Below are 144,179 nucleotides of genomic sequence, written 5' to 3'. Positions count from 1 at the left end.
AGACAACCATTCTTTCTTCAAAGCCAAAAATATGCTAAAACTGTGTGCTCGTTAAATGAGGTGACAGAATCACATACAGAAAGGAAATTATTAAAAAAGAAGAAATTTTGAAATATAACCTTTGATATTTTATAATGAAAAGCTCAAGGGGGAAATCATTAGAAAAAAACATTGTGTCACCACCCCCATACTGACATTTACAACAAATATGCAAACATATTTTTCTTTAAACTGTCGTGACAGGTTTTAGTAATCTCAAGTACATGTACTACTTGTTCTGCAATTCATTTCCTGTTATTAGTTCCAAAAACACAACAATGAACATGATACGTGTACAGGAAAATACCATCTAATTATAGCAGTTACATTAAGCTGAATCAAAGACACAGTGACTTCATGCTAGCAATTTGACAAATTATGTAAATATTTTTTTAGCCAAACCATAATGCGACAAAATAAATTACTGTCAATTAGTAAACTGACAAGAGAATTACTTTACCGATCGAGTTTACTGATTGATGTAAAAAAAAAAAAGAAGGACAAAAAGTCATTGCTGTAATAAAATGTATCCGACAACTTGTTTTTGATTATCAGCAATACTCATGTAAATATTACATTACTAATATTAATATTAAGGGGTGTTTCACATGTTAGCACTATGTTTTGATTTTAATACTTGCCAAGTCTTTTTGGTGGGATTTTTTAAATGAAGAAAAAATCCTAAAGGCTGGATTTTATTCTGCATATTCTGACAATTGGAAATCATCACCTCCCCCCCCCCCCCCCCCCCCCCCCCCCCCCCCCCCCCCCCCTCCCCCCCCCCCCCCCCTCCCCCCCCCCCCACCCCCCCCCCCCCCCCCCCCCACATTACACCATGAGATAAATTCTAAAGAGCCTTGAATTAAAACAAGTACATGTACTTTAAACACAAATACATACATTTTTATAATTTGGCCGCACAAATGTACACGTACAATCCCTCTCAAGTCTGATCTGCTGTACATCTGATCGTCGAAACCTACCACCGACCCTCGCAGAATTTACTCTTAGCATGATTCGAAGGCGTTGTCTCGCCCCCAAAACAGAAACCAAAAAATCTGTGCCAGTGACTAATCGGCACATGTACATGCCGAGAGTACCATACACATAGTGGTCGACTAAGATGTATACAGATTCTCATCTCACAAGAAGCCCATGTATTGTACAAGATGGTATCAATCACCTGCAATCCATGTCATTAGCCCACTAACAGTAAATATGTCAGGACTGTCACACGCGGTTGGCATCTTAATTAAACCGGTGTCGTCATCTGTCACTGATCACATCATTGTGATGGGAACATGTTCACCAACTATATGTGATATTGCAGTGTGTAGATTTTACAACTCTCGAAAATGTATTCATGAATAAATAATTCAAGTGAATTTTAATAGCAGTGGATTTGGGGAGTATTTTTTTTTTCATGTAAACATTTGTTACAAGGATACTCAATCTAATTAAAATTAGCTCCACTATTACATGTGGATCTAACATCAGCCAGTTGGAGCTCATGTCCACCAATCAAAACCTTACTTGCAGCATCCTGCCAGTGATTTAAAAATAATTTGAAAACATTCCGAATTATCCTGAGGGTATACGACATGTTTCGTGTGAATTACGAATGCCGTAAAACATGTTTTATTTTATAAAATAAATAATTTGTAATGTAAAACTGAACACTGATTTAGTTTTTTTTATTTTATAAATAAATAAATAATTTTTAATGTAAAATTGAAGACTGATAACCCACCCCGTATGTATTGGTATGGTTCGCTGTACTGCGGCCACTAAAATAGACTCGCCCGATATTTTTAGAATGTGTATGCTCCCAAATAACGTTATAAAAGGCAAAGTGTGATTGGTCAATATTTAAATTATTATTTACAGACGAAATGTTACCTGGACATTGGGGACTACGCAGTGTTGTTAGTTTTAAATCACTGGCAGGATTCTGCAAGTAAGGTTTTGATTGGTGGACATGAGCTCCAACTGGCTGGTGTTAGATCCACATGTAATAGTGGAGCTAATTTTAATTAGATTGAAGGATACTAATTTAAAAAACCCACTTTATTAAAATGTTGTTCATTTAATATTCATTCACCTGTCCATCCGGGCGTGACATAGCCCAGTGGTAAAACGCTCGCTCGATGTACGTCGGTCTGGAATCGATCCCCATCGATGGGCCCATTGGGCTATTTCTCATTCTAGCCAGTGCACCACGACTGGTATATCAAAGGCCATGGTATGTACTACCCTGTCTGTAGGATGGTGCATATAAAAGATCCCTTGCTGCTAATCGAACAAGAGTAGCCCATGAAGTGGTGACAGCGGGTTTCTTCTCTCAATATCTGTGTTGTCCTTAACCATACGTCTGACCCCACATAACCGTAAATAAAATGTGCTGAGTGCATTGTTAAATAAAACATTTCCTTCCTTCCTTTCATCTGTACATCCATCTATCCAGCTGTATTTATTAGCATCATAATTAAAATGATCTTGATGAAAGTATATTTTTCAATGGAAACATTTATTAAACCCCAACCACTTACATTGACAATTTCTTACAGTAGCATTATGGTGCTCCATGTTTGCCAACCAATAAGCCCATTAAATTAATGCATGAAAATTACTAAAATTAATACATTTATGGGAGGCCCATAAAAAACACCAAAACAAACAAACAAAAAACCCAACAAAAAACAACAACAAAAAACACCACCTGAATTTGGTTTTCAGTTGCTGAGGTAAAGATGTGTTTTATCACATAAACCTATTCAAGTTGTATATTAAACAAGGATCATATCTTTCTATTTAAATGGTGTAACTTTCATTAAAAAATATAATTTTTTGACCGACCACAAATTGATATAATCTAAAGCAAGAAAATGAGGATAAACTGGTACCTGGATTTGTACTACTGTAAATTATACATTTTATAAAAATCATTTCTACTGTTGTAGCCTCCCCCCCCCCCCCCCCCACCCCCACCACCACCACCATTTTGTTTTTCTTTCTTTTTTGTTTTTCTTTCATTTTTCTTTTTCTTTAACAGTACTTTGTTTTTAGCCATTGGTATAAGGGGGAAAGGTGGCGCAGGTAAAACCAATATTTTGCAGTAATAGCGGCTTTCAACACCTTTTATCCCCTGGTCGTTTTATCTTTGTGTATAGATTGTTTACCAGGACAGAGTCAGGAATGGAGTGTTTGCCTGCCTCCACCTAGGTAAATACCGATCAGGTGAGAAAACGGCCAATGTTGACAGACCGTAGAAAGATGGGTCTGATGAGAAACTGACCACTGGCCAGTGCTGGTACAGGCTGGGTAAACACTGTTAGCACTGTACATACATGTACACTGTATGCAGTACCATCTGGTAGCTATGTGCAAAAAGGATCTTTATTCAAGATAGTGACACTGTGGAGTTTATTTTTAAAGCACCTTTTAGAGCATTCACCTGAGGTACAATAACAATGGAACATATGATCCAACAATCTTGGTGAACCCAATTGGTTACTTAACATTTCAACCAGTTCAGTGGTTTGTGTATCACAAGCAAACACTTTGGTAAGCATAGTATCGGGTCTGTGGGAAAGTGCGTATAAAATATATAGAAATATGTAGGCCTATAATCACCTACACGAAGAATGAGAAAAACTTTCTTTATTGGAGTTATTATCCTTTATCTTATAAAATACCCATAAAAAACTTTTGATGTTAATTGATGCTCAGATTTCTTTCCTCATTCTGGTTTATAAATTTAAAAAAGAGAGTTAAAGTTTGATTTGTTTAATGACACCACTGGAGCACATTGATTAATTAATCATCGGCTATTTGGTAAAACTGACACGAAACCTGCTACATTTTTACTAATGCAGCAATGGATCTTTTATATATGCACTTTTCCACTAACAGAAAAGCACATACTACAGCCTTTGTCCAGTTGTGGTGCACTGGTTGGAACGAGATAAAAACCCAATCAGTTGAATGGATCCACTGAGGTGGTTCGAACCTGCAATGCAAGCACCTCAAGCAAGCACTCAACTGACTGAACTAAATCCTGCCCTCTTATAAATCCAATTAAAAACACTTTGCTATGAAATGACCATGAGAAAAACATAATATTATGTTATAGACTTAATAACTGATGACTAAACCAAGTGTCGGGATGCCATTAACAACTATACATATGAATCATCTGACACTCCACCCAACTATTATTTCATATGTTAATACTTCATGCACATAAACCAGAAAAGCCATATCTTTGCACATGCATTACATGTAATAACTATAAAATTCAGCAACTGACATTTACGCAAAATGTAAATGTCAATAAGCACTGGCATGTCTAGTTTATTTAAAACCGCACCTATAAAACCATGACAAGTGTCTTTATAAGAGAACAGCATGACATCTCCAATTGGCATCCATGTTTTAAGATTGGAAGCTTAATTCAAAATCTATTTATTGTAATTCAGTTCAGGCTCATGTGCAGAAAAGTTTGCAGGTGTGGCATCTACACTGTGGTGAGCAAAATTTTAAAAGGGGGTTAGGGTCATCCTGTCCCCCAGAAAATACACTGAAAAGAAAACGAAGAAAAATTTGCTTGGAGCAGGGCATGACCTCCAACCCCTCCACTCCACTGCACACATGCTTGTAGTTCTTGTACTAATGTTGATGATATTTAATGAAGGAAGGAAATATTTTATTTAACAACGCACTCAACACATTGTATTTACGGTTATATGGCATCAGACATATGGTTAAGAACCACACAGATGGAGGGTTACTATTTTCAATTAGCAGCAAGTGATCTTTTATATGCACTATAGACAGGATAGCACATACCACGACCTTTGATATATCAGTCGTAGTGCACTGGCTGGAGTGATATATTTAATGAATACACACACGTACATGTTCATTTGTCCATGCATGTGTATGTGACAGCTGCCGTTATAATAAAAATAGCCTTAAAAATATGTCATGAAGTAACAAATAGACTGAAACGTGACATGCACATACATGTATGATCAATCAAACTAGATGTAACAGACACCTGTAAATTAATGCAGAAAAAGAATGATTGTCTTTGAACACCACCACAGTACTGTAATTGTTCAAACAGCCATTGTATTTAAATATGATCACATGGGGATAAGATACTGCAAGCTTAGCCTCAAATTTTATTTATTAATGGTGGGTGTGTAGGAAAATATTGTACATGTACATAACCAGGTGCAATTCAAAAGGCTCCCTTAAACTTTTTTAAAAGCAAAATCGCAAAGTTGTAAGTGTCTAGTAGATTAGGCCCTAGTGTTTCAACTTTCAACTGTGGTTGCCAAAAGCAAGAAAACTAATTTTAATTGTTAGAAAGCTCTATGAAGCAGTAATATGTTACAGGATAAGAAAGGAATGTCTGTATAAAGCCAGATTAGGTGAATATATTTTATAACCAATTTGCCAAAAACACTAACCCGACAGCATGTCTGTTTATTGTGTTCTTTGTTACATATGATGGACAATATTTTGTCTTATCTGATTTGGCTAAAACAGAATTTGGCTGAAAAGATTTTCAAACAAAATTAACCAATACACATATAAGTAGGAATTAAGAAATAGTCCAAAAGTCACCCGTCTCCATGAAAAATCAATACCACACACATATATTGGTTATTTATCTTGAATAAATGTATAAATGTAACATTTGTGATGAACATGTCTGTTTCATTATGTGGATTATGGATCTGCTGATCCCAAAAATAATGAAATGTTGGGGGGATAAGGGGGGGGGGGGGAAAGAAGAATCAACATTTGAACCGGTCTACATGTGTACTTGGGCAAGGGACTAGAGACATTTAACCTATATCTTATGCCCTATCCATTTCCACTTGCCTGGGTGGAGCTCACTAGTTTCTATCCCCTGAATAAAATGTTCTTTTATTCAGCTTAAAATCCTGTCAGTTGTCACTTTGTGGATTTTATATCTCGTATTAAGTGTATCTGATTACCATCATATTTGTTGAAATAAAAACTAAAAAGATCCGTCTATGCAATTCATCAATGGCCTAAACCCCAAGGACGTAAATCATCTGATCGAAATCAATACAGGACCTGTCAATAAGATTAGTCTGAAGTTAATGTGCCATTAATTTACAAATTACTACAGAGTGCTTGCATTGCCCAGCATAATCTACTCTAGGTTGGCAAATAATGGATTAAATGACTTCTAAAAGACCACAGATTATTAATATTTATCAACAGTTTTATCACGACTACAAATTGAGTGAGGCATTTTGGAAATCAATGATGTAATTGCCGTGCGACTCGAGTTATTACTTAAGGTGTGGATAGAAACCTTGTGTTTGATTAATCAACCAACACTGGACAACCTGCGTCATTATGTCAGCCATTTACCTGGCAAGTATGCCACTGGTATCGACATACAATACCGGTACTTATTCACTTACTGTAAATACACAGGGAAAATTTGATACATTAAGTTTGAGTAATACATACGAGTACATCACATGTAAGGTTATAAAAGGGAAATTAAGGAATGGAAAGTAAAAGAATATATATTTACTCCACAGTTACTTATCATAGTTCAGCAATAATTGACAGTTGGCTTGATACAAATCTTTTTAACAACTTTTTACCCATATACCCAAACACAGAATAAGTCCAAATCTCTGGCCCAGAACTGATCTATTTAAAAACAAATACCTTTTTTTTTTAAATATTCACTTAGGTAACTGCTTAACACAGGTTGGACTGTAAATGTAAACACTGTAAATTGTAATCAATTCTTGGGGAAACATTTCTTTTATTAGAATTGTCAGACAAATGATATCATACACTGACACGGTTTCTGCCAGAAGGTACAGAGTTTAGTATTAGGTACCTTAAATCATAGAAATTAATTTTTATTTTTTCTAAATAAATGATACTAAGAGAATTGCAGTTTAAAAAATGTCAAAGCGTATGAAGTGCAGTGTCCAATTTCGAAACATTTCAAACCCATAAATACCTAGTAGGGGTACTTATATTGTTTTTTTTTAATTATCTACCTTCAAATTATTTTCTGGCAGAAAGCCTGGCTAGTGATTTTCAAACCATCTTAGTGCTACGATATCGTAAAATATAACATCACAACGATGCATGCCACAGCCTATGATGGTTTTACAATACTGTAGTGCTAAAATAGCTTCGGAAATGTGGGCTCCAATTGATAAATGATTGTTTAATAGAGAAAGGACATCTGAGAAGCCCTGTTTGTGAATTATGATATTTAATATAATTTCTGCCAAAGAGAAGCACTTACCAAGAACAATCGACTTGCCCTTCTCCTCAGTGTCATGTTTATGACCGGATCTGTCCGAACGAGTCCACCGAACAGTGACCACAGCAGTGCACGGCGCTACTGTTAATCACAATTATTTGTGACCAACATCCCCGCATGGCAACATGCAGGATGTAGAACACAACACTAACAACATGGCAGACGCCAAAAAGTCGCCGAAATTTTAATCCCACTTCGCCATATTCCAGTAAATCAGGAAATGAGTCCTACATCCTCATCTCGGTTATTGAACACACAATGCATGTACATCCTTAAACGACACTTGTCGTACTAGTGGTTTTATTTGTTACTGAATCATCCGCACACAATAGTTCAATGCATGTGCCAGTAGATATCCTTAACCGACACTTGTACTATTTATTAATGAATCACCAGTGCACAATATGTCTGTCACCAAATATGTACTACCATAAACAGTTTCTGGATATACATCATAGAAAACATGGCATACATGTGTGTAGATCCCAAACAAAACCAAACAGTATGCACCATACAATTTATAAGCCAGGAGTGTATAAAAGTTCATACTGGAGGTTTCTCATTCACAAAGATAAGCAAGTACATTGTAGTCTATGTAAACTCAAATTGACACATTCAAACACTGAGCTAGGTCTTTTTTCCTTTTAGACTTACAAGTTTGAAACTACCTGCAAAGGTAATCAAAGATGTCCATAGTTTGAATTGATGGAGTCTCATAAACATACCAGCTGGCTAGCTTCATAAAGTCCTATATATAATACAGGTGAGTGTATATCGGCTAATCTCGAACAAAGTAGAAAGAAGCGAGAAACACAAATTACATATTGACATTTTCTTCACTGTGTACAACAACTGTTGCTAGTCACTATTCTGTTCAGTTTTTAGAGCAGACGGCACACACCAACTGGTGCCGACACACTGTAAATGTATATATACTATACATGCACTTCACAGCACTGCCACATGTATGGACTCCCGGACTCCCGACATACCATTAATATCTGCTGTCACAGATCGCAGGAGCCACGACACAACTCAACCTTAGTGACATGGGCGACACACATGGCTGTTGAACCATTAAGATCCACACCTAATCTTTACCTTGCTAATCCTCTTTGCTTATTATACACAGATTATGTTACATAAATGTACATGCACCAATAAGACATGCACAAGATGAGAAGTAATCCATCAAATGACAAACGAACAGCGAACAGACGACTTATATTTAATGTTAATGACGATATCACCAGAATGTGAGGTGGAGAAGAAAAAAAACTGTTAAAAAGAAAAGAAGAAAAAAAACTGCTTAACCAGCCGAACAGGCTGAAGCGTTAAGTTATCTAGTGATACACAACAACTTGTTGCGTTTCTTGGCTGTAGTTCTGCCATGAGGTTCAAGTTAAGTAACCGCTGCCAACAGTGTACGTGGTAGATATTGCACATACACGCCACACAATACAGACTCAAAAGCACAGCTTCCTCCAAAAGAAGCCAAAGTTAGAAAGTTATGCCAAGAACAAATTACCAAGAAACCACAATAATCCTAACATTATGATGTGCACATTATGAACCCCAAAACACTCTCGGGTCAGTTAACCGCGCCTGCCAACTGCTAATCCCAACGGGAAAATTAATCCAAGCTGCTTGTGTTACAATTGAGTGTCGATGGCAAATAAAGTGGGTTTACACTTCAAATAAACAGCTGAGACGTTTTATGCAGATGTATATTGACTAACTGGCATTAATCATGATTCACAATGCAAAATGTTTTAAACTTTTCACCCAGTGTAAACACGTGGAGCTACATAATACAGAGTTTTAACTCCACTCTACTGTAATGTAACACATGTTTTATGACTAACAGGAATCAGTTTTAAAATCTGCACTTTCATTGGCTATTCCGATTTCCTAAAGTGGTTGTACATGTCATTTGAAAAGTCATGTCAATTACACAATGAAGAACAATAAATACTTGACCTATAGCAGTATGCGGCATGTACACATATTTACCTCTCTTCATAGAAAGTTTATAACGGTTCTGCCTTTCTAAAACAAATACCATCTGAAGTGACAGATCATTCTTAAAATTGCCCCAGCCCTATTAAAATTAGTTTTAAATATTTGATCACTACCAATGATGTATAGAGTGACAAAGCCTTGTTGCCATTCCAGAAAATCACATATGTGTAGAGTGGGGGTTACAAAGAATTATATTATTATGTATCAGTTTGTTTTGTTTAACAACACCACTAGAGCACAATGGATGTCAAACATTTGGTAATTCAAACATATAGTCTTTAGAGGAAACCTGCTACATATTTATCAATTACCATTTTTCCTTTATATGCCCTTTCTCATACAGGACAGATTATACCATGGTCTTTGATATACCAGTCACGGGACACTGGTTGGGAAGGCAAAAAAACAAGACAATCAAAGATCAGCGTTCGAAATAAACACTTGTCCGTTTGTCCCGACATGTGGAAATTTACTCAGACAAGCATTACGTGTGGTTATCCGTTGGACAAGTAAATTTTTTTTACAAAGCAGTATCATAATTTTGAGCAATTGCTTTAGTTAAAAAAAACCCCACGAAATCAGCAGTGTTGCATCACAAAATGTTATACAAATATCGTGGTTTGAGTTAAATAACCATGGTAGTCTTAGCTTGTGAATAAATTGGAATACCTCTAGAGTTGCGATCAAGTTCCGGATTCCTCACTCGGAACGTCTCGGCCGACATAAATAATTTATTTGATCCAGTGTTCAAAATAAGCACTTGTCCGTTTATCCAGACTAGTGGAAATTTACTCAGACAAGCATAATGTACCTTAGTGGTTATCTGTTGGACAAGTAAAAAATTTTTTACAAAGCAGTATCATAATTTTTAACAATTGTTGTACTTTAAAAAAACACGAAATCAGCAGTGTCACATTGCAAAATGTTATACAAATATCGTGGTTTCAGTTAAATAAACATGGTCTTGATGGTAGTACTAAATCAAGTAACTTCCGGCTGGGTCAAAGTTAACTTTTGACAGAGAATCGAATACCACAAGTCCTGTGATTGGTGATAAATGTGTGTGTGTTGGTTGTAAAAAAAGATAGTTTCATCTGGGTTAAAAAAATATGCAATTTTATTTCATCTAGTACTACTGAGTCAGGTAGCATTGTGCTTGAAACATGTATGGGGTACCTGTTAAAAAAAAAAGTACTTGAATTTTGTGCGGAACTAGGGTAGTCATAGATGCTACCCGTTATCTCAGAAATGAGCAGCTTGACCCCCATTTTTTTCTGATTCATTTTAAGGGTGAGGGGTGGTAGTATTTATATCCATGGCATTTATATCGATTAATACACTGCAGGTAGGAGTTTTAGCCACATATGTTACTATTGTCGTCTATGGGATTTGATTTGGTAGTATACACCCTGATAACATAATAGTCTTAGCTCGTGAATAAATCAAAATACCTTGAAGTTGTGATCAAGTTCCAAATTCCCCAATCGGAACATCTCGGCTGGCATAATTAATTTATTTGACACATTATAATCGATACCATTCGTATTTAAAAAAGAGAAAAAAAAGAAAGTTTTTTGTTTTGTTGTTTAAAACGAAGTAGAACTTGCCTGTTTACCACAAATATGAAAGTCAGTTTTTCTTTGATTTTTGTGAATTACTGATTACAACATTGGTAATGTGATAAAACGAAAACCTGTTGGACAGGTTAATCTAAGAATAAAAATATATTTGTTAACATTTATTATTTTATTATTCAGGCAGCGCTCAATTTTTACGGTCGTCGGGTCATCTATGACGACCTAATATTCAGTCGGGCAACTTAATTCTATGATACTAGTTGCCTGTCGGACGACTGACTTTTGTTTAAACATCAAAAGGAGTTGTGTCGCATAATAATGTGCAGTTTCCTTGCCCACAATCGCTTTTAAACTGTCGTTATCTAAAGTAGAGGGGATGATTTTTCGCGATCACAAAAAACACGGACGGAATCGTGGAATTTACTAACTGAAACAGAATTCGTGATTTAAAAAAAAAAAAAAAAACCTTCAAAAGTTGTATTTCTGGTTCAAGCGCCATTATAAATCTTTTTGATAGTTTTAAGATTCAATATTAATAATATACGCATAGTGTTTTTGTATGCTAACTTTTGTATGCCTAAACACTACCAGAACCATTCATTCTCGGAAGTCACGCTGTAAGCTTGTAACAAAGCATGTTGACTGTTTACCCGTGTCACTTTACACAGTAAAATTTAATTTGAAATATAAAAATAAACATGAACTAATACAATTTTAGAATGTTGATTATATAACAAGATTTCTAGTATGTTCAATTTCAATATTTTTTAATAATACTTATTACGATCCGTAAGCATAACCAATTTATACAACGCTTTCATTGGAAAACATAATTTCGCAAACCTTTGGGCATATTCGTTAATCTGTCTGTACGGAAGCAATTCACATTTATAGTCGCTCCCACAGGGAACACCTTTTTTCATGCTATGGAATTTACTACACATTATTTATTTCTGAACCGATTGTTTTCTAAATTGCACACAAAAATAGCATTTTACTTTTCTTCTTACTGGTTTATTCTAGTAGCACATGTAGCACGTGCTACATCCCCGTGCTTCAGGGGGTCCCGCAGTGAGTAATTGTGTACATTTATTTTCCCCGAAGGGGTTGAAAAATATATATCTTGGGAATTGGGCCCCGCTGTTATTTGTGCTATTGGCCCCGCGAATCCGTAAACTGATTCTGAATACATAATTCTAAACAATTGTTTATTTTTATTTTTTATTATTACTATTTTTTTTTTAAAGGCCTTCATTTAAAAGTTATAAAACAATGTTGAAACTGTAAACGATCGACAGAACAGTGCTTAGTGTCGGTTCACTACCGCTGGCCTATATCCAGCTTGACCCGACCACGTTTGAGTATGTAATTTGTGCACACGGCACGCTAGTTATCTTACAGAGAAACATACATGTGTAATCGAGTGGGTACTAGTAATTCTTACTTGTGCACTTTTTTTTTTTGGTTCACGTTTTGTAATCATACTGGACCAAATAAAATGTTATCATGTATTTATTTATTTATATATTTTTGGCAACTAATGTAAGATTACAAACAATGCATTACCAAGTTCTTGTTAATATTTTCATGAAAATAGCGGGGTTTGTCAAATGTGTGTTTTGTTTATGAATCCTAACCATAATCCATTAAATGAAATGAAACTGAAAGCCACACAATCAACAATTGTGTATTGTTTGAATTTAAGGGAGAATGGATCTCTTTATTATTATTAAATACAAACAATAATTAACAGTAATTAAGTTTGTAACTTTGTTTTAACTTCGGCTTATGTATGGACGAAGGTCGAAACTTTGTCTAAAACCAAGTGGTGCGGTTTATACACCAATGCGTGTAATAGGCCAGAAAATATGGTACACTACTTTTTTAGTCTTTATTAGTGGCAAGTAAACATTACTTAACTTCTTCTTTTTTTCAGTTTGTGTCAACAAAAATTTACAGGTATTTAAAAAATAGCAATAGCCAACAAGCTCAGAGCTGGACCAATAAAACACAAATGGATATAGTTTATAATAATAAAACATGACATTAATTAACACACAAAAAGGAAAAAACCCACACGGAATTTGCAAAAATCTGAAACGGAATGTGGCAAAATCTGAAATGGAAAATCATCCCTTCTACTAAAGCATCAGTTGAAATCACGTGGGTTTGTTTGCCACTCGGAACTCCTCAGCTGATTCTGTGAGACATCAGGAAAAATCGTAATCAGCTGAAGTATTCCGAATAGTAAACATTCCAGTGCATTCGATTGGAACATAAGAGTGCATTCGATTAGAAAATAGCTGATGTGTCGACAAATCACAACAATCTTAAGCAATTAGGCCCTATGTGTACATGTGTATAACTACAAACATTTAAAAACATTATTAAAAAGTAATGTATTTTATTGTCAGACAGTACATATTACATTTTACATCGACAACATTAATTCCAAACCTGTTGGTTACTGTTTTATTGGAATATAAATATAACTCTAGTTTCAAAACACGGATGAAATCAGGGCAACCTCAATGTGAACCCATACTTGCCCTCCGGGCAAGCAACCAAAATCCTTAAAATTGAGCACTGTCAGGTGTCACTTATATTTACATATATCTCTGCAGTAAATTTTATAAAATATGTTACTTAAAAATAACTTTGTATGATAAAACAAAATTACAATCGATCAACAAACCTGTTCCTTGTTGATTTGTTGTTAGAACAAGTCTGTAAATAAAAAGCCCGTTCTGTATCAATAAAATAAAAAATATGGCTTGTCTCCACACCACAGAGTTGTGTCCAACCACTACTCCAGATATCATTCCCATGAGCCTAAGTGAGTGTCTAGTCATGGACTTTGCTCAGTACAAATGTGTCATTTGCTAAGCTTTGGTAATCACAAACTTAATATTAAAAGTAAATATTTCTGAAGCAGTGTGATGTTTTTTTTATACCATATCATGCACATGCTTATACTTGAACCGTTACTAGAACTTCATGTTTTCTCGGGAAAAGAATTTCTCATGTCTATTAATAACCCCGAAGAAGCCCTATGCGTTGCGAATGACTCAACGACCAACACAATCTGATTAAAATTAGCTCTACTGGTCTACCAGTAGATCTAACAACACTGCGTGAAGTCCCCATGTCCAGGTGACATTTCATCTACAAATTACAATTTAAATATCGACCAATCACACTTTGCCTTTTATAGCATTATTGGGGAGCATACAAATTCTAAAAATATCGGGCTAGACTATTTATGCAATAGGCGAACTTGTTGGTCTATTTCAACATTAAAAAACAGGGGGGGAAATGCAGTAATAAACTTTGGATTGTATACTAGTATAAACAGATTTTATGGCTATACCATCTCGGTGTTTTTTCCGTCTTGAAACAAATTTTATATAAAAAAATTATATTGAAATTAGTTTCCGGTATACTTTGTAATTCACCCAATCATTTCGTATACCCTCGGCATAATCCCGAATGTTTTCAAATTCTTTTCAAATCACTGGCATGATTTTACAAGTAAGGTTTTGACTAGTTGAATGAAACGTCAACTGGACATGAGCTCCAGTGGGGTGCTATTAGATCCACAGGTAATAGTAATTAACCAATGGAGCTAATTTTAATTAGATTGTGACCAACACATCCTTTAACATGAATGTTTGGGCCTACCCTTCAAAACTGGGATGAATCATCTAGTTCCATTGTTCATTTAATGTAAATTGTACCTCTGAACTGCACGGACCCACAGTAAGCAATCGTCATTTATGGCAGAATATTACCGTGAATGAGACTCCGGGTTAGTTCAATAGTTGTCACTACGGTACCTTCACTTCAGCTAGTGTAACGTTTTTGACAAAGGTCAATTAAAAGGTTTTTTTGTTTAACAACACCATTAGAGCATATTGATTTATTTATCATTGGCTATTGGATGTCAAACATTAGATAATTTTGACATAGTTTTGAGAGGATATCCGCTATATTTTCCCAATAGTAGCAAGGGATGTTTTATATGCACCATCCCACAGACAGGATAGCACATACAATAGCTTTTGATATACCAGTTATGGTGCACTGGCTGAAATGATGTGCCATTAAGGTATATGAACCGTTAGTTCATGAATATATGTACAAACTCAAAATTCTAACTTATAAGCAATTTTTACGTAGAAAGATCACCAATAATGAATTAAATAATACCCCAGCACACTGACTGAAAAATGTACCATTATTTATTGTTGTACTTACATGTAAGCTAGAATTTTTTTTAAAGAGAAAACAACATTTCTGCCATCATGGCCTATTTTGGTCATGTTATTATCACACAAAGGATATAAGATAAAATGGATGGATTGATGGATAAGTTAAATAATTTAATTAATATATGGATGGGTGGATGCAAGTTGTTCTGGATACATGCATGGACTGACAGATGATATACGAGTGTTTGAAAGGTGTGAAGTTTACATGGTTAAACATCCAAGTGAGAGCTAGTGACACAAAAAACAGCTGTTCTGTATTGTATCAACACCATTAATCTATTTTAACAGGGAATCAATTCTTCACAGCCATAAAGCAATATTCAATGACAGTTTGATGCTCCATTGATTTATCTCTAATTTGCCAATTAACACACAAAACTAACATGAACTTATCCCCAGGCACTGGGCAACTATACAAACACACATTTTCCACTACATATCGCTGATTAACTATCCCAGGGCTGGAAATAGTGGTCTGTGAAAAGCAAAAAGCAGTCCACTTTTTTTAGATCAAGCATGTGCAGGGTAAACTTAACTGCGGCACCAACGGCAATTGCCGTCGTTGAAATAGCCGTAGGTAGAGAGCATCACCAAGTGCCATCGGTAAAGCTGCTCAACAATGGCGAAATGTATACACCTGGTGTACATTATCTGCCTATATTTAACATTTGCACATTTAAAAGAGGTCTACATATAACACGATAGCCTTTCAGTCAGGTTTATTTACTGCAAATGGCACTTTAAAACAAATTGCCATAGGCAGGCTCAAAATTCTTAAGTTTGAGCGCTGATGTGTAATAGAAAGTAACTTGCTAATACCACACCAAAAATTGCAGGTCATTTTTCAAGAGACATACATGTATCTACATGTATAATTATTTTATTTGACCTGTGATTTTGTTATATTTTAATTTCATAACACTCCCTATCCCAAACCCTCGACTCATCCTGTGCAGTCCATATCTTTTTTAGGATATATTTTTGTTATTCTGTTTAAAAAACAACAAAACTGCAGACCATATTTCACTTCCTATTTCAAGCATTTTGGTATTACCATAACATTGGTATTTGTCAGTAACTTTTTAGCAGTCAAGAGTAAAGTGCATTCCATCCTAGTTGGAAATAGTTAAGTTAAATAATAAATGTACACTCGTGATCTTCAGGTAAAGATGGTGGAGTAACTTGATATACAAATTACAATAAATTGGTAGATCTACATCCTTCAGTTCCCAAACAAATATCTTGTAGTGTGTCACATTATAGCCATGAATGAAATGCTTGAACCTTTGAAGTACAAAATGTAGCAGAGCTCATTAAAATGCAGGGATCAAAGAATTTCTTGCCCATTGGCAATTTTAATACAAAATTAAATGACCCACCATTGGCACCTTTTAGCCTGCCTATGGCAATTAAAAAAAACCCCAGAGAGAAGACTTCAGGATTATTTACTGTATATATACAAATTTCAAATGTACAAATATTGACTACTGGCACCGATGTATACATTTTGACATCATTCAGGAGCTTTAACGACCAGTTATTTTTATCCAACAACACAAAATTGCCGTTGGTGCCTTGTTAACTTCGAGCCATGAAACATTATTGTAGTGTACTACTTATTTGAAAGGGCTGGGATTTAGCTCAGTCAGTTGAGTGCTCACTTAGGTGTTTGCATTGCAGGATCGAACCACCTTGGTGGATCCATTCAACTGATTGGTTTTTCTCTCATTCCAACCATGGTCAAAGGCCGTGATGTATGCTTTCAAGTCTGTGGGAAAGTGCAAATAAAAGATCCCTTGATGCATTGGGTAAAATGTTGCGGGTTTCCTCCGATGATTACATGTCAGAATTACCAAATGTTTGACATCCAATAGCCGATGATTAATTAATCAATGTGCTCTAGTGGTGTCTTTAAACAAAAAACAAACTTTACTTATTAGAATTTAAAGCATAATTCTGGCAATCTACAATTCATTGTATCACCAGCTATTTTTAAAAGCACATGCATGTGTCCGTACACAAACACACCACCCTTTCAAATAAACATCAAAATGTCAATGTCAATGCAGGGCATTTCAAGTTCATCTTATCTTGTCAGAATGAAATGATTTATGTGCTAAATAAAAATTTATAAATAGTAGTTCTGGGTACACGTATACTTGTTATACAAACATTCATAAATAGCAGATACAAGTATATCTATAATACATAAGAATTAAAAATGGAACTTAATTTTTTAACGACGTCACCAGAACACATTGATTTTTTATCTTATCATCGGCTATCGGACGTCAAACATATGGTCATTCTGACACTGGATTTTTTTTTAGAGGAAACCTGCTGTTGCCACATAGGCTACTCTTTTATGACAGGCAGCAAGGGATCTTTTATTTGTACTTCCCACAGCCAGGATAGCACAAACCATGGCCTTTGTTGAACCAGTTATGGATCACTGGTCGGTGCAAGTGGTTTACACCTACCCATTGAGCCTTGCAGAACACTTACTCAGGGTTTGGAGTCGGTATCTGGATTAAAAATCCCATGCCTTGACTGGGATCCGAACCCAGTACCTACCAGCCTGTAGATTGATGGCCTAACCACGACGCCACCGAGGCCGGTTGGAACTTAATTCTGCATAAAAACACATTCACTTTCAAATTACGTGAAACAATTTGCCACTAGACATAGGTAGAATATTTTTTCACCCATGGGCTACAAATAAACGAGACTGCATATTTTGGCTGCACAACATATGCTGCATTCACTTGACAAGAGTGTAGCGTGCATCTCCACTCAGGCGCGACAATTTTTATTATTGTTTTGTTTTTCGAAGACAAGACATGATGTAATCTAGATGCACTCAATAGCCCAAAAGGATACATTCACAATCAATAATATATGTATGTAAGCAGCTGAGTGGGAAAACATGTCAAGTGTTTGTAGCCTGACAGCCTAGATCACTAAATGTTTGTTATTACGAACATTTCGTCTGCCATCACAACACACTTCTCCACACAAACTGCTTGTTTATCAGCAATTAATACCCGCTGTGTCAGTCTGCTGATAGTAAGAGTTGTAAGACAGCGTACTGCTGACTTCTTAATTAGTTTATTTTAGATGCATGGAGATCCTTTTAAGATCACTCTTTTTTTTAACCAAGTGAACACAACTGTCTGTACATGTATCTATTTGTATGATGATAAGAAAACAATGTTTGTATGACACCTCAGCAAAGTTATTGGTGTCCTGTGGTTAATAACTGAAATATCTATAGAAAGCTGAAAACTCAAAGCCAGGAAAATAAAGGCTATTTTTCAGGGTGAGTAGGGAGGGGTTTATGATGGGGTTAATTGCCTAGGATGTCCTGCAGCCCCATTAGGGATTTTTCTTGAATGCTTATAGTCCGTCCCATCCTTCTACAAAAATGTTTTTTGTAAATAGTTTCAGTTTGATTTGACGTGAGAAGAAAAGTAAGTTTAAAAAATAATAATAAAAAAAAAAAAAAAATCTGCAATTTAGAAAACAATTGGTTCAGAAATAAGTAACTTGTAGTAAATTTCATAGTATGAGAAAAGGTGTTCCCTGTGGAAAGGACAAGAATGTTAAGTATGAAATCTATTTTCTTTTCTTTTTTAAAGAAAAAGAAAGAAAAACAAATTCACATCTCTGATAATACATACTAGTGTATTCTAATTTATACCTGTGTCTGCCCTAGAAATGACTAACCGGACACTAGCCCCATTACTTATGGGTGTGCTAGGTCTACATCTTGTAACATTAGATGAATGATGGAAGTGGACTACCAAACGATAATTACAGAGAGATGGCGAGGCTACACCCTGCCTGACCATCAAAAGATTCTCCATCGAGGTGATAACACAAAGAGACAGGAACAAGATATACTTTCTCTGTTATCCACCTTCAAACAACTCCACAGTGCTAGACTTTTTGTCATCCCGCTGACCATGTACACAAGTTAATGTATTGGGTTTTGTTTTCATCCAGCCAGTAAAAATATACTATCAAGTACATGAAAGTAAAAACTGAAAATAATGTAAAGTCACTATTAAACAATGTTTAGTTGATTGTATGTGCACGCACGTTTGCACACTTAAATATATTACATGTATAATTCAAAGTACATTGAGCTGATAAAATTATTTCTGCTGCCCTTTGTATTAACCTAATCCTGACAGAATCATCTTTGGTAGAATGCCCCATAAATACTGCAGATACCACTTCAGTCAAAATGGCTCTTTAAATGGAAAATAACATTTCAAATTATTAGCCAAAGTTCAATATCAATATTTTTTTCCCCCCATATTATACTGAAAAAATGGATCAATAATAAAATCATTAAATTATAATTATCATTATGGCTGAAAGGAAAAGTGATTTTTGTACCAGTGAGATTGCAGCAAATATTTAATATCTGCTGACAGAAGTGACATTAAAACCCCCCAGTTATAACAAAAAAAGAGAAGTAAATGAGACCAGAATCAAATCAAAATGTAGTCAAGCTAGAACCATTACTGCTACATAGCCGTCGTCAAGTTCAACATGGGAGGCCATTCTAGGAGTGAACACCCAGCAATACTGTGTGATGTAATCTTCCTCATTTTCCAACAACTCACTGGAGCAGAAAATTAATTATACCTCCAAAATGTTTTCTGTACAATCTACATGCACATGGTGATCCTAACATTTCCATCTCTCTGTGTGTGGTGAATGGAATGAACGAACGAACAAATGAATGAATGAAACATTTTTTAAAGGTATTTGTTTAACACCACTAGAGCACATCGATTTATTTGAAAATCATTGGCTAGTGGATGTCAAACATTTGGTAAAAAATTTTTTGCTTATAATAATTTTTTTCATTAGCAGCATGGCATCTTTTATATGCACTTTGTCAGACAAGTAGCACATACCATAGTCATGGTGAACTGGTTGGAACAGGAAAAAACCCAATCTGAGAATTGGACTATTGAGGTGGTTCGATCCTACAACACAAGCACCTCATACATGTGCTCTACTGAGTTAGATCTCGCCCCAAGTGAATGAATGAATGAATGAATGAATGAATGAATGAATGAATGAATTAATTAATTAATGAATGAATGTAACAACACCCTAGCATGAAAAATACATCAGCTATTGGGTGTCGGACTAAGGTAAATACTGAATGAATTGATTATTAACAATATAAAAATTCACAAGCTAAAACATTAAAACACAGTGTAATGAGTGTGCTGTGAGGTCACGAAGACTAATATCATTTGATACACTGACATGTAAATAAATAGTAGGACCACCCTTTTAGTTACCAAATTAGTCCATTGCTATTTTTTATATACATACTGGCTGAAACCAAATTGATATTTGGCTAATATTAATAATGTGTGTGTCAAACTACAGTCATTCCTCAATAATAATAATAATAATAATTAATGTATTTTTCAGAATTTCATATACAAAACAAAATCTTTTTCGGTGTTGACTATGCAAATGTACAAGACACGCTAATGTATATGCACTTACATGAAGGATTATACTAATCTTGTCTTTAAGTTTGCTTTACAAACAAAAACTGTTTACACATTCAATGATTCTTCACCGACTTAAGAAAAACTAAAACACTGTAAGTGCTCTTACCACTTTCATCTCAAAGAGTCGGACAAGGTTTCGCACTGACGTCCTTGACCCTGTTCTCATGAGATTGATCAGACTTCGGTCACGCTTCATCGTCTTTTCCTGGCACTCCTCCTGGGTGGGGAACACAATCTGACTCTTGGACCGCCGCGACCGGAATCGGCCCCGCGAACGACTCCGCGCTTCTCTTGCATTTTGTATTTTAGGGTCCTCACAAATGACAACTTTTTTCAGAGACATCTTGGAAATTTTATTCCCGTTATAGCTAGTGATTAGAGCACAGATTTGTAAAGTATATCCTTTAAAAACATGGCTGATGTTCCATAAAGAATCAGTACTCACCTATTACAAACAGGTATGACAACTGAAAAAAGTTAAAATAAAATAAAAATCCTCAGGATTTATCGAATAATCCAATTTGGTCACTCCAGACTTCTAACATTGATGATGGTTTAAAACAACATAATGCTTGGCATTTGGTATAAATAAAGTTTGACTATACAACATGATGGAGTTTTAATGTACCAGTATTTGTTATTTACTTCTTGGGTTGTTTTTTTTGTCTTACAAACACTCACATAAAAAAAAAAAATCCACACATTTTTACCAGTGGCGGAAAACTGAAACCTGTTATAAGCACCTAACAAGTGGCACTGCCAGATTCGATTAAAATTGTGAGACGCAAGGAGTGTATATTCTTCATTCCGGTACGCACTGTATAATCAGGAGCACACGTATTGCACCTGGATTGAACATGCCCAGTTCTGCTGACAGTAGCCAGGTATTCTGGGAATTCCTCTCGCAACATTCACTTCTGACATTATCCTTCATTTGCCCCAGATCAAAGCCAAACACTGTTGTCATACACTTGAGGTAGGTCTTTTTCCTGGGTATCTTCTTGACACTGCAATAAACATCCCCCTGTGTTCGCTTGCCATCAAGTGATGTTTTTACTTCATAACAATATTTAGTACCAATACCAATAACCTACTGACACAGATCTCTGTGGCACAAAAAGATAGTATAACAACAGAGAGAAAAAAAAAGAACACTTAGCATTTCAATTGTAGAATCAATAATGCCAGTTGAATTACGTTCAGTTCTGCTATAAGGAGCCGGTTGGTTTATTCTCCTGATAGTTCCCACACAAATTGTGTATCCATATTTCTACAAATCACGCTCGTCTCGTGGGACGGAACCGGTTCACTTAATAGCAGTACTTTTCAGTGATTTCCACGACACCAGTGGTATCCAATAGCATACCTGTGACTAAAATCAATAGCAGCCAGGATTAATAGAGCAATGCCACCACAAACCTGTGGGGGGTGCCTCAAGACAAAACAGGTGCTGGGTGGCTGGTATGTGGTCCACCGTGAAATATTAGTCATGCATGCCGGTGATCTCAGCCAACAACTCAATGGTGACAACTCCGATCGGGAAATCCACTGCTCATAGTAAACACATGTAGATAAATATAGCCAATTTTTATCAACAGTAAACAATAAGTCCCAGAAATTGTGTCATTTTGCTAGGCAGAGCACTTCAGTATTTGAATACATAAAGCAACACTTACACACACTATTATTGCATGCAATGAACCAATACAATTTCAATTTCCTGTTACTTCTTTAGGAAGTCAAGTCCTTATACGCATAATTTCTTTTCAATAAGCAAAATACCCTTTGACCCATTCATCAAACACAGAATCACCCCTATAGGCTTGGCTGTCAGCGTGTCATAGTTAAATGATGAACCATCGAAAAAGAATTTGCCATATATATATATATACAGTCCACTCAGCGGCTTACAATGTCCCCTGGTAGGCTTATAGTGTTTGTTTAGTCCATCTATGGTCTTCGCACAAACACCTGTACGAATAAAACAACTTTTCGCTACATTCACCACATTGTGTTTTAGTAATATTCATCAATGGAAATGCTGTGTCTTAAGATGTTCTGCTCCGATCCGCTCCTAATCCCACAGGTGAAGCCACACCTGTAATCCAGTCTGTCATAATGAACCTACTCGGTGAAGCCACCACAGCCAGTGAGCGGGCCTAGTGAAAGCCCAGTAAGAATCTCCACTGATATTAAGTGCTGTAAAGTGAGACCACACTGTGTGTTAGCGATGGCCTTTGACACCCGCGAACCATTGGAGTGAAAAAAAAGTGTGATTTAGCAAGTTGCTGGCAAATTGTTTTCAACCCTTGTGGAAACATTCATTACATTGAAAAAACAAACTATATCATGTTTCAGCTCTTGAAATGCAAGTTAACATCCGTATTGCTCACAAGTATACAACACCATTCAGGAACTAAGACTCTTAAAAAAGGAAGAAAAGAACAAGGCAGGAAACACTAGTCATGTTGTTGGCAAATGCATGTACAACAAACTGTTTCAAATTTAATCCGAGAACATGGCAGGAAACTAACATTACACCAAGTGTATAGAGCATAGTTTCAAATTCAGTCTGAGAATATAGTGGGCAAGATTAGTCATGATCACACCAAATGAATCAAAATGCATACAGCACAGTTTTAAATCCAATCTGAGAATAACAAAATAAACAAAATGTAACAGGGTTCACTGGTCAGTAGTAGTCTCATGAGGCTGGGTTTTTTGTTCTCCAATTTTCAAACCACAGATGTTTGAATTGACAAAGGTGGCTAAATTCATTACGTCTCCATCAGAATACATTCATGTTTAGCAACACTCCAGCAGAATGAAAAAGATAGTTGACATATTGGATATCAAAGAACAAGATATGAAAGAATCTTCACCAGTGATCTTCACAAGCAGGTACTGGTACCCGGCATTAAAGGTAACTAACAAAGTACTAACACGCAGGCACTGGTACCCCACATTAACGGTAACTAACCAAAGTACTAACAAAAGACATCAGCCACTCCTTAAGTGAACGCAGTCATGTAGAATACTGATAATTATTATTTCCACCTGGTGGCCAATTTGTTGCCGATCATTAGCAGTGCAGTCCATGTCTGTGTTTGGTACAACAAAGCCGCTTCATTACATCCTCACCCTATTCTGACCAACACGTTTGTAAAAGTTCTGGCCTCATCACCGGAGAGCCAAGTGTTTTAACCCAAAAGAATGACCTATGACCCATCATCAATCAGCGGTGTCTGCACAAATAAAACGACTTCTTTGAAGGAAAGCATGTGTGGAAAGCAATTTCCCCATCTATTCTCATCTCCGCAGCAGGGCAGCTGGGCACAAGGCTGGCCTGGACATGCCCACTACACACACCAGTGTCCAGGTATTCGCAACCATCATTATCCCGCTGGTGATCTCTTGTACATGTGCTCTACGCTACGATATGTCTACTTAGCAAGAGCCAGCACCCGGAGATGGGTTTGTAAACAGAAATGAAAACTAGTTAACAGTACAGAGAGAAAAAAAAACCATAAGGAAAAAAACCCCAGAAGAATATTTGATGACTGCAGCACTTAGTTATTTGTATACAAATTATATTTATTATAAACATCAGGATGAGAAAACCCACTGACACAAATAATACTCTTTTAACTTGACTTAAAAATACAAGAGTATATGATATATGTAACTAAACAAAGGCATTTGTAACTCTTGGTTTCACATACTTTTATACAGTAATACTGTCCAGTGCTCAATAAACTGTGTGTAAACCACTATGGTTGCTGTGCTACCCATTAGTACAAGCAAAAATGATATTACTGATGGCAATGTAAATGTTCAGTCTTTGCTCATAAATGCTTTTTATACATTTGTGTACACTATTATATGTGATAAAACATGTTCATATAAAAGAAACAAAAAAATTCAAAACTGAGATTATTAATAATTAAATTTCCATCACATTCATTACAATTTAATGTCATCCCATTGGTCGAGCCGTAGCAAATGCGAATGTCAGGGAACATCTTACCTGATGATGTCATTTTATATTGGTACTTTGTCTTATTGAGCGGTAATATTTAACACCAAAAAATTAATTAAAAATAAAATACAAACATTTTATGTTATTATTACTATGTTTTTAATTTAATTATAAGGATTGTGTTATTTCTTATGCTCATGCCACCCCCCCCCCCCCAAAAAAAAAATCTGCAAACTTATGAGAGATGGCTTCGCTGATTCACATAATATACTGATTTTTTTTTTCCATACCTCTATGAACATAAAAGAAATAACAGACAATCCTTAAATGGTAACAATGACCGTCAAATATGCTGTTAAAGGGACATACCCTAATTTTTAAATACTACAGCATATTTTTAACTATTAGAGCCCTTTTTTGACAACTGAAATCATACTTTACTTGGATTTTATTGTTTAGATTATCCATTTCCGTACATTCGAAGTGTTTTTGGTCATCCTGGTGTTTTTTTATATCACAAAATGCATTTCTCATGTTTTTAAAAATGCACGTGCGTCTGAGAAGTAACAGTTATGCAGTCGAGTTTTAGTCTATTTTTAGAGGGTATTTCACCATTTTAAAGTCACAGACTCATGTTTCCCTCAATTGTAACTTTATCCAAATGTGTTACGGGTTTGTAACTAAACTTAGTGTTAATTTTCATGGGTTGAAACTAGGGTATCTCCCTTTAAGATCTAAAATTGATCACAAGAATTTGTACTTTTGAATCTAGCAAACTTTATTCATTGAATATAATAACCAGAAAGGTAATTTATGATTTACAAGTTCAAGTAGCATATTAATGAGCAAAATAAATTTTGCTAGACTTTAAAACAACTTAATTTATCACATTGCTAACAATAGCTTTTGATTAGTGAAAACACCAAGTATCTCAAAAGAAATATTATATGTAGTTCGAATACATGTAGTTTTACATCATCTTTTGTGAATTTTTTTAATTTAAAGTTTGTGAAGATTTGATCTTTATGATGCTAATACATGTACATGTATCTAAAAAACTGAAGCATTCCATAATTTGAAGTCCACAGGAGAAAATAACAGGAATATAAAACACTGCACTCCAGGTTGTGCTTCAATGCCGTGCAGATTACATTTATGCCAGAGAGAGTGAATGAAGGAACATGAAAGGTCTGCCATACTTGGAATAGCAGTACACCTCTGTCCAGTCAGGTACGATGTATAACGGAGGTGCATGTTGGAAACCAATAGCAGATGCACAGATGGCCTCAGATTATGGGCCAACCCTTTAAAGGTGAACACTCAACGTAAACAAAGCCTACCATACCCAGTTCAAACAGACTGTCTGCAAAAGCGGATAATTGTTTCAAGATCCATCAATAACCTAATTGTGGGAATCCATTATAATAGTGAAAAGCCAACAGCTGTGAAAAACTGGGTGAACGGGTCTTGATGGTTCAGCGGTTAAGCCACCGGGTTTAAGTCCCGACAGGTTATAGGTTCGTATCCCGGTACTGGCACTAATCCAGAGTAGGTTTGAACACTCCAACTCAATGGAGGATGTAAGCTGCCCATGCAGTGTGCTTTCCTCTATTAAAGAACGTACATACACTGACATGTATTACAATTGTGCAAAAGATACACCAGTCGACGTATCACAATCACCATGGATATGAAAATTGACGTATTATCATGAACTTTTATATATATGGTTTCCCTAAGATGTTTTAGCATGACAGGGCACCATGCCCAGAAAATCGTGCACCCTTTTGCCCTAATCAGTACACCGTTAAGGCCATTCTACCCTGAGTTTAAAGAAGCCTTTTTTTGGTAATTAATTCTAAAACATACAGAAAATGCACAGCTATGTAAATTTGATTACAATTTCTCAACTAATTAAAAAAACCACCCAATAATCTACCACATTTTTCCATTAGTAGCAAGGATCGTTTATATATGCATCATCCCACAAACAGGACAGCAACTACCATAGCCTTTGATACACCAGGGCCCATATTTTCGAAGCTATCTTAGCCTACGAAATCGTAAAATCATTGTAAGCTACGACGTCACTATGGCGTGTGATGTAGTGACGTCACAACCTATGACGGTTTTACGATTTCGTAACGCTAACATGGCTTCGAAAATATGAGCCCAGTAGTGGTGCACTGGATGGAACGAGAAATAGCCCAATGGGCTCACTGACAGGGATTGATGCATCAGGCGAGTGCTTTACCACAGGGCTATATCCCGCTCCAGAAGAAGAGGGGAAAACCGTTTCACTCGTATATTTTGAATAAAACGCAATCGTTTTTCACCACCCCTAGTTTTGCACAAAACTGTGGTACTACTTACATGTACATGTGCTTGTACAGGTACCCCATATATTTCAAACACAAGGGTGACCCTGGATGAAATTACATACATTTATTTCCCAGATAAATTTCTTCTCTTTTTTTTTTTGAAAATGCTGTCAATGTCACCTTTATCACCAATAGCAGGACTGGTACATGAAGTATTACGGTAACTATGCTATTCAAACTATGGCTTACCCAGCCCACAGCCAAATTAATCAATTGTTAATTCTTAACTCAAATGATGACATTTATTATTTGGCTATAAATTATAATAAAATTTTGTTTCAATTATCAGCTTTTAAATAATTCTGAAGAAAATATCCGAAAATGGTTAAAACAAATTTATTTCCAGTGTAAGCAAGTTATAAAGTTAGGTACATGTACACTTAGAACTTTGACCCAACTGGATATCATTCAGCAAAGTTACTAGTGTGTGATAGCGTTTAGAATGTATAGATCTATGTATATATCTCTAGTTACAACTCTTGCAAACAGTGTGTGCTGAAGAATTTTACACTAAGAAAGTAAAAATATTAAATACATGTGCTAATTAATATTTAAAATGATTTTAGCCAACAAAAATGTATTTCTGAATGGCTATTTTTAGTTACAATGATTGGTTATAACAAAAAATTAATAGGTTGGGCCCTACTGAAGTAATGATCAATTATAAAAATCCATAACTGTAATAATTGAATGATGGAACTGATGTAAAAACAGTAAATACATATATGCTGAGGTTTGGCTTTATTTTAATGTGAATGTAAAAGACAACATATCTATACTGAGTAGGTAATTTAGGTAAAATTATCAATTTTGAGGGATGTTTGCCAGTGAAAGTCCTAATCTTTCTTAAGTTTATATAAAATTTCTAACCGATCATGTAATCGAAAGTTGATCAGTTAGTGCAAACCAATTACAACCGACGACAAAATCCCAATAGATACCCAACCCTAACTGTTTTTCTATATAATCATGTAACTACCAGTACAGGTACCATCTACATTCACCAACTTAGCCACACGAACAGAGCACAAAGAGTTATTTCCCCTTAGGAATTTTCTCAGCACTATAAAATGTATACGACAATTTATCAGTTTGTTCAATACATTAAGTTGGGAATTTGGGTGTCCAGACAAAATGAAGAGAAAAGAGTCCACTAGGTTTTTATTCAACCCCCTCCCCACCCACCCAAGGCCCTGAAATAAGTACTAATAACTAAAAAAACAAGCACTCAAGCACTCAACCCATTCCCCAACCCCCCCCCCCCCCCCCCCAACAACCCAGAAACAAATACCCCATCAATAATCTTATGGGTTGTAGTGGGTACCCGGTATGTATATAAATGCCAAAATGGTTGTAAAAAACCAACCTCTACCATACTACAAGTATCTACACATAGTAGTACTTAAAACAAGTGAGTACAACAAATCTATTTAGACTGAACTTGATGAAAAACTCATCAGTGACTCATGACATAACAAGTGAACAATGAATCACTATTTGACCTTCAATATAAATGAAAATAAGAAAAGATGGTTATTGCTTTCTGTAAGTATTTCTGCTGCAAACCACTGTCTTTAAGCCTACAGATGAAAGTTCTTTTAATAAACAAGTTGTGTCACAAGGGAGAAGGAAAATTGTTTTAACTTTAAAAAAATAACAAAACTGAAGATATTGTGCTATCTAAATATAAATGACCTCTGCAATAAAACATTTAAATGCTAAAAGCACTACTAAATTTAGCCTAACTGTAAATGCATGTGTACTGTTTACAAGACAATACAAATGCCATAACAGTACTGATCCATTAACATTTTAAACATAAAAACATGAAGATTATGAATAAATTTATGAATGTATGTACGACTCACCTCAAAATGCTCTAAACAACTGACCTTAAACAAATAATATATAACACTATGCATACACACACTATTATTACCAAGTCAGTTTTACTCAATATTTCTGCCTTAACACTGAAGAGTGTAGACAAAAGAATGTACAATTACAATGCACATGGAACTAAAAGGTGAAAAACCATGTGTAAGACATTGGATATCTGCAATGACATTAGATGACATATAAAATGAAAACATGTGTCACAGATGACTCGTGATATGTCTTTGAAAAATATAAAACCTGCTTGAAGGATGTCAGGATGATACTGATAGCATCTAGGTCTTTGTTGCTAACAGGAACCAGAAAGCTTTTGACAGAAAAAAAAGTGGAAATCTGCCAGATTATTTGGAACAAAATCATGGTCCACTGGATTATTTTACAGATCTGTCATTCAGTAAGGTTAAGAGAAAACTACTGTCCTTTTTCATCTATCTTCTTATAATGCCACAGTATGTTATATATACAAATATACATTGTACTGTCATACATGTACAGTAATCCCACAACCCCATCAGAATTTAACTTCACAGATCTGTACATAGCAAGCACTTGAAGTGTGCAAAAAAAGAAGTTTGTTTGTTTAATGACACCATTAGAGCACACTGATATATTAATTATCGCCTATTCGATGTAAACCATGCTACATTTTTCCATTAGTAACAATGGATCTTTTATATGCACCACCCCACAGACAGAATAGCACATACCATGGCCTTTGATGTACCAGTAGAGGTGCACTGGCTGGAATGTGAAATAGCCCAATGGGCCCACTGACTGAAATTGATCCCAGACTGACCGTACATCAGGTGAGCGATTTACCACTTTACCATCCCGTTGTTGAAGCACACAAAGCAAGCACTTGAAGGGTACAAATCGAAAACTTGAAGGGTACAAATGCAATCAGCGTTTCTTTCAGAGGGTAAATATTTTTGCAGATTTTGTTTTTTTAAAGTTAACCGTTTGACAAAATTAATTACTGTTATCATTAATGTATGATTTTCTTAACTCTAACCCTAAACGTAACCCATTTTCTTTCTGGGGGAGGCCCCCCTGTTGACTATGGTTGCATTCAATTCCATACTACATAGTGCCATACCCCAAAATTTCTTTCTGGCAGAAACACTGGTAATCACTTGTTGGGAGAGCATTAAACCCTAATTTTTGTATTCAAGGATCATAATTTTAAGTTACATGTATTTGAAAACTATTGTGATGGCTTTTGAATCTGTCAAATTCCCCTGATATTCTCTTAGCAGTCTTTGCCATGAGCTAAATCAAGAGGTGAACTGAAGATCACTCTCCAAAAAAAGTGCTAGGTGAGAAGTCACATGAAGCTTCTGTTTAAATATAAATTACACATACCAGTATCATAACAATGAGATATCAGTGATGTGAATGAATAGCAAAGTATTAATCAGCACGTTTGTAAAAGAATGACAATGGAAATTGTAACCAGGCATTAGATTGTGCCCAAAATATATATATGCTCAAAATAATCACGCCCAAATTATGTACAAACAACCACCACTGCATGTTGACCTCGAAATATTTCACCTCAAAACCACTGATATGTTTAAGTTTAATTATATTAAAATAACTTAAAATGCATTTTTTAATACTGACAACACTCCAGCAGTTGTCAATACAGGCATCGAAATAAGCATTGTGTCTGGTAACCCATTTATAGGTTACCACAAAATAGTCTGGTAAGCTATAGGTTACCACAACTATATGAAAGTTAGAATTGAATTCCTGTTATCGGTACGACTAACGAAATCTGGAAGTAAATTTATCTAGTGGACGCTGCTTAAACGCGGATTGCCGAAATTGCTTGCAATTGCGCATGAACATCGGTAATTTCGTACGAAAAAACTAAAAAGTAAATTAATCTAGTGGACGTGGCTTAAATGTGGAATGACTATTACTGCTTGCAATTACACATCGATGCAATTCCTTAACAGAAAATGAAACACGGATGTCCAGAATGCATTGCCTGGTTTACATTCACAAATGAAATTACCGTTGTTGAAATTATTGTCGAGAACGAAACACGACTTTTCTTACATGTGGTAACCTCCCGGTAACCTGAATGACCATTCTCGACTTATTTCGATGCCTGTTAATATCAGTACTAAACTAAAACAACGTCCTACGTTCAGAAAAAACAAAAGTCTCAGTCCCCAAATTAACGAGATCCAAAACCCTGGTAACCTATAGACTACATGTATGTAGATTACCATGCCTGTAAGTTATGGTAACTGTCACATGGTTTACCAGGTAAGTACTGTATATCTTCTGTAAGTCGACCCTGTCTAAGCCCGAGTTCCTAATTTCAAGCCCAGAAAAATACATTTTTTATTGGCCTGTTTATAAGTCGACCCATAAAAATTATCAATAAATATTAAAGTATTTCATAATTTCAGCAAATGAGAATTATAAATGGCTCATATATACTTAATGTCAACAAAAGAAAATTATTTTTTAAAAAATCGGCAAATCTCATTACACATAGCATCAAAAGAGAATATGTTCTTAATAGATGATGAACACTGTTTGACTGTTCAGTATGCTTTTGTGCATAAACAATGACTTAGTTAGCATTCAACACACTGGCTTTCGCACCAAAATGACCTCTTTCCTGTTTCAGTCTAAGCTATTTTTAGTGAAAGCTGATTAATATTCATGAAGCTGATCATGAACGGTTTGGTTATACATATTTTGTACAAAAGATTGCTTGAACAACAATTAATTCCAGTGATCAGATTGAGAATGTATGTATGTATGTATGAATTAACGTGCTTATATCAATTTAATGTTCAAGCACGCTCGTTTCGAGCACTATTTCTGACTAGAGCCAGAAACTGTACTCGGAACGAGGGAGTGGACGAGTGGGTTTTTTTTTAAAGTTTTAAAAGTTAAAAATGTTTATACAGATGATTAGCTAAAAATACTTAATTGATGGTTAAATAAACTTTATTTACAAAGAAGTTAAAAGGGTTTAAACAAAGGGTTTAAAAAGGTTTCTACAGATGATTACGTAAAAAGTAGAATATTGACAATAACGTATGTCTGGTTAATCTAGTATTTATGATTGAAGAATAAATAGAGGCAACAGGTGCTTAGCACTGTTTATAATTTTGCTGTTAGTGATGGTTGTTATTTTAATTAAGTGGACTGTTGTCTTACTCTGAGCGTGTGATCAGTTTATCTTTTCATGACACATTTTACAATCAAAACTGATCTAATGCCAAAAACACAAAAGTTATAAAAACTAATTTGACAAATTAACTCATTTGAGTACATATAAATACTGGGATAATTCAACAGTAAAAATGTGCAATACATTCCCCAAAATTCTGACCCCTTTACAGTGTTTATGCCAGAAAGATAGTTTTGGGTATGGCACTATGAATTAAAAGCAACCACAGTCAATAGGGGAAGGCCTCCCTCAGAAAAAAATTGGGTTAAACTTAGGGTTAAGAAAATCATACAGTAATGATAAGAGTAATTAATTTTGTCAAAAGGTTCACTTTAAAAAAAAAAAAAAATCTGCAAAAAAATCTGGGTATGGTGCCATACCCATTTTACTCTCTGTAAGGAACCCTGCTTTATAATTCGACCCCTTCCCCAAGTTATAAAATGATATTTTGATGAAACAAATTTGACTTATAGGTGTAGATATATGGTATGCTTATTTTGATCCCTGCTGTGAGTCATAGGTTAATTAGCTACTCATTACAGATACAAGCAGCAAGATATTTTAATATGAAATCTGGTAGCCCTTAGTAAAAATTGGTAGCTATATAATTTAAAGAAAAAAAGATGATTTTTTTCTTTAAAGGAGGGGACAATCAAGGCATTTGACCTGGTATGCATATTCAACGATATATAATGCACATTATTGCTTAATATCAACAGGTATAATCGTATAGTTAATTAATAAAATGGTTAAATGTGACGGCTATTATATATAAGGGCGCAGCCATTTTGTACCATCCCAGTGAATACGCCCTCTGGAGAGCTGGTGGTTACTAGTACGTAATACCTAACGTGTCATGTCAGGAATTAGTCTTTGAACTGAAAAAACAAAACATACCTGATTTTTGTGGATGCATCGCAATATTCTGTAATAATAGCCATCCCAGTAAGCCAGCAACAATTATATATTATATTTAATACAAAATAAACCACCATTGTCAAAGTGTTGAAATAACTGTATTATGGTTTGTATGTAAATTAACCCACGTACTGAAATAACAGTCGGAGTGTTTTCTTGCTTAATTGGGTCTTTTCTTTCTGTGACTGTACCTGTGGTTCTTGATTGACAGGTGTATATTTAGACGGTCCTCAGACACTGTTGAGACAGGACGTGCCTCTTTTATTAAGACACAGGGTATTGTGATTTAACCTCGTAATGGACTTTACCAGCAGTCCAGCTGTCTGTAGAAATTCTGTAACCCTGATTAAGTAGACTTTCCCATCTAAAATGACAAAACTGACCAATACGTAGTCCCAAAGAAAAGAAAATTATCACTTGGGTATTGAGTGGGGTCGTTTTTGCTTCGAACGTATCATACAGGGCTTATAATATGTTTTTTTCTTTGGATTTTTAACCTTTCTATTGATGCAAACTGAAATATATTTAGTTAAATAGTTTATTATACATTCATTTATGTTCTTTTACAAATCAGCGAGTCCTTGTCATAAATTAGAGTGTTTGTTTACACTGTGCATAGAGCTTGGACGGAGCTGACGTCACTGCCCCAAGCTATACCACCGGACGTACAAAAACGAAACAAAATGGCTGCCCCAAGTGTTAGCAGGAATAATCAATTACCTCTAAAATTACGCATTTTTCTTGTTATTCAGTATGTGTTTGGTGGTCTGGGTACTTTCCACAAAAATCTAGTTTACTCTAAAACATGTTGTTTTAGGTGGGGGTTTTAGGTGTTTAAATATAGCAATCTTTTCCATGCAAAACATTTAGTGTATCTTTTGTTCTACTGGAGATACATGGCAGGACTCGCTGGGTTGGTGGCAGGCTCGAAAGATTTGCAAACATGGAGTCCATCCGGGGGGGGGGGGGGGGGGGGAAGGAGGGTCCAGAACCCCCCCCCCCCCTTCTGAAAACCAACCATAACTTTCAAGGGGAAACATGATTATATTAACTGTCCTGTGTAAAAGGAGAGATCAGTCATCACATTTGGACACCCCTCCCCACTTTCAGAAATCCTGCATCCGCACCTGGAGCCTTTATGACACTTAATTTTTTAAACCAAAATCGCACACCGAGATGTGCAAACAAAATTTAGTAGCTCAGTGAACTACTGGGTTTAGTCATCTGGTAGCCCGAGCAAGAAATAGGTAGCCAAAATTCCTTAGGGCTACTGTTAAGGTTAAACCCTGCATCCAGGTTGGGAATGGGGTAGGGGAGTCCATTGAAAGTTAACAATGATTTAATTCTGTAAGTCACTGCACTGACTGAGCTACACCCTACCTAAATCACTGTATCCATTCCTTCTGAAGTTCTTTAGTTTTCTTCCTTCTTTCCTTCTCTCCAAATATATTAGTTTTGGAATTGCCATGTATGTCATGCTGACTATAGATAATATTGTATTTTTATAAAATACTAGGAGTGGGAGAGACTTTAATAATAGGGCAGGGGTGTCAGCCTGTTGGCCAATCCCAAAACTTTATTTTTACTATCTATTAAACCAACCACTGTAACAACATTTCTATGCAACTTTCGGTATTACACTTAATCTAGTCAACTCAAAACTCAGTCTTGAACACATTCACAACCTCGTGGAATCAACAAGTTGTTACTTGGAAGTTCAGAGTTCAAAACCTGATGAAGCTTTGGCCCTAACCCGCCTTGGCTTTTGAAGTTTTAGGGGCTCCTATTGACGACGGAAATAAAGTAATAATTAATAATATACCTTTTATAAACGTTGAAGTGTTGTGAAATTTCAGGTTTTGTCATAATCTTCCCTTTCAATGGACAGAAAAGTCGTCATTTTGAAATAAATCGTCAGGATACCTATTCCCCTTTCTTTGGATTTAATCTTTATTACTTCCGCTCAAATTACACATGCGCAATAAATAATTCCTGTTTGCAAATAAAGGTTATCTCCCTTTATTTTTTCGATGTACTGAGACAGACATCTAAAAAACGTGATATTTTCTAAGGACGTGGTATCTAATTTTTGTTTAGATACGAAAAGAATCCATTTATGAAAGGTAGTGTTGTAAACGTCAGAGGTCGTCCAGCACGATGGGACAAACAACATCTTCTTTAGCATCTAAACTTGTGCGTCCAGTGTCATGGATGCTTGGAAGAAATGCATTGACAGATGAAAAAAATGCATATCATGGAGCGACACCTTTTGTGTACACCAGACAAGGGTTAGAAATACAAGTTTTACTCATTTATGACTTAAGGAGTGACTGCCTCAAAGGGTGTTAGGACGTTTCGGCCCCTAATACAATATATAAATGATATGGTGATAGCACTGATACATTTGGGGGGATCAGGCTAAAACGGAACCGCTACCAAAACGGAACCATTTTTGTTGGCGAAAACGGAACCGATTGTGGCTAAAACGGAACCACACATAATAGAGAGAGAGAGAGAGAGAAATTAAAAATCATGACTTAGGTTTATTGCCGAATAAAGCCGTTCGAAATCGTATTATTCAACATGTGAAACCCTGGATTGTGCTACGATAGGAATTAAGACTTACCAAATCTTTTGAGTTATTACTGTAGACTTGATTATCAAGCATTTAAGTTACTAGAATTACACCTGTATTGCAAATTGTTAATCCCCATCACCGATTCCGTCTAGCCGGAGTGTCGCAGACAAAACATCAAAGCTCACGATGTTCACTGCACAGCCTTGCCAGGCTTGCTTGGTTAAGTACACAACAATCGATTGCTTGTTTTGTAAATAAATAAACATCATTTTACTTTATTACGTCTGACTTCCTTCATGAGATCTGTTAGTTGTTGCTGTGTTTAAAAAGGTAATAAAGTAAATTAGTGCCTTCAGTACAACTGTTACTGTTATTTTTAGCTTGAGCACGTGCTAAGATGATGCTTGACGTCACTAATCGAGGCCCTTACTATGTAGCCCAAAAATAACAACACTCATTTATATAAACAATTTCATTTATTTAATTCACATAAAAATGAACTATGAGCAATCATGTTATAATAGCATATATTGTTTTCTCATTGGGAATGCGAGATAAATAGGTTTTGATTTCGGTGCCGTTTTAGCCATCGATTTTGGTGCCGTTTTAGCCAACGCAGGTTCCGTTTTGTCCACAGATTTTGGTACTGTTTTAGCCAACACAGGTTCCGTTTTGTCCAATTTGATTCCATTTTCGCCTGGGGCCGTTTTGGCACGGTTCCGTTTTCGCTGTAACCCCATTTGGGATGCAGTGAACTCGTATGGAAACTAACTCGTATGAACGGAAAACTCGTATGGAAAACGAACTCGTATGTACAAAATAACGGTGAACTCGTATTGGGATGTATGGATATGCAGATATACTTTGATATTTGTCTTAAATGTGTATTTTGACACTTGTTTTGTATACATGCTTCTTATTTATGTCACCATCACTCAATTATTTGCGCGTCAACCACAGTTTGTGCGTCAACGGCAGTCACCTATTTTCGTGTTACCCATGGTCACCTATCGGTTACAACTGTGTACTTTACAGTTCTTGATATTGGGCAATTAATTTCCACGGTAACGGAATTACGAGTTGGAGAGATATTTCAGGCATTAAACTCAGCTAGTCCACATAAGAAAAATTGTCATAATGATGTAACTATGTAATACACTAGTACTGCACTAGTGCTTGTCATGGGCACAAGTGAGACTCCCTACTGCAACGTGTAGTGCATGAGTACTTAATTAAAGTTTGGTAACGGAATTACGTAAAAACGGACACCATTTTTACGGACACCGCAAAACATCAACAAACTCTGTGAAGTATGATGAAATAATTATTTATCTTCATGATGGAATGATGACCTAATGACTTGTGATTAACAAAATAGAAATTATATTACAAATTATCTTTTCATAATTTTGTTGTACAACATTGAATGCCGGTAACGGAATTACACAGTTCGGTAACGGAATTACCGCTCTGAATTTACTGTTGAAAAGCAATATTTATTTACTTTAAATTTGATTTGCAAATATGTTGCATAATTTTATAAGTTAAATAATAATTCAGTATACTTGTTTTAAGCATTCATATTAATATTTAAAATGATAACTAGTTTCAATATCGGTATCATGTACACGTACATGTATATGAGTGGAGATTTAAACTAGCGCTAAACTGTGTACATATTACATTGTAAATGTTTAAAATGTTTGACAGCAATTGAAAAAAATTATTGAACAGTTACATTGTTAATAACAAAGAGAATTACACCAGGTCAAAGGAACACAGGCCAATTAAAATTATATAGACTGACCGTCAAACATCTAGATTGTATTATGATAAGTGAAAGATATCATGCCTAATAATAAAATTCCTCATCTATCTGAGGTTATGGTAACATACATGACAACATTCAAAACACCAGTATTTTCTTCTTTGGCCAACCAAACATGCCATCTTTCCATTTTAAGAATTTTACTCAGATTAGATTTCCTTGTAAAGACAGGATTAACACTATAAAACGGTTGCTTTCTTTTTGCCCATTATATACATTTAAAAGCATAATGTTGGTAATTAGAATGATACTTTCCATTTTCTGGATATCCTGTAATTTAAATATAAATTATTAAATACATGTACAGTCAATAAATGCCTTTGGATAAAGTAACATTAAAGTTTGCTTCAAGTAAATATGTTATGTTACATTTCCACTTTCTGGACCCTATATATGTTTAAAGATATATGTACAGGGCTTGAAATAGCGGCCTGTAAAAAGTGAAAAGAAGTCTATTTTTAAATCTTGCAAGTGAAATAACCATTCACCTGCTAAAATTAACTCAAAATCGCGTCATTTTTCAAAAAACAGATGTACGTACGATCATCTCATCTTCTATTTAGCTGAGGCCGAGCTCATAATTCTGTTACATTTTAATTTTATAATGCTCTAAACTACACATCAGAGGTCATAATTTTCCACACATTGTCCCAAACCCTACATTCACGTTGTGCTGTCTTATTTACAGCAGGCCATTTTTGTTTCACAGCAGGCCATATATTTTTTTGGCCTGCTATTTAAAAAAAATAATAATGGCAGGCCATATTTTGAGCCCCGATATAATTCTAGTAGGTTTCGATTATAACGTGAATTTTGTCATGGATATTGCAGATGTTTAGTCAGCATTTATAATGAAGCTTTTAAGTAGTACTGTTTGGTTAAAGTTGATCAGATTTCCTTAATTTCTATATTGTTAATGGATGACATTTATATTTGCTATGGGTGTTCTGCAAATGCATTTGGAGCCACTACTAGTACTATTACCATATGGATTTTTAAAAAAGATTTTGTATATCTTCCTATTGTTACATCACTTGATGTATTGGTGTATATGGATAAGAGTGTAGCATTTTAGTACTATGTAGGTTTATATTAAAGTGTTTCTTGACAATATATACCTAAGATGGTAACGGAATTACAAACCTATGGTAACGGAATTACTAGTTCACCAAGGTAAACATCTACGGTCCTTTTTTTAACATTTTGACATTTATTGGACCCGATGTTTACAACTTGAACAGCAAAAACAAGCGTGCAGTTTCCGCCCAGATTTCAGGCGGAATCGATACAACCATGGAATTAATTATTTCGTGGCGAAATATGAGATGTACCAATAAATATAAACACTTACTGTATAAAGAAAACTTCCCGAGTCACGTTTTACGCATAAATAGACAGTTTGTCCAAATAGTAATCCTGCATTAATCCAATTTTCAGTTACGAACAAAATCTCGAATATTCCCGCCGGCCATTGTGAGCATATTTAAAATGTGATTGAAAACTGTTGGTGGAATCGGATTATTTTTATTATTATTCGTCTCGGGTTCACGAGTTTATTCCACGATATTTAATGGAATATCACGTTTTATAATAATAAATAAATAAACTTAATTAATGAATAATATTGTTTAAAAATCAATTAATTGATAATAAATTAATAATAACAATTAAATTTAACTGAATAAAACTCCTAAAATAACTAATGACCAGTAATTATAGCTAAAAAAAAGAAATGAAATTAAAACAAAAAAGAAGAGAAAAAAAGAAGAAAAAAACCTTTGAAACACATGTAAGCAATGGCCTGTAATAATAATATTTAAAAACAATTACTAAAGGAAATAATAATTTTGGAAAAAGTAAATAAATGAAGGCCTTAAAATAAGTAATGACCTGTACTAACAATCATTATTTTTTTAATAATAATAAAAAATAATAATACACCCCAAAACTTTAATGTGATAATATTATTAACAATGCTTATAATGCAACCCACACAAAGCACATATGTAGAAACAAAAATAACAAAATAAATAAATTTAATAATCAATTCCATTCAGTTCCGCAATATTTCTTTTTACGTAAAATGCTTGATACGAATAATTCTCGTTCCGCAAAATTTTCATTCCGCATTTTCGATGTGCCAGGATAAAAATAGTTTTCAAATGTTTAAATGTGTCATCTTCAAACATCTAATCCTGGAAAGGTTACCAAAGGTATTGTACTTAATATTTTTGTCTAAAATTTATTAAAATATGTTGTTGTACGTGTTGAGGCTCTTAAATAAAGCACATATGCCTGATTTTATTAAATCGTGATTGCAAATGGAAAATTCGATCCAATGGATAAACGTTACGGCACAGCAATAAACATCACAGTAATAAATATCGTGCCGGAGACGTTTATCTTGATGAACTACGGAATTACATATGTTTACAGCTATATAATTTTACTAATAATGTATGAATTTGAAAGTAAATGTGTCTGATTATGTTCATTAACATATACTCAGAGAATATGAGTTGATTCCTTGATTACATATACCGTATATCTTCGCCTATAAGTCGAATTGTTTTCACCCAAAAATTATTTTATAACTTGGGGGGTCGACTTATAAGAGGGTAAAAAAAATTCACCAATTTTTTTTACTGTTTTGAGGATTATTTTACAAGTTTTATTGTTGAAGTATGCCATGTATTTATACTCAAATATGTTAATTTGACACATTTATTTTTTATAACCTATTTTTTTTTGGCATTACAACGGTTTTGGTTATGCAAAAAGGCGTACGATCTCACTCACATGCCAAGACAACAGTCCACTTAGTTAAATTAACAGTCATCACTAATAGTAAAAATGTAAACAATACTAACTACCTGCTGCCTGAGTTTATTTTGAAATCTGGTCACTGGTATTAATGGTTGTTCAAACAATGTTTTGGCGGTGATTAACTTCATGAATATTACTGAGCTTTCCCTTAAAATAGACTGATCTCTGCAGTTCACTATCTAGGGCAATAGGGACACACATCATTTGGTACAAAAACCAGTGTACTTTCCAGAGTTATCCTCCTTACATGTATTAATATGGCGGCAAAACGTGATACTTTCAGTTTTATCGTAGTGATCTGTTGTCAGTGTTTATAAATAAAGTTGTTGTCTGTGCACAAAACCATCTGTACAATACTATACAATAACAGTCAAACAGCTTTCACTCTCTACTAAGGGAATATTTCGTTTTGATGCTATGTAATAATGATAGTTTGATTGGAATAGTCTGATTATATTGTGATGTACAAAACGTGAAAACCGAAGTTTGTAAAATAATTTTCTTTTGTTCAAATATTATTGTTCTCATGTGCTGAAAATAAGAAATATTTCATTTTTTAGAAGTAGTTTTTCATGGGTCGACTTATAAACGGGTCAATAAAAAAATACGTTTTCAGGGCTTGAAATTAGGGACTCGACTTATAGCCGAGATCGACTTACAGGCGAAGATATACGGTAAATGAATAATACAGTCTAACTTTTTGTTTGTTTTCGGTAACGGAATTACAAACTGATTGTATGTTTTCTAATTTCCCCTAAATCTAAAAAAATAATTTTGTTCATTAAAGTGGATTATGAAGTGTAGTACTTTGTTAGTGGTAAAACAAAAACACTAATAAAAAGAATATTACCTTCAATTACATGGCTGCTGTACATAAATTCATAGTTGGTATTACGGAAGTGTCATATTTTCAGTGTGATGGTATCCTCATAAAATAGCTAACGTCAAACACATCCATTTATTTTACAATATTTTACTTATCAGATTTGGATTTTCCAGACATTTTTACATTAAAAACAATCTTAATATATAAGGAATAACATGATTAGATTTTTTCACTCCATGTCCACTTTAGCGTGGAATTGCCATATTACAATATATAGATATAAATATTTAGTGCAATTTAATTACTATAAACATGTATAATTTGATATAGAAAATAAAAATTAAATTAGAGTTTCTTAGCCTAAAACATTATGTGCAAGATTAACTACCACGTAACTTGCCCAGCCAATCAAAACATGCATGTCATTGGACTTATTTCCTGCGACAGAAACCGTAAACAATCCATGCATGTTTTGCGTTTCTCACTAGCCCAATCTAATTAAAATTAGCTCCACTATTACATGTGGATCTAACACCAGCCAGTTAGAGCTCATGTCCACCAATCAAAACCTTACTCGCAGAATCCTGCCAGTGATTTAAAAATAATTTGAAAACATTCCGAATTATCCTGAGGGTATACGATATGTTTCATGTGAATTACGAATGCCTTATTTAGACCAGTTGAACTAATTTTAATCGGATTGCTAACAACACTGTGTAGTCCCCAATGTCTAGGTAACATTTCGTCTGTAAATAATAATTTAAATATTGACCAATCACACTTCGCCTTTTATAACGTTATTTGGGATCATACAAATTCTAAAAATATCGGGCTAGTCTATTTTAGTGGCCGCAGTACAGCGAACCATACCAATACGTACGGGGTGGGTTATCAGTCTTCAATTTTACATTAAAAATTATTTATTTATTTATAAAAAGCCCCAACTAAATCAGTCTTCAGTTTTACATTACAAATTATTTATTTTATAAAATAAAACATGTTTTAAGGCATTCGTAATTCACACGAAACATGTCGTATACCCTCAGGATAATTCGGAATGTTTTCAAATTATTTTTAAATCACTGGCAGGATTCTGCAAGTAAGGTTTTGATTGGTGGACATGAGCTCCAACTGGCTGGTGTTAGATCCACATGTAATAGTGGAGCTAATTTTAATTAGATTGTCACTAGCCGCGGACATCGGGCTAGCAGATTTGTCGAACTCTGCATAAAAACTACACACAAGTTGCTATACAGTATTGGATATATCAGTTTGTAATTTCCATACGCGTTCACTGCATTTTCCCCCATATGAGTAAGTCTTCCATACGAGTTCACTTGTGGATTTCCATACGAGTTCACTGCATTTTCCCCCATACAAGTAAGTGTTCCATATGAGCTCACCGCAAGCCATACATTTTAGGAAGCAAAACTTACGTTTAATATGTTTAGACTTTCATGTTTGTATATTGCATTTTAACATTGTTTTACTAACGATTCAAACGATAGAGAGTGATACAAGACAGAACTTACCTAACCCACGATGCCATCACAAACAACTCAGACTAGGTTCTGGGATTTTTGCTGTTTGTTTTAAATGCTAGAACACTGAGGTGTGCTCAGGACAGCTTGGTAATGTTGGTTGAATTTTAATGGGAAATAAGCACGAAAATAAAGTTGAACTGAACTGAACTAGAACATGTCTTAATGATGCTACTTTCAATTTACCTACCAGCCTCGGTGACGCAGTGGTTAAGACATTGGTCTCCAGACTGGTAGGTACTGGGTTCGGATCCCAGTCAAGGCATAGGATTTTTAATCCAGATACTGACTCCAAACCCAGAGTGAGTGCTCCACAGAGAAAACATTCTTTGTGATCGTACTTAATTTCTGTACACATGTAACCCCTACTGACTTCAAACATCAGTGGTTCCAATTCTAGCCACATGTAAAGTGCCCCTATTATGGGAAGGGTCTATATGCTGGGCACAATATTTCATGCGAACCACTGTTCTGTTCGCGTGTCGGTTACGCAAAATTTAATTTACGCGAACTGCAAATTGGTTACGTTGTAACCTGTAGATGTTCAGAAATTAAAACTTGCACACTTCACGATTACTGGAAGTTTATTCACGCAGACACTACTACTACTAGTATTCCGACAAATGTTTTAGGCTGATTTTTAGATACTTAATGCGCAGCAAACCAGTAGACAACCTTATATTGCAACAGATGTAACTTGCGACCATTCTAAACTATAGTCCGTCCCATTACCAACAAACATGTTTCTTGTAAAGTAAATAATTTCAGTTTGATTTGACTAAGAAGAAAAGTAAAAGTATTTTGGAAATAATATTGGATTGCCTATAATGTTACAATGTTGAAAACAGTTTTAACGTAAACATGAATCTAAAAATGTCACAAAAGTTGAAAAATACTAACATCGCGTAATGAGCTTTAAAAACATTTGGAAAGTTACTGTAGTATAGAAGTGCCATCGATAAAGTGAAAGTAGCATGGCCACTGCAAAACGAAAAAAAAAACCCAGAAAGACAGAAATGATTTATTTAACGATGCACTCAACACATTTTATTTACAGTTATATAGCATTTTGTTTTAACTTTATGTTTGAATTAAAAATTATGCATTTGAAATGTAATTTCAACTAACTTGGAGGTAACTGATCAGGTTGCTCATGGGTTACACAAATATAATTCACGTAACCGAACAATTGGTTACCTAGGTAAAAACCAAAGAAAGAAAGAAAGAAGTGTTTTATTTAACGACGCACTCAACACATTTTATTTACGGTTATATGGTGTCAGACATATGGTTAAGGACCACACAGATTTTTTTAGAGGAAACCCGCTGTCGCCACATAGGCTACTCTTTTACGACAGGCAGCCAGGGATCTTTTATTTGTGCTTCCCACAGGCAGGATAGCACAAACCATGGCCTTTGTTGAACCAGTTATGGATCACTGGTCGGTGCAAGTGGTTTACACCTACCCATTGAGCCTTGCGGAGCACTCACTCAGGGTTTGGAGTCTGTATCTGGATTAAAAATTCCATGCCTTGACTGGGATCCGAACCCAGTACGTACCAGCCTGTAGACCGATGGCCTGCCACGACGCCACCGAGGCCGGTAGGTAAAAACCACGTCATGATTCGGTCCCAGACGTTTCGGCCCCGGTTATTGTTATTTTATTAAATCAAATTATTCAGTCATTTGTGTTTTGTTATTAAATTTTATCGTTAGTATTGTAATTCTTTCTCTCGTTCTCTTTCTTTCTTTCTTTCTCTCTTTTTGTTATTATTATTATTATTTTTAATTGAACATAATATGCGAGTTTTAAAGAATAAATAAGAGACAACCAACCAAAACTGTATTTAGCTTTGATAATCCAAAAATTAACATATAATTATTAAACTGATTTTTTGTTGTTGTGTAAATACAATTTGATAAATTGCAATAAATTGTTTTGTGCTTGTTCTACTTATATTTCCATATACAGGGAACAATATTTCGAAATCTGAGGTTACCAGAAGTCGGTTCACGTGCCACGGTGTAGCGGGGCCGAAACATCTCGAAAACCCTCTAATGTCATATTTTGCTATTTTTACATTCATTTGTGATAAATTTAAATTAATCCTATACACAGGCCTACTTGAAAGTTTTAAAAATAAAAATTTAATGTGCAGCCACTTGTAAACTCGTTGTAAACAAGGGATTCTGTTAGTCATCTCGACCCGAACTGTTTAGTCAACTTGTCCCCCATCCCCACCAAAGTTACCAACTTGCCCTAGTGTTTAAACAACTCGAACCAATCTCAGCTTCACTGTCCATAAATAATTGTGACGAAATTTAAAGTGGATGTCTACATCATTGGTGTCATTTTATTTATTAATATTATAATGAAACTACGCTATTACGTCCACTTATTAAAAATGGTTTTATATTGGGGAGATCATATTATGGGATAAACGGTAATCTATTATATAATGAATTGTCAAGTCCATTTTAACGGAATGATCAGGCAAGGCTTTTGGACTCCGACTGGTTTGCATATTCAACAATATTTAATGCACATTCAGACCTCTGAGAATTAAAAATTTGCATAAACCATTTATGGGTTACACAAGAAAAAATTCAGGAAACCCATTTCGTTTATAGGTAACCCATCAAGAATATGTAAATGATCTCATAAATTCAGTACGCGAATGAAAAATGGGTTACGCAAACTATACTGACACATGTGGCGTGCGAACGAAACTATCACTAGATCACAATTTTCAAAGGCCTGACATTATTGCAAAAATATTGTATGTTTATTTAAAGGGACAGACGCTAGTTTTTAAATGCTACAGCATATTTTTCACTATTAGAGCCGTTTATGGTCACTGAAAATTAAATCAAACATTACGTATATTTTATTGTTTTGATTATCCATTGCTGTAGAACCGAAGTGTTTCTGGTCATCCTGTTGTCTTTAATTTATCACAAAATGCATTTTTCATATTTTTAAAAACACACATGGATCTGAGAAGTAGCAGTTATTGATTCAAGTTCTAGTCTATTTTTAAGGATATTTTCCGGTTTTAACATCACAGATTCTTTGTTTCACTCTGTTATCCAAGTGTACTACAAGTTTGTAGATTAACTAAACTTCGTGTCCATTTTTACGAGTTTAAACTGGGATCTGCATCTTTAATACAGGGCAAAATTAATTACTCTTTATCATTATCATATGCTTTTCTTAACCCTAACCCTAAATCTAACACATTTTCTTTCTGTGGGAGGCCTCCCATACCCCATTTTGACTGTGGTTGCATTCAATTCCATAGCACCATATCCAAAAATATATTTCTAGCAGAAACACTGGTTATCAAATTTTACAAAACCGATTTCGGTGAAGCTTTACTTTGACATTGTGAATAAAATCCAAATGTTTATTAACAAAACAAGGTTAAAAAATTTTTTTTTTTTAAACACCACTGGAGCACTTTGATTTATTAATCATCGGCTATTGGGTGTCGAACATTTGTTTATTTTGATATAGGGCTTTAGATTGTACCAAAGCTGAGGTGATAAGGCTGTGCCCAAAATAAACACGCACAAATTAAGTATACTCTCACCCTGTTGAGTCCTTGTCTGTATTCAGTCGTGCCATTTGGGATTTCCCCCCTTTTTGAAGTAATAAGCCACCTACCATTTGTTTACAATCCAAGTCTCACAGTAAAATGCGTTGACAGTCAAGTAGCTAAGAAATTTTAAGTATATTCAATTCTTTGTTGCATCTTACCTTAAAAATATTTTTTTCTACACAGGAACCAAAATAGGCCAAAAACACATGACCCGTATGTCAATTAAAACATTTGTAGTTTTCTTAATTAATGGCGATCATGTCCAAAATATATATCAAAGTGTCATCTGCATGTCCATGTTTATTTTGACGTACTAGTTAGTGATGTCAGTAAAAATGTGAGGTCACACATCAATTGTTTTTCTATGGAAGCAAATAAGAGCGCTAAAACTAAGGATGTAGAACAATAGAATTTTTCTTTAAAAATGTGACTATTACTACAATGTATATAGTCAGTATTATATTTTAATAAATATTAAAAGAATATTTAGATAAAAAAATAAAATAGAAAGACCAAAGCTATTTAAAAAAGAAGAAGAAAGATTGTCCCACCTTATATTGCAAACAATATTTTAAACACCATGCAGCAATATGTTGACCAATAAATCAATAAAAATAATTATAAAACCAGTTCCTGTTTTATTGATTGCTTCAAGACATAAATTCAACCATGCAAATTCCAGTTATATACTTTGTTTTTATGACGTTTTGTGCTTCTATACTTGAAAATAATAAATAACACTATTCAATAGAGTTATGTTTTTTCGTTTAATGAGTGGGGGTAGGCCGATTGTAAGCATGTGTATAATTTTGATTGCATCATATATGTCGATTTTTCTGCATTGTTGGTTCAAGTAACAATTAAATAGTTTCTTCAGCTAATACTTATAATAAAATTACAAAGCATTTTAAAAATATACTAATACAATTATTAAGACCATCGAATCACCAGGGACCCATGCTACAAACATGTCAACTTCAAAACATTTTGCTACAAAATCATTGGCTGTAATTAGATTCAAATAACTTAACGTTGAATGGATTTCTGAATATATAGAGGATTCGTCACAAGTATTTTTTAATATGAAAAATATCAGCCAAGTCGATATTAATTGGTATTTGTCGAGGTTATGCCGAGACAAATACCGATTAACTAGACGAGGTTGATATTTTACATATTAAAAAACACGAGTTGCGAATTCTATTTATTTTATAAGACTTCTAAAATAACATTTTAATTCAGTTTTTTAGTAAATCACAGTACTGAAGTCACCACCATCGATAATATGACGTTATCACGATTAGCACAGATTAGTTTGACGTCACGCATTTTAAACAAATATTTGAAAACATTATGCTCAGGTACACGGGTCTTGTTTGCTTGTAAGCAAATGACCCATCCACAACAACACATTATCTAGAGACCTTGCAAATTTGCATACCATTATTAACCGGGTTAATAAAGTAAATTATCACATGGGTTTATGACATGGATATCATGGGTAAGTTATAGGATAAATATTCATATACATCTACAACCTTTTACTGGTCAGCAATTAACATTAATGCACTAAAAAGACGTCGGTGTGCTCAGAACAGACAAAAAGCCTGCTGTGCTTAAGTTAGTGATATCTAAAGCCCTGGTAGCAAGGGATCTTTTATATGTACCATCCCACAGACATGATAGCTCATACCACGGTCAGTTGTGGTGCACTGGCTGGAATGAGAAATAGCCCAAACACATCAGCCATGGTGCTGTACCACATCCCTGTTTATTAACAAAGAAAGAAAGAAATGTTTTATTTAACGACACACTCAACACATTTTATATGAGTCAGACATATGGTTAAGGACCACACAGATTTTGAGAGGAAACCTGCTGTCGCCACTACATGGGCTACTCTTTTTGATTAGCAGCAAGGGATCTTTTATTTGCGCTTCCCACAGGCAGGATAGCACAAACCATGGCCTTTGTTGAACCAGTTATGGATCACTGGTCGGTGCAAGTGGTTTACACCTACCCACTGAGACTCGCGGACAACTCACTCAGGGTTTGGAGTCGGTATCTGGATTAAAAATCCCATGCCTCGACTGGGATTCGAACCCAGTACCTAACAGTCTGTAGACCGAAGGCCTAACCACTACGCCACTGAGGCCGGTCGTTTATTAACAAAGTTGCTTACTAACATGTTTCTGATAATGTGATATTTGTACATGTACATCACATTATCAGAATTATAAAAACATGTTTGATTTGTTTGAATGACACCACTAGAGAATATAAATTAATTAATTGTAACATGTAGTATTGGGTCATTCAAATATTACGCTTGAGGGGGTGGGTGTAAGTCCAAACATTATGTGGCATTACAGAGGTGGGTGTATTTAACAGCATTATGCAACACACTTTTTAATGTTTTATCTTTTTTTTATATAAACGCTCTGTCACAGCAATGTTTAATGTAGGTAGTTATAGCTAGACTTGTACTCACAATAAGGATTATAAATGGAGTTGAAATAAATATCTCAGGGTTCGCATGCATCCTGGAAAATCCTGGAAGTGCTTAAGTTTTATTTTCATCCTGGAAAGTACTTAAAACTCCGGGGAAAAAATGACTTAACCCCCTGGAAAGTCCTGGAATTTTATCATTTCATAATATTTTATTTTTTTCATTTAATAATAATTATTTTGAAAATATATTTATAAATAATCGTGCAGTCAAAAAGGCCCATCTATATAAAGTTATATAATTCTGAATCTTGACCAAAAATAAATTGATCTTAATAAAAAATAATTGAATGCCTCAAAAAATGAATTAGTGAATAAACAGTTTACTGGGGTGTCGTTAAAAAAAAAATTCCTTTCCAAGTAATGTATTCAAACTCCTGGGAAAATGTAAAAAAAGAAGTCCTGGAAAATGAACCAAAATGGTGCTTAAATGTCCTGGTAAATAATAATGTTTTAAGTGTATGAACCCTGATATCTGTGCTTTCCCAAATTGCAAAACTCTACATTAAAATAGTATTACACTCATCGCATGACTTGCTTGTGAGTAGGTGGGTGAGTGTCTCCAAGCATTTTGTACCCTTTTGGGGGGGTGTACGGTCTAGTGTTACGAAGCGTTACAGGGGGATTTTGACAAAAATTGAATTTTGTAATAGTGGCTCCTATGCAGAGGAAACTTACTACTTTTTTCAGTTAGGAGCAAGGGATCTTTTATATAATTTTCAGAGGCCTACTAAACATAATTTACTAATTCCTTGCTGCTAAGAAGAAAAAATTGGGAAAAAGTGAACTATGCAGTAGTTTTGGGTGGGGGGTTTTCAGCATGGTCAGACATTAAGATAATTAATGTTTTATTTTATTTAGATCAATGTACTTTGATGACGATGGTGATCTAGCCCATGAGTTTTTTGAAGAGGTGGTGGTGAACAAGCGGTCTGTGATGAGAAAATGTCATCAAAACCTTATTCCACAGGTAATAATATCCATTTAAGTGTGATGAGAAAATGTCATCAAAACCTTATTCCACAGGTAATAATATTCATTTAAGTGTGATGAGAAAATGTCATCAAAACCTTATTTCACAGGTAATAATATTCATTTAAGGACATAATGAGAAAATGTCATCAAAACCTTATTCCACAGGTAATAATATTCATTTAAGGACAGGATGAGTATTCCACAGGTAATAATATTCATTTAAGGAAAATGTCATCAAAACCTTATTCCACAGGTTATAATATTCATTTAAGGACAGGATGAGAATATGTCATCAAAACCTTATTCCACAGGTAATAATATTCATTTAAGGACAGGATGAGAATATGTCATCAAAACCTTATTCCACAGGTAATAATATTCATTTAACGACATGATGAGAAAATGTCATCAAAACCTTATTCCACAGGTAATAATATTCATTTAAGGACAGGATGAGAATATGTCATCAAAACCTTATTCCACAGGTAATAATATTCATTTAAGGACAGGATGAGAATATGTCATCAAAACCTTATTCCACAGGTAATAATATTCATTTAAGGACATGATGAGAATATGTCATCAAAACCTTATTCCACAGGTAATAATATTCATTTAAGGACAAATTGATGTGGATTTTTATTAAGAGATCATTGCATGCAACACCATTCAAGTTTGTTCATTTTATTATTGTGTTTTTTTGTTGTGTTTTTTACCTGTAAAACCTTAATTTGTTAATGGCTAGTCCTTTTCTTCTTCTTTAATCACTCTGACAGGGACCCCAGTAGCTTGAAACATGCTATGTGCAGCAGATTTACTTGGGCTGAATAGGTTCTCCCACAGGGGGTCATCTAAAGGCCAGACTGCTTTCTCGGGTCCTGGCAGTGGGAACAATGCAGCAGAAAATGACTGACAGTCATGCTAGTCCTTATTAATCTAGTCTAAAACATATTAAGGACAAATTCTAATTTGCAAGAGCAATGATAAAAGATCACAAGAGTCTTTGCTGAGATGTACAATTTGTGAACCATTGATCTGAATTCTTTTGTTGTCCCATGGCCCCACTAAAGAATGACTTGTGACTGACTAATTGCCCTCTTCATCCTTTTTTCCGTTATAAATTTACAGACCAGCATTTCAAGTGACCTTTAATGCCTCCATTCCATGTAGGTTGTTTTTACACACTCAATTTACAAACCACTGGGTAAGACAGTTTGGGGAACTACATTTTATGTTACATGTATTTTTGGCAAAAACTTTGTTTCTATTTTGTAGAAAGAATTCTTAAGTGTATGAGACAGGGGGGTGGGCAGGGTCAACTCTCCTCCCCCCCCCCCCCCCCCCCCCCCCCCCCCCCCCCCAGTGCTGGAGTAAAACATAAAATTTGGGCAAAAATGATACAGATATTTGGGCAAAATGTGCTAACCTGACACCTTTGTATCATGTATTTCCATCACTCTACTCTCAAAATTAATTGTAATCCATGTAAAAATGCATAGTGAATCATTTGCAACCCTATATAGCTGTTTGGTAGTAATGTTAATATGAATAAATGTTGTTATCCAGATTCGGCCATTTTCATTTAATTTGGGCAGAAACCAGCCTGCCCTCATGCAGAAATGGGAGTCTGTACACCTATGAATGAATTTCTTCTCATTTGATCATGAATAGGTGACTTAAGATTTGAAGTTTTTGGAATCAATCTTTTTAAAGTACATTTATTTCATATTCTCAATTATAGGGAGAAGTGGAGCTTTCCCATCCACGACTTCATGTGGACCTACCTGTTATAATGTGTGAGGCACTGCCCAGATGACGAAGGAGCTGGTTGCAGTAGGACAACTCCGTGAATATCAGTGCTATCAAACCCAAGAAGTCATGTAGACGGCATAAAGCCGCTAATCCTAGTTTTTAGGCAGTGTAAATATGTTAAACTATCACAGCATTTTCAATGTAACGGTTAACATACACATTTCTTACAATGTTTTGGTTAAATTATCAACTTTTGTGAATCCAGTGGGTTCCTGGTCGTCCAATTTGTAGTTGTGTTGGGAATTAAGTTTGAATTTTATTATCGATCATCGGTTATAATCCTTTGGCACCAATCGATCAGCTTTTGACTATACAATTATATGAATTATTTGAACATAAATACTTTAATTATAAGGACCAAGCATCTATTGGTATGTTCACCAGAGTAGACCCTACAAATCGCTGGTTTTACCTTTAATAACTATTTAATATCTCTTTTTATATACATATATGCATATGAAAACAAACACCAATTCCAATATATTTAAACCAGTTCCAACGTATAAGCTAAAGGAAAAATTATGTTCACATTTTCCCACACAGTCGATTACAGATTATTATAATCCATCATTACATAGGTATAGCCAAACCGATAAATTTCCAATTATAATTGATCATTGGTACATCTCTTGTTTGTAGTAGCTGAAAATTAATTTTATCCCAAACAAGAGAGGTGTGTACCTTAGAAACTAGGGTTAGTGGCTTAACGGATCAGGAAGTTACGAAGATGTAGACCATTCTGATTCAGATTGATGCAAAAAACATGGACATTCATTGTTAATCAAATAGTGTGTGATTTCATCTGATTGGAATGCAGATACTAAATCAAACAGTATATTCTGTAGAAGACAAAGTCCAGATGATATTAATACACGGCTGTGACATTACTAAAAAATCATTGCCATCAAAATGTGTGACTCTGATATACCGGTATACACTTAAATGTAGTAACAGTATGTACGGTATGCATTATGGAAAAACGTACTGGTATACACTTAAATGTAGTAGTAACAGTATGTACAGTATGCTTTATGGAAAAACATACCGGTAATTATTAGAATATGCTAGTTTTAATTACACTTGGATATTATCTTTCATTTGATACATACCATCTTCAGACGGATCAGTCTTTTCACTGTACAGGCTCATAGAAATAACATTTTCAGGGGCGTAGTGTGATCTGGACCTGGGGGGTTCGAACGAACCAAGCGGACTCTTTTTCTATTTTGTTTTTGCACCACCAGAAACTCAATATGTATAAACCTGTATGTTTTAGTCCTGAAAGCGGACCATTTGCTTCAGCAGGTGGGGGGTTCGTCTGGGTGTACATGTTTTGTGGTCTAAAAGTAGAGCAGCTTTTCCCCCCCCCCCCCATCCCATGGTTCCTCATTCATCAGTTTTATACAGATTCACGAGAACCATGCATTGTAACCATTGGAACACCTTGGCTGGTTGACATGATGTACATGACACTGCAGTTCAAGTCATCTGAGATACAGTAAACAAGAAATGTACATTATACAGTTGTTAAAGCTGTAGTGATAGTTAGCCATGACATAACCAACACCAGCGCTTGATTGAAGCACGATCGATTTAGGATTGATTCCCATCGGTGGACCTATTGGGCTATTTCTCATTCTAGCCAGTGCTCCACAACTGGTGTAACAAAGGCCATGGTATGGACTATCCTGTCTGTGGGGTGGTGCATATAAAAGATCCCATGCTACTTATCGAAAAGAGTAGCCCATGAAGTGGCGACAGCAGGTTTTCTCTCTCAATATCTGTGTGGTCCTTAACCATATGTCTGACACCATATAACGTAAATAAAATGTGTTAAATAAAACATTTTCTTCCTTGTTCCTTCATAACCAACACACCAGCCTCGGTGGCGTCGTGGTTAGGCCATCAGTCTACAGGCTGGTAGGTACAGGGTTCGGATCCCAGTCGAGGCATGGGATTTTTAATCCAGATACAGACTCCAAACCCTGAGTGAGTGCTCTGCAAGGCTCAATGGGTAGGTGTAAACCACTTGCACCGACCAGTGATCCATAACTGGTTCAACAAAGGCCATGGTTTGTGCTATCCTGCCTGTGGGAAGCACAAATAAAAGATCCCTTGCTGCTAATCGGAAAGAGTAGCCCATGTAGTGACGACTGGGGGTTTCCTCTCAAACTCTGTGTGGTCTGTAACCATATGTCTGACACCATATAACCATAAATAAAATGTGTTGAGTGCATCGTTAAATAAAACATTTCTTTCTTTCTTTTTTCATAACCAACACAACACCTGTTAATTTTTATTCTACAATCACTACACAGTGGCAAGATAGAATGACTGGATAAATTCTATATTTTCAGTCACTGACCAAAAATATAACTTTTTGGGACGAAAATACTTTTACACTGCTTATGATCAGCACAGAAATATTTAACATGCAAAGTGCATATGGTAGTACTAAACCAAATAACTTCCAGCTGGGTCAAAGTTCGAGGTGCACCAAACTTTTGATAGAGAAATGAACACCACAAGTCCTGTGATTGGTGATAAATGTGAGTGTGTTGGTTGTAAAACAAAAAAGTTTCATCTGGGCAAAAATGTATATGCAATTTTATTTCATCTAGTACCACTGTGTCAAGTAGCCTTGTGCTTGAAACATGTATGGGGTACCTGTAAATGTAAAAAAATTGTGCAGAACTAGGGTAGTCATAGACGCTTGACCCCCAATTTTTTCTGATTCACTTTAAGGGTGAGGGGTCATAGTATTTATATCTGTGGCATTTATGTCGATTGATACGCTGCAGGTAGGAGTTTTAGCCACCTTTGGTAGTATACACCCATATGAAAGCAGTGGCACATCCAAAAAATCCATTTAAGGGGACACCAAACGGTCCAGAAGTGATTCCTTGGAATCTGCAGCATAAAAAAAATAATCAAAATTTAGGGAGCCCCGATACCCTGGGCCTATGTGTTTGAAGCAGGTTTCTTCTCTCATCCAAAGGTCAAATTATCTTTTTATTGTAAGGATCTGTTGTATGTCGAGCACATACACAATCATGTCTGATTGTCTTGTTTGTGAAGATAGGCTGTGGGGGTTTTATTTTATTTTTTTATCATTATTATGATGAATGTTATTTCACATTTTTCTGTTGAAATGTCACAATCGGTTATAACTTATATGCAGGCAGTTTAAGATTGTTTACTATATTGTTTTTCTTTCTGTAGTTTTACCAAAATTAGATTTCATTTGATAATATACATTTCACAAGCATTAAATAATTGCCATTTGTTTTCATTTGTCAAGTAATACTGTAAATATTAAGAAAAATTATTTTTAACCAGTTTGTCATACCCTGAAAGGTATTCCAACCAACCTTTTTTTTGGTATGAAAATACATGTATTTAATTGGTATAGTAGTAACTTTGCTTCTTCTTTTTTATTGTTATAACAGGATTATATTTTCATTGCCAGCATTAATCCAAACAACATTTTGAGTGCATTCTAAGTCTTGTGGACTATATAAAATGAATATGAAAAAACAATGGAAGCAAACTGTGCTTCACAAGCTCATGTTTGTGTAACGTTTTAGTACAAATCATAGTTAGAGCATATGAAACAAGCTTCCATTTCTTATCATGTTTATATCCCGAATGAAATAAATAGGTAGTTACCTCGAGCCTTAGTAAGAGATAATGAAAATTATTTTATGAACGACATAAACTTGACATGAAATGGAAGCAAGTTTAATATCCTAATTATAATCCATTATCAGTTTAAATTCTATCTTTGAATAAAAAATCCTAAATGGAAACAAAATAATGCAAGAATCAGTGCATATCAATGACCATTGGCCAGTTGTGTGACGACGAGGTGTTGCATCCCACGTTAGTTCTAGTGGGACATAAGACTGATATAACCAAGATATTTTGAAGTATATCAATGACCATTGGCCAGTTGTGTGACGACGAGGTGTTACATCCCACGTTAGTTCTAGTGGGACATAAGACTTTGATATAACCAAGATATTTTGAAGTATATCAATGACCATTGGCCAGTTGTGTGACGACGAGGTGTTACATCCCACGTTAGTTCTAGTGGGACATAAGACTTTGATATAACCAAGATATTTTGAAGTATATTCATTGGTGTAGCCAAGGAGGACAGGATGTAGCCCAGTGGTAAAACGCTCGCTTAATATGAGGTCAGTCTGGGATCGATCCCCATCGGTGGGCCCATTGGGCTATTTCTTGTCTCAGCCAGTGCACCACAACTGGTATATTCTGTGGCTGTGGTATCTTGTCTGTGGGATGGTGTATATATAAGATTCCATGCTACTAATAGAAAAATGTAGCAGGTTTCCTCTCAAAGACTATATGTCAAAATTAAAAAAAAATCACATCCAATGTACTCTAGAGGTTTTAGTGTAGGATGGTTTATACTATGGGCACCAACACCTCTGAGTGTGTTAATTCCCACTTTTATACATGTGACAGGCAAATAGGAACAGTCGTGGTGGGGGTAAAAAGTATGTGATTGAGATGGTAGGCTCCCTTGCTCCCTCTGGTTGTGGTAGTGACCATATGGGTAATACGTTTCACTCGTGCATTCCATCTGTGTATATTTATTAAGACTAGTACATGTATATATATACTAATATGATCAAAAGGAAAATGTGCTACTTCCATCTAGTCCATGTTTATTACAGACACATTTAAAAACTAATAACTTGTTTTTAATTTATTCTTGATTTTGCTATGAGTGTTTGTTTCTTACCCCTCACATGTAAATAAATATATCATTGTTTTTTAAATCTTGTTTTCTTTTTTATTACATCTTAATCATGAATATGAGGAATATATATATATATATATATATATATATATATTTATAGTGTTACTCTGGTCCATACTGGGGGCAGTTCTATGATTTTATCAAAATGCTAGAGTTAAATGGATTATTTAATTTTTACGTAATATTGCATTTTAAAATATTAATGAATTTTATACATCCACATCCTCCAATTTATCTTTCTGTACTGTGTTGTTATAATTTGAGGTTTGTTTCATAAAATTAAACTTCTAGAAGAAAACGGCCATTATTTAGGTGTATTAGCTTTAGAGGTGTGTGGGTGTGTGGTGTGTCTGTATGTGTGGTGTATAGGTGTGGTGTGTAGGTGTGTGTGCTCGAACAAACTACGTGAAGTGCAGTTGGTTGTAGTGTCAATCACCCTTAAAACTTAATCATTTCATTTAATTTGTTTTCCCATGACAACTACACATGTAGTAGTAGTAGTAGTACTTCATTATATATCAAAAGCCATGGTATGTGCTGCCTGTCTGTGGGAATGTGCATCTAAAGCATCACTTTAAGCTAAGGATGTGAGGGTATGTGCCCCACATTTCTTGATTCAGTAGCAGCAGTGATGGTTTGTGTGTGTGTGTGTGTGTGTGTGTACCTACCCCCCACACACACACAAACACCACCACCTTTTGGCAACTCCCAACGCCACTGATTAATGTCCAGTATTAACCTCTGACGTCAATGAGAGTAATCCTATTCCGCGGACATTGCTCGGTTAACTTTTGTACAAACCAATAAAACATGGCTGCTCATATTCATGGTGGAAAACGCGTTATGGAGATTGGTAGGTCACTTGAATGTTTGGCTTAAAACAAAACTATAACCGTACATTGTTTCTCCAGCAAGATGGAACAGAAACATAGAGAGTTTGTATTGCTGCTGTAACATAGTTTTTCGGTTTGAATTTTTTAAATAGAAGGTCGAATGTTTACAATAATAACTGTTCGATCGTTCTTCCGTCAGTGTTTACTGCTCTATCGGGCTTTAGGGGTTATATCAAAAGATCATTTATGAAATGCATTTTTGATTCTTGGAATTTTGAAAGAAATTATCACTTTGAGGAGTTAGTAACTGACAGTAACGGTAATTTTCCTCAAAAAGCACGATATTTAGTGGAGGCCCATGTCATGTTATTAGTAGTCCGAATCAGACGTAAATGAGTTTTTTAATGGGTGTCCCCCCCCCCCCCCCCCCTTCTAAATTGGGTCCGCTTTGGACTAGTTATTAAAGGTACATGTTCTCTTATACATCATTGATGGTATAACAGTTCTGGATGAGATTGAAACATGGATCTTGAAAAAAATATATAGCATATATTGTGTTTTCACTAGGATAATAATTTCTGTACGTTTTGTAGCCTATTTGTATCGATTATTTTTGTTTATGATGTACGGCCAGGCATTCAACAGTTACATATCTCACTGGGTCTGTTATCACAGATGCGTTATAAAACGTTCAGAGGGAGGGAGGAGTGTTTGACAAGTCTTAGTCAGTATCAATACTATCATGTTCAAAACAGTTAGTTATTCATTGGTTTCGTTACCAAACTAAATAAACATAAATACAAGAAGAAAATCCAGTAGCCTAATATTCGTCAAATCAGGTCGCAATGACAATAAAAATTAGTGTGTGTGTGTGTGTGTGTCGGGGGTGGTGGTGGTGAGCATTATGTAATTTTAAAGGTTGTAGTCTTACATAGAGCATTACAAAGGGTGGGGGAAGGGGTAAAAATGCAATGATATGATGGGGCTTTGGTTCAACCAACATTTTGACAATTTCTGTCTGAATGTAGCTAAATGTCTCAAGACTATCTTCATGTACATGTATCATGAAAAAAACACCCCCAAAAACAACAAACAGTCAGAGAATAGGTCTTACCTTGGGTATTCGATCCTTTGATCAAAGTGATCAGGCGAACACTGTTGTTATTCCAAAGTATACAATATATATATATATATATATATATATAATATATATATGTATATATATATATGTGTGTGTGTGTATGTATGTATGTATGTATACATATATACAAAAGAAGAGAGAGAGACTCAGAGAGAGAGAGAGAGAGAGAGAGAGAGAGAGAGAGAGAGAGAGAGAGAGAGTGAGTGAGTGAGTGAGTGAGTGAGTGAGTGAGTGAGTGAGTGAGTGAGTGAGTGAGTGAGTGAGTGAGTGAGTGAGAGAGAGAGAGAGAGAATTTTCAGATTAAAAAAACAATACAAAAACAAAACAAAAAACAACCATACACGCACAAACAAAACAGAGAATTTATTCAATAGGTTCACCTGGGGGATTCGATCCTTCGACCAAAGTGCGTCAGGCGAACACTCTTCCGAGCTAGACCCCACTCTTTTTATTCCAAAGTCAGGTCAGGTCATTGGGTTTTACGTGCACATTCAGAGCAAGCTGTTGTAACGCACGCCTGTCATGGGCACAGGCGCCGGCCTTGGTCGGCTCCTCTGTGGGTGGGTGGGAGAGGTGACCTCCCATACTGGCTGGTGCAAGAGAGCACTAGCAGACCGACTGGGGTCGGTAGCGGGCGGGAGGGGTGGGGGGGGGTGTGTGTGTTTGGTGGTATAGTATTTTTGAAAAGTCCCATAGGATTAATCCAAAAACAGAATGGTTGCGCAGTTTCAAGGAAGGAATTTAGGCGCTTTTTTTAACGGTCCGCCGAAAGGTAAAGGGGAGCTATTCCAAAGTACACTAATATGCATTGTATAGAGTATTTTCAGATTTCATGGTAGGCCTATTGGTACTTTAAAGTTCAAGGGAGGTTGTGTGCACCCCAGAACCCTAACCCTGGATCTGCGCCTGGGTTGGCCAGGGTTGAATATTAACATGAAAACCTTGGTCGCCAGCAGGGCCAGTTGAAGAAAAAGCTTACTGGCCCTTCTCAAATTTAACTAGCCTTCCAATTATCACATTGAATTTAACTGCACAGCCAAAATAAAAACTAGAATGTTCTTTGTTGAATAATAACCACATGTGCACCGTACATAGTCCGTTTGCATCAAAAGGAAACCGATGAATTGGCATGTAACTTTATAATGAATAGTCAAAAATTCATATAAAACATGTTATTAAGTTTTAAACCCATACGAACTCAAAAAAAAAAAAAAAAAAAAAAAAAAAATCCAGGATAAATATTAAATCTCATTTTTACTATAGGGGTGAAAACAAAATGTTAGAACAGTCAAGGCATATGTAGCGTGACTTCTGTTGTTTCTGAAGTAAAATATAATACAGTACAAAACGTAGAACTCCTCGGGTGAAATAAATTTTGTGGTGATGCAAGATCTATACAATTTCCAGTAAAGGATCTCCTCGGGAGTGGTTGTTCTTCTATATACGAGGTACTAGCTAGAGATCCATGGAATCATCCACAATTTTGCCAAATACTCATTCGACTCTCCATTATGCAGATACACGACCCTGATCATCACGCATTACGGTTTTGTTGTTCAGAATGCCTTGGATGTTCCAACAATTGCCGTAAAACCTGTATTAGAAAAGAAGATTTAACCTATGCAGTTTGATGATAATTTGTAAATGTATATTTTTTAATTTACACTCAAAAAAAAAAGAAGAAAAAGAAAAGAAAAGAAAAGAAAAGAAAGTTATTTAAGATGATTTGTGTTTAAAACTTAATAAACTAATACGTTTTTATATGAATTTTATGTTTATTCAATATGAAGTTACATGCCATGTCATCAATCGGTTCCCTTTTGACGCAAACGGACAACAGCCTAAAAATTAATATTTTTTTGCCTCAGAAAAATGTAATGTGTGTCTACACGCACACGTGAACGTTTAATTTGAATATTGTAAAAGTTACAATAGTAGGCTACTAATAAAATAAATATCAAAAGAAAAATAAATCTGTGAAAAAAACAAAACAAAAACGCCGTCAAAATATAGAGCATGTTCTCTGTTTTCTGCTGCCAGATCTGTAGTTCGCGCCAACACTAACGTGGTATATTTTATCACATTCGATTAGGTGTCAGTGTCTTGCTTTTTTAACTGGTGCCATACTCGTCAGACCCTAAATTCGATGGTCGCCCTTTGTAAAATTCTTAGTCGCCCATAGCTTAATAAAGGTCGACACGGGCGACTGCTAATTTTCAACCCTGGTTGGCTCATCAGCACCCTCACATCCACCCCTTCTTCCCTGCTCACTAAAAATGTATGGCACTGCCAGTCATATGTATTCAATTATCTTGGATCAAATGGATCTGGCACCTTTTATAATCACTTGTGGGTACAATGCATTTCAAGTGATAGAAATAATATTCATCTGCGGGTCAATTCACAAAACATCGTATACCTAGTTTTACACGTAAACCTAAATCTACGACTCAACCACATTTCTTATTACTACTAACAGTATAGCTAATATACATTGAAGTAACTCATTTAATATTGTTTTCCGTATATAGATCCACCTTCCCTTATGATGTAATTTTCGACATGAAATGGATGTTAAACGTACGTCAGGTTTAATTGTTAACCACAAACCTAAACTTACGATGTTTTGTGAAATTGGTTCCAGACCCGTATGAACCGGGATGGGTTGTGAGGCGGCATGTGCCCCCTCCCACTCGAGGATAAAAATGTAAAAGAAATTGGTTCACTTTGTATACAAAAAGGTAAAGATATGACATGTGCACCCCCCCCCCCCCCCTCAATTTTTTTTAAAATTAAAAAACCCCCCCCCCCCCCCCCCCCCAAGTTATCGTTCCCACGGGCCTGTTCGTTCTACAAATGCATGCAGTTTACTTTAAGATAAAAACAACTACTCACAAACCACGTGTCATATTTGTCAATTTAAGTGACTTTTACATGGAGTTTTAAAATATATTTTACCCAACTTGTTCACATATCAGGTGATCTTAACGCTAAGATCCGCTCGTGGAATGGGACCCAGCACGTCTGTAAACCCATAACCCAGTTAAATCAGGTACGGGTGTGAGCTATGACTGGGTCTTTTTATAAAAGAAAAGCTATTTACAATTAATATTTCTAATATTGATCAGACAAACAGAATATTTATACAGATACATGTATTTACTAACAACCTAAACATTTTAAGGCCAGGATTAAGATTATAAAAATTATCTTTTGCAATTTTATTTTCTTTTTTCTACAGATTCACAATGTGGTACGAATCTTGAAACTTGGTATTTTCCATGCTTTTGAAGAAAGAAGACAACCATCTTGTACATCATGCAGTTACTGACACCTTGATGTGTGTTACATTTGAAATGACTAGTCAAATCATATCCTCCGACATGTCTTGTCTAATACATTTCAAAAAGCATGTAATGTGCGTTGCAAACGATAAAATGATGATGTAATCAAAAACAGAATCATTTAATCATATTCATAATTTGACTAATTCAGCTCAGGGCAGAGAAGAAAAATCTACACTGAAAGATGATGACTGATGTAATAAACATAATTCGTCTATTGGTTTAAAACAGTAACAGTGAGCAACAGTTTAGTAAGAGAAACAATAAACGAAATCAGGAAGGGAGTGAAAATCATGAATGTAGCATTTGTTCTAAAGTGTTTCTAAGTTGAAACAACTATGACAATGCATTCTACAGACGGACCATTCACGTGTAAAACGTGTCATGAAGAATTTTCAACAGTTGATTCTTTTGAAGAGCATAACTCAAGATTGCACTGCGCGTTTTGTAAGAAGTATTTCAAGAAAGCCCATTTACTGAGAGTCCACATGCGGAGTCATTCAGACGAGCGACCTTTTACGTGCACTGTATGCGGGAAATCGTTCAAGACGAACACTCATTTAAAGGGGCACGCCAAAACCCATACTGGTGAAAAACAGTTTACTTGTCACATCTGCGGGTCATCGTTTCTAATGAGCTCCAATCTGAAAAATCACTTGAAGATCCATGCCGGCATCAAGCCTCACGTGTGTGACCATTGCAACAAACGATTCTGTCGACCATCAGACCTCCAGCAACACAAGCGGACACATTCAGGTGAGAAACTTAGCAGGTTGTTGTTCAACCGAGATGCGATGGGTCGCATGGTTGATTCTTCTCCATCATTTTGGGTTTCCCTCCCTTCTGACCGGTGCCCCTCGTCTAGTACATCAAAGGCCGTGGAATGTAATATCATGTCTGTTGGAAAGCGTATACAAAAGATCCCCGGCTGCTTTATCAGGCAGGAAGGATTAGCCTATGCGGCTGCAGTGGATTTCCAAGATATCTTTATACGAAGTGACAAAACAACCATGCTATATGCCTCTGAAAATTGCGAGAACGACGATGTTTCGTTTGGATATAACTCGCACAAATCTAGGTTTGCGTAACCCATTTTCTTGCACATATTAAATTTAGGATATTGATGAATTACACAAAAAATATTTTAATTTATTTTTTGGATAACCCATAAATGGTTTACGCCAATGTTCAATTCTCCGAGGCTTGTTATTAAGACACCAAATAGACAGTTTAAAAATGTGCTCGGGTGTCATTTGATAAATATTTTTTTACTTTGTTTTCAGGTGAGAAACCTTATTCATGTGACCGGTGTGGAAAGCGCTACATGGAGAGGTCGGGATACCAGTTCCATCTGAAGTCCCATGTAGACGACAGACCACACGGCTGTGGCTACTGCAACAGACGATTCATCAAGTCCTCCGATTTAAAACGTCACGAACGACTACACACTGGTGAGAAACCTCACAAATGTCCAGTCTGTTCCAAATCTTTTGTGCAGTTGGGGAATTTGACATCTCACATGTTTACACATTCTGATAGAAGGCAGTTTCAGTGTAGCGAATGTGAAAAAGATTTTTCAAAGTCTAAATTTCTTTATACGCACTACAAAGAAGTGCATCATTTTAGTAATCAAGAAATACAGAACAGAAAGACACGATCTGCACGAGCAGTTGTACAAGATGAATTTGATGCAGAAAACACAAGCGAACCTCAGACTGAACAAAGTGTCGTTGAAGTCCCCAATGGTAAAGATATATTGCAAGCAAAACTTCAAATTAAACGTAATGAAAAAGAGAACAAGTATGTTCAAACAGATTTACGACCTTTTATAGAGCTAAAGCCACATAAATGTGGAGAATGCACCGAAGCCTTCGAAACGGAGCTTGACCTAAAATCGCATGTTGAATATCACATCGCCAACAAGAAGAAATCGCACGTTTGTACACGATGTGGAAAGGGATTCATGAAACGGTTTGCCTTAACAACTCATATGCGTTTACACACTGGCTTGAAGCCGTATAATTGTGACACGTGTGGGAAAAGCTTCCCAAACACTTCCGGACTACATTACCATTCCTTAACTCACACAGACAAGCGACCCCACGTGTGTGACAAATGTGGAAGGGGGTTCATTCTAAGCTCACACCTCAAGGCCCACCATGTACGGCACACTGGTGTAAAGAGTCACAAGTGTTCTGTTTGTAGTAAAAGCTTCACCACAGTGTCCAATCTCCGGGAGCACCAGAGAAAGCACAGTGGGGCCCGATCTTTCAGGTGTCAGCTGTGTGACCACCCGTTCACACGCAGAGATGTGCTACTGCGTCATATCAAATCCCATTACGGAGAGAAACCATACACGTGTCATATATGTGGTAAAGGATATGCCGACAGTAAGGGTTTTCGCTATCACATGAATTTCCACGAAGGCAGAAAGAGTTTCCAGTGTTCCACCTGCCAGAAAGCTTTCATTCAGCACAGTGACCTTCAGAAACACATTCGAACACACACTGGCGAGAAGCCTTTCTGTTGCGATCAGTGTGGAAAACGTTTTTCTATCCGTGGCAATTACAAGAAACATCAACAGGGCCATCTTAAAAACAAATCTGAAGGAAAAATACGCGATACAAAAATAGAATCTATGAACAAATCATCAAAAAACTACAACACCATCACAAACGCTGGCCACTAGTGACAAGACAAATAGATCTAAGTTATTGATCAATAAGCAGAATGATGAACAGACGCACACCTTAAATAAGACTGTAAAGGAATCAACCATTGTTAATGATGACCATATAGGTAGCACTCTTACAGAAACGTCAATGCAGGGAAGCTACTTCTTTCAACAAGTAACTGACAAAACTATAGTCTTTGATGACGTTGAAACCAGCCACTTTACTATAGAAATAGAGACTGAAATCGTGGATTCATTACACGGTGAACCAATGCTACCGCCAGCCACCGCGTTCGTTTGTGATCTGTGTGATGGACAGTTCGGCAGCAGTGATGACCTGAGTCTGCACACCACCAGTCACAAATCAGAAGAACCACTAGTACTGCTGTTCAAAGACAACACACTACATTGTTGCAAAGAAAATTTGGAATGATTTTTAAACATATACATATACATATACAGTGAATACTACATGAAGTTAAAGTTTGTTTTGGGTGTTTAACACCACTAGAGCACATTGATTTATTAATCATCGGCTATTGGATGTCAAATATTTAGTACTTTTTACATATAGTCTGCTACATGTTTCCATTAGTAGCAAGGCATCTTTTATATGCACCATCCCACAGCATTTGATATACCAGTCGTGGTGCACTGGCTGGAACACGATATAGCCCAATGGGCCCACCAATGGGGAGTGATCCCACATTTCAATTTTAGTGGGCACTTTACCACTTGGATACGTCCCACCCCTGAATACTACATAAATGCCATTCATCTCGCGAGTGAAAGCAAGCTGGATGTCTTTAAACAATCAATTGTCAGATAAATGATATTTAATGAACACAAATGTAGTATTCTGTTCCAACTAAAATATATTTACAGCCCTTACACTTGCAGATAATTATTTGTGCATTTCAGAGCAAGCAATATCTGGTTAGCTTATGTTGTAGAGCAATCAATTTTGATCATGCTTATTTCAATGGACGATGTAGATGTGGCGACATATAACAACAGCCAAATTATGTCTTTAAATCGATAACACATTATATCAAATATAACACTATGTTCTTACCATTATTAAAGGGCTTGTACAAAAGTCGAACACATATTTATACATATTGTAGTGAACTTTAGAGGGCAATTTGGGAATGTGCTCAAGGCCCTAAACTATTACGTTATTAGGTGAATTTGTAGACTTTAAATACGTAAGAGTTGATACTCACAAAATAATTTTTAGAAAGTCATTCAAATATATATATATATATATTTTTTTTAATCAAAATACCTTCCCATTATGGGGACCAATGATACATCTAAATCCTAGAGTACCTCAAGGTCATCTGTACTTTAAATTAGTATGTTGAATTATGCCTAAATAACTGAATGGATACAATCCTAGAACACATTTCTAAATAAAATATTTCTCCTGAGGAATTCATCAATTGTATTTTGTGTGGTTTGGGATCCTGTAGTTTTGTAAGACATAATTTAAGAGATTCCAAAGGGAAGACCCGAAATGTTTCACCCAGTTAAAAGCAGCATTCATGATATATTATGTAAGGTCCTGTTATGTGGGAAAAGGTATTTAGGAAAACTAATTTTCCTTCTCTACCACAAGTCCATAATTTTTTAATTTACAGAAGTAGCCTGTAATATAAAATTTAGTATTTCATTTCTAAGCCACATCGTTAGTGCATTTTTTTTTTAGAAAACCGCTGGTTTTAAAGCTTTACATTGCATTTAGTTTTAGATTATTTTCCATTCCTGAATTAGAATTCCTGACAAATAGACCAATCATAATGCAGCATTATACATTCTGTTTCAAATCTAATTAGGAAAATGTTAACACACAAACTGATAACATTTTGAAAAAATCTTTTTTATTCTTATTTAAGAGCAAACCATGATTTGTGAGTCATACATGTATGTACAGTAAAGTACATTGTTTCCATATTTGTGGTGGTGATGGCATAAAACAAATCCAAAATAGGTTTTATAACAGTGCCAGAAAAATCGCACTCAGCATTCAAAATAAAGTCAACCACTGTTACAAACTGATGGCAACAACAATGTTTCAAGTCATTCAATGGTTTCAACATCGATAATGAACAATTATATATCATAAAAGAGAAGTTTATTAGTATATTTCAAAAAGCTTTTTTGTTACATGTTAATTATGTATGTATACACCATATGTATTAGTTACTCACCGTTGTCAGTTAAAAGTATTGCAGTCATGAGTAATAAATATCGTTTAAGCATGTTTATTCATATATTTCAGAAAGCTTATTTGTTACATTGTTGACATGCTAAGTACATGTGTATATGTGCTTTACAGTTGCAACTAGCAGTTTAGTACAGATTATAACAAGTATTAAAAGTATTTTGGCATTTTATGAAACATTATAACCCTTCCCCCACTCCTGTCAATAGTCATTTTTAACAAATGCTATTACATAAATAAATACAACCAATGAGAACAGCACATTATTTACTTTCTGAATTTCTACAATATATTCAAAGGGTTTAAAACCCTTTCAGAATAATAAATATTTTAATTCAAGATCTTTTGGGTTTTAATTTTACAACTAACTGTTTCACTAATAGTAAAGTATAATATTATACTCATATTTGCACAGCAAAACACACTTTTTACCAAATTCAATGTTAGTGTTAAAAGCAGTAAATGAAAATTACAATAAAAAATACAACATAAAAAAAAGAAAGAAAAAAAAGTCTACCAAACACAAAAGGTAGCTAATCACTATTGGTTTCTTACATAGCGGTATTGTTTTTTTGCTTCGAAAGCTTTTACCATATTTTAATATCTAAAAAAAAAAATTCTGGCATAAATATACAAGCCATTTTCCTACTGTCATACGACTGGGGTGGAATGATAACAGTAATTATATCAGATAACCAATGACAGAGAAGATGAGGTCAAATGACTGTGCATTTTGAATTCACAGTGTTATGTTCAATCTGTTGAGAAAATGCCTATAAAAGACCTCTTTTTGCTATCAAAACAGTAGTCTAAATGCACTAATCTAGTTTTCCCAATCAAATCCAACACCTAATGTATCGACTGATATAACTAAAAGCCAATGGATCCACATAGTGGAATATTGATGCTCCCAAACATTTGAAGGAGAAATTTCTCACAAGTAAAAACCTATTAGAAATGTTGTTATCTACGAGTAAGGGAATGTTCCACACCACCCACACATACTGTTTAATCCAGTAATTAGGCACCAGAAGTAAGAAATGTGGGACACTGGTTTAGAACACGGGCAAAACCCATCAGTGCCACAAGAACTATTCTTATTGATTAGCAGCTAGGTGTCCGTTACACACACTTTCGCAGGCAGGATAACATGCCAGTTGTGGAGCACCGATTATAATAGGAAACCGCCCAATGGGTCCACCAGTAGGAATGGGACACATGACATCAAAGGCTCTATCATTAACCTACATTGTTCTCTTAAAGAAAAGAACTGGGTCCTAATTCACTACAACTCTCACAACTTTACGATCTCACAGTGCAATGCTATAAGACTTGCAAAGAGAATGCTTTGTTGTCTAACAGAGCCTAAGAGACCTTTGTGAATTAGGCCCCTGGTGTTTTCAACATGTGATGACCGTCTTACATTGATCGAGAAAGCTACATTAAAAAATGATATACCGTAACTCCTCAATAGAGGCCTGCCTTGAATAGACACCTGCCTTACATAAAGGCCTATTTCCTCTATTCTAGGTCTGTCAGGTTAATTACCATGTTATGCTCGCCACTTCCATTGCCAGACTTAAAAGCTTATAATGACATGGCGATAACAACAATATACTAATCTTATTCTTCAATATCACACAATCAAATGTAAGATAGGCTATTGACTTTATTCTTTTTTCAAAAAGTACCGATATGTTAGAAACCTAGGCTTTACTGCAGTGTGAACCATGTCATCTGCGCTAAGAATCTAAGGAAATCGAAGCCCAGAATAGGCATGCTTGAATTGTGCTGAATGTATGTAGGAGTCAAAATGGTTAATGAAACCCTCTTTTTCATGTCTTAACATATGGTCCCCTTGACTACAAAGAAGGCAAACTGACATGCGGTGCAAACTGAACACAAATGCCGTTTCCTCAAATGAGGCAATACTCTTCAAAATTAATTTATGGACTTCATATTTTGTTGACAATGATAAATAGAACTTCACATTACTGACCTCTGTAGCAAATAGAAAAGCTAATACTGTAAAATGGGGTAACAAGGGACTGCCTGGTAATAAGGGACATTTTTCTGAAGACTAGGTTTATTGAAGACTAATGTGTTGTTGAAGAATACAAGGTAAGTTGTTTATTCATTATTGCTTGTATGTTGGGAGAGAGTAGATTGAAAAAATGTGCGAATTTCATGAACAAATTATGTTGGTCAAAACTTTATCTGTCCAGGATTAGCCAAAAGTAGCACACAAGAAATCACCATTGCTAGAAGTAGTGAAACATATAAGATACAATTATATAGAATATCACAAGGATATGAGTATTTATTGTGACAAAAAAATTTATCATTTTTAATTTCAGGTAAAAAGTGCTTCAACCTGGGGTAATAAGAGACAGTATGCCGCACACATATAAACCAAAGTTGGGTGCAAAACTTTGTAAAAAAAACATTCAAAAGAAGACATATTAAAGGCTGTGGATACTGTTAATAGTGGACTTTGAGTTTGAATGTACAAGAAGGCGACTATGTCTTGCTCACGGACGATAATGAGATATATCCAGGTGTAATAACATTGATGAAGGATAACAGATGCTCAATAAAAGCAATGGAGAAGAGTGGTGGGAATTGGAAGTGGCCCAAAACAACTGGCATTTTATTCTATCCAATGGAGGACTTGAAACAAAAGATCGAAAAACCGAACGAACTGAAAAGGGGTGTTATTGAAGTGAATGAATTGAAGCATCATTTTGCCCAAAAGAAAGAAACTGTTGACATGTGTTACAATTGTTTAGATGACAAAAACTATTGTTAAAACATTTTCTGTTGTATTTTAAACCATCCAAGATCTGGAGAACAGATTATTTTTATTTTTCTGTGATTAGTTCATTTTGTGCCAAAAGGCAGACTCCGCCGGGCTTACTCAGGTTTATTTAGAGCTCTGATTTACTTGTTTTCTATTGTTTTGTTGTGAAACATTATTTTTTTTTTTTTTTTAAATATGCTCTTTGTTCCTTATAACCCCTATTGAAGTTATAATAGGAACATCAACTAAAACCAATGGCTATCCCTTATAACCCCATCCATGGGGTAATAAGGGACAATCATTAGAAAAATAATAAAAAAATACTTGGAGTTTAGATTTTGGAACATGGCATGAACCATTGAGAAGTCTGACCAAATAGTCACAAAATGGCATAGGACTTCCTCCCACATCAGTTAGATGTATGGATAATTTATAAGAAAGGTTTCAAAATCGTACCCTTATTACCCCATTTTACGGTATATTAAATCAGAATAATTATTTTTCTGAATATCAATTGCTCGAATAACAAAACTAATTTCCACCAAATGCTGAATACATAATAATCATCTAATACAAATAATTAAATAATGATTGCCTTTAATAAATGAGAAATCATCAAGAAAACAGCAATAATAATGACTACAAATATGATTTATTACATCAACTACATTCAATGTAAACTGATCAATATAACTTGTGTTAAATATACGTGCTCATTACAGGCTCTGACATCAACTTCGTAAACAGTTTGTTAATCATTCAAACAGCAACAAATATTCAGATTAATGTATTTCACAATGCAAACAGTGGATTTTGGCATGGTTACCAATTTGAGAACAAGTAACAACATATTTAGAAAATAATCTGTCCTTTTATTGTAGATAAAATCTGTAAAGAGCACAATTTAGATTAAATATCTATTTTATGTTTTAACTGACTCTACAGCAGTGACAGAATAAAGAAAAACCTACTGATACAATTACATGAAACCAGTTCATTTTGCTACTCCGAAAACAAGTTTGTTTGCTTCACATCCATATTGACATAAGAATTTTTTTTAATTAAAGATTTAATTTGGCCTTCACCATGAGCAGAATCAAGGCGAGCTGAAAATCACTCTCGATAAATGATGCCAGGCTAGCAATCACAAGAAGTTTCAAATGGAATTCATTAAACATGTTATTGGAAGGTGATAAATTTTTCATTCTCCTAAATGTTTCCACTCAAATGTGAAGAGGAGCACCAGTGATCAATTGTCTTTTCTGATGAACACTAAAGGATATTTTGTAATGAGATATTTTTTAATCAAAAAAAAACAAAAAACAAAAACAAACCTCACCAAAAAGCTATGAGCTTAACTTCAATTTATAAAACAAACTTTTATTACAAAATTTTATATTTTAATAATAGATTTTAGAATTAAAAAATATATATATTGTGTTAAGGCAAAGGTTGATGAGTTTATGTTGTTTGTAAATGGTAAACATTTCAGATGTGAATACTAATTAATAAAAATAGGTTAATTTATAAATGTTATGCCATTTCTTTTAACATTAGCTAAACTTTCATTGTTGAGTATATATATATATATTATTGTAGTAATCAATGTATGAGCAAACAAACATGTTTTACTTTAGCTTTATAAGTTTCAGCACTACAAAGCTGAAAAGAATACAAGAATAGCAGAAGCATAACCAATTGCATAAAGGAATTTCACACAAGACAAATCAGCAAAATTTGATCAATATCTATGTCATGTAATTCAGCAGCATACGTAATTGGTTACACTATAATCAACATAAAATTAACATCAATTAACTGTTTTGACGATTTCATAAACAGTGGTCATTAATTGCATGTTTCTGAAAGTCTTGGTTTTAAACTGACAATCTGACATAAAAATAGATGTCTGAATGACCATGGCATGTTTTAAGGTCGATGACAACCACACATATTATTCACATCACTGGTCATGATTGTATGCTAATGAAAACTGCCAACTTAGTAATAATTAATTTTTAAGGGTTATTTTACATATTTCAAAACTATACTTTTCCAATCTGAATGATAAATACATGTATAAATGTGCCACGATGCATAAAGATGTCCAATTTGCAAATAAGTACACAGGAAGCCGTATCTGTAGCAATGTCCTTGACTCCATGTACTATATATAGATCATGTCACAGGTCAGAGGTGAAATTGCATCAATAATATAGAATTGTTTGAAAGAAACCGAAGACGACAGAGGAATCAGGACTGTTTCAGCTCTCCTCCTATCTTGTAGCCTGATATAATAATTTTGTGCCAGTCAATCTTTGTCCTCGTCACTGGTAACTGTCTTCGCAAGGCTTTGAATGTGGTGTCGGACATGGTCTGGTAGTTTTCAGATAGGGCTGTCTGTTGAGGAAATAGAATTTGTTTTACTTATTCGTTATTGTTGTTATAACAATACTTATAATAATGACAAGCATTCTGAGAGTACTGCTAAAGCAACCATATATGATAATGCTAGACAAAAACATCAATTCACTATCGTGAGGCAAAGCGAAAAATAGTCTGGAAAACTGTGTGTGTGATGGATGGACAGACAGATGGATGGAGGCGATACATACAGGGGACTAATAATATTTACAGCAATCATCAACATTTTTAAGACTGTACAAAACATGATGGCACAAAAGGTTTAATGCATTCAGTATAATATGTTTGTAAAAGTTAAAAACAATTTGTTTTGTTTTATTAATCATTGGTTATTGGATGTTATACATTTGGTAATTATCAAATATAGTCTTGGAGAGGAAACCTGCAGCATTTTTCCATTAGTAGAAAGTGTTCTTTTAAGTGCACCATTAAAGTGCTTGTTAAATTATTGATAACTATTAATGGCCCATATTTAACATAAACACATTCCAAAACAATTTTATTCACTTTTCATCAAGATTAAATCCCTTTTTATCAACATTTTATTCGTATGAACTAACATACCTGATATTCACTCTCGGTTTCAGACAAAATATTAACAAAATTCTTGGCTGTTTGTTGTTCATTCTGCAAGAAAGGAAAAAGACACCCAAATAAATGTTAATGTTAGGGCCACCAACACATTATGTATCCAAATAAGGGAGCAGAGGAGGGTAGCAGTAGATGCCAACAGTTTTGGTGCACTGTGATGAACATCCACAGGGGCAACTGTAAACCAAGTTTCATTGACTTATGACTCATAGTCTGTGTGAAACTCATCTAAATATGAAACTTTAATGTAACACATCTTGATGTGTGTAATATTTTGGGGGACATCCTAGTAACTCTACTTACCCTAATAAAATTTTACACAAGACTTTAATTAATATTATAAAAACATAATAATTAAACCCTACAATAATAATCATTGACGTCATTGTTTAGACACTTTCAACAAGTTTATTTTCACTTTCACTCAATGACAAGTAATCACAACTGCCATCTTCTTCTTCAGTCTGTATCATCAGTCATTTCGATATTTGTAAAGTATTTCTTTTAAAGAGAGTGAAAGTGATTTTTTCTTAAATGAGAAATTAATTTCTAAACTTTAATGTACAATTTTACTGGCCGTATTAAATTTACTAGGTTATCCCCATAACAAATTACATTCAACAGTTGTTTTCTAACAATTTGATGTTGAAAAATGCATGTTCAAAACAACACATTTTACTTTGGAAACTTGGTTCCGTGAGGTCCATTTCTGATTGTAAAGTTGGTTGCAAAAGAGTTAATGATGTAAGTGCCAGTTTCTGTGGATAGGTCAACCAATCCCAAGACAGGAAAAAAAAATTTGATTGGATACTTACGGTTACATTCAATTTGGAACTAGTTTCTTTTGAACTAACTAACTGCACATTTCCATCTTCATAATAGTGAACCTGTGAAGACATAAAGAGGACAATTTCTTCAGTAAATATCTCCAGCTTGAGAACATGTACTTTATTCTGTAATGTTACCTATTGTGTGAATATTAATCTTACCCACCACCAGCGTCTTACAGAAGTTGTCAGTCTCACATCAACACAATCTTGACAGACTGGCTGTAATATATAGGTCCAATTTTCTCTCCATTGATATGTGCAATTTGCACATATACACACAGTGACAGAGACAGACCATACACACACCAACACCAATTATAGGTTCAATTTTATCAGTGTTGGTATGTGCAATTTACACACGTAACATGAATACAGACAGCCAGCCAGCCAGACAGCCACACTCTTGCTTGCTCCTAAGTGGCAGAAAGTTCACTAATTTATTTAGTTGCACTCTTATTAAATATTAGTGTTTTGATGTTATATTTTAGGCCTATACATATCGAAAAAATAAAATGTTTATACAGAATAAATTAGATGATGTAATAAACAGACTGACAAACTCAGTACCAGTTATGCCCCTTTCGAAATAATTTTCATTTGTAAAATTCATGTAAAGTGAAAATTATTTCTCTTGGGAACTAAATTTGAAAGTAACTAGTAACTTGTTAAATATTATCTACATCTAATCAACAGTGTTTGCAATTAACTTCATCTTCAAAAGTTAAAATTTTTAAAGAATGCCAACAATTACTGTAATTGCTGATCTGGCTAATCTAAATTTAAAATCTGTAACATTACCAACTGATTTGTACCCCATTATAACAGGCTAAATACTGTTCAACTCACAATTCAAATAATTAAATTTCTGTCACATTCATTACAACGTAACGTTATCTCACTGGTCCAGACGTAGCAATGGAAGTTTGTTCATTTTTTGATGAACATAAAAATTACGTCGTCAGGGAATGTTTATGGATAAAAAATAAATCAAAATAAAGTATGACGTTTTAGTGTTATTATTAGCCTGTATGATTCAAATTTAATTATAAGTATTGTCTGTTATTTCTATTATGTTCATCTGGATATGAAAAACAAAAAATCATCTGCAAACTTATGTGAGAACGGCTTCGCCGATTCACACAGTTATTGGACGTTTTTTTTTTTTTCATACTCTTATGAACGTAAAAGAAATAACAGACAATCCTTAAATAACAAAGGTATTTAATTTAGCAAAATATGGTGAGAACAAAATGCTAGAAACATTACCTGCACTCTTAAAATACCCTTTAGCTCTGCTGAACCTCCAGTTGAAGAAAATGTGGTTGACCATTGAGACCGCCATCTGCCATTCCTGAAATAACACAGAAATAAATATTTTCAATACAAAAACATCTATACCAAATTACAATATCTGATGCAACACGTTCAGTGTAGTGAGAAGGCAATTAAACATCATCATTCTCAGATAACAACCAACAATTTGTTTTATCAAATTAATCGAAGGAAAAATGTCAAGTGATATCCTCATTAAATGATATAATTTTAATTTGAACAGGAAGAGATAACTTTCCATAATTTGATAAATATATAATAAATATATTCAATCAGTTTTAGATATTTTATTGTAATGGCACTTCATATCCATCCTTTATAGGTAAAATTGTTTAATTAATTTTTTCAAATACGATCAGATGCATAGGTAATCATCAAACTTTAACACGAAGAAGAGACACTGGCCTCAATCATCAAAACTAACAATTTACAAGGGAGATAAATTAATCATGAATTTGTTCATAAAAATATAAATTCTATATTTTCACTAACTAAACTACAGTGAAAATATAACTTTTTACCATATATCACTTTTATGGTTTCTGTACATCTATATATTTCTTTGCTATGTATATATAATAAAGGCTATTACTACCTAAAAAGCAGCAAGGTATCTTTTATGTACACTTTTTCATAGACAGGAAAGCACATACCAGTCTAGAACACTTGTTGGTGCAGGAAAAAAATAATCTTTTTTTTTTTTAGGACATTATCCTGCATCCCAAGGCATATTAGGTGAGTGCTCTACTGACCGAGGTAGATTCTGTACCAGATATTGGACTTGTGCATCTACCAGTACTGCCTGGCTTGGAAATGATTCTGTACCAGCTATTTGTATTGTGTACCTACCAGTACTGCCTGGCTTGGAAATGATTCTGTACCAGCTATTCGATGTTTCTCAAGACCTATCAGTATTGTGCACCTACCAGTACTGCCTGGCTTGGAAATGATTCTGTACCAGCTATTCGACGTTTGTCAACACCTATAAGTATTGTGCACCTACCAGTACTGCCTGGCTTGGAAATGATTCTGTACCAGCTATTCGACGTTTGTCAACACCTATCAGTATTGTGCACCTACCAGTACTGCCTGGCTTGGAAATGATTCTGTACCAGCTATTCGATGTTTCTCAAGACCTATCAGTATTGTGCACCTACCAGTACTGCCTGGCTTGGAAATGATTCTGTACCAGCTATTCGATGTTTCTCAAGACCTATCAGTATTGTGCACCTACCAGTACTGCCTGGCTTGGAAATGATTCTGTACCAGCTATTCGACGTTTGTCAACACCTATCAGTATTGTGCACCTACCAGTACTGACTGGCTTGGAAATGATTCTGTACCAGCTATTCGACGTTTGTCAACACCTATCAGTATTGTGCACCTACCAGTACTGCCTGGCTTGGAAATGATTCTGTACCAGCTATTCGATGTTTCTCAAGACCTATCAGTATTGTGCACCTACCAGTACTGCCTGGCTTGGAAATGATTCTGTACTAGCTATTCGACGTTTGTCAACACCTATCAGTATTGTGCACCTACCAGTACTGCCTGGCTTGGAATTGATGGCTCTCTAGACACACGGTGATGGTGATGTCACTTCCTGAACTGCTGCCGTACACTGTGCAGATTCCATGCTCATAGTATGACGCAGTGTACGCGGCGAGGGCCGATTCTATCGCGGCCCGCCAGGGTTCCGCATTGCGATCAATGTCGGCTTTCTGGAAGTCACTGGCTTCTTTCCGTAAATGATCATATCTGAAACAAAGTCGTCATGGAAACATTTGAATATACTGCAGATCATCAACTATTGAGTGAAATGAAAACTGGAGAGAGAAAAAAGCATGATATTAGTACTTTAAAAAAATTTCATACGTACAAAATAAAATGAAATTTAAGCTGGTACAAATATTAGAACGATCAGAAACATGTTTAATATACAGCCACTGATATGTTATGCAGGAAAATATATTTGATATGTAATTACAATCGTTAAAAAGTCGATAACATGTTAAAAATTGCAGCAAACTCATGAATGTCCCTTTAAGCAAGTCTCAGGGAAGCCAAAGAGAAAGCTTTGTTATTTAACCTTCTGACTACTGCAGGCGAGATATCTCGCCCGACGTCACGTCAGTCGATATACTGTACACTGTATACAGTGCATTCCCCAATTCATATTTCCCGCCGTTTTGCACACGACACTCACCAGAAACGGAAATATAATTAAAGAAAAAAGATTTTTTTTCAAAATGGTGGTTTTTGTTTTGATTTTTTCAATTGAAAATACAGACAAACCCGCTTATTTGCATACCCTCGGTGCTGCTCGATTTTGTGCAATTAACTGGGTTAGTCGATTAACCGATAGAGTACCGACTTTCACTTTGTAACAGCCATCCAACTACAAAGTGGCATGGGAGACAGTTTAGCATAATGCGGTACTTCATACCGGAACTATTACAGTTAACACATGTCACATGCAGTTGGATATATATAAATGTAAAAAAATATATCGATCGATATATATATAATTAGCATGACGTTTTTGTTTTAATCTGCCAGACCAGAAATCATTTTTTAAAAAACAACCCAACAACGTCCGTCACTGGGCGTCGTTTTCTAAAAACACAAACTTTGTGCATTAAAAAAAAAAACACTGACCATCCACTAGTGTAAACAAAGTGTATTAGCCATGTAGTTAATGAGATAAACTTGAAACAACAGAACCATCAAAAAGTTCACGTTTCATCGGTGCACGTGTTTACAAAATGACGTCAGTTTCCGGAATTACCGGGCTGTTGATTGACCGAATGCGCCTTACCATAGAATTACGTGAACTTGAAAATTTGCTGGTATGGTGTTAATTCCCTCCCAAAAGATATGGCAAGCTTTGGTATTATTTGTGATCCCCAAATAATGACTTTGCTATTGTTAAGCAATTAAAGTTAAGCTCGGCTAGTGAGTCGTTATCAGTTCCAGCAGTCTGCATTGCATGCATGACCTGTCTAACACAATTGACTGACCTTCATGGTGCGGTCCGACTGACTGGTGTCTAACAATATAGCAGAAACTTAGGGACGATCCATAAATAACGGTCTTTGTTATGGATTTTTTTGACGACCTCCCCCACCAGTCTTTTTTTTTCCGCTACATTTTCTGGGAAGCAAGTGATAAATCGTTTCTTTTGCGTTTAACAGATATAACGTACACTGCATCTAATGAATAAGTGAACAACAACCCTTTCTCGGTCACATTTATTAAAAACATAACCGCCTAGGACGATTGATCTGTAATCTTTTAATAACTAACAAGGCTTCTCAACATAACGTAATTGACACAGAACAATGATTGCCCTGAACACGTCAATCGAATAGGGCCTCAATAGTTGAGTGCGCATGCGTACAAGCGCACAGGCGGTACTTCTAAAAATAATAGTCGGAGAGTTGCCTGTTATTGAGATGGCCTCTGATTAACAGCAATATATTGCAAACAAAACATTAGGTCTTAGGTTTATTCAACTTATTTATGTCATTCTTAAATCTTGTAGTCGGGTATTGTGATTCACCAGTAGTAACGTGCACACCATCTCATTTGCATGTCACACGTCGACTCTGTAAACAGTGATTACAGTCGGCTTGCCACACAGTGAGCTCAAACAAAACGGATTAATCGGTGATTTATTTGAGTTTTTTTTGCCAAAGTTTGATAGACTTTCTCAGTCATTTGTGACATTAATTTAGCACAAAAAAAAAACAACGTTATTTATATGTGCAAATAACCGATATATAGCCTGTAGTCTGTGCAATTAACCAGATGTTTTGTAGTGTTATACAGGCAAATGGTTCCGTGTTGGGTGAAAATAGTCGATTAACCGAATTATGCTATAAACCGATGTGCAAATAAGTGGAGATGACTGTACCTTGAAATTTTTAGTTCAAAAAGTGGTTTTCGGCAAGTATTTTCGCTTGACAACAATGGCGGCACGTCGCGGTAATTTTCAGGGATCGATAGCTGATTGTAACAGCTAATTTGATAATAAATTTGATCGTTTTACCAACAACGAAAATTACCAAATATTGCAATATGAATCGTAGTTCGGGTTTTAAAAAAAATTCTGGTCAAAAAACCACTGTTATCGGGAATAATGGACATAAATACTGGACAGCTGGCCACAAATGCCCGTAAGTAAACGCAACTTTTTCGATTTTTTGCCTAATTTTAATCACCATTAGCCGATCTAAAATAATAAAAATTACAAAAAAAGACACGAAAATAATACTTACCGATTCATATATGAACTTTATTTCATGTATTTATGAAACATTTAAGTGAATATATGTGAGTAAAAATTATAAACTTGTACCCACTCAACGAGGTTTTTGTTAAAAATTAATCCAGTAGTCTAAAGGTTAAGGATTGTCCATTATTTCTTTTACTTCTAAGGGTGAGGTCTGAAACTAGTATTTTGTTTACATTTCATTTGTCATGTTTTTATTCCGTTAGTTAAAGTAATGGTAGTCACCTGAAGGACTGTTTTGTACGAGGGTCCAAATATCGCCCACCTCCGAGGTCTCCATACTCCGTGATCAAAGCCTGCAACACAACCAACAGTGAGCAAAACAGTCTTTCGCAATTCACAACAATAAGAGAAACCACTCACAAGCCGACTATTTGGGTGGTCACAAAACAAATGTTGGTAGCTATTTTTGCCAGATAAAACGTAAATATAAATGACATGTTATGCAATTCAGAAAACATTTTGTTCAGTATAGCATCATGATTCGCTACGTAAGTTCAGAGATCGCTACACAATTTAGTAGCTGTTAATAAATTTTCAATTGACAAGATTTCGAACACAAAATGTTCCCTGAAATTCCCGAACATTATCAAGTTCCAATAACATCTGTTTTAATGTAATGAGAAATAATGGTGCTGATCATAGACATTGAAAAATATACTCTTTGATGTAATTTAAAGAATTCAGCTTTAGGAACATAATTTGCTGCAATAATTAGTGGCAAATACTTATAATGTTCAACATGTATACCTGGTATTCTGATCCTTCTATTTTGCATGGAGTGAATTGGTCTCTATTATATTGCGCAAAAGCCCTGAAACAAATAAATACAGGTGTCAACCCAAGTAAACATACTTTGTCCCTTCTCTGCATATGAATATATCTACATAGACAGTGTTTGTTAGGGCTTTTTTAACAACACACTTTTTAGAGCACATTGATTTATTAATCATCGGCCATTGGATGTCAAAGATATGGTAATCTTAACAGTCTTGGAGAAGAAACCAGCTACATGTTTCCATTAGTAGTAAGGGATCTTTTATATGCACCATTCCAGACAGGACAGCACATACCATGGCCTTTGATATACCAGTCATGGTGCACTGGCTGGAACGAGAAATAGCCCAATGGGCCCACAGACGGGGATTGATCCTAAACCGACCTCACATTAGGCATGCACTTTACCATTGGGCTACGTCCCGCCCATGGTAAAGGACCAGAATCCTAACTCAACAACATTATATCCAGGGAAATATTTTTATTTTTATTTTATTTTTTTTAAATTAAATATATACATAAAAAAATCCATTAACATACCCAGAAGCACCATCTTTCAGCAAATTATCATCGTTGACTAAAATTCTCACATCTGAAATGACACACAAGACTTAAAAATAAGAAAAAATACATGTACACACAGGTTTGTAATATGTAACAAAACACTTTAACATTAAAAATGAAGAGTTTATTAGAACTGTGCAACTAGTTTATTAATTGCACATATACATGTGTACATTCAAGAAGAAGATAACTGTTCTGTGACTGACATCCAGCTACAATAGTAAAAGTTTGCTTTGTTTAACAACACCAGTAGAGAAAATTTACTTATTAATCATCAGCTATTGGATGTCAAAACATATGGTCATTCTGATATTGGAGAAAATATGGGGAATATGCCATTGTTTGAGGTCAGGTTAAGTAGAACGAAGATAAGTCTTAAGAGAGCAAACCTGCTACATTTTTTCATTAGTAGCAAGGGATCTTTTACATGCACCATCCCACAGACAGGATAGCATATACCATAGCTTTTGATATACCAGTCGTGGAACGAGAAATAGCCTAATGGGTCACAAACAGGGATCGATCCTAAACCGACCACATATCAGGGGAGCGCTTTTACCACTGGACAATACTGACATCATGCAGGTTTATGTAATTTGAAAGAAAAAAAACCATGCCGATTTTATCCATTAAATTTCATTTCACTGACATAAACATCAATATTATATACCTATATGTCTATCTTATAAGCTCTCCAATTAAGAGATGGAGAATTAAAAACTCCACAGCATTGCCGATTGCCATGGGCAATTGCAGGGGTTGTCTTACCATTAAATACTTCGTTAAATTCTCCTGGTGGTGCATGTAGGATGAAGTTGGATGCTACTCTCACCTGAAAGTAATAAAACAACAAGCAATAAGTATACAATTATTAAGTTCACCTTAATTCTACCAGTGTTGTAATGAACCAATGCAACTTGAACATGCATGAACATTATTTGACCATTTTTGGGTGATTTTGTTTTCCATAATAAATTACTTTACAAAATGTATCCCAATATATTATGAGCCTACCTAATTTCATTTCTCTCTTACTCTTGGGTGTGTCCAAAATAGGCAAACACAAATTAAGTATAAACAAAATAACCTCAAAACATTTCACCCCAAAATCACTAGAATGTTAAGCTGTAATTTGAACAACTCTTTACCAGCAATTATTAACATTACTGTACTAAAAATCTTCTTGTGCTCAAAACAGACAAAAAGCCTGCTGTGCCCAAATTATTTGTCTGGCCAGCAAAACATGCCAATTTGTTTGACAGTTGCACAATGTTTCTGGTTGCACTTGCGCGACTTGCTTATAATTTTTAGTCGCAATCGTAAAAAAGCCATTTACATGTATGTGACCAGTTGGTCAAGAACTTTGAGTGCTGAATATTTTTTAAACAACATTGTGGTTAATAATTTTTGTTTGTTGTTTAACGACACCACTAGAGCACATAGATTTATTAATCATCGGCTATTGAATGTCAAACATACGGTCATTTTGACAGTCATAGAAGAAACCTGCTACATTTTTTCCATTAGTAGCAAGGGATCTTTTATATGCACCATCCCACAGACAAGATAGCACATACCACAGCCTTTGATATACCAGTCGTGGTGCACTGGCTGGAACGAGAGATAGCCCAATAGTGGTTAATAAATATGTACGTCTACATGTACACTGGAAACACTCCCATTCCAGTACCCACAGTCCAATAAACTACATACAAATGACCACAAGAAAGTAACAACAATTATAAACATAGATTTGTTTTATTCACAATGATGAAACTAACATTAAAAGTAATTTCAACCAAAATGGCAAATTTTCGCACCTCCACTACTTTTGAAATTAAATTTCTTTTAACATATTTAAGTAGCTATTTTTCTACCTCATCCTACAATCAACGTATCACTAATTAAGGATTGTATGTCATTTCATTTAGATTTATCTGGTTATGAAAAACAAATTGTGTCAATTGGTGAAGCCATTCACACAAATGTTTGGGATGTTTTTTTATTTGTTCTTATCTAGTTAAAGTTAAAAGACATAACATATAGTCTTAATAATGGAATTTGAAAGTTACTTACAAATAAAAACACAAATTATACGTGCATATATATATTATTTTTAATTTAAAAAATTGGTCCTGGAACAATAATGCTCAATGATACAGAGTACTCCTATATACGGTGATGTGATCAGATAAAACGTTTCCCCGATGTTATTTTGATATTCATACAAATATGAACAAAATTATTTTGCAATGACTAGATCAATGGGATGTCTTTAAAGAGTACTGATTATAATGGACTTTACTTATTAAAAAATAAACTAACATTCAAGCTTTAATGATAATGTTAACTAGTGCCACTAATATTCACTGTCCTCTGGCGAGTCCAAGTGTCATTAACAATGTCATTAAAACAAAGTGTTATACTTTTACTCTCTATGTTTATCAAGTTCACATTTGTGGTCTGAATGTGAAGGTGCAGAACAAAGTCAGCAAGGAATAGTGACCCACTCCTTTGTTGAATGAGCCAGCGCCGGCTGTGTGTGTTTGGATGGCACACACCAATGGCACAACAAAGGCCAACAGAACATGTCACAGGCGATCTCATGAAATATTTACAAACATTCCACATTCGAATCTCGCACATTCTGAATGTGTGCAATGACCAGTGGCTTGAAACAAAAACAAAAACAATCTTAGTCAAAGATATTTTCTAAATAATCCAAACAGAACCATAATATATGTCTAATATTTTACAGCATAAACGTATTTCAGATAATATATATTTTAGAAAGTGAATAAGATACATGCATGTAGGAAATTACCTGCAATTGATGAACAGTAGAAGAAAAGTTAATAATGCTAATTAAGTACTAGTACATACCACAAAGACAGAGATGGCACTTTGCAACGTTAACAAATTAATACTAGTAGTACTTAATATTACATATATATAGCCAAATGCACTTCCTGCACTACACTTTGCTTTCTTTTTTTCTTTTTTATACCGTGATACGTTTTCTGCTTCCATCATACTCTGTAGAAGAATACTGTATGCATGGCTCTGCACGGCCAGTACTTAAAAAACTGGCATTTGCAAGGAACTTTTTTCACAGGTGACTATTCGTTAATAAGTAATAGCCAACTGGAGAGTAAAAAATATTGGGCCTAGTAAGCTTAAAATTGCCGAGAGGGTTGGCATGGATTTCACTCCATCATGGTTCAGTTAAGATGATGCGATAGCTAGATTTAGTTACTGTCACAGATCATTGACCTATTTAATGGTCTAACAACGTATTACCTGAACAAAAATAATTCGATTTGTCCCTAAATGTACTTTATTCAACCATCTTCATAACCACCATATTCCATTTATTAATGATATTTTGTAAAAATAATTGAATTATGGTCCATAATTCAAAAAATAAAATTGCCGAGAGGGTTGGCATGGATTTCACTCCATCATAGTTCAGTTAAGATGATGCGATAGCTAGATTTAGTTTCCAACAATTAATGTAATTTTTAGTTATTATCCATTTTTAGAGAAATAAGGTCCTTAAATCCGTGACAGTTTGCCTTTAAACACGTTGAACATGTCTATGAAATTACCAGTTATGTCTGTGGGAAAGTGTATATATAAAAGATCACATGCCGCATTAGGAAAAATGTAGCAGGTTTTCACCGATGACTACGAGTCAGAATTACCAGATGTTTGACATCCAATAGCCGGTGATTAACTAATCGATATGCTCTAATACTGTTGTTAATAAAACAATTGCATAATGGAAATACATTATACTTTATACATAAAAAAAAATATCATGTTGAATACTATTTTTGTGACTTCTGACTTTCATTGCATATATATAAATATATAAATATATATATATATATATATATAATATATATATATATATGTGTGGCTTTTGATCACAGTTAATTAGAAATTGTGAGTAGTGATCTTTTGTTTCTACTGCACAATGGAAAGAATATCTGTGTATATATATAAAACTGTCATTAAAAACAGTTCTGTAAATATTGCTTTATTTTCATATTACTGGGGAGACACAGTAGCAAAAACAATTCCTTTTGAAAATGTAAAATGAAAGCTTGATCAAGAATTATTTTAACAGCAAAAATATTTGCTTATATGGTAACATAATTTCATTCTGTATTACATACTTGTTTATTGTTTATTTATTTATTCACTTAGAAAACATTTGCAGTGTGTTTATTTTAGGTTTTCTCTTAGAAGAGTACCAGCAAGTGAAAAAATATTATTGCAAAGCAAAGACTCTCCTACTAACTAGCGATGCGACAAGACGTGTAAATGTGTGCTTGAGCTACCCACCCCCCCCCCCCACCTGGGGGGAATAATTGCCTCTTTTGGGGCTCTGGTGGAGTACCGAGTCGCATACATGGGGTCACAGGCGACACGGCAGGTGGAGCAGCCAACTGATGCACCGCGGCCAGCATCAACTATTCCTGCCCGTCATCCGTCTGCGTCGAGCCCTCTCCCCCCCCCCCCCCCAGAGGCGACCTTGGATGTTGGAGTTGCTAAGCGGAAGGCTGTGACCCCCCGTGACCAACCAGCCAAGACGCGGCCTTCTGCCTCCGCCCGAGACAACTGGAAGCTCGCAGCCGGCAAGATCAGAGGCAGTACTCCAAGTACTTGGTGGGCGACATCTCCGATCCCGACAGACTGCCAGGCGGAATCTTCGAGGAGAATTTCAAGACCTTCTTGGATGGCCACCAGATTGCCATCCACACCACGGAGATACGGGGAGTGGGGCAAGCCCTAGTGGTCACGTCGCGCCGGGATAGTCTTTATAAAATTTGCTCAAATCACCTTAAAATCGTTTAGGCCGAGCATTCAAATAAAAAAATTGGTTTTAATTTCTTAGTCCGGACATGATTGAGATGCAGATTATTCTCAGTAGACTTAGGCGGTTTTTTTTTAATACTTTACTACATGTTTTATTCCAAATTCCGCACACTTCAAACTTACCCTCCCCCCCCCCCCCTGTCCCGGACTTAGTCACTAGCGAAAGTCAGAGATTAAGCCCGTGATAGGCATGCGTGAAGCCTTCGTGGCATATATGCACGTAAAATACTTTACCTGACCTGACCTGCAAAGCAAATAACACAAGTTTGCAAGTTTCAACCTCTGCTTTCATTATTGATACTGGCTGTGCTGGCCAACATGAAAACGATACTACAATTCAACCCTGACATAATTACTGGTCTTTGTTCAAATAATACCAGAGAGAGAATGTAATTTCTTTTTATCCTTTCAACAAAACCATCATCTGCCCAAACAAGTCACATAACGTATTACTAAATTAATCAAATATGTACTACTAGAGTTGTTTAGTTTAGCATGTTTGTTTAGATGTACATTAAGATGGTACTTTGTGTAATACAAGAATGCAAAATAACTGGACTGATACATATATACATGTATGTACCCTTTAACAACCAGTTTTTTTGAAGATTCATTAAAAAAAAAGGTTTTATAAAGAAATGCTCCGTCATGACGAATCATAGTTAAAGGGGCCCTAGTATAAAACGGCCCAAAAAAGAATTGGTCAAAACTGCCATAAAAAGTGAATACGGCCAAAGTGAAAAAGTCAAAACTTCCCTTAAGAAAAGTCAAAATGGCCAAAGTGAAAAAGTAAACAAGGCCCTTAAGAAATTTCAAGACTGTCCTAAATATATATGTCAATAAGCCTGAATGTTATTTATTACTTATTAAATACTTTAAATAAAAAAAAATTAGTTTCAAATTATATCAACTGTCTATTTGTTTTCTCTGCATGTCACTGTTAAACAACACAGTGACCTAACAAAATAATTATTGTGATATAAGATAAAAGATATAGGAGAGCAGAGTTTATAGGTTGAACTTGCACAGAAATTTCTTGCGTCCAAATGATTAATATGTACATGTATCCAAAAATACAAGTACAATTTTTTTTTTCTTGGGTGAAGTAAACATCTCTTACACGGATTCTATTAATACAAAATGTAAAGAAAAATACACAGACGTTTCCATGGAAACATATTTTTATGGTGTCAAAATGTCACGTCAGGGTTCTCATTTATCCAAAAATATTGAGAGTCCATGGACTCATGACCTTATATTTTGAGTCCATTAGGAATGTAGGAGAGTCCACATTTGAAGATGAATTGATATATCCAATAAAATATCAAACGAATTGTATAAGTTATAACAACTGACAACACAAAAAACATTGACATTTAAGGTCGACGACAGTCACTTTTCGCACCCTTTTTTTGGTTTCGTACAGAAGCCAGTATTCCACCGGGATACCATATAATACTAAATTCTCAGGTGGAATACCAGATTTTGAAATGTTAGTATACTGCCCAATCTTTTTTATCTCGAACACTGTATTACAATGCTTCGCCACATTAAAATAAAAAACTGGTCTACTAACCTTGACCCCTGTCAAATTTCTATAACAAGCGGACAACGTTGTTTACAGGTTGGTATTTTGTTATTTTATAATTCTGGACAAAATATTAATTTTGAGTTTCAAAAGATGAAAGAAATAAAAAGTACCTTTTGTCAAATATATCATATCAAAAAATTACTGTTGGATATGTTTTATTTACTGTGTACGAAGCCAAAACAAGGGTGCGAAAAGTGACTGTCGTCGACCTTAGTTTTATGTAGTAATAAAAAGTACATGAACATAAATAAAAAAATTTATTATTAAAACGTATGATAAAATATAAAACAAATACCAGGTAACTCATATATATTCAACTAATAATGCGGGGAAAACAAATATTGCGAAAGAATTTTCGGTTTGGCGAAAAAATCTGCAAAATAATAAAAAAATTCTATCGCGATTTTTAGAACGAAACATTTTCAACCAGTTTTGTTCAGTTGATCTGCCTCACGGTGTGAATAAGCACTGTGCATGTCCACGTAGCCAGTCTACTATTCAGTAGTGCACTGCCAGCTGCTTGTCGTAAAGCTAGAAAATGCGATTAAATAAAATGAAATACTGTTTAAGACATGTTGCATTTGTTATATTAAATGTTTGATTACTAGCAACAACAAGTTTTACTTTTTATTAGTCATGTTTTGTCGTACCGGTTAATGTTGTAAATCTGGGTCACGTGGTTGAGTTCATTTCCACGAAGTGGGTGTACAGTGGTTGCAAAACAAGGCGTCGCATGCGACGTTTACTTCCCTCATTTCCGACGTCTATTTTCGCCACAGTTGCTCAGACTCCAGTTCATATTTTCTTGGTTCTTGTGTGAATGTATAGCTCGGCTTCTATGGGTTAATTTCTTCAGGAAAACTTTGAGTTTCCCACGAATACAGCGTCCGTTACTGCTCATTGCATTTGTTTTTAAAATATATTTTGTTTTGATTCATCAGCACAGCAGACCCAGTGATTTTCCGCGATCGCGGAAAACAGACGGAATTCCCATTGTGAAACGAAATTTACATCTGGAAACGAAATTACGATTTTCCGCAAAGTTAAAAAAATTAATACTATTTTACTATTGCCACACTCAGTAAACTGACGATTGACCCGTGCGCAGTACTATTGGCAAACGCTAGACTGGATTATGCGCTTCACGGTAAACCAAATGGTCACATTGGGAACCGATCAAATACTTCGCGAACGTTAGCGAAACATTTGCTGGCTGAACTTTGGGCTGGTTTACGGCTTAGTCTGATGCGCCTGCGCAGATGGGACAGGGTTTTTTCCCAGGAGTAAGTTTAGCCAGCGGTTTGTCGCTAACGCTTGTCTTGGAAGACAGATTTTTACGTTACACATTAAACCGAATGACCATTTCTGGAACCACCAGTCAAAATGTGTTTGCAAATGTTTTGCAAAATACGGTTGGCTGAACGTTGCAATGTTACTTTATTTCCGCTGTGTCATGCGCATACTTCAATTTGCAGATGACATTAAGACTGTCACAGAGATGAAAAAATAAATGTTTTCATTTTGTAAACCCTAAGTGCAGTGCACTTAATTGTTAGACAATCATGCTTTATGTAGTTATTATAACTGTAGCCTTTGCTTTGATTTTTCGCTACTAATATGTAGGGTTAACTTTGATTTAATGACAAATAGCGACGTCATATTAATTTTATTATTATTTTTTTTAATTTTTTTTAATGATACCACTAGAGATCATTGATTTTATATTAATTATGACACATACTTTGGAGGCTGTATTCTATAATGAAACAAAATGGCAGGCGGCAAAAAACTGCATGTATTTTGCCTTATGCTATCGCAGCGAAGTCGACACTGGCAACATCGTTACAGTCTCGTACGTGGAATCTGTGTAACTGTAATGGGTTTTTTTTCATACAACTTGTGTCTAAACAAAATTTGGGGGAAATGTATCGGCAATTAAACGTAGGAGAGTAATTTATTGTAGTTGCTAACAATTTGGTTTGGACTTTAATTTGTCACAACTTGTGTTAGTTCAATTGTTAATTGCATATTGTAGTCTGAAATGGAAATGAAATGGAATTGACAAAAACATAAAATGGAAAATAGCTCGTTTTTGAAACGGAAAACCACTCAGTCATACTTGTTCTATTCTTGGGCCAACAATTTCACCAACTATATGCATTGCAAGTGGACTACATTGCACACTTCTGTAGTAACAGACTCCGGTCCATAGAGCACCCCCCCCCCCCCCCCCAGCGTGCCGCCATTACTGAGTGTCTGTAGCTCTCGATAAACCCCCAACTCATACTCTGTCAGTTCCAACGCCTACTAGTACTTCGTTTTGCAACCGCTGGTGTATTGATGACGGCAGCTTTCTGGAGTGACCAACTGATTGTACCAATTAACACTAATTTCCAAGAATTTTTTATGAATGTTGCCGATTTACTTTACAGTAAATTTAGATGTTTAAAAAAATAATCGTATTGAAGTTAAATAAAAATATACTGCGTCCGCAGGGATGCATGTGTATGCAATATGGTGTGTCCCATCCTTGATCGCTGCATCAGGGACCCGGAACTCCGGGTCCGTGAGAACCCTGCAAATCCATTACTAAAATTACCATGAAATGCCCCTTAAATAAACAAGTTAGATTGAACTCATGTGACTTTAGTATAAATCTGTACTGATATTTTAATTACACTGATTGCTGGTAAATTTTGAAGAAACATTAATGATTACATATTGTTAGTGCAACCCCACCAAAAATACAAAATTAGTCCTGTTGATCAATTTGATAAAGAACAACACCGCCCGAAAAATGGTACACCAACATTTTAATATTACCCATGGTCTTCTGAGAAAATAGCCCCTAAATATGAGTGGGAAGTCCTGAATGACTCTGGTAAAAAATAAAAATAATAAAATAAACACATAAATTTTCACTGGCCGTTTTGAACTTTCCTTTGACTTTTTTTCTTCGGCCTTTTTGACTTACATGATCAGGTGTTTTTTTTATCTTGGGACTATTTTGACTGCATACCATCATGACAATGGTGGAGACTTTACAGTTACATTAAACAGTTCCCATAATGAAGTTTTAAAAGAAAAGATATTGTGATTTTTAAAATCTAAATAAAGAACTGAAATTAACTCAGTAAGTGGAAGTATTCCAACATGGCAGTGTTTTTAACCTATATTTTACCTGCACATACTATATAATCGATCAACATATAACTTAATTGTAAACTTTTAAAATAGGTATGCTTATTTGTGGGCTTGTTAAGTTGTTTGAATGCCCGTAGGCTTCAGGTACCAAAGCTACAAAATCAGCTAACACAACTATTCAATGTCTAATGTGTGTCTAACAATCAAATAAAATGTGAAATTAACATGAGCTAAAACTAATAATTACACTGTAAAAATATAAATAAAGTTGACTGGAACATGACACATCATGCCATAAATAATGAATCGGGAACAAAATTGATTCAAGCGAAGGCGGAAGTGCACATGTTGGCATGGACCCACCCACCGACTGTCATCATTTCAAACAACTTCTATCATGCAACATTCTAAACTCAATTCATTTTGTCTACTAGTTCTATAAATTGCAAAAAGTACCCAATTAGTCAAGGAAAAGACCAAAAATCAAACATTTTACCCGTTCGGCGTCAGAAATCGATTCCTCATCCAAAGCCGACATTTTGGATACTAGGAGACAACGTCACCGCGAGATTAAATGTATAAAAAGTTAAATATAATTATATACGTATTATTTAGAATTTAGTAGTTTCATAAGACCAAAATAATATATTCTGACCAAGTGTGAATTATATTTGTTAAAATCTGCATTTATTAAAGAGGCGCGGTTAATGGGAGATAACTCTTGTAAAAGCTTCCCTGACAACTTGGCTGGAAAGGTGGAATTAATTTCTTAAAAGTTAATTTATTAATATTAAGGTTTAATTGTGTTAGTTATGTCCGAAAAGCCTCTCCATAGTGCAGTTAAAAACCCCGTTACTCTGATAGTTGGTGATCAAAAGTCCGAATTTAATTCTGGATGCAGAGTAATAGATATTACATTCCCCAATGTTCTACATCCTGAGGTAAGTAGTGTGGTTATTAAATAAATCCATTATACTGTTCACTAGCTCGAGTCAGGTCTAGCTATCCCCTTATTGATATGTTGTAGGAGAGGGCTAGAGGGGAAAGTGTATTTGAGACACAGTAGCTGGCTACCATTTGGTTGTTGACGATTGCCGAAGTATTACACACTCCCCTCTAGCCCTCCCCATCAACATAGTAATAAGGGGAGGGCTAAAGGTAACTCAAGCTAACTGTTCATTAAATTTGCATGATGTCCAATTATTTTTTTTACCCTTTATGGATAACACCCACTATGAGATTTAGAGTTATTTACCATTATCAAAAAACATACCATTGGCAATTGTGTCTCAAATGTGTAACGATTTCTCAGGAGCATTTATTTGGTACAGCCATGAAAGCAATGTATGCGAGCACCATAGGAAAAGAAAAAAACGTTCCTGGTCCAAAAGTGGTATGGCCATGACCGTACCGACTGAACTGCTTCCGACTCCCGTTTCTATCTTTTAAAGATATTGGCGTGATCAAGTTTGCTTCCATTTTAATGTTTCCACATATTGACTAATATTACATGTTACTAATCTTGAATTTTGTTTTGTTTATGATAACTATTATTATTATATTAGCAGTAAAAAAAAATTCTATTGGTGTCTATATATTAAAAGTGTTTCTGGTCATCCTGATGTTAGTAGTAGCCCAAACTAGATTTTACCTCAATATAATTCTGTATGTATAATTAAAAAATATATATTATATTATATGAACATTCAGGGCTCGGCCTGTGGCCAGGTCGTCAAATGCAGCCAATGTCTTGTTTGGGTGACTTAAATATTAAAAAATAATGGCATTAGTATCCCAGATAATATTATCTTCTTTAGAGCTATAACATATGAGCCACTGTTAATATTTGTATTCCACATTAAAATCTTGCTCGTGGTTTGCTGACCATAATTTGCCAACATGCATAATTATTATTTTTGGGGCCACCATAATTTTTGGCAAGTTTCAAACCCTGACATTAGGATGATTAAAAACCCCACTTAATATGGAGACATATTCAAAACAAGAAAATATAATTTACCAGTTATTATATGTATTGCAGTTAAAATACTCTGTAAGGCGGAAACATTTTACCAATAAGAACATTTGTATCAAATTGAGGACAGTGTCTTTAAAGCTATATGTTTGAGGTTACTAGATGGGATATTGTTAAACATTCAGAAAAATTAAAAATCTCTCTCTCTCTCTCTCTCTCTCTCTCTCTCTCTCTCTCTCTCTCTCTCTCTCTCTATCTCTCTCTCTCTCTCTCCTCTATCTCTCTCTCTCTCTCTATATCTATATCTATATCTATATGTATGTATGTATGTATGTATGTATGTATGTATCTATATCTGTATCTATATCTATATATATATATATATATACCCAATACCTTTAATTTGGTGAGTTTCAACTTCCCTGATGTTGATGTTGATGGCCAGTGTAAGAACTATGAGAAGAAAGCTGATAACACAAGAATTACAATATTCAGGGTGTTGTGGTTTTCTTGTAGGGTCTCGCCTGCTACACCTCAGCTGATTCAACAAACACCTTAGATATATGATATATTTTTATTAACCACCTATTGTAGACAAGACAGTAATATATTCAAGTAGAAATACAGTCTTCATCTTCAAATAATTCTTTGAAGATCTTTATTTATGGGAATATATATATCTTTTTCGGGGATGGAGTTGGAGGTAAAAACGTTGCATAAAATTATTCCATCATTAAATGATGCTATACTGAACCATTTGCACATATTCTTCTGGAATACAAAATTCAATGTACTTGATGTTTATTAAAAGTACTCCATATTATGTTTTATCAATGTTATAATCAGCCATGGTGCCTCAAATGATAGCATTTCATTAATATTTGATCTGTCACTTCATGTATTTGTGTGCATACATGTATATATATTTATTATTGATCTGTCCCTTCATGTATTTGTGTGCATACATGTATATATATTTATTATTGATCTGTCCCTTCATGTATTTGTGTGCATACATGTATATATATTTATTTATTTGTTTTCTTCTAATATTGCTTCTGTAAGGATCCAGCATCCTCCCCCCCCCACCACAAACCCCACCCCCCCCCAAAAAAAAAAAAAAAAACAAACCCAAAACACAACACACCAAAAAAAAAAAAAAAAAAAAAAAAAAAAAACCCCCCACCCCCCCAAAAAAAAAAAAAAAAAGGATCCAGCATCCTCTGAGGTAGGAATTTTTGTAATTGTACTGTTAAATGTTGTGACTTCATTTTTGTGACATTTGACCTTGTGTTCATTGCTGTTTTCTTTTTCTTTCCTTTTTTTTTTTCCAATATCAAAGTACAATCAAACCTATGTTAAACAGCCACTTAGAAGAATCAGGGCTTTAATTTGCACCAAAGGCTGTGGCCAAAATACGTAAGTGTGTAAATGTTAAATACTCCACCAGTTATTAACAGAACCACAAAAGTATTAAGTCTTCATTAGGTGAAACAGACTTGAAAAAGACGAAGTTATTTTTGATTTTATAAGTTGCCTTATAAATTGCAATGGTGACAAATAAAAAACCAGGTTGGTGGCAAATAAAAACAAGTTATTGTTTCGTAATTTACTTGTAGGCTGTGAATTTAACAGCATTACATGCTTCTGCAAATCTTAGATTTTAGGTTGGAATTGTAATATTATGTGATGGAATCCCAAAATATTTATATTAAATCATGTTTATGATTCTGATGAAATCCCCAAAGTTTTTAATTCACCCCCCTCCCCAAATTCAAGATCTGACATGTAATGTTCATAAATTACAACTTTAGCTGTAATTTTAAGTGTATTGGGTCAATAATTCCAGTTCTTCTTGACACAAAATAAAAAGGAAACTTTTGGAAATAACAAAATTATTTTTATATGCAAATTGTGAAAACATCGGTAAAGATATAAATAAAACAGCCATACTCACCTATATTTTTATTTCTCAATTTTTTTTATTATCCTACACACATACAAAATGGATCTACAACTACAGTACAATGACAATAATAAAAAAATGTAGAGTTTTACTAGAACAAACTAATCAAGAAAATAAACTGCTGAACTCTATAGAGCTTAATGTCAGTTAGCTTTCTCGTAATTTTTGAACCTTTATTAATGAAATGTTTACAGTATAAACTTGCAATTGCAATGTTTTGGCAAACTTAGCTTGCAAAGGTGCTTGACTGCCATTGCTAAATTATCCAAATTTCAGGTGCTGAACAACATGCCCACTCGACCTACCCACCACAAAAGGAAAGTCGATAGATAATTTGCAGGCCTCACACTGGAATTAATTTTGGTTAATTTAGCCAATTTTCAGATACAGTATTGCATTTCCTTGAAAATTATTAAAATGTGGTTAATTTAAGGAACATTTTATTAGCCAAAGACTAAATGTTGTAGCCACATTGTATACAAATAATAATTGGCTGATTTGGGCAGTGTACAGGGTGCTCATGAGCCTTGAATTTGTACAGGTCAGCATTTTGCTAAAGAGTTAGGAGTGCTTTTTTTTTGCACTTCTCAGATACTAACCGGAAGCCTGAGGGCTGGAGGAGCCAGACTTCCCTCAGTTCCCTTAAACCCAAAAGTCTGGTTTTGTTGCACTAAAAAGGTTAGACTAAAGTGTTTTCATATTTGCTGTGTGTGTATAACAGATGTTCATTTATTTTTTCTCATTTATGTCAGTGTTCTTTTCCTGTTGTTATACACATGTACTGTACACTGCATCACTCACAGATGTACAGAGTGGTCGGCTAAGGGATGACAAGTCACAGGATCTATCCCTCTAGCTGGATCCATCGAGTTATCATTTAATCTAACCAGTGCGTGAACACTGGTATATCAAAGGTCATGGTATGTGCCATTCTGTCTGTGGATAGAGTGCATATAAAAGATACTTTGCTGTTTCGTAACATTGTATCCTCATGTTTCTAACAGCAGGTTTTTTCTGTGATTTTCATTGTCATAATATATAATGATTATGATCTATAAATGCATGTTCAGTGAATGAATGGTACCATAATATCTTTGGTGATCTGTTGGGATGTAGAGCTCCCAGTAGCAGTGTTGTCATCTGAGATCCAGTAGATCATCTACCAACTGCCCTGACAGGCTTTCTGCCAGGAAATAATTAAAGGGACATACCCTAGTTTTTAAACACTAAGGCATAATTTTTACTATTAGAGATGTTTTTGATAACTGAAATCATACTTTACTTAAATTTTATTGTTTAGATTATCCATTTCCGTACCTTCGAAGTGTTTTTGGTCATCCTGGTGTTTTTAATATCACAAAATGCAGTTCTCATATTTTGAAAAATGCACATGCATTAGTTATGAAAAGTAACAGTTATGGAGTCAAGTTTTAGTCTATTTTTATAGGGTATTTTACCATTTCAAAGTCACAGACTCATGTTTCACTCAGTTGTAACTTTATCCAAATGTGTTACAGGTTGGTAGATTAACTAAACTTAGTGTTAATTTCCATGGGTTGAAACTAGGGTCTGTTCCTTTAAGAGGATACCTAGTAAAAACCATACAGTGTCCCTTCTTGGTGGTTATGGGTTTGAAATGCTTTAAAATATTTCATGTTCTTTGACAAATTTTAAACAGCCGTTCTCATACTATAATCTTTCTAAAAATTCTAAAAATATATCCATTAATTTTCAAGAATTTAGGGTATGTAATTTTACCCTTCGTACCATCTGACAGAAACCATATCTAATGGAAGTAGAAACACTTATTTTGGGTAGTACCGATATGCCAAATAATAATAAATGTTCCCAGTGGTTGCAAAACAAGGCGTCGTGCATCGCATGCAACGTTTACTACCTTCATTTCCGACGTCTATTTTCGCCAGTTTCTCAGACGCCAGTTCATATTTTCTTGGTTCTTGTCTGAATGTATAGCTCGGCTTCTATGAGTTAATTTCTTCAGGAAAACTTTGAGTTTCCCACGAATACAGTGTACATTACTGTTCATTGCCTTTGTTTTTAAAATATATTTTGTTTTGATTCATGAGCACACTTTTGTAGACCCAGTGATTTTCCGCGATTGTGGTAAACGGACGGAATTCCTGTAATTCCCATTGTGGAACAAAATTTACATTTGGAAACGGAATTACGATTTTCCGCAAAGTTAAAAAAAACAAAAAACTATTTTACTACTGCCACACCAAATGGTCACATTGGGAACCAATCAAATACTTCGCGAACGTTAGCGAAACATTTGCTGGCTGAACTTGAGGCTGGTTTACTGCTTAGTCTGTTGCACCTGCACAGATGGGACAGGTTTTGTTTCGAGGAGTAAGTTTAGCCAGCGGTTTGTCGCTAACGCTTGTCTTGGAAGACAGATTTTCACGCTGCACATTAAACCGAATGACCATTTAGGGAACCACCAGTCAAAACATGTTTGCAAATGTTTAGCAAAAAACGGCTGGCTGAACGTTGCAATGTTACTTTATTTCCGCTGTGTCATGCGCATACTTCAATTTGCAGATGACGTTAGACTGTCAAAGAGATGATAAAATAAATGTTTACGTTTTGTGAACCCTAAGCCCTGTTGAATAAAGCAGTGCACATAATTGTTGGACAATAATGCTTTATGTAGTTATTATAATTGTAGCCTTTGCGCCTGATGTGATTTTTCGCTACTAATATGTAGGATTACTTTGATTTAATGACAAATAGCGACGCATGTCGACACCAGTAAATTTTCGGACCCTTTAATTTGTCACAACTTATGTTAGTTCAATTGTTAATTACATAGTGTAGTCTGAAACGGAAATAAAACGGAATTTACAAAAACATGAAACAGAAAATAGCTCTTTTTTTAAAACGGAAAACCACTGAGTCATACTTGTTCTATTCTTGGGCCAACAGTTTCACCAACTATATGCATTACAAGTGGACTACATTGCACACTTCTGTGATAACAGACTCAGGCTCATAGAGCCCCCCCCCCCCCCCCCCCACTACTGAGTGTCTGTAGCTCTCAAGAAACCACCAACTCCTACTCTGTCAGTTCCAACGCCTTCTAGTACTTCGTTTTGCAACCGCTGGTTCCTAGAAGTAGAAGGGTCTGTCTATCAAAAAGAATGGTTAAGTTTGGTGTCCTTGGATGGTATGGGGTGGGATGTAGCTCAGTGGTAAAGCGGTCACTCAATGCGCGGTCGGTCTGGAATCGATCTCTGTTGATGGGCCCATTGGACTATTTTTCATTCCAGCCAGTGCATCATGGCTGCTATATCAAAGGCTGTGGTATGTACTATTCTGTCTGTGGGATGGTGCATATAAAAGATCCCTTGCTGCTAATTGAAAAGAGTAGCCCACGAAGTGGCGACAGCAGGTTTCCTCTCTCAATATCTGTGTGATCTTTAACCATATGTCTGATGCCATATAACTGTAAATAAAAAATGTGTTGAGTGCATCGTTAAATAAAACATTTCTTTCTTTCCTTGGATAGTACCAAACGGTCAAATTTGGGTCTCGGCTCATGAACTAATTATTTATTTATATTATTATACCAGTTTCTGTACTGTGATACAGTATTAGCTTGGTGTTCCCTTTTGACTGTACACACTGACAAACCTGTAATGAAGCAATTAATAAGTGCTAGGAAGTAGATATTTGTAATTGGTAAACACCAAGTTGTTCCATGATGGGGTAGAATTAATTTTAGGACCATTTATATAAGTTGATCTACTTCCCGGGCCATAACCATCTGAGGTGCTGTGGACTGGAGCATTGGTGTAGCCAGGATATTACATTAAGGGGGCCACCCACACTGAGTGGGAGAATAATCTCCCTTAATATAGGCTCAGCTTTGTCCTGCTGAGGCAAATGGTAGTATCTACTGAATAAACAGTTTTAAGAAAATACTTTATTTTATTTATTATAATAAACAGTTGATTGATTTTGTTGAGCACTCAAGGTTAGTGTTTCCGGAAGATATATCTGGCTATATTTATTTGGATGCTTATTTTAAAAGATCAAACTTCATACATTAAACCCATTTGTACCTGATTATTACTTAGCAGTCCTGACAGAGTTGGTCTTTAACTCTATTCCATCCTGTTGTTTGAAATTGGTATACCGTGCTCTGTCTTTGTGTGAAAGTGAATCTTTCTTTTCTTGTTCCAACCAGTGCACCACAATTGGTCAAAGACTATGGTATGTGTTTTTCTGTTTGTGGGAAAGTGCATATAAAAGATCCCTTTCTGCATTAAGAAAAATGTAGTGGGTTTCCTCTGATGATACGAGTCAGAAATATCAAATGTTTGGCATCCAATAGCCAAAGATTAATTAATCAATGTGCTCTAGTGGTGTCATTAAACAAAACAAACTTTTGAATCTCTCTTGATCCAAGGCAAGGAGGGGCCATGATGTAGCCCAGTGGTAAAGTGCTCATCTGATGTGCGGAGAGTTTAGGATCGATCCCTGTTGGCGGGCACATTGGGTTGTTTCTCATTCCTGCAAGCGCTCCACAACTGATGTGCGGAGAGTTTAGGATCAATCCCTGTTGGTGGGCACATTGGGTTGTTTCTCATTCCTGCAAGCGCTCCACAACTGATGTGCGGAGAGTTTAGGATCAATCCCTGTTGGTGGGCACATTGGATTGTTTCTCATTCCTGCAAGCGCTCCACAACTGATGTGCGGAGAGTTTAGGATCGATCCCTGTTGGTAGGCACATTGGGTTGTTTCTCATTCCTGCAAGTGCTCCACAACTGGTGAAACAAGGGCCATGGTTTATACTGTCCTGTTTGTGGGATGGTGCATATACTGTCCTGTTTGTGGGATGGTGCATATAAAAGATTTCTTGCTGCTAATCAAGAATAATAGTTCATGGCATGGTGGTAATAAATTTCCTGTCATTATCTGTGTGGTCTTTGCCCAATTGTTCAATGCCATATAACCGTAATTAAATTGAATTGTACTGAGTGAGTTGTTTAATATGGTAGACAATTTAGTTTTCCTAGATAGGGAATTTTTTCCTTCTTTTATCACTTTGCAGTTTATTGTACAAGTTTCACAGATTACTAAACAATTCACATTAAATAGCAGTTGAAAATTTATTATATTAGCATCTGTGGCTAATCCAAATTACAAAAGATAAGAATAAGTGACTGCTTGGTAAAGCACTCACCTGAGGTGTGATGGGTCATGAGGTTGATTACCTGTGATAGACTCAGTGTCCGATGACTGGTGTATCAAACATTGTGGTATGTCCTGCACTGCACTGTCTAAAGGAAAGTGCATATAAAAAGATGAATTGCTGATTTTTAGTAGGACTAACATCTTTTTTTATTGACCAAGCATTGAAATAACCATATGCTGGTGGACACCAAATAGTCATGGTTTTAAACGTGTTGAGGTGTCATAAAACAAATATTCCTTTCCTTTCCCTTTTCTATTTCTCTCATCATAATAGTTTAAATTCTAAGACATGTATTAGAGTTACCATATATTCCACATATATCTAATAGTGTACTTGGGGTGTCAGTTTAAAACTTGAGAACAAATTTCATGTTGTGAAATTCACCTTTGTTTTGCACATGACATTGTTTGTATACACATTTCACTTGACATGTGAATATATATGTGAATCATTTTAATAAAATGTATACTATCAAGTAAATAAAAACTGGTGAGTATATTGTAGGAACTGGATTTATATCTTAATCATTGAAAAGCACCCCAGATACTTTCTTTTAGATGTTTTATCTTTAAAAGTAATGGGTGACTTAATTAGGTCTTATTTTCAGCATGATAATGCCACCTCTCATACAGCTAGAGACACTGTAAATTTTCTTAGGACAAATAACATTGATTTCATTGATGACTGGCCCGCTAAAAGTCCTGATCTCAACCACACTGAGCATGTCTGGGATAGTCTGGACAGACGATTGAGGCGTCGTCCCAACCCACCCGCTAACGTCAATGAACTTCGTCAAGCGCTCATTCAGGAATGGAACAATATTCCACAGGCAGAAATCATGACTTTAGTCAATTCTATGCGCCTGCGATGCACTGCAGTGGTCAATTCAAGAGGTGGTCATACCCGTTATTAAGTGGGTGTTTTGTTTTTTAACCCCTACCACACTTGGTCAAAATTTCTCCCAGTTTCTGTTAACCTATGGCCATGATTTTTGCACCAAACGATGCATCATGGAACACTCTTTAAACGCATATATAACAATTATTCCCCCGTTTTGTTTTCATCAAGTTATGTTCAAGCAAAGTTAGCGGAAGTTTCTTATTTTGTTCAGTATATATATATAATAAGTATTTGTTTCTTATGAAGTACCATTCTTGGCATTCTTGACATATGGTAATCTAAACGCCCGTTCTCGACTTATTTCAATGCCTGGTTTCTGTCACTCTCTCTGTAAGTTAAAATAGGTGGGATGTACTTCCTTGCCATTCATAACATACATTTTGGAAACCTTGATGGACAGGATGTTGATCATCACTTATGTTTTTCCTTTACCACAGTTTGACACCCAATAGCCCATGTATGTTTTGTGCAGGGGTGTCGTTAATCATTCAATTCAATTCTATTCTTTTCTGTTCTCTTCTCTTCTCTTCTCTTCTCTTCTCTTCTCTTCTAATTCTTGTTCTTGTTCTTGTTCTTGTTCTTGTTCTCTTCTCTCTCTTCTCTTCTCTTCTCTTCTCTTCTCTTCTCTTCTATTCTATTCTATTCTATTCTATTCTATTCTATTCCTGGATGCACAGAAGTCAGCTGATTATTATAGTTTTATCTATAATTATGATTTTGATGTGAGACCTTTTTCCTTTAAAAAAAAGTAGTCCTCTCTATAATTCCAACTTGTTTTAACAATACTGTAATGTATATTTGTGTATTTGGTACTCTGATATTTAAGTTATTTAACACATTGCTGTGTAATTGCCATTTTTGTCTTACCTTTAGGAACTATATGTATGATTTTTCCTCAATGACGGTGACAGTGACATCAATTTTTGCATTTAGCTCAATGTTAAAGTTTCTTGTTTTGCTCCATTTTTCACAAACTACTTTATGTTCTAGATTAATGAAACTTGGTGTATAGTTACATCTATGGATGTTCATCACAATGCCTGTGACACAAAAAAAAAGAAAAAAAAAGTTAAATTAATATTTTAATTATTATTATTATTATTATTATTATTGTTATTGTCATTATCGTTATTATTATTATATTTTGTTCACATGCATAGAGATGACCATCTATGAATGCAACTGTCAGTGACATCAAATAAGCTTAGGGTAATTGAGATATTTAATTCCATGAAATTCTTTTTTTTTCTTTTTTTTTTCGGTTAAATTTAAAAAAATGTATGTTAGGTCATGTTAAATGACCTTACTTTACAAATAATCTGTTTATTAATAATACATTTAGCTTTAAAATAAATAAATTTTTAAGCTAGTTGTTTAATTCATATATTTTCAAATTACTAATACAGCTCGGATATATTTGTGTGACATTCATGATCTTTATTGATTTATGGTGGTTCTTAAGGAGAATTATTTTATAAATATATCACCCATTCATCATATTAACAGTGTGTCTATAGTAAAGTTTACTTGATTATTTAAGCTTGTTTCTGTTCTTATCAAATACAACAGGATACTGCAGACAAGGTAAGGGCATTTCAAGGTCATCTGCTGGTGCTGTACTTCAGTTTTCATTTTTATTTAGAGTATTTTCAAACATGCTTGATTATTTTTTTAAACATTCTATTTGCATGGTGTTCTTTCACCAAAACATACTTAGATATTGCTGTTGTTAATTGCATAATTATTATTTTTTATTATTATTTTTTTTTTTTCATATAGTTATAATAAAATATAGTTGGTTTATGTATAAATTTATAATATTGGTACTTCACTGAGTTGTATTATTAATAAATAGAAATGGTAGTGCAAATTGAGATTATTTACATCAGGTCCTGTGTTTAATCAGCTTGTGCTTTTGTACTGGTAAATCTTATACTGTATTATGCGTACTTTCATTTTGGGCATAAGATAAAAACATCAATGCTTTTGAAAATGGAACTACGTGTAACAGTCTTACGATTTTTACAGATAATATTTATAATATAATCTTGTTCATGAAAAAAATCATTTTCTTGTCTTTTGTAGCTGCCATTTAAAAAAGTAATAATTGTTGTATGTGTAAGGAAGAAAGGTCATGAATTATGTCACATGTATCATATGCACGATGTTCAACAGCCAGTTTATTTAGTTTTTGACTTGCACATTATTTAATTTAAAACCAGTCTTAATTGTTATATACTATTGATAAAACTTGAGCCTTCAGTCATTACAGATTTTTTTTCCATTGAAATCTACACACAAAATTCTATAAACACAGCCAGATAAGTGGTTTTACAGTTCATCTTCAGTAATTTAGGGTCCATTCAACAATTACATAATGCAAAATGTAGCATTTGTATACCCCTCCCCCTCTAAAATTAGGTAACACTTGTCAATTCCCAACCCACTTTCCATAATTTGACAATTATTAGTAGATTTTCTGTGTTTTTTCGTTGGTTTGGTTTTGTAATAAATACTAGATAGATAGATAGATTAAAAATCATCTGTTATAAACTAAATAGCAATAACTGACTGCATTTTACTTTTAAAATTATAAATAAAAATGAGACAATTGTTTTAAAAACATTTACATAACTTAACACACACCCTCCTTCCTTCCCTATAACATTTTGTAATGCATCATGTTACACCCTCGCCCCTAGAGTGGGACGTAATTGTTGATTCATGAACAGCCATTTATTTATTAGAAAATCTCAAAAAATTATGTTTAAGTAAGTGTGCACTAGTATAAATGTTTTAACAGACTGAGTTGTCACTGAAAAGCTTTATATAATATTAGGGGCGAGACATAGTCCAGTGGTAAATCACTTGCTTGATGCGCGGTCGGTTTAGGATCGATCCCCGTCGGTGGGCCCATTGGACTATTTCTCATTCCAGCCAGTGCACCATGACTGGTATATCAAAGGCTGTTGTATGTGTTATCCTGTCTGTGGGATGGTGCATATAAAATATCTTTTTCTGCTAATTAAAAAGAGTAGCCCATGAAGTGGCGACAGCAGGTTTCCTCTCTCAATATATGTGTGGTCCTTAACCATATGTCCGACACTATATAACCGTAAATAAAATGTGTTGAGTGTGTCAGTAAATAAAACATTTCCTTCCTTATATAATACATGTATTATGTCTTTGTCTCTTTGAATAACTTCTTCCACATAAGACTCTGAATAGCTTTCATATAGTTTTAATTTTTTTAAATGTCAGCAAGTATCAGTTTTCATATAAATATATATATTTTTTATATTTATATAGCATTTTAAATTTAAATAATAATAATACAAGTTTAAAAACAATTTATCAAATCTGACTTCTTTCTTTTGAGAATTAATCTGCTGATAGACGATACTTAAAATAATTTTATTTAAAATACCTAGTAAAACTGTTATCAGCCAAAAAACCTGGGCCCAATTTCACAAAACATCATAAGCCTTGTTTTGCACATAAAGGGGCGGGACGTAACCCAGTGGTAAAATGCTCGCTTGATGTGCGGTCGGTTTTAGGATCGATTCTCATCGGTGGACCCATTGGGCTATTTCTCGTTCCAGCCAGTGCACCACGACTGGTATATCACAGGTGGTGGTATGTGTTGTCCTGTCTGTGGGAAAGTGCATATAAAAGATCCCTTGCTGCATTAAAAAAAATGTAGGGGTTTCCTCAGATGACTGTATGTCAAAATTCCCAAATGTTTGACATCCAATGGCTGATGATTAATAAATCAATGTGCTCTAGTGGTGTCATTAAACAAACCACAACTTTTGCACGTAAAAGTAAATGTAGGACTAAACCACAATTTTTATTACTATTATAGTACAATAAATGTAGTTAAAAGTACACATATTTCATTTTCTTTTGTCCTTAAAATGTTCCATTTTCTGTAATGATATAAATTTCTTCGTGAAATCGATGTTAAACACTTATAAATGAATGCCTGATATAACAGCTAGTCGCAGATGTAAACTTACGATGTTTTGTGAAATAGGCCCCTGATGATTGGTGAATCAAGCCTCAAGGTACACGATTTTGAGAAAAAGTGTTTGAAAATAAATCAGTATGACAGACAGAGACACTCAGTCTGTACATATGCCTAATTGCCTATATCAAATTACTGTCCCAGGTGCAGCTTGTGACATCACTGGTGGTCGGGACTAGGATGAATGATGGTATGGTAACCTTGAATGTTTTTGAGGTACCACTGTCATTAAATGAAACAAAGTCATGTAGCATCAGACATGGTAAAAAATGTTCTGTATGTTTGTACATATTTCTTTATGTCTACTGATCTGTCTGCTTCATTGTGTAAAAATGGGTACCAGTGTCTAGTTGCCCATTGCGTTACATCACAGAAAGAATAATTTTAAAGTGAATACCCTAGGTTTTAAACTTTACCTAATATTTTTTCCCTATTAGAGCTGGGGTTTTTATAATTAAAATCGGACATTAATTACATTTTATTGTTTAGATTATCCATTTCAGTGTGTCTGGTCATCCTGGTTTTTATAATACCTCGAAATTAATTTTTTATATTTTTAAAAATGCATGTGCATCTGAGAAGTAACAGTTATGGAGTAGAGTTTTAGTCTATTTTAATGGTATCTCACTGTTTCAAATTAACATACTTTTTTTTTTTTCACTATGTTGTAAACATTATTCAAATGTGTTACAGGTTTGTAACTTAAACAAACTTAGTGTCCATTTTCATGGTTTGAAACTAGGCTCTGTGACTTTAAACAAACTTAGTGTCCATTTTCATAGGCTGAAACTAGGCTCTGTGCCTTTTACCAAACTTAGTGTCCATTTTCACAGGCTGAAACTAGGCTCTGTGCCTTTTACCAAACTTAGTGTCCATTTTCACAGGCTGAAACTAGGCTCTGTGCCTTTTACCAAACATAGTGTCCATTTTCACAGGCTGAAACTAGGCTCTGTGCCTTTTACCAAACTTAGTGTCCATTTTCACAGGCTGAAACTAGGCTCTGTGCCTTTAACCAAACTTAGTGTCCATTTTCACAGGCTGAAACTAGGCTCTGTGCCTTTAACCAAACATAGTGTCCATTTTCACAGGCTGAAACTAGGCTCTGTGCCTTTAACCAAACATAGTGTCCATTTTCACAGGCTGAAACTAGGCTCTGTGCCTTTTACCAAACATAGTGTCCATTTTCACAGGCTGAAACTAGGCTCTGTGCCTATTACCAAACATAGTGTCCATTTTCACAGGCTGAAACTAGGCTCTGTGCCTTTTACCAAACATAGTGTCCATTTTCACAGGCTGAAACTAGGCTCTGTGCCTTTAACCAAACATAGTGTCCATTTTCACAGGCTGAAACTAGGCTCTGTGCCTTTAACCAAACATAGTGTCCATTTTCACAGGCTGAAACTAGGCTCTGTGCCTTTAACCAAACATAGTGTCCATTTTCACAGGCTGAAACTAGGCTCTGTGCCTTTAACCAAACATAGTGTCCATTTTCACAGGCTGAAACTAGGCTCTGTGCCTTTAACCAAACATAGTGTCCATTTTCACAGGCTGAAACTAGGCTCTGTGCCTTTAACCAAACTTAGTGTCCATTTTCACAGGCTGAAACTAGGCTCTGTGCCTTTAACCAAACATAGTGTCCATTTTCACAGGCTGAAACTAGGCTCTGTGCCTTTAACCAAACATAGTGTCCATTTTCACAGGCTGAAACTAGGCTCTGTGCCTTTAACCAAACATAGTGTCCATTTTCACAGGCTGAAACTAGGCTCTGTGCCTTTAACCAAACATAGTGTCCATTTTCACAGGCTGAAACTAGGCTCTGTGCCTTTAACCAAACATAGTGTCCATTTTCACAGGCTGAAACTAGGCTCTGTGCCTTTAACCAAACATAGTGTCCATTTTCACAGGCTGAAACTAGGCTATGTGCCTTTAACCAAACATAGTGTCCATTTTCACAGGCTGAAACTAGGCTCTGTGCCTTTAACACGAGCTGATGTAAAAGTAGTGTATTTGTAAGAGTCCTTTCTGGAAATGAAAATGGAGTGGTAGTATTGACTCCTGAAATACATTGTCATAAAAACAATAAGCCAAATTTACAAAGCCTTTTTTGACTTACATGAGTGTAACTACATATATTTACAGTGTATAAACACCTGCGTTTGGGAAAAACAGACTTCGTAAATTAGGCCCATTGTGTTATGTATCGAAAATCTTAACAGGCTGAGTCTACATAGCAAATAATCTTAGTATTATCTTTCATAACAACATCTGCTACACCACCTCCATTAAAAAAAGAAGAGAAAATGTATGCTGATTTCTTTTTTAATAGTTGACCTACATGTATAATAGCAAATATTAATGTTGTTTTTAATGGACTGTTCACACTTATAAAAATTTAAGCACAAAAAACATATGCTATACTAGAGAATGATTTCAGTTTATATATACTTACAAAACAAACCGAAAAAAGGATAAAAATAGTTCTTACAAAATCAACATTTTTGATGTATGCGTTTGGAGGGGTAGAGGAAGGGGGTTAAAAAAGTATGGTTTGTACGCTTGTGAAAATGATAATAATTTTGAATGGCCCCTAAGTGGGCCCCCAATTTTATTAAATGTTTTTTAATTTCCCATGGCAACCTCTGCAATTAAGAAAATGTCCACAGCAAAAAACAAAACATGCCATAGAAAACAAATTTGAATATAGTCCATGGCATTGCTGATTGTTGATTGCCTATTGCCGTGGGGTACCGGTACATACCCCTGGTTATGGGATCGAAAACGTCATCATAGTGTAGAAATACAATTGAAGACTAGTACAGGTGTTACAAGACATGAAAGGTATGATTTACGTAGTGCATTTATAGTTGAGTAAATATTATTGATTTTTTTTAGTCACTACTAATACATACTTTAGCTGTTTTCTATTTAGCATTTGCAGTTTCATTTAGCATTTAGAGCTCACCATTTTCAAATAATGTTTCACTGAAATTACATTACTTTTAGTTTAAGATTATGATGTATATATGCAGCCTCAATACACATTCCAGTATCCCACCTCAATTTAAAACACAAAAAGTAGTTTGACATGGGTGTTTTGGGGGGATTTTGTTTACCTGCCCAAAAATAATTTTTTTGATCGTATATGCTTAACGTGAAAAATGTAACACACCAATCAGGAATAAAATAATAATATGGTGCCTCTATGTGATTAATTCTTGAACAGCTGTTAGTTTTTTTATTTGTTTGTTTGTTGTTTTTTTTGTTTGTTTTTTGGGGGGTAGGATGGTTGGGATGGGGGGGGGGGTCCTTTCCTTTTATTTTAAATAGAACAGGTCCTTATAAACTTGTCAGTATGGACATATTTAAATGCCTATACTTAAACATTAATACAATTTACATTATGTTGTGGTGATATCCATCCATCATTCTGTTCATCCGTCCATCTGTCAGTTTGTGAATATTCACCCAGCAAATATCTTCTGTACATTAAAGTTGTTGTGCTAGTAAATCTCCGAAAGCTGGTATGTTGTAATTCACAATTAGGTCTCGGTTACCAACAACAACAACATGAACACAAACATTTTTGTGTGTGTTAAAATACAATGTTTTTTCAAAAGTGTTTGTTGTTTTTTCATTCTTCATTCCAGTATATTGTAATATTCAGCAAATATTTGGTTGACACTGGAATATTATTTTAAAATAACTGTCTGTTGAAATAACACCACTAAATGTACATGTACTTTGTTCAGAAATAATAAACATTTATATCAGAAACAAATATCATAAAGGGTAATTTGTATTATATGGCCTGTATGACATAATATAATTTGCATGATGTGACATTATTTGTCTGTATATTTTGTAAGATAATGTCATTGCAACTTTCCATTCCTGAAAAATAATAGGATTGGTTTTTTGGGGGGTTCGTCTTTTATCAGACATGGAAAGTTACTTGGCATGATTATAAGGAAAAAGAAATGATGATTTAAAAGAAAATCTAATACTTACAATCGGTATACTCCAGATGTATCCATTTGTAGACTTAATGTCATGTCAGCATAAAATTGATGCTTTGTTGTTTGCAGGTGGGAGAGATTCGATTCAAGAATTACTATGTAGCTTTGCTTACTATTCGAGCAAAGTTTCGTGTCATTCAGGCAAATGGGGAACAAGGTATGTGAATTAGTACTTAAAACTTCTGTTGACCTGTGTAGTGCAGTGAAAAAAGAAAGAAAGAAATGTTTTATTTAACGGTGCACTCAACACGTTTTATTTACGGTTATATGGCATCAGACATATAGTTAAGGACCACACAGATTTTGAGAGAAAACCCGCTGTTGCCACTACATGGGCTACTCTTTCAGATTAACAGCAAGTGATCTTTTATTTGCGCTTCCCACAGGCAGGATAGCACAAACCATGGCCTTTGTTGAACCAGTTATGGATCACTGGTTGGTGCAAGTGGTTTACACCTACCCATTGAGCCTTGCGGAGCACTCACTCAGGGTTTGGAGTCTGTATCTGGATTAAAAATCCCACGCCTCGACTGGGATCTGAACCCAGTACCTACCAGTCTGTAGACCGATGGCCTAACCACTATGCCACCGAGGCCGAATTAAATTGTAAAGCTGTTTGACTCTGAATTCCTCTCCTTGAGTGAGTAGATATGTATACCTCAATTGGATGTCAAACATTTGATAATTTTGACAAATAATCCTCGGAGGAAACCCGCAACAGTTTTCCTAATGCAACAAGGTATCTTTCATGTGCACCATCCCACCTCGAACTTTGACCCAGCTGGAGATTATTTGGTTTAGTGCCATCTTTACTTCTCTTGCTGCTGTTGTTGTTGTTGTGGTCCTGCCCCTACATTATTATCAGTTTGTTAAATTTAGTTGTCAATATGGCATAGCATTGTTTGCTAATTTTAGTGTATTTTATGCCTCAGTCACAAATGCACCGGTCGCCGTGCGGTGGGGGGTAACCATACAGGGTCCTGGCATCCGCAACATTGGGAAAAAATTGTAGGGTTCTCCCAAAAATCTTTGCCATGGTCACATTAGATACGGTGTGCTTACGGGGACCCTACGGGCTGACACATTTTTTCAGGCCATTAAATCTTAAGGACATCGTAAGAGCATAATAAGTTGACCTTACGGCCACCGTAAGGTCATTGTATGATGCCCGTACATTGTCCCGACATGGTAGGGGCATCGTGTGGCCTCACTGCGATGTCTCCAGATAACGCAAGGTCACCCCAAGGCCGCCCCACAAGGTCATCTCAAGGCCCATGTCTGCGGTGGGTTTCTGATTTAAAAAACGTACGGTCTTCAAAAAATTATAATTCTGCATTAAAATTTTCCGATGACCCTACGATGTCCAAAAATCAGCCAAAAACTCAACAATGTACGTAGGATATCACTGATGCCCGTAGGATATTCATAGGATATCGTCAAAAAACACAATGTATGGGCATCTTACCCACTTACAATGCATTTGTGACTGAGGCATTAACCTCACTAGAATTTAAAACAGGAATATAAGATTAAATAAGAATATATACGTGTTCTCAATCAAGTTTAATTTTTTCCTTGCTGTGCTTCTATGGTACGTTTTATGCTTACGTTGTCAATAATACATTCTAACAGCAGTATGAGTAAGATGTTGGCATGTAGACAATACAATGACTATTGCTATGTCGGTTAAGTAATACAGTCCACAGTGTGTTACAAACAGCCAACTGGCCTCAGTGGTGTCGTGGTTAAGCCATCAGACTACAGGCTACTAGGTACAGGGTTTGCAGCCCGGTACCGGCTCCATCCCAGAGCGAGTTCTTAGGGCTCAATGGGTAGGTGTAAGGCCACTAAACCCTCTTCTTTCTTACTAACCACTAACTAAATAACACTGTCCTGGACAGACAACCCAGATAGCTGAGGTGTGTGCCCAGTACAGCATGTTTGAACCTTAATTGGATATAAGCAAACAGTCATCTTAAGCATAGACTCTTAAAGGGGCAGTCCTCAGTTGGCTGCCATTAGGTTTCCACCTAAAATGACACTTTTTCTTGTGTAGAATATCAGTGTCTCTAGATATCCAGTGTGTTTCGGATCGTCCCAATATGTGTACAGTGAAACCTCTCTAAACCAGACACCCAGGATACCAAGTAAAAAGTCTGGTTTTAAGAGGTATCCAGTTTAGAGAGGTTAAGTCATGAACTGATTTTTTAAAAGGAACTCTGTAAAATGTCCAGTTTTGATGGGAATTCTGGTTTACAGAGGGTCTGGTTTTGAGAGGTTTCACTGTATTAGCTTAAAGATCTTTTTATTTCCTAAATTAAATATATCTTTTTTTGCATGTGTAAAAAATTATTGGGTGAATATTTTTTTAGTTTGGACTACTACAAACATTAGGACGACCAAACACACATTGAATATACAGACACTGATATTGTAGACAAGAAAATACAGTTCATGTGTAATGTATAATAGGCTCTATACTAGTCAATGGGAAGGGTTTACCTCAGTCGGTTCAATGCTCGCTTGAGGTGCTTACGTCGCAGGATCGAACCACCTCGGCGGATGCATTCAACTGATTGGGTTTTTTCTAATTCCAACCAGTGTACCACAACTGGACAAAGGCTGTGGTATGTGCTTTCCTGTCTTTGGGAAAGTGCATATGAAAGATCCCTTGCTGCATTAGACAAAATGTAGCGTGTTTCCTCTGATGACTACGTGTCAGAATTACCAAATGTTTGACATCCAATAGCCGATGATTAATTTATCAAATGTGCTCCAGTGGTGTCGTTAAACAAAACAAAACAAAACTATACTAGTCAGAAACATGTTATAATGAATAGCAGCAAACTCGGTGCAGTCTCTTTAAAGCAAGTTTGCTGCTTAAAGATCAGTATCCATGTATGTGGTCGATCCCCGTCGGTGGACCCATTGGGCTGGTTCTCGTTACAACCAGTGCTCCACAACTGGTGTAACAAAGGCTGTGGTATGTACTATCCAGTCTGTGGGATGGTGCATATAAAAGATCCCTTGCTGCTAATCGAACAAGAGTAGCCCATGAAGTGGCCACAGCGGGTTTCCTCTCTCAATATCTGTGTGGTCTTTAACCATATGTCTGATGCCATATAACCATAAATAAAATGTGTTGAGTGTGTTAAATAAAACATTTCCTTCCATGTATGTGGTTTTTTTCTCAACTTTACAAAGTAAAGAGGTGAGATATAGGTATTGCTTTTACCAGTGACAGTAATGGGCTTCAGCTTCTGTTTTTAGCTCAGTGTTAAAGTTTTGTGTGTATCTCACTATTTCTCACAAACTAAAGGTCAGTGAAACTTGCTTTACAGTTACATCTGTGAATGTCACATCTCAATGCATGTTTAAAAAAAAAAAAAATCAAATTCATTAGATTAAAATTTTACTTGGATTGTTTTAATTGATTTTAAAAATATTTGAATAACTGTAAAAAAAAAAAATCGACATGAACATCCATGGATGAAATTTAACTATCAGCAACACCGAAAAACATTTACAGTACGTGAGACTTAATTCTGCAGAATTCTTGTTACTGGTAGGAGTTTGCTTTGTTGTTTCTAATGCTGACACACCACGTACCATTCAAACTTTCTTTGGTCAGAGATGAAAAACCTCTGGGATTTCCTGAGTTACAGTATAGTGCATTACAGTGCATTGCAGTGCAGCGCAGTGCAGCTAGTACAATATGCTTTTATTTCCATGTTTATATATGATGTATTATGTACATGTAATTAAACATATAAATACAATTTGATATCACCCTGCAATATTAAATATAAGAGAAAAAAAGAAAGAAAGAAATGTTTTATTTAACGACACACTTAACACATTTTATTTAAGGACACACTTAACACATTTTATTTATGGTTGAGACATATGATTTAGGACCACACAGATATTGAGAGAGAAACCCACTGTCATCACTTGATGGGCTACTCTTTTCGATTAGCAGGAAGGGTTCTTTTATATGCACCATCCCACAGACAGGGTAGTACATACCACAGCCTTTGATATAGCAGTTGTGGTGCACTGGCTGGAACGAGAAATAGTCCAATGGGCCCACTGACAGGGATTGATCCCAGACCGACCGCGCATCGAGTGAGCACTTTACCACTGGGCTACGTCCTGCCCGAAATGTAAGAGAAGACAAACCAGTAGCAAAATAATATATTGCTATAATGTGATTATGAGTGTTACATGTCCGTCGATGATAAAACCAACTGATGTGCATTTTAACTAACAGGTTAGTTCTTGCTGCATCCATGCTCCAACAGAGGTACGCTACTTTTCGAGACCTTGCTGATGTTTCTGCTTTAATGTTTGTTATATTTTCATGTGTGTGTGATTATGAATTTCAAGGAGGATGGTGGTGGTGGTGGTCATCTGTGTGTGGTCTGGTAGTTGCATAGTTAAATAGCTCTCACACTGACATTTGCCTACATCTCCTGGGCAGATTGTACTGGTTTGACCAGGTATTCTCTCTACTAGGTGTGTCATTGGCTGTACCCCCACAAAAGGTATATTTCTGTCTTGCCATGACAAAGTCAAAGGGTGAGATAGAAGTACAGTCAAACCTGTCTTAAGTGACCACATATGGTAATAGACAAAAAATGACCGCTTAAGACAGGTGGCTGCTGATTACAGGTTGCTACATATACAGTCTTTGAAATGTTTGTTGTTGTGTCTATTTTTTGCCGTCTGTACTGCTAAATTATGGATGTGTGCCGTATAGTTTACTATAAATCAAAAGTCAACATGTCGTCTTGTTCAGAAATAATGAAATGTAACTGGAATTTATTAATTTAATCGTTTGGGATTCATACTTTCACAAGTTTGTTTTCCTTTTCCTTTTCTTTTTTTAAATTAATTAATTACTACATGTGGATAATTGTAATGAATGGTAGCTAAATTTACAAATATCAACCTTTGCCTATCCAGATGCATTCCAGAGTCATACTTTCTTAACTGATACACGGTAGAGATGTTAGGACTAATTCGGTATTAGTATCCATGAAGGTGTGAAGATCGTTAAGTTATTTGCTGCACCTTGTCTCCATTGTTTAAAATAATGCTTTAATATAACAGTAAACATTTACTGTGGCCCCTTAATACAGGTATTTTAAACAATTTGGGATCCAAGTTAGGTGGCTGCTGACCGCGTTAGACAGGTGACTGCTTATTATGAGTACATTTACAATTTATAAATTGTTTGGTAGGGGGGAAAAGTGGCTGCTTACGGCAGGTGACCACTGATTACAGGTGGCTGCTAGGACAGGTATGGCTGTACATGTATTACTTTTCTGACGATTGCCTCCAATGTTATATTTTCATGTTTAAGTCCATTTTCTCACAAACTATTTGTCCTAGATCAGTTAAAAAAAATTCTGGGTTTTTGTTTTTAAAAGAACTAGATATGTTTTGTATGTTACATCACAGATTATTTCATTGATCAATGAAACAGTTTATGATAGGTGAGAGATTTAATTCTGTAGAATACTATCTGTCCAGGACAGTGGGTTAGTTGTTAGTGGTTAGTGAGAGAGAAGACGGTGTAGCGGTCTTACATCTACCCACTGATAGTTTGACACCCAATAGCTGATGTATTTTTCATGCTGGGGTGTCGTTAAACATTCATTCATTCATTCATTCATTCATTCTACCCACTGGGTTGTTAAAACTCACTGTGGGTCGGAGCCGGTACCAGGCTGCAAAACCTGTACCTACCAACCTTATGTCCGATGGCTTAACCACGACACCACCGAGGCTGGTGACTCCAGTACAGGTTAGTTTCTCCTCTAAAAGACGATATGGAACAGCAGTCAATAACCTTTTAACACAAGTGTCAAACAGCTCATGTCAACAAGCTTAGAGGATGTGTTACAAACATGCCAGGTAACTGTGAGACATCAACAACTTTGTATTGTTGCTATAGTATCTTATTGTCACTGAAAATGTACAGAAACAGACAAACAGCAAAATACTAAGAAACTGCCTTCAAATTTTTTTTTTTTAAGTAAACTAAGTTTTTAAAATTTTAAAGTTATATTACTGTGAAATCATGTTTGTTTTAATTTTCTTGTAATTAGTGAAGTAATGTAATCATGTAATATGCATTTACGATTCTATCCATTTTATCCACAAAGTTAGGTAATCAACAAAATGTGTTTCTTAGCAAAACCATGAACATTTTAATAATCTTATTTCATGTATGAGGGAGAGGGTGTGTTGTTTACAAACTATGGACCTTTAATTGTCAAATCGTGGGGTTTTTGTGTTAGTTTATGTTGTTTTCTAAAAAAAAAAAACTATTTTCCCATATGAGATGTATATGCATTATTGAACTCAAGCCCTCCACCACCACCACCACCACATACAAGCCTGATTATGTTTTTTAAATATTGATCAAGGCTTTTGGTTTTGGTGCATGGTGGTGGTGATGACGCTGGGCACATTTGTTTTAGCATTAACTTACTGAAATTTTTTAAGTGACAGACCCTAGTTTTTAAACACTAACTTAAAGGCATGTTTTTAACTATTAGAGCAGTTTATGATCACTGAGATCAAACATTATGTATATTTAATTGTTTACGTTATTCATATTCATATAAACAAAGTGTTTCTGGTCATCCTGAAACTTGAGTCTCCAACTTCAAATACAATGTTAATTGTAATTAAAAATAAAATTAAATTAATAAACAAAAGTCACTAATGTTAGCATACTGTCTTGTTTCAGGTGACCTCAAGTGGCGTACATGTGTGCGTAACATGAAGCTGATGCCCAAACCTCACACAGAGGCAGGATCGCAGGATTATTTCTGTCTCACTAGAAAACATGTAAGTCACATTATCTACAGTTATATTATATATATTTAATATCCGTACCAAGTGGATGAGGTGATGTTTGCAGCTCCATTGTATAAAATCATACAGGTAAGTCAAGATTTATACACACATGTATGTGCATATGTAGGGATGCAGTCATAAGCCTACAAGACAGGTGACTGGGGGAGGGGGGGGGGGGTGTGCTGGAGCATATCCTCAAAAATTATAAGAGATATTTGGGCAAAAATATTCTTAAAAATTATAGAGATATTCGGGAAAAAGTAGTTGGCCTGAAACCTTTTCACCATGTATTTCCATCATTCTACCCACAATATTAGTTTGTAATCCATGTACAAATGCATAGCTTTTTCATTTGCAACCTTATTTAGCTGTTTGGCAGTATTGCTAATATGAATATATGTTGTTACTCAGATTCTGGCATTTTCGTTTAATTCGACCTAATATCAGCCGGCCCCCTTACTAAACTGGGAGCCCGTACATCTGTGGTAGTCACTGCTCACCCTGGACAATGCTGGCTTAGATTTATTGCCTTGCACATACAAGCAATTTAGACTCTTAGTCTGACATTAATATTTTGTCACTAAACGATTTAGTTTCCCAAGAATACAAACATCACAGACATACTGACTTTTGGCCCTACACTTGTCTAGCCACAACCCTGCATTATCATAAAGGAACTGTTCTTAGTTTGCAGTCATTGTAACATGTTTATAACTAACAGATCCATTTTGATCAGATGACTAAAATTACATACCAGTATTAAAGATATTTTCCTGGTTAGAATATCAATACCTGTATAACAATATATTTGTTGTCGTCCTAATGTTTGTAGTATAGCTCAAACTGGCTTTTACCTCCCAATAATTCATATGTATGAAAAAATATACAATATACTCATCTAAACCGGACATCCTCTGGACCAGGTAAAAAGTCCACTTTTAAGAGGTATCTGGTTTAGAAAGGTTCTCTTCTGTACAGATATTTAAAAAGGAATCATGGAAAAACATCTGGTTTTGAGGGAATTCCGGTTTAAACAATGACAGCTACAAACATTAACACATGACTGCAATCACGTTGGATATACAGACACTGATCTGGTATTCTAAAGAAGATAATGTATTTAATATGCATAACAGTAGTCACCCTAAAGAGGCCCTGTCAGTTTGAAAGATCTTACACTGGCTGCAAACGTAGAACAGTCCCTTTAAAGTGAAGTCATTTCCTTTCTCTTCCTTTATTCTCCATTAACCGGCTTGATGGCGTCGTGGTTAAGCCATCTGACTACAGGTTGGTAGGTACAGGGTTCGCAGCTCAGTACCGGTTCCAACCCACAGTGAGTTCTTAAGGGCTCAATAGGTAGGTGTAAGGCCACTACACCCTCATCTCTCTCACTAACCACTAACCAACTAACAACTAATCCACTATCCTGGATAAACAGCCCAGATAGTTGAGGTGTGTGCCCAGGACAGCTTGCTTGAACCTTAATTGGATATAAGCACGAAAACAAGTTGAAATGAATGAATGAATATTCTCCATTAGCTATTTAAAGTCTTCACCATGAGCAAAATCAATGCAAGCTGAAGACCACTCTCAAATGGTGCCAGGCCAGCAGTCACATCAACTTTCAATTCAGATTTATGGAAAATTTTATTGTACGGCGAACAATTTGCCACTCACCTAAAAATTTCCAGATGAGTATGGAGGGGAACACAAATGATCACTCACCCTTTCTGGCAAAATCAGATTTATAAATACCAATTTATTTATTTGTCATTTTGTTTTTATACAAAATATTTGTATTTGTAAAGCTTGGGGAAAGGCCTTAATTAATACATGTCTATATATAAGCCTATTTGACTGATCCTAATATCACATATTTGACAGTTAATAACTTCATTTAATAGAAAGATTAAATGTTATTATCAAAGATAATTGGCCATGGCTTAATTTACGGTTACCACCCCAAAATAGGGCAAGTGGGCAACCCAATATAAACAAAATGACGCACAAATACATGTAGATAAATAGATACAGATGCAAATGAAATAATACATTGAAAATTGCAAATATGTGAAAATTATGTTTGCTGAAATTGAGCAACAGTGCACACTGGAACCAGGGCCCGTGCTTATAAAACTTAAAGTCTAGATTTTAATAAAGTCCAAACTTTAACGTAATGCTATTTGAATGGCATTGCCATGATGTTAAAGCCTGGACTTTATTAAAGTCTGGCTGGTAGGTACTGGGTTCGGATCCCAGTCTAGGCATGGGATTTTTAATCCAGATACCGACTGCAAACCCTGAGTGAGTGCTCCGCAAGACTCAATGGGTAGGTGTAAACCACTTGCACCGACCAGTGATCCATAACTGGTTCAACAAAGGCCATGGTTTGTGCTATCCTGCCTGTGGGAAGCGCAAATAAAAGATCCCTTTGCTGCTAATCGGAAGAGTAACCCATGAAGTAGCGACAGCGGGTTTCCTCTCAAAATCTGTGTGGTCCTTAATCATATGTCTGATGCCATATAACCGTAAATAAAATGTGTTGAGTGCATCGTTAAATAAAACATTTCTTTCTTTCTTTATTAAAGTCTAGACTTTAATGTTTATAAGCATGGGACCAGATGTACACATGTTGCAAATATGCAAATAAATCATCAATGAAAATATAGCATAATCCAATTAAAATAAAATCCAAATCAATAAATAAATGGTACTGTTGTTGAGCGAGAAACTCCCACATGGCGAGATCTAGCGTTGCCATGCGGATCTCAGCCACCACCAACAGAACCGTGCCGTGGCCAGTTGTATATATGCCATGTCAGCCAGTGGCTACCCACAAAAAGCAATGGACTGACTTCTCCACTTGAATGACATACATTATCGGTGGTAGTTACAAAGCACTGAAAAATTTGCAGTTGTTACCAGGAGCAGATAAATGAAGCTTGTCGGGGAAAGTAAATTAGATTTTGATTCTGTAATTTCAAGATATTTTATGTATCCACCCAAACGAATTAATTCTGCAGCTTAATGGCTATTTACCCTAATTCTGTCTTTCTCAAGTACATCAAACCTTAATTTTTTTTAAAATCAATGAAATATGTTGTGTATTTTTCGACCACCAATTAAATAATAATATAATCGATCAGTTTCCTTTTGTTAATGAAATTTAAATATCCATTCTAAATATGAAGAAAGAAGGCACATAATGAACAGCCTATTGATAAACATTTATCAACAAATATGTGTTCAAGTAACTTGAAAAAAGTTCAAATTCTGATGGAAATATTGAAAGTGTAAAAAAGCTGATTTGATATCCATCTTGCCTATCAAAGTACCATGTCCCAAACTATTTACCATTTTGATTGCTTTATCAAATGTGTAATAATTAACTGAACAGTGGTCTGGGTAAATGAAATTATTCAGGCTAGATCCTCAGTTTATAGGCATAAGATAGACATAATAAATATTTGTTAAACGTCTGTACGTGTTGGAATTATTAAATAAATTTTTGATTGAAAATACACAGTGTTGTAAATCATACAGTAATGTGATACAGGTCATTAAGGAACTGATTTTAAATTTTGTCTTTTCACAAATGTTTCTTAATGTTCCTGAGTTTGCTGCAACCTTTAATATGTTATCGACTAACAGAGCCTTTTTAACAATTGTAATATCAAATATATTTTTCTGCATAAAATATTAATGGCTGTATATTAAACGTGTTTCTAATCGTTTTAATATTTTTACTAGGTTAAATTTAATTTTATTTCCTAAAATATTATTTTTTCGTATGTACGAAATTATTTGAGGACAGAATCCAGTTTGGGCTTCTTACAAATATCAAGATGACCAGAAACACATTGAATATACAAACACTGATATTCTAAACAAGAAAATATATTTAATATGTAAGTTTAATCATAGAAATATTTTATTAGTTGGAAACATCTTACAATGCAACAAACTCTGGAATGTCCTTTTAAATTCCAGTTTTTGTTTGAGCTTGTGAATGTGATATCTCTTCGACTAATTCTTCAACAACCGTCCCCAGTCTGGAAAGAGTTCAAACTGGAAGATATCAAAATCTTCCGCACCATGACAGTAAGTGGATCACAGTGATTTTAGACAGGGAATTTATCTTGGCAATAAGAGCTGTACTTGGCGTAACTTAAGTGGGGTGGCAGTACAAAATCAGGCAGGTCACAGTGATGAAGGGTCTTCTCCAGGTGGAGAAAAAGGCACAACGTCTGCACTAAAAATGGCACTTTTTTGGGTGGTGGTGGTGGAACTGTCCCCACCCCCTTGCCTCCTCTACTATGTACAACTTTTTTGCTGTATAGTGTATGTGTGTGTGTGTGTTTGTAATGTGTATGTGTATGTGTATGTGTATGTGTATGTGTATGTGTATGTGTATATGTATATTTTTTGTGTATGTATGTGTGTGTGTGAGTGCATATATGTCACATGTGTGCATGTGTGCATGTCTGTGTGCTAATGTAGGTCACAAGAAAAATTATTGGTCGTATTATCAGTTGCCCTCATTAGGACCCATTAGGTTTTATCCCACCCCAACCAGTGTCCAACTGTATATCAACAGCTGTTGTAAGTACATTCCTGTCTAGGGCATATAGGTTGCACTATACCAATTAATTTCCGGCTGGGTCGAAGTTCGAGGTGTACCGAACTTTTGATAGAGAAGTTAACACCACAAGTCCTGTGATTGGTTATAAATGTGAGTGTGTTGGTTGTAAAAAAAATTAGTTTCATCTGGGCTAAAAATGTATGCAATTTTATTTGATGTAGTACCACCGTGTCAAGTAGCCTTGTGCTTGGAACATGTATGGGGTACCTGTAAAAAAAAGTACTAAAATTTTGTGCGAAACTAGGGGTGTTGCAGAAACATCTGGTTATACCGAAAATGAGCCATGAAAGGTACCATTTTCTGCAGTTAATACTTTGAGGTAGGGGTTGTAGTACTGATATTTATGGGTCACAGTTTGGTTGATATATTGCATATAGTGTTTTTAAACACAAACGTTAACATGGTCGCCTATGGGATTTGAATTGGTATAGTCCAACCTATAAGAGAGCCCTTGCTTGTAACTGGAAGCCCTGTGGTGGGAAGAACTCTGGTGAAGTCGGAGATTTAGTCCATGAAAAGTGTGCTTGATTAATTTTCTGATGGAAGCAGGCCAAAAATTTCATACCTTATTTGGATTTAATATTAACCTCTAGTGGCAGCAGCTGATTTCCCCCCTCATTGGCAAGTCCAAGTGTCAAAATAACCATGTCAGACACCAAGTAAAAGGAGCCAGGGTGTCGTCAAATAAATATTCCTCATCTTTCCTGTAAAAAAACCCCACTAATGGTAGACCAGTGATTGCAGTTCTCCTCAAGCCTGACATTGCCAGACATTTCTGAGGACCATTAAAAGCAAAGTGATGAAAAATCTATAATTTTGCACTCTGTTACTTTATAGAAGAAATAGGTTTTCTGTTCTGTAGCTCTTGTGAATCTTCGAACAGCTGTCATGTACTATCAGTAACACTGTTCTATGAAAGCATCAAGTTTATAAAAGGCTAGTGGGTGCTGGGTTTGTATTTATCAGCTCACTGGAAAGGTGTACGGCCATGATTTTTGTCTCACAAGGAATTGATCATGTGTTGAACAGACAATCTGGTCATGGACACACAGTCCAGATAGGTGAGGTGTGTGTCCAGGACAGCATGCTTGAATCATTACTAGACATCTTTTTCTTTTTTTTTAATCACAATAAACTCATATATTTTCTCCATCAACAATTCTCACTCAGTTTGACTGTCAAATCAGAACCAAAAATAGAAGCCAAACTGCTTGTAATGTTAATGTACTGTAATATGATCTGTAAATAATTTTAAAAAAAAAGGTTTAGAGAGGAAATTACACAGTATAGACAATCTACGTCAGCACAAGATTACTGTTACATTAGAATGTCAGTACTCATAATAGCATACGAAATGATACCATCTGATTTAACGCAGAAGTTATGGTATAAAGGTCAAGGTTGTTAAGTGCTGGATTTATATCTGGGTATTGGCTTCAGTCCAGTGTGGAAAGATAGCTGAGTGTGCAGGTATAAGGCCACTACATTTAGGTATGACTATACCAAATAAAATCCCATAGGCGACCATGTTAACATTTGTGTTTAAAAACACTATATGCAATATATCACCAAACTATGACTATATAAATATCAGTACTACAACCCTACCTCAAAGTATCAACTGAAGAAAATTGTACCTTTCATGGCTCATTTTCAGTATAACCAAATATTTTTAAAACACCCCTAGTTTCGCACAAATTTGAGTACTTTTCTTTACAGGTACCCAGCACAAGGCTACTTGACACAGTGGTACTAGATGAAAAAAATTTGCATACATTTTTAGCCCAGATGAAACTAATTTTTTTTACAACCAACACACTGACATTTATAACCAATCACAGGACTTGTGGTGTTAACTTCTCTATCAAAAGTTTGGTGCACCTCGAACTTTGACCCAACCGGAAATTATTTTGTTTAATGCTACCTTTACTTCTCTTGCTCTGCCATTAATGTCGTTCCTGGGCAGATGTGTCGACGGCCCAGTTAGTTGATGTATATGACCAACTGGTTAAAATATGAAATATAAGACTCTATCATATGTGGTCATGTGGGATAGAAAAAGTACACCTGAGGTGGTAGAAATTTCGACCTGGGATGAGGCTTGCCAAGTCCCATGGTCAAAAATTTCACCATCGAAGGTGTACTTTTTCTATCCCACATGACCGCATTCGATGGAGTCTTTTTCTCTCATTCATGTGGTAAATAAACAATTATTTTACACAAACAGACAAAGATGGCTGAACAAGTAACTTTTTTATTTGACCATTTTATCATAAATAAAATGCACTGTCACATTTGCTTGTTTGATGTGTTAAATAAAATTTAACATTACAGATTAACAAGATAGCTTTTATAATGAAGATTTTAATTACAAAATGTTAATTTAAAACTGTCTAATGACCTCACATCACCATCTCTCATTAATATGATGTCATATATTACCAACGAGGTCATGTTAAACGCAAGCGCGTGATGTTCCATGTAGGATAGAAATTTCTTACATAGCTTTCTTTCATGGGATCACTCTGTCTCATATACTTGAGGATGAAAGAAATAGGTCTCTCTCCCCACCTACCCTCCGTTCAAGAAAAGTCTTTTCATAGAAATATGTCAATTTAATTTTTAATTATTTTTTAAAATTATTATTTGTTTTTAATGTGAGTATTTGAGTGTACTTGTAATCTTAATTTAATATTACTAAACTTTTAATACAGCAATATGTAAGTATGGTGTTGCTTTCCAATAGCAACATGCACATTTGAATTAATTCAACATTAACTTTTAATGTCAGCTCTGAAAAGAGAGAGAAAAAAATCTATGTCTCATAGTACATGTTAAAATATTTAAAATGTACAAATCTTTAATAATTATTTTAAAATTAAAATTAAAAAAAGAAAAGAATTTAATTTATTATTATTTTTATTGTCGTTTGATTGAACCAGAACTTCTTTTATAGAATTCATTTGAAATAGTTTAACATGCACTGAGATGAACCTCTCTGGATGTAACACTGAGCGACTCCAAATCAGTTTGTGATAAGTAAAACATTTAATTCCACAGAATTCTTATCTACAGTAATATAAAACTGACATTAACTGGTCATGTACTTTGCAAAAATAAAGCAGAGGTATTTAATAAAGACATTGATTTGGCCTGGTGTTTCTTTTTTCAGACTCCGAAAGGTACCCCTCTACCAGCATGGCTGACAGAAGAGCTGACAGAAAAACCAGATAAAAAGCTAGAGGTATCAATATATATATATATATATATATATATATGTCATCATTGTTGTTTTATGGCCTTTTGTAACCAGTTAACATGCTTGTAGAATTTATATTTGTGTGTAGATTAATTTGCCTCTTTTTTTTGTCTGTTAAAGTGTTTTTAGATAATGCCATCCCTAAGCAGTCATTTGGATCAAAGTATGCTGAGAATCTGGTTTAATTTATTTTATATCAGGCCCTCAGATTTCATGGAAACAATAATTTCTGTTAGCATGTCGGTAAAATCACGGAACCGAAATTTAATTTCCCATGATTATTATATTGAGTACGACTATTCAACGAAAATAATATATATATAATAAAACAGTTTCCGATGGTTTCCCATGATCACAAGGCAGGGAACCGAAAAAGTGTTTCCCATGAAAGTTGAAATCCTATGGCCTGTATGTGTTATATAATTGACATATCTGAGAATTAAAAAAATAACAGATATTCTTATTGTTACTAACAGGTCCTTGAATGCAATTTTGATGTTGCAGGTAGAGTTGGGTCGACATGCATATAGATAATACTTAGGTCCGTGATGTAACCCAGTGGTAGAATGCTCATCTGATGAGTAGTCAGTCTGGGATCGATCCCAGTCGGTGGGCCCATTGGGAAATTTGTTGTTCCAGCCAGTATCCCATTACTAATATATCAAATGCTGTTATAAGTGCTATCCTGTCTGTGAGATGGTGCATATAAAAGATCCTTGCTACTAATGAACAATGTAGCAGGTTTCATCTCTAAGACTGTATGTCAAGATTATCAAGTACATGTAGTTGACATGTTATAGCCAATGATTAATAAATCAGTGTGCTCAAGTGGTGTTGTTAAACTGAACAAACAAACTTTTAAATTATTAAAATTAGTTATAGAAGACTTTTACAAGCTTTACATATGAGAGTTACATGTATGTGGGAATGCACCTTTCATGAAAAGGTTTTTAAATTTAGAAGCTGTAGGATGCATTCTGGAACATTTTGTGTTCTGCCCTGATGGCAATGCAGGTCTTTGAAAACTGTGAGAATTATCATTTTGTTTGCACATCACTCATGCAAATGTAATTTTAATTAACCTATTTTTTTTGTATACGTGCATTAAATTTAGGACATCATTTACATGGACATAATGAGTTACACAAATAGGAAATGGGTTTGCTGTATTTGTCCCTCTGCATGTTACCGACCCCGGTCGGACTGCTGGTGCTCCTTACACCTGCCAGTGCAGGCGGTCCTACCTCCAACCCACCCAACCCCTTTCCTGTCCTGGATGGAGGAGCTGGCCAAGGCCAGCACCTGTGCCCAGGACAGGCATGCGCTACAACAGCTTGTTCAGAATGTGCACGTTAAACACTCTGACCTTACCTGACCTGACGTGACCTGCTGTATTTGTTTTTGCATACTGGTAAGCCATAAATGCATGGATAAGATTTTCAGTTCTCGAAACGTCTGGAATGACTGTTTTTTCCGCTAGAGCTTCAGTATTTCCAGCATGTTTTTAAAGCAGACATGACAGTCCTATGGTAAGACAAGATACTGACAGCTTAATGAACTTTAATATCATTTTGACTTTCACCAGACAAGTCAGAAAACCAGTATGGTCTAGGTACCCTAACTGTGAACATTATGTTAAAATGTCATTCATCTTTTTCAGTCTTCAGCCTTAGCATCATCCATGCTGAGCAAACAATTTCAGAGTGGGGTAAGATAAAGGGCCACCTTAAACATGGCCACACTAAACCTGGCCACCTTATTCCTGGCCACCATAAACCTTTAAAGTATGGCATATAGCTCAGTCTTAAGACTCTACACAGCTAATGAAAAGCAAAAACTATTTTTCCACTGGTTTTTAACCTCTTTTTATTCTAATATCTGAGCAACACCCTCCTTTAACATACAACGTCTTATTTTATTTATCTCTTTTGAATATTGCACAAAGTATTCTATACTGTATAAGCATATCTGCACTGCTTTTAAAAAATATTACTAGATTGATATTGGCTTTGTTGTTTGACAGAAATACAACATTTGGTGAAATATCTGAAGATATCAGTCAATTGCTAGAGAAAATTACAGCCAGATTATATACTGATGGAAAGAAATAAGGGAACACATGGAATTGTAGACCAGCTTTAATTCACTACCGTACTAGCGTAGTAATGTCTGTATTTCATACCAAGTTGTAATGTGGGATTGAATGTCTGTAGTGTTGAATGTGCTGCCTATATGTTCCCAGTCAACTTCTGACAATATCAGTTGATTTTTGATGCAGTCATTATTTCTTGTTGCTATCTGTGTGATCCTTTATTTCTTTCCCTCAGCATGTTACCATAATAGACAATTTTATTGTGGTGAAGTCACTGATTAAAATGGCATCAGAGGTCAGTTATACTGCTTACTATGGATTTTTAAAAAATTTTAATAAAGATAAAATAATGAAATCTATATAATCCATAAAAAATTGTATGCTTAAAAAAAAAAGAGGGAAAAAAAGTGATACTTGAACTTGTGAAGTCTGCAATTTCATATCACACTTAATATGCAAGTGAGATTTGACTGTAGACTTTACCCAATAACAGTAAATAAAATGTGTCTATCTATTACCCGATAACAAAGCTATCAAATATCCTCTATACTGTGCATGCATGTATCACAATGATATATACATTCTTATTCACACTGCAATGAACTACTATTAATTATAATTTAATATGTAAATCAAGTATATTTTATTTTGTTCTGACAAAATTAACATAAGGAAGTGAAAAAAAGAATTGCATATCAAGTTGAACTACCGTATTGAGTATTGTTTTATTTCAGGAAGTTCATAGTTTACATTATTGTAATTTAATAACCTGTCATTGTTAAACAAGAATCATGTGCTGTTAATTATCCCCCTTAATAAGTTAAAAAAAGAAAGAAAAAGAAGCCTACAAACTGGCCTATGAAGTATAGTAATTGTATTATTGTATGACTTTCGTATTATTTTACTGTGTCAACGTTTTAGCTTAAACATGCTTTACAAGTTTCTAAAGTTTCTTTGATTCTTATATTTTGCTTGAAATAGCATCATGTTATATGCATACATATTCCACGTTATCTTTCTGCATAACTGCTACACCATGACAGAACTTGGCCAAATTCTTCTTGGGCTTCTTTCCATTTCTATTCATTCAGGTACAAACGACACTGGAATCAAATCACACATCAATTTGATGTTACCCATAAGTAAACAAATATTACAATATTGTGACTGCATGTATACCAAAACATTTCACTTACCATATTTCATCTTAAGGTGAATACCATGTGATACGAGTGCCTCGTACAAGAATACCGGACTTGGTGGTGTCGTGGTAGGCCATCGGTCTACAGGCTGGTAGGTACTGGGTTCGGATCCCAGTCGAGGCATGGGATTTTTAATCCAGATACCGACTCCAAACCCTGAGTGAGTGCTCCGCAAGGCACAGTGGGTAGGTGTAAAACCACTTGCACTGACCAGTGATCCATAACTGGTTCAACAAAGGCCATGGTTTGTGCTATCCTGCCTGTGGGAAGCACAAATAAAAGATCCCTTGCTGCTAATCGGAAAGAGTAGCCCATGTAGTGGCGACAGTGGGTTTCCTCTCAATATCTGTGTGGTCCTTAACCATATGTCTGACGCCATATAACCGTAAATAAAATGTGTCTTTCTTTCATACAAGAATAGCCTATTCCACTGCAACTGAAGAGGGGCGGGACGTAGCCCAATGGTAAAGCGCTCGCTTGATGTGCGGTCGGTCCAGGATTGATCCTCGTCGGTGGACCCATTGGGCTATTTCTTGTTCCAGCCAGTGCTCCACAACTGGTGTAACAAAGGTTGTGGTATGTACTATCCTGTCTGTGGGATGGTGCATATAAAAGATCTCTTACTGCTAATTGAAAAGAGTAGCCCATGAAGTGGTGACAGCGGGTTTCCTCTGTCAATATCTGTGTGGTCCTTAACCATATGTCTGATGCCATATAACTGTAAATAGAATGTGTTGAGTGTGTCATTAAATAAAATATTTCTTTCTTTGCAACCGAAGAAATCGTAAATGGTTTTCTTGTCACAATCGACCATTCTCGTACAAGACACTCGTATTGTGTTGACGCCTTTAGAAACATTCTAAAGTGTTACAGCTTTTAATGTCTGTTTTTCATCAGCCAACTAATTGATAAGAGATCCAGGGCCTGTGCTTATAAAACTTTTAAGAATCCAGATTCAATCTTTAATGACATCACACACATAAATTTTGTATGGCGTTGTCATGACATTAGTCAGACGCTATTAGTCTCGAGTCTAGACTCTAAATGTTTTATAAGCACCAGGCCAGATCTGTTAAAATGTATATAACTTGTATGTTAATATATTTTATATATTGTGTGCCTGTGTACTTCTCACTCTGTACTGAACCCTTTGATGTCAGTATATACATCTAAATTCCGTCCACGCTGTTCATCAGGTTACGTTCATACATGTATTTTGTTTGCTGAATATTGTTATACCTAATGAAAGTGCTACATTTTAAGAATAAAGGATTTGAGTCGGAAAACAGAATGACCCCATGGTAAAAATGATACTGTATAGAGTAGTTTTCAGGTCATAATGCAAGTGCATTATTTGGGGTTGGATGTAGCTCAGTGGTAAAGCACTCGCCTGATGCATGCTTGGTCTTGGATCGATCCCCGTCAGTGGCCCATTGAGCTATTTCTCATTCCTGCTAGTGTACCACAAATGGTATATCAAAGGCTGTGGTATGTACTATCCTGTCTATGGGATGGTGCATATAAAAGATTCCTTGCTACTAATGGAAAAATGTAGCAGGTTTCCTCTCTAAGACTATAAGTCAAAATTACCAAATGTTTAACATATACGGTAGTAGCCGACGATAAATAAATCAATGCTCTAGTGGTGTCGTTAAACAAAACAAACCTTACTTTTATTTCCATATCTGAGATGAGTGATTTATAAATATTCCCAGCTATCTCATACAGTGTTGTAGGTGTTTGTTTATGGTGAAGAAAACCAATTACATATATTAAAATGAGTTGGTTTTGATAGACCACACTGGGCTCATCATGCTGTGTGGACCTTACTGTCACTAAGTGTGTCAACTGATCACTTCAATTTTGTTTTTCATTTCAGTTTCATGTTCACATATTTTATCTCATCAATCTGTTTCTTCTTTTTGAAAGTTTGTAGTTGTATTTAGTTATGTGTATTTACAAACTGGCAATCATTTACGGTAATATTATACTATATTTCTGTTCCCGGTTAACTATTTCTACTCGTATGAAGTCAACGTATTTAACTGAGAAATATATAAAATAATATACTTATGGAAAAAAATTAAGGGAACACATCGAACTGTAGACAAAGTGTAATTCATTACTAGCGCAGTAATGTCTGTATTTCATACCAAGTTGTAATGTGGGATTGAATGTCTGTAGTGTTGAATGTTCTGCCTATATCTTCCCAGTCAACTTCTGGCAATATGAATTGATTTTTGATGCAATCATTATTTCTTATTGCTATCTTTATTTCTTTCCATCAGTATATATTTTTAATTGTTCAATATATGCTTAAATTTTTTTATTATTTGTTTGATTGAGCACTTGATTTTTATTTTATTGTTTCCATTGTTTATCTTTTTCTGTCCTAAATGCTGGATGTAGCTCAGTGGTAGAGTATTCACCTGAGGTACAGTAAGTCATTGACCACACTAGGTGGATATAACAGGGGTTTTCCTACAGCTGGTAGCCCACATAAAAGGCTGTGGTATGACGGGTGACCAGTCTCTGTAGCAGCAGTAGGTTTTTCTCTCACTGCGTATACTGGGGAGGGACGTAGCCCAGTGGTACAGTGCTCGCTCGATGCGCGGTCAGTGTGGGATTGATCCCCATTGGTGGGTCCATTGGGCTATTTCTCGTTCCAGCCAGTGCACCACGACTGGTATATCAAAGGCCATGGTATGTGCTACCCTGTCTGTGGGATGGTGCATATAAAAGGTCCCTTGCTGCTTATTGAAAAGAGTAGCCCATGAAGTGGCAATGGCAGGTTTCCTCTCTCAATATCTGTGTGGTCCTTATCCATATATCTGACTCCATATAACTGTAAATACAATGTGTTGAGTGTGTCATTAAATAAAACATTTCCTTCCTTCACTGTGTATAGCAAGTGTCAAAATAACCATATATTAGACGTATTTATTCATTTTTAAATGTAAAGATTATATTATGAACAACATGCCAATAATATAATGCAACAAAATAATTTCATTTACTTGCAGAAAAAAAAAAATTTAGTGGGAAATTTTTATGATAATGCACCTTTAATCTTTTTTTTGAATTTGCAATGTATTTAGTTCTGTTCAGACTAAATCATTCACAAATGTCCATTAGAAACTTACAATTACCAGTGACACCAATGGCAACTGATCAATCTTGTGTGTCAACAGTTACACTGACAGTTACTGCCTTCATTCTAGAATATTGTTTTGATGTTGAGAAATCGATGAACTGCAGTTCAAAAACAAGTCTTGCCTTCATTTTTAAAGTCAGTTTTCCAGTAAACCAGACAAAAGTGTCATTGTCCCCATTTGAAGCACAGGCCTTGACATGACAATCCTGTTTTTTGCAGAAGTGATTTTATTTTCCACAAACATGGACATTATCTTTACCAGGCAATAAAGTTGAACATAGTTTTCATCTCCACTTCTGTGTTACTACAGTGAAACCGCTCAAAACTGGACCCTCTGTAAACTGAAATTCTCTCAAAACCAGACCCTCTGTAACCTGGAATTCTCTCAAAACCGGACCCTCTGTAAACTGGAATTCTCTCAAAACCGGACCCTCTGTAAACTGGAATTCTCTCAAAACCGGACATTTTTAACAGTCCGCTTTTAAATACCAGTACAAAAGAGAACCTCTCTAAACTGGATACCCCTCAAAACTGGACATTTTACTTGGTCCCAAGCATGTTCAGTTTAAGGGGGTTTCACTGTAATAACAGGGCGAGATGTAGCCCAGTCAGTAATGCACTCTCAGAATCTCCTGATATACTTGAGTCACAGGATCAAATCCTCTCGGTGAACCCATTCTTAGATTGGTATTTGGTTTTTTATATGCCCAAGTTTGACAGGTTCTATTATGGTATGGCATTGCCTGTCTACACGACTTGTACATCAAAGGCTGTGGTATGTTCTATCCTGCCCCAGAGATATCACCACCTTTAGACTCATGAAAGCATTTAGGTGTAAGAGACTAGAAAAAGACCCACCAGCAAACCAATTCCAAAACCTGATGGAAACTAACATGATGTAGAGGTTTAGCATTGTGTATAAAAAAGAAGTAAAAGCAAAAGCAGCTTGTTATTTGTTTGGCTGCATCCTTGTGGTGTAACAAGGACACAAACTCCAAATGGATGGTATTTTATCTCAATCCTTGGATCATTACTGTGAGCTCTGTCTACACCAGGTTTATCACTTAGAAAGACTAACAAACCTACTTTAGCCACTAATTTGCCACCAAAGGTAGACCTTAGATATAACCACAAGTAGGCGGATACCAAGATATGCCTTCATGCTAAAGCAGTTGATGACACTCACAAGACTGGGGTAAAAGGAGATAATGACATAGCAGTCATCATGCTGTATGACTGCAGAAAGTTTGAGTCGCCACTGTGGATTGATGTTGGTACAGCTGCCAAAAATGACCACAGATATACCAATATAATCACTATTTACCAGATACTTGGCCCTCAGATATGTGCAGCACTACCAGGATTCCATGCATTCACCGGTAGTGACTACACTGGATCATGTGTTCGCAAGGGAAAGTTGAGACCATCTGCTAAGCTGGAAAAGAATACCGAGGTACAAAAAGCATTTGAAGATATGGCGATTGATGCAGAACTCAGTCATATCATACAAAATACCCTGCAAACATTTACCGCTAGCATCTATGGAACAAAGGATACAAGCAAGACAACACTCAATGCCTTTCAATACAAGATATTTGAAAAGGGTTATGGACCAAAGTCAACGACAAAAAATCCGTTGGAGAAGCTGAAGGCCATAATTGCAAGTGCCATTCCACCATGTGAAGCAAAGCTAACCATGCATATCAAAGATGCATCCTTTGTTTCACAAATGTGGGTGAATGCCGATCTCACTGATACAACTGCCAGAAACCCTCATTCCAGATGAAAACGGGATCGTTGATGATGAGAGCATCGAAGAGGATGACATGACAGTATCATTTGATGATGAGGTAGTCCTTTTTGAGGATGAAGAAAAGAAAGAAAGAAGTGTTTTATTTAACGACGCACTCAACACATTTTATTTACGGTTATATGGCGTCAGACATATGGTTAAGGACCACACAGATTTTTTTAGAGGAAACCCGCTGTCGCCACATAGGCTACTCTTTTACGACAGGCAGCAAGGGATCTTTTATTTGCGCTTCCCACAGGCAGGATAGCACAAACCATGGCCTTTGTTGAACCAGTGATGGATCACTGGTCGGTGCAAGTGGTTTACACCTACCCATTGAGCCTTGCGGAGCACTCACTCAGGGTTTGGAGTCGGTATCTGGATTAAAAATTCCATGCCTCGACTAGGATCCAAACCCAGTACCTACCAGCCTGTAGACCGATGGCCTGCCACGACGCCACCGAGGCCGGTTTGAGGATGAAGATTAAGGAAGGTGAAAGTTGTTTAGGCAGGCAATGAAATGGAACCAGACTGGAACTTAAGTTCTGTTTTGATCAATAATTTTCTTTCTGTCTGGTGACTAATCAGAAAAAGTAACCGTGAGTTGAATTTTGATCACATCAGTAACTTAATTTAGATTTAGGGACACACTTTTCGTTTTGACCTAGTCGTGGAGTTCGACTGCATTTAGTATAATCATATACTCACATTCTTTATTCATGCTGTGGTTTTGGAGAAATCCCATTTTTATTTCATGTGTTTTGGCACAGAATCGAAAGTATATCGTGTGGCTTGCAGCTTTGGACAGAATTCTCCAAAATTGATTATTCAAATGAGTGGCCATTACATCACACAGAACCATCACCTATGGACCCTGTGAACTAGCTTGTATCTTAAGTTTGTTATACCAGGCTTTTTTCTGTTCAACCAATAGTACACTCAGAATTTCACTAGACACTGGTGAAAACAATGGGACAAGTACGTATAACTATTACAACAGTTCATACAAAAAGTATCACTGCTATAACACTCACACTGAGAATTAAAGGCAATGACTAGATCAAGTAAATATAATCTTTCATTGTTCAAATGTGGAAATAGTCATATTATCATATTCATATAATATTACAATCAAATAGAAAACTATTTAGTTATATTAATCATACATTTTCATTTCACGCTCATTGCATTTAAAGTGGACTAACTACAGGAGTTGACATTAAGAATGACGGATCTTGTTTACCATACCAACAGAATATATTAATGTTTTGATGTACTCGTGAATGCTAATAAACCTAATATTGGCCAAATTGTTACCTTTGACCTTAAGTGAATTCAGTACAGAGATTTATATTTAAAAATCATTGATCCTTAGTGGGGGTACCCTAAGGAATATTTTGGCATCAGTTTCGTTGATGTACTCAGTCATGCTAATTAATCTTCTAATTAGCGCTAATTAGTGGCAGTCTTAAGTGGATTAAGTACAGGAGATGACACTTAAGAATCGTAGATCTTAATTAGTACATCAACAGAGAAAATTTTAACGTTAGTTTCGTTGATGTACTCGATCGTGCTAATTAAACCTGAAATTGGATGGATTTTGACCTTTGACCTGTTCTTAAGTGGATTCAGTACAGGTTTTGACACTTAAGAATCACTGATCCTTAGTCAGGGTACCCTAAAGAATAATTTGGCATCAGTTTCGTTGATGTACTCAGCCATGCTAATTAAACTTCTAATTAGTGCTAATTAGGGGCGTTCTTAAGTGGACTAAGTACAGGAGATGACACTTAAGAATGGTAGATCTTAATTAGTACATCAACAGAGAAAATTGTAACGTTAGTTTCGTTGATGTACTCGATCGTGCTAATTAACCTGAAATTGGGTGGATTGTGACCTTTGACCTGTTCTTAAGTGGATTCGGTACAGGTTTTGACACTTAAGAATCACTGATCCTTAGTCAGGGTACCCTAAAGAATATTTTGGCATCAGTTTCGTTGATGTACTCAACCATGCTAATTAAACTTCTAATTAGTGCTAATTAGGGGCATTCTTAAGTGGACTAAGTACAGGAGCTGACACTTAAGAATGGTGGATCTTAATTAGTACATCAACAGAGAACATTTTGGTGTAGGTTTGATTGGTGTACTCAACCATGCTAATTAAACTTAAAATTTCGGGTATTTATGAGGGGCGGCCCCTCGGATTGGTACAGCAGATGACACTTAAGAATGGCCGTTTGGGGGTCCCACAGCCCACACCTACATATTCCAGGCCTCAGACCTTTTGTACTCGCAATGCTAATTAAACCTCTCTGGGCTCCTGGTTTATAGGGTAAGTGCCATGAAATCATTGACCAGCTTCAGGGAGACCCAGGACATTTTGTTTTAGTTTGGTCAGCAATAGATTCCCCCAGAGAACTAAAAACTCCAAAGTAAAGGCATTCACATGCCTCTTCTGTGTCCTCAGTGCAACGTACGCTAAGATCAGTGATCTCAGGTACATCCTGTTTTGTGTGACGAAAGTTGAGGAAAACAGTCATCAGCCTCCAGGTTATTGATACTGCTTCAGACCTTGAGAGGAGTGTCTGGAGCAACAACCGAATGTGCCAAGCCCTGTTGGTAGTGGATGGATGATTGAAAAAGAAGAAGGAGTTGAGGTTATTTGGGATCTGCTGGCTTGAAACTGTCCAAAGACAGTACACTACCAAATTGCGTGTGTGTAGCAAACAGACTGCCAATAAATTACACTGATATGTAGACTACTGGACTATGGGGAAAGTACCAATGAGGATGAGGGAAATGAATATGATTATCATATTTCCTGAACATTTTACATTGCTTACAGTGGTTAATTCATTCATTTATACTTATTTTCGTGCTTCTGCTCAATTAAGGTTCAAGCATGCTGTCCTGGGCATACATCTTAACTATCTGTGCTGTCAGTCAAAGACAGTGAGTTAGTAGTTAGTGAGAGATGATTCAGTGTAGTGACCTTACACCTACCCATTGAGTCATCAAACTCACTCTGGCTTAGAGCCAGTGTAATAGCCCAAAATATACCCCCCGCCAAACTATACCTGGGGTCTAAAACAGGCTAGCCCAGAATATACCTTTCTAGTCTGTATTTCAATGTCTGGAGGCTTTTTCCCCATCATAATTTATATATTTTGGGCTAGAGAATATCGAAATATCTTCTAAAATGACTAATATGTGATATTTTAATTTTTATGAAAGCAAAAGTTCTTTTAAAGCATTTATTATTATTTATTTATTTATTTTGTATACAGGTTAGTATTAAAAAATGAGGGATAGGGTTAGGGGTATAAAACAGGCTAGCCCACTTCAACCCCGGGTATAGTTTGGCAGGGGGGTTTATTTTGGGCTGTTACACTGGTATTGCAATTCGAACCCAATACCTACCAGACATAATTGAGGTCAGTTTACAGTAATTACAACATGTTACTATAAACGTTTAGTTAATGTCAGAAGAATATGCTTCAACAGCAGCAGGGAAATGAAATACAATGTATAAAAATAATCAAAAAGTAGTTTTTTTCGTTTGGGGGAGGGGTAAAAAAAATTATTAACAGTTTTCTGAAATGCTATTTAACATTACCACAGGTGTGACAAATGTCATTGACAAGGACTGCTTAATGATAAAGAAGCACTAGGTTGAAATAGGTTGTTTTACCTTGTGTTGGTTGTATTTTAAAAATGATTATTTTAGGGTAGAGTCAGGAAATGGGTTATACTACTTAAAAGCTACCACTATTCCAATGCCATCACATATTTTCCAACTCTAGATATGCAAACCTTGCTAAACATTACTATGAGCCTTATTCCCCAAACTGATACCAATAAACCCTATTGGCTCATGGACTACTACCATAGTTATTAGGCAGTGTACAATAGTTTTGGCTATTACAGCTTTTACACATTAGCTTGCTGGTTGGCTGTCCGTCCATCTGTCCCACATATAGTTTTCCAGATGGTTATTTTTTTAGAATGCCTTGAGATATTTGAAATTTTGTGTATAACTTCATCAATTAATGTTACAAATCCAATTTGACTTTCATGGCGATATACCCATTTTTGACTGAGTTATGGTCCTTGAACTTAGAAAATGGGAGAAAAAAAATTTCCAGACTTTTTTTCCAGAAGGCCTTCAGATATGGAGCTGACATTTTTTGTATAACTTTATCATGTACTGTTATGGATCAAGTTTGACTTTCATGGCGATTTACCAGTTTTTCACAGAGTTATGGCCCTTAAATGTAGGAGATATGAAAATTAGTTTTCTGAGCTTTTGTTTTGCAATGCCTGAAGATATTGAGATGAAATTTTGTATTTATCTTTATCATGTACTATTACTGATCAAGTTTAACTTTCATGGTGATTTACCCACTTTTCACAGAAGTATTTAGGAGATACAGGGGGAAAAAATGGGTTCGGTAGGGGACATGTATTGCTTTAGCAGTACTCTCAGAATGCTTGTTAATTTTAAAAATCCAATATGTTACTGTGGTTTTTACATTACATCAAAATGTTTTGTTTGTTTTTGTGTTTATTTCTTTTGAAAGCAAGACAACTTTAAAAACAGGGTCATTGACTTTAAAAGTGAAAATATCTGGTTTCAAAAACAAAAAATCTGTGGGTCTATTGTTGTTTTTGTAGACTCTTTTAATGAAACTGGTGCAGTGCATTGAACTGTGGCAATTTTCTATCACAGATCACAGTTATTTGTATTATGCTAAAACTAATATTTGTTTTATTGATGTTCCAATTATATAGTATACTGTGTGCTTTAAACTGAAAAAAATATATTAACAATCAAAATAACAATAAACCTCATAAAGATGGTTTCCATCACAATCTCAAAATACAGAGTAAAGAACACAACTAGATGGAGGATAGGCAGGCAGAGACGCTCACCAACTATTTTTTATATGACCTAATTGTACTTAAGTCAACTCTGAGGAAAAATGTATTTGAGATACACATGTATAAACTTCTATTGTATTTATCTTTGATTCTTAGATGAATAACAGATATTGTATCTGATCTTCTCTCCTTTATTTTTTAAACAAGAAGTTCAGTTACACTACATGTATATGTATTGCCAGTGTTTTTATAATTTTATTAACAAATATTATTTTCAGGGATTACGTGCCCTTCTTTGTTTTATTTTTGTGCTACATAGTGTGATAGCTTTGTAAAAATCATTTTTGTATTGATATATTCCTTAATTTCTATAATCTCTTCCTGAGAGTGTAAACAGAGGATCTGTGTATAAACATGTTTAATAATTAAACCATTTTCTTTCTAGTTTTTAGTTAAAGCCATTATTGTATGTCAGTAAGGGCTAATCATAGGCCCGCTGATTTGCTGCAAAACGCGATTGATCCTTATGAAATTGTATTGGGTAAATCTCGGTTTTTTTTCATCAAAATGCGATTTACGCCAATTAAAAAAGTAATTTTTACTGAAAATTAAAAATGGATATATCGCGTTTTGTGCCTAAACTCTTCATATGTACAGTGAAACTCGTCTAATCCGGACACCCTTGAGACCAAGTAAAAAGTCTGCTTTTAAGAGGTATTCGGTTTAGAGAGGTTCTTTTCTGTACATATATTTAAAAAAGGGCAGTGAAAAATGTAGGTTTTGAGGGAATTCCAGTTTACAGAGGGTCCGGTTTAAAGAGGTTTCACTGTGTGTATATATATATATATATATATATATGAAGTATTTGTTGTTTTAGGGTGTTCCAGACTTGGACTCACTGTCTGCTAACTTACAAGAGTTGTGGGCCATGACTGAAGAGGTTGCAGGCAACCAAACCAATGTTCGACTGGGACGATATGAGGTACTTTCTTTAGTCACTTTAATAAACCACTTTCAGTGTTTTCATCATGTGGATGTGTCTCCATGACAGCATTTCTTTGAATACAGATGATATCCATTACACAATGTACCCCAAAATACCTCCTCTTTAGTTGGTCAGCATTATATTTCTTAATATGAAAAAAAGAACTAAGCAATAAATTATGGCTGAATATAAGGTTACAGATTTATTAATTAGTCAAATTACAGGAAACAAATCTGTTTAACATTAAATTAATGCATATTTTGGGGTGAAAATGTAACAGCTAATTATTGCTGAAGACAAATGTTACAGTGGTGACTTTTGTGAGTCAGGTTGCAGGAAACAGACTTTTGAGTTGTTGTTGTTTTTAGATAACCTGATGTATATTTTTCAATTTATTACAGGTTGATGGATGCTATGAAATCAACTTATTGTCCTATACGTGATAGAAAACTGTGCTCAACAGATTTGAACAAATTGTGATGGCATGTGTGTGGCACACAAGTGAAAAAAAGGCTGTGTTTAGGGCATCAACCTTTGTGGTCTTTTCACCAAACTACATTCAGCCATTATGGTTTTTGTGACCGAACTATTAAGAGTTTAGTCTTGGTGTCATCGTGTTCTACTTTTTGGCATCTCTGATGATTCATGTTTTGATACACTGGCTATGTATATGAGGTAAAAAAGACATTGGACCGTGTCAAGATTTGAACCCTGGACAACTCACACCTGAACCATGAATCATACTCTTGAACCACTGAGCCATATTGTTAATGTTCACAATAGTCATCTTGGATTCTGGGATTTGCACCATTCTATCAATATAAAAGATCCCTTGCTGCCTGTCTCCCCATAACACAAGTACACTGGTGGGTGTTCCCTCCCCAAGTATAAAATCCTGGGTATGCCAATGTCTGATGGCCTCAAATAAAAGAAAGGGGCGGGACATAGCCTAGTCGTAAAGCACTTGCTTAATGCGAGGTCGGTTTGGGATCGATCTGCATCAGTGGGCCCATTGGGCTATTTCTCGTTCCAGCCAGTGCACCATGACTGGTACATCAAAGGCCATAGTATATGCTATCATGTCTATGGGATGGTGCATAAAAAAAAATCCCTTGCTGCTAATCGAAAAAAGTAGCCCATGAAGTGGTGACAGCGGGTTTCCTCCCTCAATATATGTGGTCCTTAACCATATGTCTGACGCCATATAATCGTAAATAAAATGTGTTGAGTGCGTCGTTAAATAAAACATTTCCTTCTTCTTCTTCCATTCTATCATGGCATATCCTTTTCAACTACAGTACTCCGTCATGAATATGTCCAATATATGAAAAATATTTTCATTGATGAAACAACTAATGGCTTAAAAATTAATTGACATAGATATCAGAAGATGCCAGCAATGTGTGTGTGCATGTGGGGGGGATAGAGAGATTATTAATTCAGGTTTCAATGATCGGTAGATGGCCTAATGTATATTCTGGCCATCTGTATCATTCCTCCATGCCTACTTTCGTCACATGTAAATATGGTGTGTAGGGGGTGGGTGGGGTAGTAACAGTTACTCTATATATTGTGATTTACATCTTAAATATATTTATATATAAAGCAATTTTATATCTTGAGTAAAAAACTAAACAATTAAGTTTTAACCGATAATGCTTCAATTCAAAACCACCAGATTTTGTTTGTTGTGCAGTTTTAGTGACTACCTTTAAAATTAGTAATGTATAATGTGTTTTATTACCATGATTCAAAATCTGAATAATATGTACTATAATATGCTCTTGATGTACCAATACACTGTGTAATTTTTGTAAAAATGTATTGTCCATTACAAACACTGAAATCTTGGTTATGTCTAGTTCTCGCAATTCATCTGTTAAATTGTGGAAAGCAAAAGAACATCAGACATTACTAAATACATTTTAGTACATTGAGTTGACTGTTATCATTTGAAGGTTGAATAATGAACTTCAACTTGAATCTTTTTTCTCGTTCCAACTAGTGCACCACAATTGGACAAAAGCTGTGGTATGTGCTTTCCTGTCTGTGAGAAAGTGCATATAAAAGATCCCTTGCTACTAATGGAAAAATGTAGCAGATTTCCTCTGATGACTACGAGTCAAAATTACCAAATGTTTGACATCCCTAATCGATGATTAATAAATCAATTTGCTCTAGTGGTGTCGTTAAACAAAACAAACTTTAACTTTTCAACTTGAATCATATATATTACATATATATATTTTTTGTAACAACCTTTCTCAAAATACTGCTGTTAATGCATGTATATTATATTATGAATCATTACACAGGGCAAACATACCGAAATTCCCATACTACCATCCCTGTTAATTTTGATAAGGTCTGTAGCAGCAGGCAGACCAACTGTCATTCCCCACCGTGGATGCTGACAGCACTGCGTCTGTTAAAACCATTTCTGTGATGGAGTAACAGCTTTGTCGGTGAATCTGGTGTCCACATCATTGACAGAAATAGACCGACAAGTAATTATTCAGAGGTTCTGGATACCACCATAATAGTACTTGAACAGCACACGATAAGCAAATCATGTTCCTGAACCTATTGTACCTGTGAAGGCGATTCATTATTGCAATTATCCAATGGAGAATGCTCGAATGCTCAGTGCACTTGGGACTGTTCCATAATTGATCATATCAGGCAGGCAGAGATTTAAAGGGGCAGGAGGTAGCCCCAGTTTAGTTTTATTTAGTAATACCACTAGAGCAAAATATCATCAGCTATTGGATGTCAAACTGTCTTGGATGACTGTGTGTGTGTGTGTGTGTGTGTGTGTGTGTGTGTGTGTGTGTGTGTGTGTGTGTGTGTGTGTGTGTGTGTGTGTGTGTGTACTTTACAACAGACAGAACAACACATACCAACACATGCCTTTGATATACCAATTGGGAGTTGGTTGAAATGGGGGGAAAACTCAGTCAGAGAATTCATCCAGTTTTTTCGTACACTCTATATTCTAAAAAAAAAAATTAGTGAAAAAAAAATCTTACAATGCAGCAAACTGTCCCTTTAAAATATAGGAACATGGTTATTTGGTGAAATACGGTAGGTAGGTATTTGTATTCATCACCCACTATTCTGGTGGCATACTGCACCAATTCACCAATTACAGGTTCAGCTGTACTACTGAGGTCTATATAGTGTGGTTCTACATTGTCTTCAAGATCCAGGTCTGTGTGTCAGGGCTGCATTATTACAACCATATGAACAGCTGGATATTTGCCTACAATGTACAATGTATTGGGTAATTTAAGAAAATATTCCTGGTTCTTGTCACCACCCAAATCAGACATTCCACCACACATGGGGTGAAACATTTTGTACGTACTAAAGACGATGGTCGATTAGCTTACCAAATACATTTCTTGCAGCCCATTTTTTTTGTTACAGGATGAAATACACTTCTTTATTTCGTAGAGCATTATTTTGTCAAGATTTCCCTTCTAAAGGTGAAATTGTCCGTATGACCGCTGTCGACTTTCTCGGAGAGACGATGCCATATTGAACAGTCCAAACGCTGGAGGCAAAAATATTATTAGAAGAATAAAGAAGTCCTTAGGAATGATATCTGGTGTCGGGAGCACAATCTCTAGTGGTACCATGTACATTTTCGTGCGTGTCCCCCTCCCAACCCCTCCCTATGTCTGATAAACAAGTGTTGTTATCCCAGAAACCCCCCCCCCCCCAACCAAAAAAAAATACCACACAAAAAACCCACCACCAAAATCCAACAAAAATCCCAACAACAAAAAACTATAGTCTGAAAAGAAAACGGTGTGACAATCGACCATCTTTAGTAATATGTATGGTTGATGTGTAAATTTTCAAATACTATAAGATGCTTGAATTGGAACCCTCAGTTTTGCTCTTTTTCTTATGCACCAGTCTGACGGGTCGCACATCCAATAGCCGATGATTAATAAATCAATGTGCTCTAGTGGTGTCGTTAAACAAAAAGGGTCGCATTATTATACACCATATTTGAAGGGGTCTTATTATGGTATCGTGTCTGTTCGTGAACTTTACGTTTCCAGGGCAAATCCTTCTCATCAATTCATGTAGGATCACCAAACCTGGTATGCAAATACAAATTGGAATGGCTGCATGTCGCGTACCATAACTAGGTCACTACGACCTACTTTTCTTGCATTACTGCACATTAAAGGAATCCTTGTCCGGGACATATCTTCCGAATCAATTAACCGGCCTCGGTGGCGTCGTGGCAGGCCATCGGTCTACAGGCTGGTAGGTACTGGGTTCGGATCCCAGTCGAGGCATGGGATTTTTAATTCAGATACCGACTCCAAACCCTGAGTGAGTGCTCCGCAAGGCTCAATGGGTAGGTGTAAACCACTTGCACAGACCAGTGATCCATAACTGGTTCAACAAAGGCCATGGTTTGTGCTATCCTGCCTGTGAGAAGCGCAAATAAAAGATCCCTTGCTGCATGTCGTAAAAGAGTAGCCTATGTGGCAACAGCAGGTTTCCTCTCCAAATCTGTGTGGTCCTTAACCATATGTCTGACGCCATATAACCGTAAATAAAATGTGTTGAGTGCGTCGTCAAATAAAACATTTTTCTTTCTTTCTTTTCCTAATCAATTCATATAGGATCAACAAACCTGGTATGGAAATGCAAAGTTTGATGGTGGTTTGTCACGTACCATAACTAGGTCACTATGACCTACTTTCCTTGCATTACTGCACATTAAATTAAATTCTTGTCTGGGACATATCTTCCTTAATTCACATAGGATCACCAATCCTTGCAATGCGAGTACAATTTGGAATGACGCTGTGTCAAGTACTATCAATATAATCTTCCTCAGCCTTCATGAACATTGTTTTTTGTAAATAATTTCAGATTCATTTGACTGAAAAAGAAAAGTGGACGTTGTTTTGGTGCTGTTGTTTTTGTTGGGTTTTTTTTTTTGGGGGGGGGGGCACCAAAAAACAAAACCCCACACTATTTTTGTGTGCAATTTTTTTTTTTTAAAAACCCAATCATTACAGAAATAGATTGTAATGTATAATGATCAAGTTTGATTTTCATGACGATTTACCCATTTTTAACAGTTATAGCCCTTGAACTTAGGGATATCAAAAAAAAATTCCTAGACGTTTTTTGCAATGCCTCAAGATATTAAGCTGAGATTTTGTGTATAGCTTTATCACGTTCTCTCTCTCTCTCTCTCTCTCTCTCTCTCTCTCTCTCTCTCTCCATCCCTCCCTCTCCATCCCTCCCTCCCTCTCTCTCCCCCTCTCTCTATCTCTATCTCTCTCTCTCTCTCTCTCTCTCTCTCTCTCTCTCTCTCTCTCTTTCTCTCTCTCATTTTAAAATTTTGAATACAACATCTGAGAAAATAAACTTTAATCATGCCATAAATACAAAATAAAATAATTAAATATTTATGTAATCATTCATTGTAAAATATGTTATAGTGAACTAATATATATCATAATATATACCGGTAAATGTTAACTAATATATATCATAATATATACCGGTAAATGTTCTTAAGTCCAGAATACCATTACAACTTATGAATGGGCATAACAACAATATGTTGTTGATCTTATAAGACCTAAACCATCCCAATACACGGGAGACAATATATAAGTATCTCTCCCACTGTGCTGTCACAAACATCCTATCCCATACAGGGTTTTTTTACTTCGTGTGGTGGAATTCTGTATTCCAGCCACAGCTGTAATTTAACCTATAGACCTAAGCTATGCATATTGATTGAGGAGTTAGCCTAGCAGGATCCGTAGCCTAGCACGCAGTGGACGCATGGACATCGGGCACTGGCAATTTGTCACATAGTGACTGAAGTCGTGTGTCAATAATATCTATGTATGTGAACAAATGGTATGTCCAAGGCAGCCCCCCCAAAAAAGAATTAAAAAAAAATTAATAATAAACTACTGTAAATAAAGCATGTATAACATTCTGTCTGCATTCATTCATTGTAACACATAGGCCAGTGGTAAAGCGATCGCCTGATGCATGGTCGGTCTAGGATGGGGCCCATTGGGATATTCTCGTTCTAGCCAGTGCACCACGACTGGTATATCAAAGGCCGTGGTATATTTGACATCCAATAGCCAATGATGAATAAATCAATGTGCTCTAGTGGTTTTGTTAAACAAAATAAACGATGACGCTAACTGACTTGGAATTTTTATTTATTTATTTCCCTCCTAGACTGCGCAGCTCACATATCACCAATAGTTGGGGGTTTTTTGGGGGGGGGGGGGGGGGGGGGGGAGCATGTTGTGAAGTATTTTCTCACAGACAAGCAGAACTTTCCAGATCCTCTACCTCAGTATAAGCAGCATAGTTTTATTAATTATTATTAAACCATCTAAATTATTATATAACATTATGTGCCATTATTTACTTAAAATCCATACATGACTACAAAATTTTATATTCTTATTTAAATATTCTTACTTATGTTTTAAAATGTGAAATGTTCTTTGTATTATTCATATATAGGGCCCACATAGGCGTACAGGCTCCCATTTCTATAAGTTGGGTGGGAGGCTGATATTTTTTGCCTGAATGAAACAAAAGTGCCCTAATCTGGACTACAACGTTTATTCATATTAATGTTACTACCAAACAGCTATATAGGGTTGCAAACGAATCGCCATGCATTTTTACATAGGTTACAAGTAACGTTTTGGTTGGAATAATAAAAATACATGCCCGAATTTGAGGATTTTCTCCCATTGTCTCGTACGCTTATGTATATATACTCTTCAAAAAAAAATAGGGGAACCAGAAATATTAATATCAACTATTAGACCACAGACATCCTGGTAAAGAACGTTCAGGTCTGTTTATCAACACACTGAAACACATTCCATAGTTTGTGCATGCATCACGCAGTTGCCCCGTACGCGTGTGTGGGGTGTCATTCTCGATTTTGACAATTTCCAGGAAGGTCCATTAATCACTGTGGAATATTATTTCTGTCAATCTTTTTCATTCTGTTGATCATACAGTTGTTATTGTTTTGTTTTTAGTCGTTTATATTGTTTGAATTTGCGATTTACTGATAAAAAAAACGTCAAATTTCAAATTTCACTTCTGACCCCAAACATCCTTCAAGATCTTTGGTGGTCATAAAACCTACTGTAATAATGAACTACCGGTTGTAATGTTTGCCCAATTAATTCCCTATTATCATATAACCATTCCTCACAGCTAATATACCTTACAATTTTGGCAATTGTA

The 144,179-nt window shown here is 35.5% G+C and overlaps 5 protein-coding genes across 15 annotated transcripts in view; 3 read left to right on the top strand and 2 right to left on the bottom strand.

Annotated features, from left to right (window-relative positions):
• Window positions 1-35,121, bottom strand: part of LOC121367763 (FERM domain-containing protein 4A-like) — a 179,494-nt gene extending 144,373 nt beyond the window's left edge. For 5 of the 7 annotated variants that reach the window (XM_041492116.1, XM_041492120.1, XM_041492117.1 and 2 more), the window contains exon 1: window positions 20,907-22,266. In XM_041492116.1, the coding sequence (XP_041348050.1) occupies window positions 20,907-21,143 (237 nt within the window). In that variant the 5' untranslated portion in view covers window positions 21,144-22,266. Of the gene's footprint in view, window positions 1-7,363; window positions 8,187-20,906; window positions 22,267-34,995 lie in introns of those variants that run through there. The other 2 variants (XM_041492123.1, XM_041492122.1) reach the window with 2 other exon arrangements.
• Window positions 35,122-35,204: 83 nt separating this feature from the next.
• LOC121367770 (tumor suppressor candidate 2-like) lies at window positions 35,205-53,388 on the top strand. Its single transcript, XM_041492132.1, has 3 exons — window positions 35,205-35,461; window positions 49,744-49,852; window positions 51,599-53,388. Exons 1-3 carry the CDS (start codon window positions 35,331-35,333, stop codon window positions 51,671-51,673), a joined length of 315 nt encoding a protein of 104 aa, XP_041348066.1. The 5' UTR covers window positions 35,205-35,330; the 3' UTR covers window positions 51,674-53,388.
• Window positions 53,389-57,271: 3,883 nt separating this feature from the next.
• LOC121367768 (gastrula zinc finger protein XlCGF49.1-like) lies at window positions 57,272-70,963 on the top strand. Of its 2 annotated transcripts, XM_041492130.1 has the most exons (4): window positions 57,272-57,311; window positions 61,674-62,532; window positions 63,060-63,227; window positions 69,035-70,963. In XM_041492130.1, exons 2-4 carry the CDS (start codon window positions 62,115-62,117, stop codon window positions 69,058-69,060), a joined length of 612 nt encoding a protein of 203 aa, XP_041348064.1. In that variant the 5' UTR covers window positions 57,272-57,311; window positions 61,674-62,114; the 3' UTR covers window positions 69,061-70,963. The 2 variants fall into 2 exon arrangements, with proteins under 2 accessions (XP_041348064.1, XP_041348063.1); XM_041492129.1 differs by lacking the exons at window positions 63,060-63,227; window positions 69,035-70,963 and having other exon boundaries at window positions 61,674-63,047.
• Window positions 70,964-70,983: 20 nt separating this feature from the next.
• LOC121367762 (F-actin-capping protein subunit alpha-like) lies at window positions 70,984-90,484 on the bottom strand. The gene is made up of 10 exons (XM_041492115.1): window positions 90,405-90,484; window positions 81,058-81,121; window positions 80,266-80,317; window positions 79,699-79,762; window positions 79,174-79,244; window positions 76,197-76,412; window positions 74,589-74,673; window positions 73,308-73,379; window positions 72,466-72,528; window positions 70,984-71,877 (listed from the first exon to the last, which is right to left on the bottom strand). Exons 1-10 carry the CDS (start codon window positions 90,444-90,446, stop codon window positions 71,731-71,733), a joined length of 876 nt encoding a protein of 291 aa, XP_041348049.1. The 5' UTR covers window positions 90,447-90,484; the 3' UTR covers window positions 70,984-71,730.
• Window positions 90,485-90,651: 167 nt separating this feature from the next.
• Window positions 90,652-137,952, top strand: LOC121367760 (nicolin-1-like). 4 transcript variants are annotated; one of them, XM_041492111.1, is made up of 10 exons: window positions 90,652-90,849; window positions 93,094-93,111; window positions 101,540-101,554; window positions 108,083-108,170; window positions 114,777-114,877; window positions 118,877-118,987; window positions 122,701-122,772; window positions 124,448-124,495; window positions 136,788-136,892; window positions 137,297-137,952. In XM_041492111.1, the coding sequence occupies exons 1-10, from the start codon at window positions 90,721-90,723 to the stop codon at window positions 137,336-137,338; spliced, it is 729 nt and encodes a 242-aa protein (XP_041348045.1). In that variant the 5' UTR covers window positions 90,652-90,720; the 3' UTR covers window positions 137,339-137,952. The 4 variants fall into 4 exon arrangements, with proteins under 4 accessions (XP_041348045.1, XP_041348046.1, XP_041348048.1 ...); XM_041492112.1 differs by lacking the exon at window positions 101,540-101,554; XM_041492114.1 differs by lacking the exon at window positions 124,448-124,495.
• Window positions 137,953-144,179: the final 6,227 nt, after the last annotated feature.

Source organism: Gigantopelta aegis, chromosome 3, assembly GCF_016097555.1.
Source record: "Gigantopelta aegis isolate Gae_Host chromosome 3, Gae_host_genome, whole genome shotgun sequence".
Taxonomy (NCBI): Eukaryota; Metazoa; Mollusca; class Gastropoda; order Neomphalida; family Peltospiridae; genus Gigantopelta; species Gigantopelta aegis.
Note: the sequence above shows the minus strand (reverse complement) of the source record. Positions and strands in the feature narration are given on the sequence as shown.

Excerpts from the sequence above, each read along its gene's own strand:
- LOC121367770 (XM_041492132.1), top strand. The coding sequence starts at position 35,331 with ATGGGACAAACAACATCTTCTTTAGCATCTAAACTTGTGCGTCCAGTG. Across the intron at positions 35,462-49,743 it reads TTTGTGTACACCAGACAAGG|ATCAATGTACTTTGATGACG; the intron begins GTTAGAAATACA and ends TATTTTATTTAG. Across the intron at positions 49,853-51,598 it reads ATCAAAACCTTATTCCACAG|GGAGAAGTGGAGCTTTCCCA; the intron begins GTAATAATATCC and ends TCTCAATTATAG.
- LOC121367768 (XM_041492129.1), top strand. The coding sequence starts at position 62,115 with ATGACAATGCATTCTACAGACGGACCATTCACGTGTAAAACGTGTCAT.
- LOC121367762 (XM_041492115.1), bottom strand. The coding sequence starts at position 90,446 with ATGTCGGCTTTGGATGAGGAATCGATTTCTGACGCCGAACGG. Across the intron at positions 81,122-90,404 it reads CGATTTCTGACGCCGAACGG|GTGAGAGTAGCATCCAACTT; the intron begins GTAAAATGTTTG and ends TATTACTTTCAG. Across the intron at positions 80,318-81,057 it reads ATTTAACGAAGTATTTAATG|ATGTGAGAATTTTAGTCAAC; the intron begins GTAAGACAACCC and ends GTGTCATTTCAG.
- LOC121367760 (XM_041492111.1), top strand. The coding sequence starts at position 90,721 with ATGTCCGAAAAGCCTCTCCATAGTGCAGTTAAAAACCCCGTTACTCTG. Across the intron at positions 108,171-114,776 it reads TCAGGCAAATGGGGAACAAG|GTGACCTCAAGTGGCGTACA; the intron begins GTATGTGAATTA and ends GTCTTGTTTCAG. Across the intron at positions 122,773-124,447 it reads AACCAGATAAAAAGCTAGAG|TCTTCAGCCTTAGCATCATC; the intron begins GTATCAATATAT and ends CATCTTTTTCAG.